At 49.3% G+C, this 141,620-nt stretch overlaps 2 protein-coding genes across 4 annotated transcripts in view; one reads left to right on the forward strand and one right to left on the reverse strand.

Moving 5' to 3' along the window:
• Positions 1 to 7,884: 7,884 nt before the first annotated feature.
• Positions 7,885 to 88,504, forward strand: ENTHD1 (ENTH domain containing 1). 3 transcript variants are annotated; one of them, XM_037515212.2, is made up of 7 exons: positions 7,885 to 7,944; positions 12,085 to 12,586; positions 24,136 to 24,378; positions 37,982 to 38,100; positions 48,134 to 48,257; positions 74,299 to 74,706; positions 87,462 to 88,504. In XM_037515212.2, exons 2-7 carry the CDS (start codon positions 12,238 to 12,240, stop codon positions 88,052 to 88,054), a joined length of 1,836 nt encoding a protein of 611 aa, XP_037371109.1. In that variant the 5' UTR covers positions 7,885 to 7,944; positions 12,085 to 12,237; the 3' UTR covers positions 88,055 to 88,504. The 3 variants fall into 3 exon arrangements, with proteins under 3 accessions (XP_037371109.1, XP_037371108.1, XP_054552000.1); XM_037515211.1 differs by lacking the exon at positions 7,885 to 7,944 and adding an exon at positions 7,951 to 8,105; XM_054696025.1 differs by lacking the exon at positions 7,885 to 7,944 and having other exon boundaries at positions 12,223 to 12,251; positions 12,392 to 12,586.
• Positions 88,505 to 117,856: 29,352 nt separating this feature from the next.
• The window catches only part of CACNA1I (calcium voltage-gated channel subunit alpha1 I), a 62,736-nt gene continuing 38,972 nt past the window's right edge, over positions 117,857 to 141,620 (reverse strand). The window contains exons 9-37 of the mRNA XM_054696837.1: positions 140,994 to 141,145; positions 140,199 to 140,384; positions 139,807 to 139,924; positions 139,059 to 139,214; positions 138,505 to 138,598; positions 137,751 to 137,953; positions 136,756 to 137,214; positions 136,395 to 136,495; positions 135,598 to 135,721; positions 135,246 to 135,314; positions 134,641 to 134,825; positions 134,142 to 134,268; positions 133,302 to 133,427; positions 132,484 to 132,573; positions 131,114 to 131,306; positions 130,445 to 130,596; positions 129,100 to 129,209; positions 128,398 to 128,531; positions 127,527 to 127,597; positions 124,366 to 124,444; positions 123,661 to 123,782; positions 122,959 to 123,297; positions 122,562 to 122,708; positions 122,069 to 122,191; positions 121,731 to 121,784; positions 120,505 to 120,670; positions 119,261 to 119,481; positions 118,059 to 118,489; positions 117,857 to 117,953 (exon numbers count right to left, since the gene is read on the reverse strand). Coding sequence (XP_054552812.1) covers positions 117,857 to 117,953; positions 118,059 to 118,489; positions 119,261 to 119,481; positions 120,505 to 120,670; positions 121,731 to 121,784; positions 122,069 to 122,191; positions 122,562 to 122,708; positions 122,959 to 123,297; positions 123,661 to 123,782; positions 124,366 to 124,444; positions 127,527 to 127,597; positions 128,398 to 128,531; positions 129,100 to 129,209; positions 130,445 to 130,596; positions 131,114 to 131,306; positions 132,484 to 132,573; positions 133,302 to 133,427; positions 134,142 to 134,268; positions 134,641 to 134,825; positions 135,246 to 135,314; positions 135,598 to 135,721; positions 136,395 to 136,495; positions 136,756 to 137,214; positions 137,751 to 137,953; positions 138,505 to 138,598; positions 139,059 to 139,214; positions 139,807 to 139,924; positions 140,199 to 140,384; positions 140,994 to 141,145 — 4,629 coding nt within the window. The remainder of the gene's footprint in view (positions 117,954 to 118,058; positions 118,490 to 119,260; positions 119,482 to 120,504; positions 120,671 to 121,730; positions 121,785 to 122,068; positions 122,192 to 122,561; positions 122,709 to 122,958; positions 123,298 to 123,660; positions 123,783 to 124,365; positions 124,445 to 127,526; positions 127,598 to 128,397; positions 128,532 to 129,099; positions 129,210 to 130,444; positions 130,597 to 131,113; positions 131,307 to 132,483; positions 132,574 to 133,301; positions 133,428 to 134,141; positions 134,269 to 134,640; positions 134,826 to 135,245; positions 135,315 to 135,597; positions 135,722 to 136,394; positions 136,496 to 136,755; positions 137,215 to 137,750; positions 137,954 to 138,504; positions 138,599 to 139,058; positions 139,215 to 139,806; positions 139,925 to 140,198; positions 140,385 to 140,993; positions 141,146 to 141,620) is intronic.

The following is a 141,620-nucleotide window of genomic DNA, read 5'->3' on the forward strand; positions in this document are numbered from 1 at the left end:
ATCCAAGGAAAGAGGTGAGGTCTGTTCCAGTTTGGTCATGAGCCCTACAGTTGCCAACCCAGCAGGTGTTGTTCTCTTGGGAGACAATAAATGCCTGGGAACTGGGGTTGTTATCAGCTCTGCCTTGCAATGCCTTGCAAAGAAAGGGCTTCAGGCAATAAGTAAATATATTTTGTATAAGAGGTGGGAAGAAAGATTCAAAGAGATAATTAATGATGAGATCACATAGTATCTTGTTCTTCAGGCACATCCTATCTGTGTTCACTCATTTATTCTTACAATATCCCTCTGAGCTAGATGGAGGACAATTGAAATAAAAAAGTAAAAGGAGTTTCATCAGGGCCTAAGATGTGGAAGGTATTCAAAAGGAAATTATATTAGCAATGGAGATACTTCTTCATCTGAACAAATCGATCACCTACTTCCCCCCAGCTTCAGTAAAATTATTTAAAAAAGATAAAATCGATTACAATTTAGAAGAATAAGATTACAGTTTACTACCTGGGAGGCACTCCAAGTCAATCTCAAAGTAGTTTTATTTAATGACATAGTAACGTCTCTACCAAAAAAAAAAAAAAGTCCTTGAAAAGGGTACAAATCAGAATATTAAAAACTTGAAATTGAAATGCATTTCGATGGTTCTCCAGTGACACAGTGTTTTCTATGTAATAACAGATCCTTCTGTAAGGAGGATCACTTTAAACTTATTTTGTAAATGCAAAGTTTTATAAACAGTACTGAGTTGTTAAAGCAGAGTATACTTATACTAAATGGTCTCTCTGAAACCAAAAATGAGAAGGAAAAAAAAGGAGGAGAACCCACTTAAGAATGAACTAGTCTAGGGTAATATAGTTGGATAGAACAAAAGATTCAACTTGAGGTTTCCCAACCTTGTATGATAAAATTTGAGCGCGAGCAACCTGTTCCACGAGACTGTGGGATCCTAAACATTTTCTCTCTTAGTTTGTGTGGCGATGTGTATTTTCAGGCATGTGCAAATTAAGTTACACATACTTTATTAACAAGGTCTAATAATAGGTATGTAAATATGATATTTTTACGTGAGTGAAATCTCTGGTGGGTGTATTCAAGCCTTATGTTCAGAACAGGTGGGACGAACAGCATAAAGATGTTGAAAGTTGTCTTTAGACCTGACGCCCGAGCTACAGACTGTCTGAGGCTTTAACTGTTAGCAGAGCCGACGAAAAACACTACCCTCTTACAACGCTATCCCCCACAAAATTTTCTTTTTGTAAAGGAACTCAAACTGATGTTTTCTGCAAAGGTAAGATAAATAATAACAGAAGCAGAAACGCAGGCCAAACAAGAGAAAGCCTGACCTCAGAGGACCAGTGTCCGTCCTTGCTGTCAGCCCTCACGCCTGGTGCCCCATTTGGATTAAATGCTGATAACGGTGAAGTGGAATTTGACCTCTGCGATCCTAGAGTCTCAAGTCTTTCCCTGAGATGACTTGGAGTCAGTTAGTGGAGTTTTTTTGGCGTGCGTAATGGCCTGGGAGAGGGACACGTCTTCTGGCTCATTTGCTAGAAGTCCAGTCCTATCACCATAAACAGATTTACAGACTACAGCTGATGGGCCGACATATTAAAAGTAATATTTAGAGAGCCCATGGGATTCATTTTAATTAGACTTGGCTCATAAAGAACGTTTAACAAATTACAAGGCAGTTCAAGATCTGTAGTGTGCGGATTGAAGTGTCTGACATACCTTTCAGAAGAGAAGAGTTGGTCTGATCTCCTGACTTGGATGTGGAGTTATTTGAATCCTCTCTTGCAAGAAGGAAGATGAATTCAAACATCAGAATTATTGCATTTCAGAGGACAGATCCGCCTTGTGCTGCCTTCCTAGTGCCACGCTAGGCACCAGCTCAAAGATTCATTAATAGTGCCTCCTCCTCGCTACCTTCTACTCCCTCCTCCAAGCCTCCCCCCCACATCAGTCCTGCCGTCTGTAAGCAAACCACACAGGAACTAGCAGACACAGGGTTTCAGTGAGTTGGGTGTGAGCCTCAGATTATGTGGTTTTGTTTTCTTGCTGCCAGAGTTGAACTAAAATGCAGGACGTTCACTGAAACACTTTTGCTTCTATCTTCTTGGTTTCAGTTTTAACAGTTTCCCCCTGAACAATTATGTTTCACATAAGAAAAATTCGAATCCTACAGATCCTACAGTCCATGGGCAGCTGCAGATGGTCTTAAAGGAAAAGTCTCGTGTTCCCTTCTGTGGTCTTGCGGCCACACGTACTGGAGTTTCTTAAGACACCCTGAGTCACTTGGCCATGTTGAAATCCCAGAGAAAATGCTTTCTTAGCACATTCAGTCCATCATCTAGTTGTTAGCCATAACATTACCCTTAGAAAAAAAACAAATTAAAAAAATAGAACTCTCGGCCAGGATGAATTCACCTCTGTTTTGCCAAGGGCAGGCATGAACTGGGGCCTGGTTACTTAGATTTTGGAGATTTCACTTTCTCTTCAATAGGTTGACCTAAAGGATTTCTGGGATTTTAAGATTTTTCACTGACCTACCATCTTTGTCACAGTTCTTATTTTCAAAGTTAGAGTTCCGCGTCTCTCTAAGTTTCTTCCTCCGGTAGCAAGCTCAACCTGTGAAGGCCTCTTCCTCTCTCATCACCCTTGCCAGAAAATGGATTGCCAACAAAGCACCTTTTGCACAAAATTCGAGATGCTGCTACTTGCTAAGTGGCACGACTCTCGGGCTGGGGACCAGACACAAGGTAAAAAAGGACCTTGTGGGGTCAACCTCTTAAAGGTTAAGGGGCTTCTAACATTTAAACTTCTACGTTATAAAGTGGTATCCTCTGTCTCTGCCTTTCTATATTCAAACCTTGCTCAAGATTTATTTTTAAAAATTGCCCCTGGCTGTAATTGCTCCAAATTTTTATTGAAATAGAAAAGTAGAATCTGGTGTGGCGTCCACCGAGCGCCTCGGTCACAGCAGGTGCTCAGGAAACAGTCGTTGAACGAGTCAAAAGAAATGATGTACTTCTTCCAAATTTCTCTAAAGAACTCTAAAAAATTAAAGCAAGTTTGTCTAACTTTCTTCAATCCAAATTGCATCTGAACAAGATACGCGTTATAAAGGTAAAATTTGCAAGAACAGGTTTCCAGTTGAAAACGAGTCCACGTAGGCTCGGCTCTCCTTTGTCCTCATAGCTTAAGGACTTTGCCATTCCCGTGTTACACCCAGCTCCACTGTCAAGTCTTCAAGCCCTGAAGTCCTCAGGCTAAGAGAATGATTTTGAATTGGCTGAACCTCAAGTCCCTAAACACACATGCTATGGAGTATAAGGATGGGGATAGGTGACCGAGCTGTGGGGAAGTCTTGGGAGCTTTCAGTTTGCCTCTAATGAGGACCCGCCCCGCACAGCACAAGGCATAGCCCGATCCCTTACCAGCCTGGGGCAGAGAATGGTGCAGGCAAGTCGCATGGAGAAGTTATTCTGGTAGAAGGTCATGATTGGCAGATGTGAACTAGAGCAGATGGGCAGCAAGCAAGGCTGCCTTAGTGGTTTGTTTCTTGGCAGCTCTGGAATTGAAGGCGCGCACAGGCAAAACCTAAGAATACAGACCAGAGCATGAAATGCCAGCATTTCAGGCCTCCTCATCTTGGAACTCTCAGAAAAATACCAGCCAAAATTGGAGGATTCAGGAATATGTGAAATCTTAGCTTATCCACAATGGACACATTGCTCTTAAAAACATCCATTACTTCTTTAAACATTTCCAGCAAGTTTTGAGAAATTATTGCTAATAGCAGACGTTTTAAACATAATTATACTTAAATTACTTTGTGTGTGCTTCTCATTCAATGATGTGGATTGAGACATTCTTTTTTCATTCATTTGATATGTAAGCTTACCCTGTTTAGGTCTGTTCTGGGTGCTGGGAATGTATCAGAGAACACAACCAATGTCAGTCATTGAGTGAGATGGAAAGGAGTGAGGATGGAGGTCGGAGAGGCCACAGGGACAGAGTTGGCAAGGCCTTGCCTGCTGAGGCCAGGTCTTTGGATTTAGTTCTGAGTTGGGAACCAATGCAAGGTTTTGAACCAAGAGGAGATGTGTCCCACTTGAGTTTCAAGTTTTAAAAAGATCACTCTGATTGTTGTGTTGAGATAGGTTCTTAGGGAGCAAGAGAAAAAGCAGCGAGACCAGTTAGCAGGCTATTGCAACAGTCCTAGCAAGAGATTATTGCAACTTAGCTCAGGTGGTGAGAAGTGGTTGAATTCTAAATACGCAGGATGACCTTACAGCTGGGAAACAGAGGTGTTATTTGATTGTGTTCCTCAATGTGGCAGTACCTAACCACTTACTGCCCACTGACCACCTATTCCCCAGACTTTGTAGCCACCCTGTGTTCAGGGTGATAAGCTGATGGCTGTGATATGTGGTGTAAGCGACACAGAAAACATCCATGGCAACTCCAGGGCTCACAACCTGAGATACCAGAAGCTGGGGTGTGCTGTTTACTGAGGTAGGGGAGACTGTGAGAGTGGGTTTGAAAGAGATGAGGAGTTTGGTTTTGGACAGATTACATTTGAGATGTCTGTGAGACACACCGGCGGGGACAGCAGGGCAGTTAGATAGATGCGTGTAGAAACCAGCAGCGGTTAGGGCTGAGGATTCTGTGAGAGCTGTTGAGAGAGAGAGAGAGAGAGAGAAGGGTATTTAAAGCTATCCAACTAGATAAAAACCACCTAGGGAATGGATAGAGAGAACAGACCCCTCCACAGTTGAGAGGTCAGATAAATGGAAGCAACCAGTTAGACAGACAGAAAAGAAGTGATGTCCTGAAACCAAGTGAAGAAAAATTTGTTTCCTTTTGTAAAACCGTGAGGTTCATGGGGGGAAAACAGCACGCCAAATTATTACTGTAGAAGAATGTCTATATTTGGTGACAGCGTTGTAACTAAATTATGGTGCCCCCAAATGGAGGAAAGCAGACAAGAAGGCCCTCTCACAGAACGTCACTTTACCAGTTCATTCCACTGGTTGTAGCCGAATGAGTGCACTCACTGCTGTTGCTTCCCCGTCCTTATTGGAGTTCCGTCTTTGAGCTTGTTCCATTCTCCCATTTCCATCAGTCTTTTCAATCACCTTCTATCTGCTGACTACTCTCAAGTCTAGAATCCCTTCCTTTGCTCTTGATCTTTCTACTCAACTGCCTTCCAGATATCTTCACCTTGTTGCCCCCAAGCTCTTCACATTCACAACATCCAAAACAGAACTCCTTGTCTTTCTTGTCCACCCTGCTCCTCGACCCTGCCCCTCATGCTGGTGGACTAGCAACCACCCTTTACATGGTCACCCAGAAAGAGACGCCACTGCCGACTCTTCTTCCTTCAGTCGCACAGACATCTGGACTCAAGGCCAGTAATCTTGATGCTTTAACATTTATGCAACAGTCCATATGTGATAAGGAGTGAGCAGAGGGGAGCACAGCAACATGCCTGTTCTTGGTGCCCTGACTGTGGCCTTCATCCCTTATTGCTGTCATAGTATTCTATTCTTCTTCCGGTTCCTCTGTTTTTCTTTCAATCTATTTTTCAAATGCACTCAGAGATTCATTTTAAAAAGAGAAAAAAGGAAAAGAAAAAATTGGGAGCTCTGATCTTCTCAAAATATAACAGGTGGACGTGTGTCTGAGAATGTCATTGGGGCTCAACATCAGGGACCACATACAGGTTCTTAGGGTAAGGGCAAGAGATAGATGTGCACACAGGAGACCAGGTCAAGTTCCAGCTCAATCATTTGCTATTTGAATATTTTTAGGCAATTCATGAACCCTATTTGTTTCTGCAAACTCAGCTCAAGATCACCGCCTCCAGGAAGCCTTTGCTGTTTACTCCCATAGCATTCTATAGTTGCTTTTATTGTGGTAATTATTATCTTTGCTGATTTGTTCCTGTCTCCTCTACTAGACTATAACTTCTTTGTATTCCCAAGCAGAGTCTGCAACATAGCAGGTGCTCAATAATGTATAATGAATGTATATTCTCCAAATTCAGCTTCCTCATTTGTAAAATGGGGAACTTTTCAGAGTTCCTTTGAAATTTAAATAAAATATGCATGTTAGAAATTTTCATAAGCTATAACTCAATATACGAAATTCTTATTGCTTACTCCTTACTACTTTATAAACTCCAAACACCTTACTCTGGCATCCAAGACCCTGAACAATCCATTTCCAGGCCAGTTTTCAATTTCCCTCTAGTTCTACCCTCCATACTCTATATTATATCCTGCTAAGTTGTTTATAACACACCAGTTTCTTTCACATCTCCCATCATTTTGCATTATACTTACCTATGTACATGTAGCATCAATAAAGTGGGCTGTTGTTAAAATAACTAGAATTGAAGTAGTAGGAACTAAAAACAAATGTTACTTTCATCTACTAAACCTAAGTCTTTCCTCCATTCTAGTCAATAATCCACTCAGCCACCAAATGTGTTTTAAAACATGGGTTTGATTATATTTTCAATGCCTGCTGGATAAAATCACCTAGTAATTCAGCCAAGGTTCTTCATGACTCAACTCTCCTCTGCCACTTCATCTTCTGTTGTTCCGCTAATAGCCTTTTCGACAGTGTAGTAACCACAGTTCTTGCAGTTTTACCAGGATAATAGGCTCTCTCAGCTTTCAAGCCTGTACACATGATGTGTCCTTTGCCTCTAATGGTCTCCTCTGCTTTATCTAGTGAACTCCTGGTCATCTTTTAAGACTCAATTCAGATGTAAACTCTTCTGTGAAACCTACCCTTAAGTATTCCTTGGCAGGACTAGATGCTCCCTCCTCCCTTATTACACTATCTCTTATCACAGTCTTCTGTGATGGGTGTCTGTCACCTCCATTAGTCTGTAAAATCACCCAGCACAGGACTCCGGTTTGTTCTCTGGATCCTTATTGCTTGGCTGGACACCTGGCACACAGTGGGCACTCAGTGGAAATCAGTTGGCTGTTCTGACTACCCTCTTAGGTACCTGAGGGCACCATTGGAGGTGCTCTGTCCCGCCCATACACACACTGCTCCTCCATCTCTAGACACTATTATAACATTCTTTCATTCTTTGTCCTTCCGAGGTAGAATTTAGTCAGGGATGGCATTTCTAGTCAGTTAAAATTACACTAGTAACACACATTGTAAAACTTATTCTTTTTTTTTTTTAAAGATTTATTTATTTATTCATAGGGGGTGAGAGGATTCACCAGAGACAGAGTGGGGAACAGTACAGGCGGAATGACTGAAATACACTGCTGAGGGGAGCAGCAGGCGGGTCAGGAGAGGTCTGCTGCGCCATGTGAGTTGCTCCCTGGCAGGGAATTGAAATCGTGCTTCAGTGGCTGTGGACAGCTTCATAGGTTGCAGCTTAACCCCTTGCACCACCAGGGAGGCCCTGTTTTTTTCTATTTTTCTTTTAAAGATTTATTTATTCATGCATACAAGAACCAGGATACAGGCCAGATACGCAGGAGGGTGAGAGATTCACCAGAGACAGAGTGAAATACACTGCTGAGGGGAGCAGCGGGCAAGCCTGGAGAGGTCTGCTGCGCCATGTGGGTATCTCCCTGGCCGGGGATCGAACTGACGCTGCAGTGTCTGTGGATTGCTTCATCAGTTGCGTCTTAACCGCTTGCGCCACCAAGGAGGCCCATAAAACGTAACTCTTTGGAAGGAGGGTTGGAGCAGCGCCACAGCCCAACAGACCGTGAAACGTAGATATTCCCCTTGATTCCACTTGACAACCCCCAACCCTCACAAGATGGCGGGAGCGCCCGAAGGCGGGCGCCGGAAGTGAGGCGGCGGAAGTGGGCCCGGGCGTGGCTCTCGGTCCTGGTCGACGGAGACGAGGACACTGGCATTTGAGCGGGAAGTGGCCCGACGCTCGGACCGTTCCCTCAGGTACTGCACTGTGGGGGACGCGGAAAGGCCTGTCCAGGCGCAGGCAGGAGGGTGACGACGCCCTCACAGCCCGTGTGCGAGAGGGACGGTCCCTGCTGTGTGAGGCCACCACGTCACCCCTACTTCTGTGGGCGTCTCCGTGGGCCCGCCTCCCTCTCTGAGTAAGTGTGGGTCTCTCAGGGCGGTCATTCTCTGGTTTGATTCATCCGAGCGAGCCGGTGCCCAGCCTCAGGCCCGCCTGGGCCGTGGAAGGCGTTCTCAAGGGATTGTTGAGGGAATGGGGAAATGGAGGCTGGCAAAGAGAGACCCGCCACAGAAGGTGATTACTCTCAGCCTCCGCCTTCATTTTCGGAGTTCTTGCCCAAGGAGTCTCATTTCTTCCTCTCAACATTCCTCCCTGTGTGGTGATTGTTATCCTGACATGAGGGAATCGAGGTTAAAGAAATTGTTCATTAGAAAATGACAGGGCAGGACCTTAAATGAGAGCCTTTGAAATCCTTAGTCACAAGGTGAGGTATGTGAGTGCCTGGTGTGGGCACATTGTGGGCATTGGGTAAAAAGTGACCATTTACCCCAGAGGGGAGGGTTGTGTCTCATGCCCCATCTTGCGCCATTTCCTGAGCCTGCTACATGGTAATCTCCAAAAACCTCAGTTGAATCAATTAATGAACACAAGGAGGAGACTCAAAAAGAAGTCCTCTGCCTCTTGCAGTGTTCTTACCATCAGAACAGTAACCCCTCCTGAGGCCATGGTCTTCTCTGTAATCATTCTCCCATAACAATCTTGTTTCCTCCTGAGTAGAACGCATGTCCAGGGGCAGACTGGACAAACTGTGCAAACAAACACGAGAGCTGCACCCTCCTCATGGCACTGCCCTTCATGCCTCTTTCCAGAGATGCCTCCCGGCACTCGAATCTCTTTAGATGCTGCTGTCGTTATTGTCCTAAGTCTTTGCATAAAGTCAGGTCAGCTCCTCAGTCCATTCATAATTTTGAAATTCAGGAAGTTTTGAAAATCAATTTTCTGCGCTGAACTCATTTGGTGGCAAGACCTCAACCATTTATCTTTATTCCAAATATTAACAATTTTTTTTTTAGTCATGTTAATGTGTCTGATGATTGTTTAGAGTGACCTCACGTCTTAGGGTACTGTGTAATATGTGGTGCAGGCACTGCATTACTCTTCCAAAGAAAAAAATTGAGTTTGAATTCCACAAATCATCTGGCCTCAGGAGATCCTGGAAGAGATTGTACATCAGTAGTTTAGTGTCATTTGGTAACATATATAACTTGGTAATGTTTTAGGTAAAGTTGGGGGAAGAAATAGCCTTAGCCAAAGCATTGTGGAAGTGGGTAAATTTGAAAAGAAAATTAAGAGACCTTTTCTACCTCATCATCTGTTTATTTTGGTATTATATAAAAGAGAAAGCTACTTAACTAACTTAACTAAGCAATATTGTTTGAATGTAGGGGTCATGTTTTATATTTCTTGTATCCTTCACAAACCTGTATAAACAGATTTGTTTATTGATTAGAAAATATTTGCACAAAACTCTAGGATTTGACTTGACAATTGCAAGAGCTAGATTATATACATACATACATACACACACATATATGTCATGTTTATAATCCAAAGCTATAAAATCAATGCAAGTTTCTCCCAAAACAGTCTCTCCACCACTTGGTCATTCACTCAACACCTGTTTCTTGAGTGCCCACTCTCTGCTAGTACCTTCTAGGCAATAAGTTTCCTCTGGTAAATAAGACAAAGTGCCTGCCCTCGGGGAGCTCCCAGCCTGGTGGTGGAGAAAGCCAGAGAGTGGGTGACTCATTCGTAAGCACAAGTCTTGATACGTGCCTTGAAGGAAATAGCCAGGTGCTGAAGGGGAATCATGGGAAGACCTAAGTAGTTGCTCAGGGAGGTGCGTCACCTCTCAGAGGACGTGACTCAGATTTGTGGATTGAAATATCTTACTTTTCTCCATTTCGTAGTATTATTAGGGACTTGGGTAGCCGACAACCAAGATTCAGGATGAACATTTATACTCGTGGGCACTAAATTTGGTCTCAGATGTCACATCCCTTTCATAACAATCTCAGGTTCTTGGTGGTATGAATAAAGTGAGCATTGCAAGTGTCTAAACACAACAGACCAACACGCGCTGACCTGAACTCCTTGATTCTTCAGCCCGGGAGGAATCAAAGTGGAGCGGTGTCTTATATATTCTGTGTTTTTGGCACGGAGTGACATATGTTTGTAAATGATAATTATTCACTTATCCAGATCTTTTCCTTTATGGTTTCTAATGGTTAGTAATATATTTAATTTAGGTATGGTGTCCAGCACATCCGTCCAAGGCTATTATTTAGGTACTTGTCTGGGGCAGAGAATTCATTTGAGAAATCATTTTTTAATTCTAAAAAGGCAGGTAGAGAATATAGGAAAATCTAAAAAATAGGATTTTATTCACACCCAAAATTAGATTGGAAGCTATCCAAAAAAAGAAAAAAAAGGTTTAATGACCATTGTTCAATTCCTGCAGGTTATGATTCTAACAGGGTTGGTTTTTTTTTTTTTTTAAATAGACTTGTGAGGAAACAGATCAATATTTGTTGCTCTAAGCCAGTGTCACAGAGCATCTCTGCATTCAGTGAGCTTGGTGGAGGGGAAAAAAGGACAATAGAAAAAGAAAACCCTCATGGTTGAAAATTTTAATAGCTTATTGAAACACATTATAAATCAGCTTTTCACTGTAGGAGTGAAGTCAGATAAAAATGCCTGTATTTGTAGTTCAAACCAGAGAGAAAAGCAGAAAAATGTAAAAACATGCCAGTTCTCTTTCTTCCTAGAGTTGTTGATAGTCTCTTTTTGAGAAATCTTAATTAAATGGGTCCATTTTCTATCTTGCTTATTTGAGGATGCATTGGACTTTTTTTGAGAGTTAATTATCCCCTCTTATTTTTTAAGAAGGAAGTGATAGTTCATTAGGATGCTTCTGAAAATTTATATCTCCCTTAAATGCACACAGAGAAATTAATCAAGCCTGAGCTAGGACTTGAGAAGGTCAAGGAAGAGAAACAAAACCAAAAATAACAAAACGCATTTGTTATGGATTTTAATGATTTTCTTTTGTTATGTGGGCAGTTTCTGTAGTAAAATCTGATTATAGATTGTTGAGGCTTCATTGGATCTGGATGCTCATCAGGCTTAAAATCAATTTAGGACGCTATGCTGTGGCCATCAGTGGTGAGTAGTTGCTAGGGCAACTGCCAACCGGCTGAGCTACCTTAAAGCAAAGTAATGGAAAAGAAGGAAGGGAATGATTTACTATGAACTACAAATTGATATTCACAAACATCATTTAAAAATTGGAGACTCAAGTTTTAATGTATTTCCCATCTTTGTCTGCCTTTGGTTTTGAAATCTGAGAGATAATTGCTGACCCTTTTAGGTTTTCAGGAAATCCTTACGCTATTTGAATCATACTGTTGACATTGTTTAATCCTAAACTCATACTTTTATTCTAAAATTCAGTAAAGAGAGTCATTTAGCCTTTTCCTCCAACTTACTAGTGTGACCAGGACTGAAATATTGGTCTAGCATGCTGTGAGTTAGATGTCCACTGAGGGGCAGCTACTTGTCTTAATAACCGTTCCTCCTTTTAATAAGGTCAGACATGTAGATCGGATTTTGAGGACTAGTAGTTCTAACAAGGATACAACCATACAGCCACTTGATGACTCTTACACTCCATTTTCAGCATCTTAATTACTTTCAGGACATAATTTTTTCATATATGATAACAAATCTTCAGAATGAGATGTCAGTGAAAGTTGTTTTCTTATGCTAACTTATCCACCTTCCAAGTCACGCTCATAATGACAATTGAACGATATTTTCTGTGGAGACATTGAAGATTAGAAAGACCACCTATGTTTCTTGAAATACTGTAGACCAACCCCTTATGAGAGATTTCCCATACTGTTCCTAGGAAGGTTTATATGATATGCCACCTTCAATTTTGACTGATGTAAGTCAGGGTTGATTTAGAAACAAAATCTCGATTTTTCAGATTGATTTGGTCTTTTATAGATGTTTTAAAAATCTTTAACCCTCTTTTGTGCTTTCCTTTGTAGGAAATTGATACATTATCCGATGGAGATGAATCATTTGATTTGGGAAGCAGCTGAACTGGGGACAGGTGACCTCGCCAGGATTTTATAAACCAAGCACATTAACTCCTCTTCCGTTACCCTTACCCGTATCTCATCTTCCAACTTGTCTGACTAATGGCATTCAGGAGGCAAGTGAAAAACTTCATGAAAAATTACACAGATGCTGAAGTAAAAGTCAGGGAAGCGACTTCTAATGACCCTTGGGGTCCTTCCAGTTCTCTGATGTTAGATATCAGTGACCTGACTTTCAACACAATTTCTCTCTCAGAGATTATGAATATGCTGTGGCAGAGACTCAGTGACCATGGGAAGAACTGGCGCCATGTGTATAAGTCCCTGACGCTGATGGATTATCTCATCAAGAATGGATCAAAGAAAGTTATCCAGCTTTGCAGAGAGGGGTTCTGTAACCTTCAAACACTAAAAGACTTTCAGCACGTAGATGAAGCTGGGAAAGACCAAGGTAACAGTTAAGGAAATTTATGCAGTGTGCCAGCAGCCATTTCGAGTTTGGGAGGGGGGGTCACTTTATTTTTATTTTTTTTTAAAGATTTATTTATGCCTACAAGAACTGGGATACAGGCCAGAGGTGTGGGGGGATTCACCAGAGACAGAGTGGGGAACAGAACAGGCAGATTGAGTGAAATACACTTCTGAGGGGAGCAGCGGGTGAGACAGGAGAGGTCTGCCGTGCCATGTGGGTCACCTCCCTCGCGGGTGATCGAACTCCAGCTGCAGTGACTGCTGATAGCTTCATAGTGCTGCGACTTAACCCCTTAAGCCACCAAGGAGGTCCCAGGAGGGGGTCATTTTAAACTGGGAGGTAGAGAAAGTTGTTCTTCTATGTATTACCTTTCCTCTGGGACAGTTTTGGCTTCCAGCTTGGTCCTTTGTGGTTATTCTTGAGTGCCTTAGAGAAAACTGACTCCCTTTTTTTCCAAAAGGATGTGTAAAGCTAACACATATAGGTTCCTCATAAAATGATACTTCATAGAAGATGAACAAAGTGAATAAAACAGGAGGCATGGCAGTTTGGTAGAATAATATCACTGTAATTCATAATTATAATTCGCCTGGAATTTAGTCATAAATGTAAGAAAGTGTTTTCAAAGACTATGGAATCTTCAAAGATTATCTCGATGGAGGTAGTTATATGAATACCAAAATTTAGGTCATAAGATAATTTTGTCGGGGGTGGAGGAGGAGGTGAAGTAGGGGAAGGGGGACAGAACACGGCACCGGGATGATTCAGTGCTGCTGAGATGCTGCGCCGGGACAGAATCAGCACTTCCTCCCCATCGAATGTAAAATTATAAGTTGTGTTTAAAGTGAATAGTCTTATGAATCATGAGGAGAGGATAAAATTCAGTGCCGTCTCTGTGTTAAGTGTACGTTTTTAAAATAGACTGTGTTTTAGAGCAGTTTTAGGTTTACAGAAAAATTATGCAGAGAGTTCCCACATGCCCTTCCCACCCACACGCAGGTTCTTCTATTAGCATCTTGCATTAGGAGGGTACATTTGTTGCAATTGACAAACCAATATCGACACGTTATTATTAGCTAAATTCCTTGATTTACAGGAGGCTGGTTCTTTGGGGCCTGCAGTCCTGTGGGTTTAAGAAAATGCATATGCCGTGCCAAGGATCTGCCATCCCAGGGTCTCACAGAACATGTGAAGACGATGAGGCCTGTGCCCCACCTACCCTCCTCCTCGCTCCCGAACCCCTGGCAGCCTCTCATCTTTTCATTGTCTCTCTAGTTTTGCCTTTTCCAGAGTGTCGTATAGTTGGATCATACAATATGCAGCTTTTCCAAACTGGGTTCTTTCCCTTAGCAATATGCATGGAAGGTTCTTCCATGTCTTTTTATAGCTTGAGAACTCATTTGTTTTTTTCCCCTCTTCACTTAAAAAAAAAAAAAAAAACTAACTTGATTGAGATATAATTACCATACAATTCCCCATTTGAGCATATATTCCTGTAGATTTTGGAGTGTGTGTGTGTGCCTGCGTGTGTATTTAATTGTGATAAATATATAATAAAATTTGCCATTTTAAGTATAAAATTCAGTGGCATTTACATTCACAATATTGTGCAATCATCACTACTATTTTTAAAACCTTTTCATTACCACAAACAGAAACTCTTATCCCTTAAGTACTAACTATCCTCTAATCTACTTTCTGTTCCTATAAAATTTCTATAAAATTCTGGGCAGTTCATATAAATGGAATCATAAAGTATTAGTCCTTTTCAGATTGGTTTCTTCCACTTACCAGTAAGCATTTAAGATTCTTCAGTGTCTGATTTATTTCACTTACGATAGTGACCTCCAGATTCATCCACATTATAGGGCTTGTCAGAACTTCCTTCCCTTTATAGCTGAGTAATACTCTGTTGCATGTATATGCTACATTTTATTTATTTATCTATTGATGAAGTCTTGGATTGATTCCACCTTTGGCTGTTGTGAGTAACACTGCAGTGAAATTAGTATACAAGTATCGGTTTAAGTGTATACTTAGAATGCAATGACTGGATCATATGAGTAATTCAATGTTTAGCTTTTTGAGGAATCACTAAACTTAGCAGCTGCACCATTTTACATTCCCACCGGTGAGGTGAGAAGTTTCTATTTCTCCTTGCCAACACTTGTTGTGGTTCGCCCTTTGGATTATAGTTATCGCACTGGGTGTGAAGGTATCTCATCATGGTTTTTATTTACACAGCCCCAAAACTAATGGTGTTGAGCATCTTTTCATGTCCTGTGGACCAGTTATCTTCTTTGGAGAAACATCTATTCAGATCATTTTTCCTTTCTTAACTGAGTTACTTGTTTTTTTTATTGTTGACTTCGAAGACTTCTTTATATATTCTGGATATTAACCTGTATGCTACTATTTTGCTGAACTTACTTGTTAGCTATAATAGTTTTTTCTCTTTTACATTCCTTAAGCTTTCTCCCATATGAGACCATGTCATCTGACATAGGGAATATTTGATTTTATTACTTACTTATTGTCTATTCTTATGAAAAATAAGTTTTATGAGGACCAGGAAATTTTATTTCTGCTTTGTCCATGCTCCATCTCCAGCATGACAGAAGTGCTCACTCATGAATTATAGTAATATTACAGGAGGGAAAAGTTGGGAAAAGACATAGCAAAACTCATTTTTAACATGTTAACATTTTCAAGTAATGTTCTCGATGTTTTTCTTCAATCACCAGACGCTCTTTCAGGTGAACTGTTTCTAAATTTAAAGCATTGAGTTTAATTGTTCCTCTGAAAAAATGTACAGTAAATAATTTTCTTTGTGTTTCTAGACTTTTGCGAGACACCGTTGCATTTTTTAGATTATTTGGATGCATTGCTTTACATTTAAAGGCACTTCACCTGAAAATATCTAGAATTTATAGAAAAATATGTTGAACACACTATTTTTAGGTGAACTAGCATCATTTAAAAATAAGTTTATTCTTTATTTCCCAACCTTTTGAGCCCTCTCTGTTTGCAAACAAAGTTTATGGAATTTAGTGATATGACAAGCACTGTTCTAAACACATTGAATTTGTTAACTCAGTCAATCTTTATAATAACCCTTCGAATTAGGTTGTGGTGTTGGCCCTGTTTTACTGAGGCAGCTAAGAATCAGAGCTAGTTAGTGACAAAGCCGAGATGGCTATTTAGATGTTTGGGCTCCAGAACCCATGTCTGTATTGCTGTATTGAACGATTGAGTGAATGGTGCTGGCCAATCCCAATCATGCTCTTCCTTCTCCTCCACCTTCTCAACCTGTGTCATGTCCGCAGTCTTGACCAAGTCCTGGACTAGTTATAAGTAGAAACACGAGGAAGGTAGAATAGGTTGAGAATGGAATTAAATCTGTTCACTAATCTGGGACAGGAACTAAAATTTTAGCCTTTTTTGCAAGTATTTCAGAGTTATTTAGGTTAAAAAAAAAGCTAGACACAGCTGGTCCATTGCTTTTATCATAGATTTAGGGCCCATTACATGTTAGGCCCAGCCTCACCAGCCAGGATGCCGTGTTCCCGCAGAGCGCGCAGGGGCTCCAGCCGGTAGTCCTGTGCCTCCGTGACGTTCTCAGGTAAAAACCTTTACGTCCACGCTCCTGTGTACTCTCTTGGGACACTTTTATATACATATCTATATCCCTTGCAAAACTGAATTTCTTTTTTATTTAAAGATTATTTATGCATACAAGAGCTGGGTACAGGCCAGAGGTGTGTGTGGGGGGTGGGGGCGGGTAGAGGAGTCACCAGAGACAGAGCGGGGAACAGAACAGGCAGACTGACTGAAACACACTGGTGAGGGGAGCAGTGGGCGAGTCAGGAGAGGTCTGCTGCGTCATGTGGGTTGCTCCCTGGCCGTCCGAGATCACGCTGCAGTGGCTGTGGATAGCTTCATAGGTTGCGTCCTACCCCTTGCGCCACCAGGGATGCCTGCAAAACTGAATTTCTTAAAGACATGAACAGTATCTCTAGCACTTAGTACATCACTCGGGAATAGGGTCTCTCAATATATCTTTGATAAATGGATGATTAATATCTTAGGATTTTTATTTTTATACTTTTAGCAATTGAATTTCTTTCAGGAACATAAAAATATGTTAGTGTTGACTCCTTTAATAACATAAAAACAAAAATAAACAAAAATAACAATAAAAATTTCCATTTCTTTGCTATAAATTACTTTTTAAAATAAATTTCTACTGCTAACATGCTTGATTGAGATGTAACTTATATAGCATAAAATGCACAGATCGTAATTGGACAGGTTGATGAGTTTTGATAAGTGTAACCATCGCCCATATTAAAATAAAGAGCATTTCTGTCATCCCAGAAAGTTCCTCATATTAATTAATCTTGTTGCTTCTCTGTGCTGTACTTTGGAGAATTCCTTAGTAGTATTCTTTTCTTACCAATTCTCTCTCCAACTGTTAGGTTCTGAAGTTTATCTTGGATTGTTGAGGGTTTTTCTTTGTAATCCCAATGACTGTTGTTTTCATTCCTAGGGATTTTTAATTGGCTCTTCTTGCCTGTTCATCTGTTCTTGTTTTATTTCTGCCTGGTTTTTTAATATATAATTTCATATTCCTTGCCATGGATATGATTCCAGTTAATCATATTTATTTAAACATCTTTGTTACAGGATTATGTAGCTATGAATGTAGAATTTTTATTTATGGAAAAACCTGTAGAACAGGGCTTTCATTTGGAGTGCGTTTACATTTCAGCTGCTTTATTCGCTACCTCTCTCAACACTAGATTTTTAAAAAATCAATGTTAGAATTTTAGTTTTCAGGCTTATTTTGAGAGAGAGGCTTTCGCCATCCACCCACGCTCACTTTCCCCTGCACGTTGGTTTTTTCAGTTCCCACGTCCCAGAGCCTGAGGCGCTCCCAGCACAGCCCTTGGGAAGAGGCTCAGGACTCAGGCCCTGAGAGCGCCAGGGTCTCACGCAAGTCCTGAGCCGGCAGGGGCCTTAGTTTAGTTCCAGTCCTCAGGGCTGCGCATCCTTCTGCTTCTAGACCGGCAGCTGCAAATAAGTTATAGCCCAGGAGGCAGTAAGCATCTGGGTTCTTTATTTCTTTTTCTTTTCTTCCCAGCCTTCTCTCACAAACACGGTGCCCCCGACATCAAAGAGGGACCGCGGCTCTGCCTGACACCCGAGGAGCCCAACGACTGCCGCAGGGGCAACAGCACAGCGGCCCCCTCGGCTTCGGCCCTGCTCACCGCTGGTGGCTTCTCTTGTATTTCTGAAGGTTTTTTTCTTGTTTCTGAGAGTGCTGATGTCCATTGTTGCTGTGTATTTGGAGCAGAGCAGAGGGGGACTTTGAAGCATGAACTCATTGTGCCAACTTGACGGAGGTTTTTCAGTGTGAAAATAGCTTGTTCAGATACACTGCTTGGGGCTCCTCTCCCCACCCCTGTGCCTGCCCCTGAAGGCACTGTGGAGAGTAGGCTGGAAGGGACATTAAGGGTAAGTGAATAATTTAGAACACCACAGGCAACAAATGATCAGGGCCTGGACTGAGGGAGAGGGAGGCCAGGAGCTCTTCCGCAGGCACACTCGCGGAGCTGGCTGGGGCTGAATTGGGGGAGGTCAGTGCTCATATTTGCAGCTTAGCATGGAGGTGAAATTCATTGAGCAAAGAATAAAGGAAAAGAGTATGTTGTGATAGGTTGGTAGGCCAAGAGGCGAGAGAGGGTTATCAAGATGCTTTCTAACTGCCATTTGAACCCCAGTTCTGCTTTTCTGCGAGTCTGGTGTGTCTTTCCTGCTGGCACAGTGCAGTCCCCGGGATCTTTGAATCTCTTCAGGAGGCTCAGGAAGATGCTCAGGACTCAGGCCCTGAGAGCGCCTTGGGAAGTTCTATAGACCCCCACCCCCACCACACCGCACCTGGGCTGTTTTCCTCAGCCTGTGTATTCATTTATTTAGCAAACAGTTCTTCCTGAGTGTCTCTTAAGCTTATAAGTAGTTCTGGCCCTCCAGGGTATCGCATTCTGAGGAAAAAGACATTTCCCAGATAAAAAGCCAATTAGGAACTGGAAGTACTGTCAAGACCAGTGTGGGTGCTCTCGGAGTGTGACATTGGGGCTGGGGTATGTGGAGGCCAGGAGAGGTGCTAGCCCTCCAGAGGCTTTCCTGTGGGCTGAACTCTGAGGGGCCTCCTCTGCCCAGCACTCTGCCGGGCTCCATGGGACTGGCCTTTTCTTGCTCTTCAAGACTCAGGTGATGTTTTACTTTGTCAGTAAGACTTTCTTTGCCTGCACCCAAGTTGATTAGCACATCCTCTTCAGTTCCTTGATGGTTTTTTTTTTTTTTTTTTTTTTTTTTTTACCAGGAGTCACCTGGTTTAGGGACCTCGATCTCACCTGTGCCTCTGCTGCTTAGAAATTTTCTTGAAACCTGAGTGTTCAAGAAATGAACTGGTGACGGCAGAAGTGTGTGTCTTCCTCTCCTGCTCTGTTGCACAGTTGCTTCAGGGAGTGTATGTCTTAGTCCTCCTCAGGTTGGCATTCTACTCACCCATGTCTCAGTCCTGTTACTCTTCCCTTCAGGCTGTGGTGTCCTCCTCCTGGGGGCCCACTGCAGCCACCTCCCTGTAGCCACAGTGACGGGCCTGTGACTCTCAAGCTGGGCCACTCAGAGACAGTCTCCTGGATTTTTCAGTGAAGGAAAAGAAAACTGCTTATGTGGCAGAGGTGTGGATCTGGAGCTGTCTGAGGCCCTCCTTATATCCAGATGGAAGAAAACAATTTGCAAGAGGAGAAAATAAAGGCAAGACACAGACAGGAGCAGCGGTGAGTGGAGAGGGAAGACGAGGTCTAGTAATTTCTGTGTCTGCTTCATTTGTACCAGAAGTCCAGTTTCCGCCCCTGATTTTCCCATGGCTTTTGTCCTAACCCGTCCAAATTGAGTTTCTGTCATTTATAACCCAGTGATCCTAATTTAGGACAGTACATAGCTTTATTTTCATTTTAACCTTCACTTCAAATAATGACCTTTTCATCTTCTTTTAATTTTAATTTTTTATCATTGAGATAACACACAACTCAATAAAAAACCAAAGACCCCAATCCAAAAGTGGGCAGAAGAGCTAAATAGACGCTTCTCCAAAGAAGACAACCGATAGGGACACGAAAAAGTCTCGTCATCCCTCACCATCAGGGAAGTGAGACTGGCCCATATTAAAAAGACCAGGAACAAGTGCTGGCGAAGAGGTGGAGAGCAGGAACCCTCGTCCATGGCGTGGGAGTGCCGACTGGCCCAGTGCCTGTGGGAGCAGTGTGGAGGGAGCAGCCCTGGTCCAGTGCCTGTGGGAGCAGCCCTAAGATAGGAGAAACCTTCTTATCTTGAGATGTTTTACATAATATCCTTGCATATTGGCCTTTACATAGTTTATTTTCTTGTTTCAGAGATGTCTCCTCTCCCCATCCCTGTGCCTTGACTACCTCACTTCCCCCCCTTGCACCCCCCAGCCCCTTCTATGCTTCCCCCTTTTTTCTTTCTTTCTCTCCCAGACACAAAGCAGTTGTTGCCTAAGTTTATTCTGTTTCCACTATGATTCTGTTTTAGTAGCATGTCCTCCTTCCTTTCTTTTTAGAAATACATTTGTTAGCATGAGTAACCATCCTGTTGTTTCTGTTGTCATAATTAACACATCTGGTTGGCCTGGGTTTGTCTTGGATTTTTTCACTTTCCATTTTGATGCTTTAGAACAGGCAGGTTGGGACCCCAGCATCTTGATGGTGGACAGGTCGCCAGGGCAGTGGGCACCCTTGATTGGGCCCTTCCCTTCTGGATGGTTTCTGCCCTATTTTTGGTGGATGCTGTGCCCAGACCTTCCCGGGGCTGCAGCCTGCTCCCAAGGCGGGCCCTGATGTTCAGGGAGAAGTCCTCCCTCGCCGCAGCCGCCTGTGTCCTTAGTGTACCTGCTTCTCCCTTGAACTCTCCCAGCTGCCCGCAAAGCCCACCAATCCACGCAGACTCCAAACAGCGGTCTCCACGTCTGTCCCGTAATTTCCATCTCTATTCTAATAAGAGGTGTTGCAAGAAATGATTTCATGCCAAGCAATTTTCCCAGGTAGCTAAGTTATAAACAGGCACTCACTATCTTTCATCCCTCTGATTCCCTTTGCATATATCAAGGGTAAATCTGGTCCTTTATCAGTTTATTCACTGGTAAATATGTATTAACTGCTATGTGCCAATCATTTTTATAGACAATGAAGATACTGGGTGAATGAGAGTCTCTGACAGTAACAAGAACACAAATACATGTATCATACACTATTAGGTGGTGATAAATGCTGAAGTGAAAAGGCAGAATAAAGGGATAGAATAATGGAGTGGGGCTTGGGGGGACTTATTCAAATTTTATTTTATTATTTTGGGAAGAAAATAAGATTCCCATTACCATCCCTTACCCCACCTGTACCGTTCCCCGCCTCCCAACCTTGTCCTTCTAGTAACCTCAGTTTTCCACTGTTCATTGGTTTATGTTTATTTTGCTTTATCAGTTCATCTGCTTTGAGTCCTTATATTCCCCACATACATGAAATCATCCAGTATTTTTCTGGTTAATTTTGCTTCACATTATCCTCTCAAGCTCCTTCCATTTTGCTGCAAATGGCAGAATTTCATCTTTCCTTACAGCTGAAGCGTGTCCTATTGCATGTACAGACCGCAGCATCTCACCCAATCATCTGTCAGTGGCACTTAGGTTGCTTCTGTGACTCAGTTACCATAAATAATGCTGCGGTAAATGTGGCGCATAAATTTTTTTAAATTCATGGCTTCGTGTTCTTCAGATAGGTGCCCAGCTGCTGGATCATGTGGAGCTTCTACTTAGAGTTTTCAAAATAGTTCACACCACTTTCCAAAATGGCTGCATCTGTTTTCATTCCTACTAACAGTGCCTAAGAGCTCCTCTTCCTCGCATCCTCTCCAGAACTTGTTGTTAGGAGTCTTTTGATGTGTGCTGTTCTTACAGATGTGAGGCGATCCCTGGAGGTGGTATTGATTTGCATTGCCCTTGCTAAAAGTGGTGATGACGTGTTTTCCTGTCTGTTGGCCATCTGTGTATCCTCTGTGGAAATATGTCTGTTAGGATTTTCTGCCCACGTTTTAATTTCGTTTTTTGTTAAGGTAAAGGATTTCTTTGTGTGCCTTGGATATTAATCCCTCTTGGTTGTGTGATATGTAAATATCTTCTCCTATTCAGTACATTGTCTTTTTAGTCTAATTTTTTTTTTTTGGCCGTGTAAACAATTTTTAATTTGATATAATCCCAATTGTTTATTTGGGCTTTCATTTCCTTTGCCACAGGGATTGCTCCCCGCCCCCCCCCCCATTATCATTAATGTCATGGGACATATTGCCTATGCTTTCTTCTATATTTATGGTTTCAGGTCTTATATCCAAGTCTTTAATCCAATTTTAATTGTGCGTGCCTGTGTATGTGTGTGTGTGTGTGTGTGTATGTATGGAGTTAGAGCGCCAACTTCATTCTTTTACATGTCACTGTCCAGTTTTCCCAACACCATTGGCTCTTTTTTCATAAATTTGGTGTGGATATGTGCCTGCATTTATTTCTGTGCTTTTGGTTCTGTTCCATAGATCAGTATGTCTGTTTACATTCCAAGTATCCTGTTTAAATTATTGTTGCTTTATAATATAGTTTAAAATCAGGTAACATGATTCCTCCATTTTTCCTTTCTTTCACGATTGCTTTAGCTGTTCAAGTTGGGGATGGGGCTATTTTAGAGAGGTGGGTAGAAGGAAGGCATCACTGAGGAGGGGACATTTGAGTGGAAACCTGAATGAATTAGGAATCTCGCCATACAAAAGTTCCTTTCAGAAGTAACAGCTAGCATGACATTCTAAGGTGATCAGGAGTGGGGTGGGATTGCAAAATAGGCAGCCAGAGTGACTAGAGGAGAGGGTGGACAAGGGAAAGTAGAAATATGAAGCAGTTACAACAGAATTTTGGTAATGATTAAGAAGTGAGATTAGATAAAATGATCTTGGAAAAGATGGCAACATGAGGAAAGGCTTCTGACTGTTGATACTAATCCTTGAGGAAGTGGCTGGCAGGTAGAGCACCTCATTGGCCCTATCATCTGAATATACCCTGAGTTTCACCACTTCTAATGACCTCTGTTACTAGTAAATTGTAATTAGAAACATTAACTTTTAATTCATCACACATGGAGCCAAAAGAAACATGGTACTGGATCTTTAGGGACTCTTCAGTTTGCTTCTAGAAGGTGACTTGAGAAGAAATGAGCTGGTCCCAAGATGTGGAGAGGTAAGTGATGTCCTTTATTATTTGTCATGGGAGAGGGTGAGGAGAATAATATCATATATTTGAGTGAATATACTTTCATATCTGTGAGTTAGACTGAACAAGTGCTTATACAACGTGCATACACCGGTGTCAGATAAGAAAGTCAGACCCAGCAGATCTCCTGGCCTGCTCAGAGCGGCACGGATGGTGAGGGGCAATGCTGTGCTTGGCACTCAGCTCTTGGCCATGCTCTGGCACTCTGCTGATGGCGTCTGGTAGGATGTTATACCAAAGAAAAGCCTATTGCCTCCCTTCTCATGTTCCACCCCAGTGGTACCTCTCCAAAGCAGCAGATACTAGGTGTTGTGGGTACACAGCAGTCTGCTCATGCAGCCATCCATCTATTCATCCATTCTTCCGTCTCTCTGTCCATCCATCCATCCATGTATTTCTTTATCTGCTTCTTTCTAATTGGTACTTACATAGTAGCTTATGTCACCTGTGCTTTACATATTTGATCATACTGTACATATAGTTTAAATCTTCAGCCATATGTCATGGACGTACACCTTGGTCAGCATGTTTAGGTCTAGTTGATTCCTCTTCTCTGAGGCCGATGTAGCTCATTTATTGCATAGTAGGTATTACTTTTAAAAGGAAAATTCAGTAGCATATTTAACGTGGAAAATGTATTATCAATGTATGATATGATTTCATATTTTTATTTGCTTCTTGAAGTATTAGAAAAGGAGTGTGTTGATCATTCAAATGAAATTTATTTTATTTTTTTAAAGATTTATTTATTTATGCGTACAAGAACTGGGATACAGGCCAGAGGTGTGGGGGGTGAGAGGAGTCACCAGAGACAGAGTGGGGAGCAGAACAGGCAGATCTACTGAAATACACTGCTGAAGGGAGCTGCGGGGAGACAGGAGAGGTCTGCTGCGCCATGTGGGTATCTCCCTGGCCGGGGATCGAACTTGTGCTACAGTGGCTGCAGACAGCTTCATAGGTTGTGTTTAACCCCTTGCGCCACCAGGGAGGCCCTCAAATGAAATTTGCATTTCCCTTCTTGTTTGCTCCAGGACTTTTAGTTTTCTCATCTTTCATTTTGTCCTAATTTTCCTTAGAATAAAAACTAAGTGTCGTCTTAACTAATACTTTCTTTTCTAAGCAAATTCACTGTATTTTTCAGGTTATTATATCCGGGAAAAATCTAAGCAAGTCATAACACTGCTGATGGATGAACAGTTGCTGTATAAAGAGAGGGAAGTGGCGAGTCGGACTCGACGCCGGACCTCCTATTCTATGACGTTTCCCAAAAGATCACCCAGTACAGGAAACTCACCCACAGCATGCGCTTCTGCCCCCACCCCAGAAATTCCTGCTTCTGAGAAGAAGTATAAGCTTCGTAAGGTTGCAAGGCTCCGCAGTAAAAGTACGTAGAAGGAACACTGGCCTAAAATGCAGTAGGTACTGAGCATAGGGTTTTAGTACTAACGTGCTCAAACTGCTGGTACTGCGCTTCCAGCAGACGTAGCACTGTAGAGAACAAAATGAAGACTTATTCAGTAGAAAATTTATGACTTTTCTGAATGTGATTACCTGGGATTCAGTTGAAATGTTTTGGAGTTTAAAAGGCATCAAACTAGTGAGTACTCTACTAGGCGTCGTGATTCAGTTTGGAGATTTTAATAGAGTTTAATACCTCGCGGCCTGGGTATGTGTGCCTTTAGACTAGATTCTGGCAAATGAGGAAATCGACGTTTTCTAAAATGTGCTTCTAAATTCTGACAGTGCTCTAAATCTCTTCCACAACAGTGCCTGTGTGACATGACCCATTCCTAAAGCTTTACATCTGAACAACTGAGCTTTTCAAAAGGGGGGGACTTATTTATAATAGAAATCAGTAGGAGAAAGGAAATATTTTTTCTGCCATATTTGTTAAAACATCGAGAAATGACACTTTGCCCTTACTTCTCCAGTACAAAGCTTGCTGAAAAGCTGTGCATCAACACTGCATTAATCTTAAATTGTGTGTTAATGAAATGTGACTTCTCTAAACTTTGTGCCATAAGTAGTGAAGGTCATCGGTGTAACACACTTGCAGGTGTTTTCAGAGGTTTGCCTCCTAGCTTTATCACAAACATCTATTAAGCAAGATTCTACAGTACCGTAATCTCCCCATTCAGTTTTGCTTTCTGTGGTTTTAGTTAACCTGCGGTCAACCAGAGTCCGAAAATATGTACAACAAGGTATTTTGAGAGCAAGAAAGACCACGTTTACATAACTTTTATTACAGCATGTTGTTATAGTTGTTCCATTTTATTAGCTGCTACTGTTAATCTCTTCGTGGGCATTTTTAAAAATGAAACTTTACGTTAGGTATGCATAGGAAACAAATACATGTCAGGGATGGTGCTCTCTGCAGTTCTGTAAGGGGTAACTGCTGTATACACTATGAATAGATCATCCAAACATTATTTAAAAAATGTTAATAGTCATACCAACACAGACTCCTCCTGCTGTTAAAGTACTTGCCTGACTCAGGCAACCTCATTTTCAGAGGTTACTCAGTTTACACTTCTAAGGACGTGGAAAGATGAGAAAGCCATTGTAATTCTAATAGTAAACGCCACTCAGTGCTTCTAGAGGGACTGGAACCCTTTTCTGGTAGCTTTCCATACCTGTTGAACTACATTTCCAAAAGAGAGACCCATTCTGAAATTTTCTCACAGAAGCCTTAAATTCAAACTGACATGATAAAGGAATAACAGGGTAAAATAACGAATTATGACTCATCCAGAGTTTCCTCACCCCTTTTACTACTTCTCTGCTGTATTTCTTACAGTTCCTTTCTCCATTTTTTCCCTCTTCATTATAAATGTATGGTTAACATATTTATTATTTGAAGTCTGGCTATCTAGCAGAATTTGGAGCTATACCAGTGAATAAATCAAAATCTCTTTCATCTTGGAGCAAATATTCTAGTGACAGAGACAAATATATGAATCACACATAAACAAAGCAGATATAAAACATTATGTCAAATAATGACAAGTCCTATAAAGAGAAGGGGAGCAGAGTCAGGGGACAGAGAGTGATAGGGAGACTTTATTTTAGGAGGGGTAGTGCTGGAGGGCTTTTTGGAGGAAGGTGAATATTTAAGTAGAGACCTGAATGAAGTGGGGGAGCAATGTGTGTTTATCTGGGGTATCCCAGGCAGAGGTATAGCAGGTGCAAACGTTCTGAAACTGGAGTGAACTTGTCATGCTTAGCTGAAAGCAAGGAAAATGAGTTCTTAAATTGCTACAAGAGTAGCTCAACTCTGAGCCATTTTTATGATTCATACAAGGAAATCTAGTTTATTGCTTTATAGGCACTGCTTTTTAAAACAATCCAAAATGATATTCTCTAGCTTTGTAACATATCTTACTAGACTGAGCTCTGAATTACTTCTGACTACTTAAAAAAGTCTACTTTCAAATGAAGATTTACTACAATTTTTTAATACTACCAACATGTATTGAGCACCAGCTGACGATTTGCCAAACACTGTTCTAAGAAATGGGGTGTGTTTCTGCTCCCGTGGAGGTTATATCTAGCAATGAGCTTGCAAATCTGTTTCAAGAAATGATGTTAAAAAGAGTTTTGGTCACTGATCTTATCACTGAAGTGAATCTATAGTAAGAGAACTATTTAAAGTGAATGTAAATTTGTTAAAAATCTGTTACATTATTTCAAAACCTAGTTTTTCCGTTACCATTTATGCACATACATACTAGATATATAAAGGTGTGTGTTTGTATTCAAAACAGAGTAATTGGATTAGGCAGGCTTACTAATACTAAGCCTTTCCACGTAGCATTTAAATCTAAAGCTGTATTTGAAAGGAAGAGAGAGGAAACTGACAATTTGTGTGTGTGTGTAATATAGGAAAAGAAATTGGGTCATTCTTAGTGAGACAGAATTAGTAAATGAGAACTCGGAGATTGGTGGATCAGTTAGAAATTGGCACACCCATAAGTGATAATATTAGAGGCCACAAAAATAGTCATGGCTTAAACATTATAGGACTTCTCTCTTTTGAAATAATCCAGAATTAGGCATTCTTAGACTGGCATCACTCTTTATGATGTTGAGGACCCATGGCTCTTTCTGCCTTGTTGTTCCACCAAACTCACCAGCAGCATGTGATTCCATTTCATGATCCAAGCTAGCTGCTTGCACTTCAGCCATCACATCTGCATTCTAATCTGTAGCAAAGATGTTGAAAATATGAATGCACCTTCTTTTTAAGGACACTTATTGAAATTGCTAATAACATTTTGACTTACATATTGCTTACACTTAGTCACATGGAGTCTTCTAGCTGCAAGGGAGGCTGATAAATGTAGGCTTTCTACTGGGCAGCCATGTACCCAGATGAAAGTTAGAGCATCTACTATTAAGACAGATGGGGAGAATAAATATGGAGAACAACAAATAGTCCCTACCATAGTAGGAAGAAATGAAAATAAAAAATGAATTAATCATGGTAACACATGGTTATCTACTAAATGGAATAGAGAATACAAGTTTGAATATGTAGAAAATGTGGGCAGATAGTTGAGAGTACTCAGCACAGTTTATACAGGACATAATAATCAGTATTTGGAAATTGCAGTTTGTTACGACTAGCAACTAAGAACCATTGTAGGCCTTAGAGAACAGAAGGGATGTTTCGCTTAGTCACAGAACTTAGCTTTCTTATTACTGAAAACAGCTGTTGGGAGAAGATAATTCTTATTGCTTTGTGTAGAAATGAAGAGGATACGAATGGGAGGGAAGATTTGTAAGAGACAGTTGTTTCAACCAGGCATCTAGGACCTGCCTCCAGGGTTATTGAAATGAGGGAAAGGTAATGTTTCAAGATAGAATGTAAAGAGGGAATGGGGTGATATATTAGAGAAGAAAGAGAGAAATTGAAAATGACTCTTAACATTTGAATCAGAGAAATGGAGGCAGGTGATGATGGTATCTTACAGGTAAATTTCCATTGGAAGGAATTTGGAGAAGCCTCTAAATTATTTAGTTATAATGAAATGTAAAATTGAGTGCAGTGCTAGAAATCTGATTCCTAGCTAGGCTTGAGGATCTAGAGCAGAAACAGCTGTGCCAAGCTTCTTTGTGGTAAATTAGCGAGGGGAAAGAGGTAGTTTAGAGAAGGTGTTATACACACTTCACTACTTCTCTGCTTTTTTCTATTCCTGGATGTTTTCCCCAAGCTTTAATTCTAATAGATAGCTTGGGTGGGTTTTGGTTAGGTGATTTTGATGTTTGAGGGAAAAGAGGCGCTCAAGTATAATTGCTGCTTGATGGCACCACAGCAAACTATAAAAAGCACAGTTATAACCCAGCTCTCCTGAGTTACAAGCATGTAGTTAGGTTCTTTCCTTAGAGGTAGTGATGATGAAAACTACCACTTGGGCCACCAAAGCACCCCCTCCCTTGGTCATGTGGTCTTCCCAAAGAACCCTTTAGTAGATTTCCTTGCAATGGAACTTTCCCGTAGAGCAGCGTTGTTGTGGTCTGTGGTAACATCCTCTTTCGTGGAAGAATTTCCCATGAATCATACATGATTATTGTTGGACCAAAAGTTAACATTGCAAAGTAGTTGTCATGATTTTATGATGTTACTTCCTGCAGTATACCGTTTGCTTAACAGAGTTGATGTGGAGTCATACTTGGTTGCCTTATTACACACAGATTAGACAGCAGTGCTAATGGAGCAAATGGTGGTTGCTGCTAAAACATTTTCACTGATGAATGCCAAGCAGTTGTTTTTTTTAAATTTAAAAATAATTACACACAAAAAACTTTAATGACAACATATCCCTATGACTCCATACCAACCACTGTTAACATCTTAGAATATTTACTTCCAGTCTTCTTATTTTTCCTCTTTTGTTATTGTTTCAGAAAAATCTTTTAATAAAAGTAATACAGGCTCACTATCAAGAGTCAATCACTTCCTATTCCATTACTCAGAAATAATCATAGCTTATTTTAGATGAACATATACTGTAGGCATCTTTCCATAAATACATATAAAAAGATGAATAACTGAAGATACATTATTTTTATAAAAATGAAATTATATTAGGTTTTTTTTTTTAAGTAAACATTTCAGGTCAACTTCTTGCAATAAGATGTAATTAGGAGTGCCAAAAATACATTTATTGCACAAAAACACAAAAATTGGCAATGACATTATTTGAGACCCTTCTGACTTAACAAAAGGTTCAGGAAGTCTCCAAGGATCTGTCCTTCCAAATATTTTATTTTATTTTATTTTATTTTATAGAAGCATGTTTTATTTATTTATTTGTTTGTTTGTTTGTTTGGTTTATACATGCACTGGGTACAGTCAGAAGTGCGGGAGGGTGAGAGAATTCACCAGAGCCAGAGCGGGGAGCAGAGCAGGCAGAAGGACCGAAGTACACTGCTGAGGGGAGCAGCGGGTGGCAGGAGAGGTCTGCGCGCCATGTGGGACCCACTTTTGATGGCCGGGTAGCAGCCGGGAATCAAACCAGCGCCGCAGAGGCCGCGGGCAGCTTCGCAACCCAGCGCTCAACCGCTGCGCCACCGGGGAGGCCCCCAAATATTTTAATAAATAAAATAAAATAAATAGAAAAGAGCATAACATATGACTGGCATCATCACACAGTGTGCCTGGTGATGCTGCCAGTGACTGTAGGGGTGGAATTGCTTAAGAAAGTTGTCAGTAGTTAAGAAAATGGGATTGGGGCCTGCCTTGAGCCTTAGGAAGGAAAGCCTGGGATTACTATGTTGATCCCAGATATTTAAGGGGCACTGAAGTGGTCCTAGGCAGCTCTCTGTGCAACAGAAAGCGTATTCAATTCATTATATAGGTCCATTGGATTCCTAACAATTAAAATTAAGAAATGAATTGGAAAGAATATATTCAGTTCCCCCAAAGATTGTAGATATTGGAAAGGTCAAATACATGATGTGAAGCAGCAATGAATTTAAATATTTAAATAATGCAATTACGGTGCTTAGGAGGAAATTTATAGCATATGAATGCATATATTAGAAAAGAAAAAGCTCTGAAATCAGTCAGCTAAGTTTCCACCTTAGGAAACTAGAAAAAGAAGACCAAATGAAATCCAAAGTAAGCAGAAGTGCAGAAATAGTAAGAATTAGAGGCCAAATCAAGGGAATTGAAAATAGGAAAACAAGAAAACCAAAAGCTGGTTCTTTGAAAAGATCAATAAAATTGATAGGGCTTTAACAACTAACTGTGAAAAAAATGGGAGAGGCTACAACTTACTAATATCAGAAATGAAAGTGGAGACATCACTACAGGTCCAATGGACATTAAAGTGATAAGCATCTTACTATGAAAAATTCTCTGTGCCCACAATTTCTATAACCTGGATGAATGGACCAATTCCTTGAAAGACACAGTTTGCCAAAACTCACAAAAGAAATAATCTAGATAGACCTCTATTAAAGAAATTGAATCAATAATAAAAAACCTTTGAAAACAGAAAGCACCAGGCCCAGATTGGTTCACTGATGAATTTTAGCAAACATTTAAGGAAGAAATGATACCTATTCTCACTGCTTTGGCAGCTCTGACTTGGCACTATTTTGAAGCAGTGGAGACTTGTTTGAGCATCCATCCTGCTTGATTTTTAATTCTGAGCCAATTGTGTGACCTTAGACACATTACTTGAAACACTGTGTTGTAATTTTTTCTTCTGTAAAATGGAGATGATACAATCCCTATTACAGAGCTCTTGTAAGAAGTAAATGGGTTAATATAGGTACTGTGCAATAAACATGACTCTTATTTGCTCAGATATACTTAGTGATTTCATGATGCACCAATCTCTGACACTCATTTGTTTTCTCCACAAAGTTGTACTTTGTGAGCTATTTCTTATTTTATCCACTTTTCTGCAGCAGTGAGGAATGGGAGACCTCGGATCAGGCTGTGTACAATCTCCTTTAGAATACTTGGAATCTGCTCATCTTCTAAGTTGTACAAAATCCTGCTCGTTCTATCTAGTTGGGAAATGGATCCAGTTCCCACTGGGTGGGAGATACCCTTGAGCTTCAGGTCACCCACCTAATTCAGTGTGAAACTGTAGCTTTCACTTCCATTGAGGTGTCAGCTTCTTTATTTACTCACTTTATAATACCCATTTTTTTCTTTAGCTATTTGCATTTGTTTCAGTCATAACAGTGGAAGAAAGCATTGTCCACAGTTCCCTTTTTATCCAGATGTGGATGAGAAACTCAGAATCTTATCAACTTCTCAGTATCCTATTGACAAATAGTTGTATCTATTTCCATGTTAGATTGCTGTTGTAAATTTTTGGTGCCAGCCCCTGAGTATTTAAACCTGCATTAGTAGTGAGTGTTTCTTTCTTATCTCTTTTTTATTTAACACAGTTTGTTGGTTTTACTGTTTACCATTATTCTTAAGTGAGAACTACTGGCAGTATCTCAAATTTTGCACGTTGAAATAAAATGGTCTTAACTCCCTTTTTAAAATATCCTGAAACAAAAGTTTGTCTTTTCTCACTATTTCAAATTTAATTTTTCTTTTTTTTTAAGATTTATTTATTTATTTATTTATTTATTTATTTATATAAGCACTAGGTACAGTCAGAAGCACGGGAGGGTGAGAGAATTCACCAGAGCCAGAGCAGGGAGCAGAACAGGCAGAATGACGAAATACACTGCTGAAGGGAGCAGCGGGCACGGCGGGAGAAGTCTGCGTGCCATGTGGGACCCTTGTCTGGCGGCCGGGGAAGGAACCGGCACTGTAGAGGCTGCGGGCAGCTTTGCAGCCTAGTGCTCAACTGCTGCGCCACCCGGGAGGCCCTCAAATTTAATTTTTCAAATCTGTTTTAAAATCTTTGCTTTCTTGTTCTTTATCCTCTTTATGTTTTCATTTTTTAAAAAAAGTCTTTCCTCAGCCTCTCAGTACACCTCTGGGACGTTGCTCAGAGTTCATGGCGTCTGGAGGTGTCTGGTGATGTGCCAGTGCTTCCCGGACCCATGGCTCAAAGATCATTCTCTTGGCTGCCAGGGTGGGTGGAGGGGGGTGGGTGACTTTGGGGCTTTTCTTTGTCCTTTTCTGGAATTCCCAACAGCTGAAGAGAGCCCATTAGCCCAAGGTGACATTCCCTGAGAGAACCTATATCCTGTCTTGTGGATGTGGGTCTCCAGCTTCCAGGCAGGACAACTCAGTCCTGGAGCTCCCAGAGGAGTCCTCTGATGCAGCCACATCCCTGTTCGGTTTCTCCCTTGGCCCAGTCCTGCCTCCCTCTCTCTTCACGCCTGTTTCTGAGAGCAGCCCTTAGTGAGCATACCACACACAGGCTAGAATCTGTTTTCTGGAGGACACAATCTATGATGGTGTCTTTTCTTCTATATTTAAAATACAGGGCAGTCGTGATATGTGTGTAAATAAAGAATTATAAAGCAAATAGGGCAAAATGTAACAGTTGGTGAATTTGGAAGAAGAGCTTATGGGAATTCTTTGTACTATTATTGCAAGTTTTCTGTAAGTTTGAAATTACTATAAAATGAAAGTTTAAAAAAATAGAGGACAAATTTTTGAACAAAAATTTTCAATAATTTGAACAATTATTTGAAGATGCTTAAATATAACTACGCTCCCAAACAACAAAATATTAACAATTTCCAAACTCATGATTCTTCAAAAAACGAGATACAAACTTAATCATGATGAGACTTTTTATATCGTATCACTTCATTAACCCACTGAATATTTTCTATGATGAATACATTTGTTTATCTTTAAAAATTAATTTTGTTAAGCAAATGACTTAATTTACTTAAACCACACCTTGAATGACACTGTCACTATATATAACAGCAATGCTCTTTAGATGCGTGATAATAAGTGGATCAGTTTGGGAAGTTGTTCAATTTAAGGAGCATTTTAATTCCAAAATGTGTTCTTGCATTTTTAATGTCTGATGGTTTGAATGTCAGTTTGATATCTCATCTAAAAACTATCACGGGGTTCACCGGTTCTGCTTTGTGGGATTATCTGAGGGGTACAGGCTCAACGAGATCCACAGCTTCTCTCTAGATAGTTTCTACAAAGTCCCTCAGCCTTGGTATCTAAGCATTTATCTTCGAATGACTCAGTCGCATCATTTCCTGTAGCTTCTTCATTTTTTCCTTTGAGGTTTTCATTCACATACTAGTCCTTCCTTGTGACTTCACAGCCTCAATTGATAAATAGCTAATGATAACCAGAGGGACTTCATTTCCACTAAGGTGCTAACCCCTTGCACTTGCTGGTAAAGACCCAGAAATAAACATTGTGTAACCACGTAATTTAATTAAGCACACCTCACTTCTGGTGCAGTGCTGATACTAAAAAGTGTCTAAATGAATTTCCAGAGACTCACTATATTCTAACTGCCTTCCCTCTTGACCTGATAAGATTATTCAATGTAGGTTTCTAACATTGTACTTCTTCTAGGCAAAAATGAATCTCTTGCTAGGGAAGATATTTTTTTCACAATTCTCATTATTCTTCAGCTTTTCAAATTCCTGAAATTTTTGTTTATCTGCTTGTGTGATGTTAAAAAACTAAGTCCCCATGATTTTGAGGATATTTATTGCTGAATGTTCAAAGACTGAGCAGATAGTCCCTGGTTAAATCACATGAAAGTATACAGATGATCTAATTCTCAAACCATTAGTGTTTATTGGCATTAATTATAAAATCTCCAAGTCCCAAGTAAGCTCATTTTAATTCTTCATTTTCATGTGAAATTACAAGAAATGAACATAAATGCAAAGTTCTTGTTCTTCAGTGTCTTTGGAAAATATCATACTTACTCCTTTTGGCCATGTAGTTCCTTCTGCTTGGAATAATTTCTCCCTCCAAATGTATAGGGATCCTTGCCATCCTTCAAAGCCCTGTTCAGATTTTAATTCCTATTTGAACTCTTCATGATTACTGTAATGCACCCTGATTTTTGTTTTTTGTTTTCCTTAGAGTTCTATTCCTAAAGTTAGTGATTTTTTTTTTTTTTTTTTTTTTTTTGCGTAGAAGAACTGGCATATAGGCCACAGGTATGGGGTTTGAGCGGATTCACCAGAGACAGAGTAGGGGGCAGAACAGGTGGATCTACTGAAATACACTGCTGAGGGGAGCAGCAGGCAAGACAGGAGAGGTCTGCTGTGCCATGTGGGTCAACTCCCTGGCTGGGGATGGAACTTAGGCCACGGTGGTGACAGCATGATAGTGCTGAGACTTAACCCCTAGGCCACCAATGAAGCCCTAAAGTTAGTGAATTTAAGGACGTTTGGCAAGTAATTATTCTCTGATTGTTTCCTTTAAGGCTGTCTGTTAGACTTATCTCCCTAGCTTAGCTGTAAATGTTTTGAACCCATTTTCTTGCATAAGTACAATGCAAGAAAATGATTTTGGAAAATCACATTCACTTTGTAAATTCACATTGTGAATCCTTAGACATAACTTTAAGTTGAGATGAAATTTGATCATGAATAGCTGCATAGGTGTCATTTAAAATATTGACGTTAAAGAAAACAAAACTGTTAGACAAGTCTTTTAATAAGTATATGTAGAAGAATAAAAAAAAATTTATGATTTATGCTTATATGATTCATTTGAAAAAAATGCATGGGTCTTCTTTAAATGTTGGAAATGTTATATCCTTCATTCTCCTTGAAGTCATATTTCTATTCCATATTGCTTCCAGAACTTTACCCTGAGTATTTTTTATGCTTGAAAGTCTTCTCTACATCAAATGCATATATAAATTGAAATTCTTTTTCTAATTTTTCTGTGACCAGAGGCTTTAAGTAGCAAAGTATTCCCTCTAGATTGACTTATTGTTGCAATTTCTTAGTACACAATTGATCAACACCATATAAATGTGTGATAAATGTTTACAAATGCATATGAAGCATAAGGAATACAGTTTTATTAGAAATACATGCTTTTTTTGTGATACATGGAACTGCTCATTTGCCCACATGTGAATATTACTTATCGCTAGAAATAATCAGCTTTTAGCATAAGTTCTGTTTCTGTTTTACATTTTCTAGATGTAAATGCTCAGAAGACTTGTTCACATAAAATTGTAGGTGGGAGTAGAAGGTGCTACTATTATAGCAATGTCAGTCAATTCTATGAATTCCTTCCAAGTAATATGCCAAAAATTATATAGTGATTTATTATAAAAATGGTTTTCATCTCCTGTCAACTGTTAACTTGATTAGGTCTTTCTTTAATGTTGTTGAAAGCAAAAGATTGGAAACACCCAACTTAGAAAAAGATTTGTTAAACAGTCATTAGTAGTAATTTGCTTTCTCAATTTCTGGGAATAATACCAAAAAACCTTTACTGAAATTTATCAGATTGCTTTTAAAAGTTATACCTGTTATACTCCAATTTAACCTAACATACTCAAAAAGTGTGGGAAAAATAAAAACATTAATTAAAGTACACTTGTCAAAACAATAATTTTTTGAGAAAATGATTTTATTGAATCCTATATTTTTAATTTATTTTCATCAACTCTTCAGAACTACACATTTGGTTCTTTCGACTTTTGGAAAATATTTACCACATATAACCTACTTGGCAAAACTGACCCTCATAGTCAAGAGAACCATCCAAATCAGATTCAAACTTGTGTGTGTGTAAAAGAACTGGGGTGTAGGCTAGAGGTACGCGGGGTGAGAGGGATTGTCAGAGACAGACTGGGGAGCAGAACAGGTGGATCTACTAAAATACACTGGTGAGGGGAGCAGCAGGAGAGGTCTGCTGCGCCATGTGAGTCAGCTGCCTGGCTGGGGATGGAACTCGGGCCATAGTGTTGACAGGGAAGGCTGAGACTTAACTCCTAGGCCACCAGAGAAGACTAGATTTAAACTTTCTTTAAAAAAAAAAAAAAGATGCTTTCCTTTATTCAAATAAACATGTAAACAGACATCACTCTGATTGTAGTCACAGTCCAGAATGCTTTGTCAAGCTAGAGAGCTGAGACAGAGTCTGGTCATGAGCTTGTTGCATTGATGAAATAAGATGCTCCTCAGTGCTTGCTTTGCTTCCTCACAGGGGACTCTTCCTCAGGAATTCTTTGACAAGTTAGGGGATCAAAAGCACATGACATTAGGGCCTCCCCGGTGGCACAGCGGTTGAGCGCTGGGTTGCGAAGCTGCCTGCAGCTTCTGCAGCACCGGTTCGATCCCCAGCTGCTCCCTGGCCACAGGAGGAGGGTCCCGCATGGTGCGCAGACCTTTCCTGCCACCCGCTGCTCTGCCTGCTCTGCTCCCTGCTCTGGCTCTGGTGAATTCTCTGACCCTCCCACTCTTCTGACTGTACCCAGTGCTTGTATAAATAAATGAATAAATAAATAAGATTTAAAAAAAAAAAAAAGCACATGACATTAAATGAAACTTGTCAATGGTCCTGCTCCTCCATGCTACATACTGCATGCCAAACATCCCTGTGTGAATGAAAATACCCCGTTCCTTCTGCCAGGCCTTTCCATGAGCAGAGATGGGGGTATGATAGGAGAAGTTTCAAAGCTGTACTTTGGGTTTTCCATGCCTTGATTAAAGGAGACTTCCCATTCCAATCTTCTGCTATGGTTTGCTTCCTTCGCTGTTCTTGTGTTTGCACCAGAAGGGATTCTTAAGCATGCATCCTATTAAGATGGGTAAAGAAATGTCTTTCTTCTTATAAAATAGGAGAAAATTATGAAAGGGAAGGGGCAAGAACTAGCCTGATGCTTCTACACAGTCACATTCTCCTGTGTGTAGCTAAGACATGGAACCTTGTCGTAAGCTTGTGCGATCAGCTTTTTGAAAGTAAATATGTAGAAGCTGTGGATCAAGACAATGATTCCTTAAAACTATCTAAACCCGACTAGCCCATGGAAAGTCTTTAAAATACCTGTCTTGTGTGCCTGTACCCATTTGAAAATGGTTTTCTTTATTCCTTATTACCCAATAATATACTAACATATAATTGGCACTAGTACTTCCTATTTCTAGTATTAATACAGGATGGAAAGTGCATTGAGACTATTAAAACACTAAATTCAGTACAATTATAAGCAGAAATAGCTTGTGTTTATGGATATATTTTTATGTTTAAATTTTTTAAATTTTATTTAAAGGTTTTTTTCTCTAACCAAATAATCTGCATTTCTGATTTTGCTTACAACTCATGAGATTCACACTGCACTAGTAAGATTATTTTAAATATAAATTAGAGTAACTATAACTGTAATTTTGCTTTGCTAAAATTTTAAGTTGCACATTTTCAATCTATTTTCTTTTTAAGTTGAGAAACCAGTTTTTTGTTTTTTGTTTTTAAGATTTATTTATTTATTTATTTATACAAGCACTGGGTACAGTCAGAAGCATGGGAGGGTGAGAGAATTCACCAGAGCCAGAGCGGAGAGCAGAGCAGGTAGAAGGACCGAAGCACACTGCTGAGGGGAGCAGCAGGCGGCAGGAGAGGTCTGCGCGCCATGTGGGACCCTCCTCCAGTGGCCCGGGAGCAGCTGTGGATCGAACCGGTGCTGCAGAGGCTGCGGGCAGCTTCGCAACCCAGCGCTCAACCGCTGCGCCACTGGAGAGGCCCTCAATCTATTTTCTATACTGTGTTTTACCTTATTTTTAAAAGATGTTTCAGTTATAAAGCTGTAAGATACAATGGTTCCTTTCATAATTTTCTCCCACTTTATAAGAAGAAAGACATTTCTTTACCCATCTTAATAGGATGCATGCTTAAGAATCCCTTCTGGTGAACTTGCCAATTAGTATAAGGGGATGTATTTAAATAATTAATATTCATAGGTAACTATTGGCACACAATGTGTATTCTGTAGAAAAAATGACTCTTCCAAAATGATTAACTTAAAAAAATGTGAACTAATGTAAAAACATCATTATTTTTTGCCAAAGTAAAAATCTTAATGTTATGTTGTTGACAGAAAATGCTTCCAAGGCAGGATTGAAACACGAGCAGTGCCAAGACACTCAGTTGCCTAGTGGAGCTGTGTTGTCCCAGGAAACACTACCGCTCAGGATTAATGCTTGGAAATCAACAGAGGTAAGTCCCTGGATAGTTTCCTGTTGCTCCCTAACAAATCACCACAAGCTCAGCCTTAAACTAGCACAGGTGTACTGCCTTACAGTTCTCAGGTTAAAGACCTCATGGAGCTAAAAAAAAAAACAAGGGGTCTCCACAGCTGGAGGCCCTCATGGGAGGTGGGAGGCACCTTCTTGCCTTTTCCAGCTTCTTGTGATTTAGGAGAAACTGTATGTATCTGCTCTTTTTTGGTATCTTTTGTCATACAAAGTTTTAAATAAGAATAAGGTTAAGCCATCAGTTTCCCTTATAGTTTGTGCCTTTAGAAAATCTTAAGAATCTTATCCTTGTATAATAAAGATCTGTGATGTTTTTATTTCAAATGTTCAACTCTGTCCTCCATGAAGCAGGTGGGGCAAGATGGTGGCAGAGTAAAGCAGGTGGGGCAAAGTGGCTGGACCCATCTCCTTCCTTACTCCCAGCTAGATTGCAGCCGCACAAAGCCAGAAGCACCTGAAAGAGAAGCAGACTATTGCAGCACATGTTAGTAGTAACATCTGGAGGAGGGGGACCCCAACAGGCAGCAGAAAGGCCCAACAAGTAGACAGGTGGGGTGAGCCCCGATGGCATAGCGAGCCGGTGAGCAGCAGAGCGTCACTGGCAAGGCCAAAACTCCGAGCCTCATGGTGGGGTCCCGAGGCAGACCTTGGCAGACACCAGTGCTTCCCATCTGTAATTTGTCTTTTCTCTGTTTTCTCACTGAGCAAAAGTTTTAAATTTTGCTAAAATGTGGTTTATCAGTTTTTGTAGTGGTGTCATATCTACCAACCCATTGGCTAACCCAAGTCATGTACGTTTTCCTCTAAAAGTTTTCATAGTTTTGTGTTTGACATTTAGGTCTAGAGTCTATTTTGAATTAATTTTTCTATTAAGGTGTGAAGTGTTACTCGGGGCTCTTTCAAAAATTTGTATTTCCTTTTTTTCCTTGCCTACAGTTTCCCAATAGCTTCACTAGCGTTTGTTGAAAAGACTGAACTTTGCTGCAATATGCTGCCCTGCGGCCCTTCCTCGTCCTCTTCTTTGTCCTCTTAGGAGTCTTTCAGTGGAAGCGATTCATCCCTAATTCTGAGGAAACATCTCTGGTTTTCTTCAAATTTTCCTTTTGTGTATTTTTATTTTTCGATTTCTTCAGTCTTTTTACCTGGATATTAGCAGTACCCTTTCTTTTTTTCCCTATAGTTTCTATTTCTTTGGGTTTTTTCCCTTCTAGATGTCCTCTGTCCGATGTTCCAATTTAATCATTTGTTCTCAGCTGTGCCCATTCCTCTAGCCCATCTGTTTTCTATATTTCAACTGTTCTGTTTTTGTATTTAATACTTCTTTTTATTCTTTTTATTGTGTTTGTTCTTGTTTGATATTGCTTATATGTTTCCTTATTTCTTTTATTATGTTTATTAAGCTTTGAAAATGTTTTGGTCCTTTTTTTTCTGTATCTGCACTTCTGATGAAATCTATAACCCAGTTTTTTATTTTTATTTTGAATGTTTCGTTCCTCAAATGATATCCCAGGAGTATGGCTACTGTGTCTGGGATTGCTGAAGCCAGAGGTTATTCTCAGTCAAGCCTTTCAACTTAAGTGTGGGAGAGAGGGAGAGCCCATCCCTCCTCCACCCTCCCCCCAAAATACCAGAGTTCATCATTGCTCACTCTAATGATCAACGCCCCAAGTTAGGTCTTACCCTTAGCACCCTTAGAAGAGGTAGATTTGGGGAGAGACACTCTTTAAATTGTAACACACTTGTCCTGGGGATTGGAAAAAGGGTGGAGAAGCTTCTTCCCAAGCCTCGTCTCCCCATGGATTGCTCTGGTCTCCTTCCCACTCAGGCCTTCTGCCCTGACCCAGCACTAGGTCCGGTGTGTGCTCTGGCAGGTTCCAGGCGACAGTCCCTTTATAGTATCTCCAGGGAGGGAGCCACCAGAACCTGAACCAGAACCAGAACTTGCTCTATCCTTCAGCGTCCCCTGACCTTCTCAGACATACACACACTGCTCATCCCAGGAGAACACAGAGCTTTAATTCTGGTATCTGTCGCTCTTCAAATAGTACTTACTCTCTACTCCCTTGAAAACTGTTTCTGCTTAATTTTTACTAGATCTATTAGGGGGTACTTAATCCCTCATTTTCTGTGTCTTTCAACTGCTTATAATATTTTTTGGCTCATTCTATTTTCATGCTGCATTTTAAGCAATCAATCAGAACCATCTTCCAGTTCATTTTTTCTCCTTTCATCTGTGCTCACTCTAAAATTTTTTCCTTTCCATTGAGTGTTTAATTTCAGGAGTTATAATTTTCATTTCCAGGACTCTCATTGCGTTGCTTATTTATGCCCATTTGTATTTATTTCATCTCTGCCTGTTTTTGTTTCTTGCTTTATTATTCCTTTAAATTAACGTTAAATTGATGTTATCATTTCCAATATCTTCTGGAGGCCTGTAAACATGCTCAGTTTTAAATATGTTTTAGATTTCTTAGTTTCACTCTGTCAGCAGTAAATTCAGTTTTCTTTCTGTTTTGGAATATTGGTTTATCAGCTCCTCTTGAGAGACCCACGGTTTTTGTTTTTGTTTTTAATCTTTCTCTCTCTCTGCTCCCTCATTCCTGCCAGATTTTCATGTGCCTCCTCCTGCCGCCCAGGACTACAAATCCACTTTTAGGGTTTCCTCTGGCAGCTGGGGGCGCCTTCCTTTTGCTTAGAGCAGAGATATTGGACCCCCGGGCCCTGCTTGCTGCTTAGGTTTTGGTTCATGTTCTCTCTCCTCCCTGGGCACAATGCTGTTAGGGGCATTAAGCCCGGGCTGTGATTGATGACAGGTTACTTTGGCTTCCTTCGTAAGGAGGACATCCCAGAGCCGGAGCCCCGCTTCAAGCAGGGAACCCTCACCAGCTCCTCCTCTGGGGTGGAGGTGGGGGTGACCTGCAGTCAGTACTTACCCGCCAGCGGTTGAGCTCCTGGTTTTCTCTGCCTTTTTGGGGCATCCAAACCCCAAATGTCTAGGCTTTAACCTCCTTACCCTATGTGCTTTCGTGCAGCCTCTCATCCAGGGAAGGGTTCTTGTTTTTGAACGTGACTGTGTCTTGTTCATTTTCACCTGTTTTCTCTCTCTCTGCTGTGTATTTAGAGGAAGGGAAATATTGCCAGTCTGACCTTATAGAACCACCTTCACTGGGAATCTGTGGCACTCCAGATGTGATCTTACCCAGTCATTTGTTTTTCGATTTGGTGCGTATTTCTCCTCCTAGAAGGAAATGCTCCTTGAGAGTAGAGACCTTTTGGGTCTTACCCGTTACCGACTCTTCAGTTGCCAATTTTTATCAATGAAGAAATGATGAGTAGCAGGCATTCACCATTAACTTCCTTCTCTTCATTTCCTGGTCAAGAAGCTTGTTTGGGTCCTGCTCATTGCTCTGTTGAGTGCCCTGCAGGGTTCCTAGGAAGGAGGTTGGAATTACCCCTTGACCTTCTGTTCCCAACCCCTTTTCCAACCCAAGTAGGTATTGGATTTACCTGATTTTCTAGCAGCTCAGAAAAGTACATAAAATTTCCCTGTTCCTTAATTACATAATAACTCACTGATTGAAAATATGTAGATCATTTTATAAGATATGACATTAAGTCAAAATGATTTTTAAATTTGAGATCAGTTTCTTCGCTGCTGGTGACTTGAAAGGGAAAAAAATAGACTTGAATAATCTTATATGACTTGGAGCCTGACAAAGACATAAAATGCCACCTAGGGTTTTTTTTGGTATCAGTCTTCAAATTCTCATTGCTATTTTTTTTTATTTTATACTTTAGAAGAACTGTGATTGATTTACATCAGTCCACATTTTATATCAGTGAGCCAAAAATGGTGCTCTTTTCTCAGAAGAAGTTTAGAGCTATATTTTTCTTTGTCAGAGCATTACTGTATCCCAACACTATTCCATCATGCCATTGACAAGCGTCTCCTCTTGTTACTGTCAGGAACATTTGATGCAATCCAAGGCAACTTCTTCAGCAATCTGCTTTTGTAGCAGAAGGCAAACCCCACAGAGTCGAAGAGTAAATCTAATTGTTGTTGCCAAATGTACCACATCTACATTAAAATTCTCATGTTCTTAACATGGAATGAGAAAGATGATATTGTGGCTTGCTTAGGCAGAATGAGGGGTGCTTTAAAATACCTTTTAAAATTTTTAAATAGAAACTTCTGTAATTGTTCTCTTTCTACAAATGAAAGAATTGTCTGAAAGCAGTAAATAAAATTCTTCATAGAATAGGGCTTTCAAAAGGAGAAGACTGCTCGCCTGTGATGAAAATTCAGAAAAGCCTTTAAATTTATGACACTTAGCAAGGATATGTTTTCTCTCTGCACCCTGTCCAGAATTTTTATTATTAAATTTGCTAATTAATAAGGCTATTTGTAGCTTTTTGTCACCTCAAAAGACCTCCTTCTTTTTCCTGTTTGAGGAGATTCAACAATGAAGTCATGATTTTTTTTCCATCACAGTTGTTGCCATAGCAACAGATAGGGGTGCTATGAATTGGCTCACACAAATTAAAGCTGACCAAAACCTTCAGTCTAGTTCAGAGTTGCTAAATTGCTAGTGATGGAAGATAAATGTTTATTTCCTACTGGCTCAGTTTGTCATTTTGCTAGATGAGAAGTAGATCATTTTTATCCTTGGGTTTATTATTGGCATATCATTTATTATATTTGCAAAAATTTGAGCTCATCAAAGTTGTTAGAGAAATGGAAATTATACTTACTCTAATTATGTTAATTCATCATCCCTCTTTTCGGCATCATTGCTTTATGCTTTAAAGTCCTTTTTTTATTTTCAAGATTGCACTTTCATCCTTTTTAAATTAGAAAATATTTATTGAAAAAGGTTTAACAATATGAAAGGGTAGAGAGGGAAAAGCAAAGCTTCCTTACTTCTCTATTGTCTTTCAGTTCCTTTTCTCAGAGGCAAAATTACTAACAGGTTTTTATGAGATTTTGGGGGGGAAATTTTCTGTGCCCATACATCTCTTTTCTCTAAATGTTTAATGTTTACTAGTCTACAACATGCTTTGAACAATGCATTACATCTTGGACATCTTTCTATTTAATTCTTGCAATCATTCAACATACCTTGTTCAAAAAGATACATATATATATTTTACTAAACTGCACATCTTGGACATATTTCTTTATCAGTACCTGCAGTGGTGCTGTGTTCTTGGCTTGCAGATGAATCTTAATTTATCTAATCGCTCCCTACTGGTAATCATTTAGGGATTTTTCGTGTTTTTGTCTATTAAAAGCAAGGTTGCAACAATGACCCTTGTACATGTATTTTTATGATGCTGGTCCCAGAAGTGGAATTGCTGAAAGGTTGTATTTATTTTTAGTTTTGAAAAGTACTGCCAAATTGTCCTCCCCAAAGCTGCTCCAGTTTAAATCCATCAAAAAAGCATGTCCCCGTCAGCCTCCAGTCCCCTCATCTTTGCAAACCTGAGCATTATCAGGTTTTTACATTGTTTTCAGTCCAGAGAGAGAATTTCAATTTTTTATTGTAAGTATATGTAAGATTATACCACTTTCCCTGTGTTTATTGGACATTTGTGTTTTTTAAACATTATTAATTCTTATTGTTTTGTTCATCTTTCTGTTTGGATTATCATCTTTTTCTTATTTTCCATGAGCTATTCAATAAATAATTAGCCATTTTACCTGGTTCTGTATTTACTCATGTTAGCTTTTCATTTGATTTTTCACTTTATGGGTTTGATTATTTTACTTTATATGTATTTTGCATTTGTAAAAGAGAAGCGAGCCACTCCTGTCTTTCTTCTTTACTCTCACACTGCAGCCACAGCCCAGTTCTGACCCCAGGGCGGTGGCACCTGTGTCTCTGACCACTGTAAATCAGGTTTCCCCTGAGTCCCTTATTGGGTTCCATCGTTTATTGGAACAGCTCAGAAAACTCAGGGAACCATTTGTATTTACTGGCTTATGACACTGTAAAAGGTATGACAGACAGATGAAGAATTACATAGGATAAGGTCCCAGAGTCCCCAGTGCTTTCCCCATGGAGCTGCGACTCCTGGCCCGCAGCTGTGCTCACCAACCCAGAAACTCTTTGAAGCCCCTGCTTTTGGGATTTCATGGAGACTGGCTTCCGTCAGTCTCCAGCCTTCTCCCCTGCCTGGAGGATGGGGTAGGGCTGCATGTTCTGAACATACACATTTTAAGTCTTCTTAGAAAGACCTTCCCTACTTGAAGACTTTATAAAATGTCAGTCTGGCTTTTGTTTCAACAGACTATGTTTTTTTTTTTTTTTTAAAGAAATATTGATTGATGCGTGTGTGTGTGTGTGTGTGTGTGTGCAGAAAAACGGGGGTATAGGCCAGAGGTGCTGGGGTGGGGGTGAGAGAATTCACCAGAGACAGAGTGGGGAGCAGAACAGGCAGACTGACTGAAATACACTGCTGAGGGGAGCAGCAGGGAGACAGGAGAGGTCTGCTGTGCCATATGTGGGTTTTAACTCCTGGCTGGGAATTGAACTCAGGCTGTAGTGGTGATAGCCACTAGGCCACCCCTAGGCCACCAGGGAGGCCCCAACAGACTATGTTTTAAATAAGTTTTAGGTTGACAGCAAAATTGACTGAAAGTTACAGAGATTTCCCCATACACCCACTGCATCACCCCCACCCCCATGACTGTCTTTACTGCAACATCCTACATCAGAGTGGTAATTTATTATAATGAATGAACCTACATTAACACTTTATTAACACCCAAAGACCATAGTTTGCATTAGGGTTCATTCTTCATGTTGTATATTCTATGGGTTTTGATAAATGTATAATGATATGTATCTGTCATTATAATATCATAGAGAAAAGCATCATCGTACTAAAAATTCTCTGTGCTTCATCTGTCATGACCCCTCCCCGACAACCCCTAGGAAGACCTGATCCTGCTGTTGTCTCCATAGTTTTTGCTTTTTCCAAAAGGTTACGTAGTTGGAATCATAGTACACAGGCTCTTTAGGCTGGCTTCTTACACTTAGTAACTTACACTTACGCTTCTTACACTTACACAACTCTTTTCATGACTTGACAGCTTGTTTCTTTTTACCACTGAATACCATGCCAGTGTCTGGATATACAACAGCCAACAGATTTACTAATCCATTCACCTACTGAAGGACATCTTGATTGCTTCCAGCACTTGGAAACTATAACTAAAGCTGCTATAAGCAACTGTGTGTAGGTGTTTATATGGACATACATTTCAACATCTTTCAGTGAATACCAAAGAGTGCAATTGCCATGTCTTGTGGTGAGAGGAGATTTAGTTTCATGAGAAACTATTTAGCTTTGTATGTTTTAATTTTTAAGTGTATATTTAAATTTTATCTCTCAAGAATTTGTTTTAATGTATGGAGAGTATTAGAGAGCCACCTTATAATTTTATTTTTACAAATGATAATTAGTTGTCTCCATCTCATTTGTTGATCTGAATTGTGGTTTCTGTCACATAATAAAGTCCCATTTATGTTTGAGTCCATTTTTGGATTTTTATTTATACTATGGGACATCTAAAGATAAACCAAACATTTCAAAAAGAAAGGTGTCCCATAGGGGACAGAGAGGAGAAATAGAAACTGGATTTCTTTGCTTAAACCACATATCCAGGATAAAGAACACTTAGAAGTCAACAGTTAAAAACTGATCAGGCCAATTAGAATATGGGCAAAGACAAGAAGTCACTTCAGGAAATTCAGATGGCAAATAAGCACATGAAATGATGTTCAGTATCACTAGGAATATATAAATTAAACAAAACAATGAACTGTCAAAGTGGTTAAAATAAAAAATAGCGGCAGCACCAAATGCTGATAAGCACATGGGGATACTGGCTCACATCCTTATCAGCCGGGAATGAAAAGTAGTACAGCTACTCTAGAACACTTGTGCAGTTTCTCATGAAGCTAAACATACAACTACCATATGATCCAGCAATTGCACTCGTTTATCCCAGGTTCCAGAAACTTATTTTCGTACAAATCTATGTTAACAGCAGTTTTATTTGCAATCGATAAAAACTAAAAACAACTCAGATGTTTTTTTGATGGGTTAAACACACTATGAGCATCTAGACCATGCATACTACTTGGCAATAAAAAGGAGCAAATTATTGACGCACAGAACAACTTGGATGAATCTCCAGGAATTATGCCAGTTGAAAAAAATCAGTCTCCAAAGGCTACATCCTGTATGATTCCACTTGTATAACATTCTTCAAATATCAAAATTACAGAAGTAGGGAACAGATGGGTAGTCACGGGGGGGGGGGTACTGGATGGCAGGAAACGACCACAGGAAGGATCCTTAATAGCGATAGACATGTTCTGTATCTTGACCATGTCAATGTCAATATTCCAGGTGTCACGTTGTACTCTAATTTCGTGAGATGTTTACCTTTAGGGGTGTATTGTAAACTCCCAGAGTTGATTTTTCTTTTTTGTAATTGAAGTACTTATTTGAAGTGTGGTGTCAAGGCTTCCACAACAAAGGCTTCATTTCAAAGAGAGCTAATTCAAACACAGGGCCAGTCACAGGACCAGCAAAGAGCCTCCCCAACTGAGGTCCCTTTTGTTTTACAGACCCTTGCTGATTTAGGTAACAGGTTAGTTGGGACTGACGGGTCTTGCCTTTTTCCTCCTGTTTTTTTTTCCTATGTTTTTTTTTTAAAAAAAAGATTTATTTATTGATTGATTGATTGATTGATACAAGCACTGGGTATAGTCAGAAGTGCGGGAGGGTGAGAGAATTCACCAGAGCGGGGAACAGAACAGGCAGACTTGACGAAATACACTGCTGAGGGGAGCAGCGGGCGTGGCAGGAGAGGTCTGTCCCACCATGTTGGACCCTCGCCGGGGGCCGGGGATCAAAACGGCACTGCAGTGGCTGCAGGCAGCTTCGCAGCCCAGCGTTCAACCGCTGCGCCACCAGGGGAGGCCCTCTTTTTCTGTGCTTTAAATCCCCACTCTTAGATTTTGACTGTGCCAGTAAAGAGGAAGTCCCAAACCCTAAAACCCCCATCCTCAGCCAATAAAAGCAGGACCCCAGGTCTCTCTCTCCCTTCCCCCACCTCATTTTGGCTCAGGTATGCTGTGCAATTTCCGGGTCCTGTAAGTAACAAACCTTTATTCTTTTCAATTTTTCCTGCTAGTTATTGCTGAAGGGCATCTTGTAGTCATAATTACCCGTAGGGTTGAACTAGAGGTATGTGAACAGGGGGAAAACTTAGGAGAAACTTAACTGGATCCAGGTGAGTGCCCCAAAGCATTATCTAGTCTTTAAAATCCCATCACCAAGCTAAGACTGACAGAGTCAGGGGAAACTGGGTTAAGGGAACACAGAACCTCTCTACACTATTTCTTACAACTGAATGCGAATCCACAATGATTTTGAAATAAAAGTTGAATTATAAATCACATGGGAAATGATTTGGCAGTTTCTAAGGAAGCCCTCGTGACGTTGAACCTATTCTGAGATCTAGTCTTTCTCTATCCAAGAGCGTTGGGCCATAAGAAGATTTAAACAAGAGTGTTCATATTAACCTCTACTCATCATAGCTGAAATTTGAAACAACTCAAATGTCTATATGCAGGAGGTGGATAAAGAAGGTGTGACCTGCCCATACAATGGGACACTTCCTACCAGGAAAGTAGAATAATCAGCCTCTGCGATAGGCTATAAGTTAATGCCCCAAGCAGAACCATTGCTTGTCTACACAGGGTATCTTCAGCAAGGAAGGGAACTCCCAAGGATAGAAAACCACCTCTTCTTGGTGAACACCCATGTGTACAATTGCGGTGCGAGTTCTTTCAGTCACAACGTGGGCTTGATGGTGTTGCATCACATCTCTATGAACTGTCCATCTGTTGTAGCAAAGTGAGGTAGTGGGATGAACTTTTTTTTTTTCCAACTTTCACTTCTCTTATTTTCTACAGGACCTGATACTATTTTATGAGGATGAGCCAAAGCCACTTCTGCCGACAGTTCCGCCTTCCACTGTCTCAACAGCTACACGGTTGTCAGAAGGTCAAGCCGACGTTTGTAACCTCTGGGATGCAGGTAAATTGGTTAAAAACTAGGAAATTTACTCAGAAGCATGGGTTAGAAAGACTGCACAGGAATTGTTTCTTGTTGGATTTTATTTTGTGAAATAACGCAGCAATGACTTTAACCTTGATCATGAGGAGCAGGACTAGCGTGGATAAATTCAACCCACATGACCCTATAATCTTATTTTATCATGTTTCATGTTTTTCTTTATCTTGCTTATCCGCCCCCCCCATTGTTCTGTTTCAACAGTTAACTGTAAATCTTAGATCTTTTACAAATTGTTGAAAAGAAGAAAAATCAATTTTAGTTCTTTTTCTGATTTTTATTAACTTTGTTGACATTTTCCAGAAGCAAGCATTAGATAAAAGATGCATGGTATTCCGCAGATTGGTAGTCACATCTTGAATAATTGGCATTAGAGAAAGGCACCATACAAAATGATCCAGAACTTACCTCCAGTAAATGACACTGTCAGGTTCCACCTGACTGGGCTGCCAGACCAAAGCTGATGGGTTTCTGTTGAGCCGCCCCTTCCTGCTCTGTTCTCTACGAACTTTCAGTTTTCAATACATTTTTCTCTTGATTTTCTCAGAAAATAGGATGAAATAGCTTTTGCCAAGATGAGATTGAAGCATTCTTTTTAGTATCTTTCATGCCCTTATAGACCCTTGCTTTTGTTTATCCAGAAAGCCTTTCCCTGGCCACAGAGGGGGCTCCTGGTGTGCTGAGCTTCATTTCTCCCCCACTTTGGCCTAGGCATGTCAATTTCCCTCTTATATAGAGCCCCAATATCCAAATTATAAAACTGTAGTTTACTAGTATAGATCTAGTTTACAAGTTCATGTTTACGTTGTTTTCCTATGAAGCCAGTCAAGAGAATGATGAGGATATTTTAATAGATGCAAAACCAAGAAGTTGTGGGTAATGGTGATATGAGTAGCACAGCGTGGCCTTATTCACATGGATAATGAGTTAGAAGTAGTTACGATTTTTTAGACAGCTTGCTTTGTATTCTTAGGATAAACTTCATGTCAACGGAACCCGCCCCCCAACCCCGGCCAACATTTTTTAAATAGACTTTATATTCTAGAGCAGTTTTAGGTTCACAGAAAAATTGAGTGGAAGGTACAGAGATATCCCCATGTGACCCCTGCCCCACAGGGGCTCAGCTTTTCCCACTGTCTACACCCCACCTCTGTTGCAATCCGCGACTCTACATGACACCTCCGTACAACTTAGACCATAAGGCTTTAAGGGTCACTCTGAATTTGTATATTCCTTGGATTTTGACAAATGTCTCATGACGTGTGTGCACCATGGATGTATTGTACTATATTTTATGTGCTCTGCTTGTTCATCCCTCCCTGCCCCCAGTCCCTGGCAGCCCCTGATATTTTAACTGTCTCCATAGTTTTGCCCTTTCCAGAAGGTTGTATGGTTGGAATCAGTCTGTGACCTTTTCAGATTGGCTTCTTTCACTTAGTCTTTTGCACCTAAGCTTTCTCATGTCTTCTCCTGGCCTGATTGCCCATTTCTTTAGTGCTGAATAAGATACAAGGGTTTCTGTCCACTCATTTAATGGACATCTCGGTTGTGTCCAAGCTCGGGCAATTATAATTAAAGCTGCTATAAATAAGAATTTATGGATATTTATAATCCTTGTGGAGGTTTTTGTGTGGACATGACCTCCCCCTGCCAGCATGTTGATACATGTGAGACTGAGCATAAATGAGCAGCAGATGCAGCGTCATAAGAGGGACAAAGGCACGACACATGTTACCTACCCATATCGCTGGGTGAGGATTCATCTTGACTGGAGAAACTTCCCTTACTCTTGAGTCTGTTTTCCCCAGTCTCTCCCTCACACCAATCACAGAGATATCTTGCTGAATTGTAGATCTTAGCACATTTCACTTCCCAGTTTTAAAACTTGCAACAGTTCTCTTCTGCCAGTAGGTTAAGTCTAATTTTTAAAACACTGTCATCTAAGATCTTTCATAGTCTGGTCCTACCAGCCTTCTTGGCCTTGTTGCCCAAGCCCGCCAGTACTCACAGCACTCTGTGACCTTCTGAGGCTGTGTAGTTTCTTCTCCTTAGAATGTCTTTGTTCTAGTTGCTTTGGCTGTGTACACATTTCTCTAAAACTGTGGCATAAAATAGCCATTTATTCTCCTCATGGAGTCTCTGGGTTGGAACTAGGACAGTGCACAGTGGGAATGGCTTGTCTCTGCCCCATGAGGTGTGTCTGGGCTTCTGCCCAAGAGCACAAAGGCTGAGGACCAGAGTCCTCTGAAGCCTCCTCACTCACACGTCTGCTGGTTGTTGCTGCTCTTGGCAGGAGCCTCTCTCCCTGGGGACGAGCTTGGGCTTTCTCACAACGTGAGCCTGGGTTCCACGCATAAGCACCCCATGAAAGAAAAAACCATATTTATATTTTTTTCTATAATGTACTGCAGACTTTTTTGAGTAGTAAATCATTTTTGTAGCATAAGCATTGATGACAAGTCCAGGATAAATCTCCATCGAATCAGTTGTGGCCCAGCTACGTGTATAGATGTGTTCACATTTGAGCAACTGTTGAGTTTCTAGAGGACCTTCCTGAGAAGATGTGGGTCAAGATAGGTTGGGAAGCGGACTCTGAGTAACAGGAGCAACATTGGCAACCCGTTGGGTCTCAGGCCCTGGTGTGCTCAGAGTGGCTCTGGTTGATGGAGAAAACACAGACGATAATTAGGTCTCTTTTTCGACCTTCAGGATTTACTTGAGCGATTAATCAGTTGGAACCATTAGCAAAGCAGAAGGGGGAGGAAGGATTATGAGGGTGAAGGGTAAATTATGATGGGTCTGTTCAGTCCTAGGGTGACAGCATTTGCATTAAGAGGAGTCTTTGGGCCATTTTCCAGATGTTGTTGACAAAGATTCAAAAGCTCTTTTATTTTCATTAGAGGCACTGGTCACGCATGGTGGTAGGACTGGTAAGGATGACGTGTACTCTCAGGGTAGACCCTCATAGACAGGTATCAGAGCAGCTTCTCTTTGGAACCCCCTGAAGCTCCTTTGTTCTTTGCCTGATGGATGTGTGCTCCCACGACAGAAATGCCCCGGTCTGCTGGGAGCAGATTCTTACATGTACTTTTCTGAATTTCTGTTGGTAACTTCTGTCCAGTTCACTCATTTATCCTGTTAACAGATGGTTCTAATGTCCATGTTATGATTTTGGCAACTTTTGCCCAAGCAAGAATAAAGTAGGCAAGTCACCTGTCACTGCATCCTCTGTTCACTGCCTCTTCCTTGCCTGACCCCGCCTTGGGCGCCCAGGTTGCTGCTGTGTTCGCTCGGCCTGCGGAGCATGGGGGTCCTCACCCACACCCTCCTGCCATTCGGTCTTTGCCTCACTTGGATCCCATTCCTTCCCTTCACTCTGCGTGACCACTCTGGAGTTTTATTCTCCTAACCCCTTGATTTCCATTGTAGTTTCATTAGATATGTTTATATTACTCTAAACAATATATTATTTTGTTTTACAGGCTTTAAAACTATCTAAGTGCATTCATTCTGCATTTATTTATTTATTTATTTTAAATATCTGTCTTTTTTTTTTTTTTTTTAAAGATTTCTTTGTTTATGCAAGCACTGGGTACAGTCAGACGCACAGGAGGGTGAGAGAATTCACCAGAGCCAGAGAGGGGAACAGAACAGGCAGAGTGATGAGATACACTGCTGAGGGGAGCAGTGGGCGGCAGGAGAGGTCTGCGTGCCATGTGGGACCCTCGCCAGCAGCCGGGGATCGAACTGGCGCTGCAGATGCTGCGGGCAGCTTCGCAGCCCAGCGCTCAACGGCTGCGCCACCAGGGGAGGCCCTCATTCTGCATTTATATTTCTGTGACTTTCATTTATTACTCAGTGATGTCCTTAAGACTCAGCTCTGTATGTTGAAGGTTGTCATTTATTTTCACAGCTGTATAGTATTTCATGTATGCATGTTGTGTAATGCATTTCCCTGTCCCTCTAGACTACCGCCATCAATAGTGTGTCAAGTTTTTGTATCACAGACAGGGCTGTTTATGAACATATTTGTTCAGGACTCTTGGTTCGCATGGACAGGACACATACCCAGAGGTGAAAATGGTGACTGTTCAATATGAGTATCTTCAAACTAGATAATGCCAGATTGTTTTCTAAAGCTCTAGTTGCTCCGTGTCCTCACTAACCCTTAAAATTGTCATTTTTAAAAAGGAAAACCAACCACACACTTTGTATTTTGTTGTCCTGCCTTGGCATACTGGGTAGAGTCTCGAGTCAGTGCTGAATGCAAGTATGATCAGGTGCTCCCTGCACTTGGTCTGTATCTCAAAGATAATGATTTCTCTTTATGACACAATTGCCATTTAACAGGTTTACTAGATGCATTGTCACAGCTCTCCACTCCTAATCTATTAACAGCTCATCCTGAATACACATTGAGTTTTCTCTATTTTTAGCCTCTATATTAATGGTTATAGGTTTTCTCCTTTGAGCTGTTAATTTTGTAAATTAATTGATTTCCAAATATTAAAACAACCTTAAGTTCCTGAAATAAACACTGTTAGACTGTTGCTGGGTTTGATTTGTTGATGTTTTCTTTAGGAGTTTTACATCTACAATCTATGAGTGAAATTAACAGAATTGCCTTTTCTCATATTCTCTGTCATGTTTTGAAACTGAGATTTTTGCTGGACTCATAAAAAGAGTTGGCAACTATTTGTATCTGGAATAGGTTGTGTGTGGTTGTCTGGGCGGTGATGTGAAAATTGATAGGGTAATGTGTAAATTCACTCATGGTGCTGGCAGAGGGCAGCAGTGAAGGGAGGCAGATTTGTGCCCAATATACTCTGTGCCTCCCTGTGAAAACAAAATAGTTCTCCCTTTATAATGAAGAAGCCTAAGAGAATCAATCACACGGGGGGTATACCCTAATGTGCTCCCAGCCAAAATTGCACAGACGAAACAGGCCTTCAACTTTCCCAGACCTCCTCTCCCCCCTTCTGCACACCCGTAGCACCAGGAGTACTTACTGCTTTTTTGCTTAGCAAGTCCAGTTCGTATTGCATCACTGGAATGGACCAGTATGATGATTTGTGGGATATCAAGAAAATCCAGGCCTCTCTGGTCTCCGTTCAAAGAGACACAGCAGAATGACATAGCCGCAAGGCAGACGGGAAAGGCATACTGTTGTCCTTGCTGTAGCAAGGCTGCTGCTAATAGTCTCTATTAATAGGGATTAAAAAAACTCACATGCAGGCTAGTGCCTGCGCACTGGCTGCCAGGGCCCATGCTGATTTGCTCTAGTAAAGATGCCACAGCTGGGCCTGCAGCTAAGACTGGCATCACCACCCGACTGCATGTGCAGACATCTGCCGTCGCTCTCCACCATCCACCTGACTTTTCAGAAAAACAGGCAAATTATATAGGAATGTGGGGAATCACCACTGCTACAGTTTTCAAGGTGGCCTAATCGTTGTAATCTCCCCAGCAAGAGTTGTTTTGGGTGAGGAGGTGTAAATCTAGAAGCTTTCTTACCTGGTCCTCTGACTGTAATTGCTTGACCTCCCCGGGCCATGCAGCCAAAGTGGGGATTCTGCCGGTTAATAAGCCTCTCTACTCCCATTACACATTCTCGAGACCGTGGAGTAACTCGAGGTAGGTCCGTGGTTTTACTGGACTGGTGATGAGATGGTGCCTCACCAGGACTCCATGTGTCACCTGACTTCCATAAGCCCCAGCCCAGTGGGCTGCAGTGGCAGTGCCGGGCCCTGGGGATCAGTGTGAGGTCAGAGCCAGCATCTCACAAGACCTGGGAATGCCGTCGTGTCGCCTTCCAAGTGCCGTGTTGCTGTCGTGACGTCCCGGGAAGGCCTGGGGTGAGATTACTGTGCACACTGTAGTGCCATAGCATCTTCTTTCCCTCATTCGGGACGTTCTGGCTCTGTAAGCTGGTTTAGGAATTGGGAAGAGGCCGTGAGCTCCCATCCTGGTTCGGTTTCCGCCGCTAGATGCCAGGCAGCGCCTCGCAGGCTGCCCATCTCTGTGCTGTAGGGACTGTGACTCGTCACTGTCATTGCCCCGATGGCCAGAAGCCCCCCAACCCCACATCACACCCCTGAGGCTTGTTCTGGTCCACGTGCCTAGCTCGTCCCCAACAGTTAAGCGCTACCTTCTGTCTCCCACCCCGCAGGGTGCCGTGGTTCCCATCAAGATCAGGGAACCGGGGCCTCCCGGTGGCGCAGCGGTTGAGCGCTGGGTTGCAAAGCTGCCCGCAACCTCTGCAGCGCCGGTTCGATCCCCGACTGCTCCCCGGCCACCAGAGGAGGGTCCCACCTGGCGCGCAGACCTTTCCTGCCGCCCGCTGCTCCCCTCAGCAGTGTACTTCGGTCCTTCTGCCTGCTCTGCTCCCCGCTCTGGCTCTGGTGAATTCTCTCACCCTCCCGTGCTTCTGACTGTGCCCAGTGCTTGTATAAATAAATAAAAATAAATAAATAAATAAATCTTAAAAAAAAAAAAAATCAGGGAACCCAATCGCATCGCTTCTTCCCTGCAGTCAGCCCCAGCCTGGGGCGCAGGCACCGCGAAGCTCTTCAGTGACGCCGATGCCCGGCGGTCTGCATGACGGGGTCTCTACCCGGGCTACTCGGCCGCGGCTGAGCACCATGGCCTGACAGATCCGCCCGCCCATCGCATCTCCTGGAGCCTCTGAGCCGCCTGTATGGGGTGAAGCCCGTCCATGTGGTGCCCTCGCTCACCCTCTCCCTCTTTTCAGGTCCTGCTGAATGTTACAGCCCAGGGAGAGTTTCCCGGACATGTGGAAACTGAAATCCCGCCGCCGCCACCCACACCCCCTGTTCCCCATCTCTGCGTTCTTTCTTCTGTGGCACCTGTCATTATCTGACACATATTTATTTGATTTCGTAGGAGAATAGTGGGATCCGGGGGTCCCCCGAGCACCCGCGCCTGTCTCACAGAATCTGCCGTTAGCACAGCGCCGGCCTCGGGCTCTGCTCGGCCACTGCTGGGCACACACCCGGCTTTCCGAGCAGCTGGGTAAAATTTTTGTCTGCAGGCTCGGAGCTGGGCACGTCTCCTGCGTGTCTTCCATCCTGAGGGCAGCTGCTGTGTGGTTTGCCATTTCTCCACAAGGACCTTCGTCTCAGCCGCCAGGGCGCGGCCGACTGTGGGAACGGCAGAGGCTGTGAACACAGTGACTGTGTGCTGGGGTGGGTACTAGGAAATCCCATGAAACCTTTTTTAAACTTAATCGTTCCTTCTTTTTTACTTCCCAAATACAAGAAAATATGATTCATGCATGAAAAACAGACGTAAGTGAAACCACTACAGACTTTCGCTGAAAGGATTCAGCAGAGCAGTGCCATGATCATTTGCAGTGGAAGCCCATGAGATAATGAATGACTAGAAGGCTGGTAACTTCACTTAAGCTGCCACCTTTTATTCGTCATGCAGTGGCCAACTTTTCATCCTTGTGATTACCAAAGAGGTATTAGGAGACCCTGACTTTTGCATTTTTTATGAATTTTAGGTCAAGAAGCCATTCATTCAACCTAAGTCCTTGCTGCGTCCCTAACGAGTGTGCGCATGACAAGTGTGTCGTATACTCTCGACGTTTCAAATTACAAGAATCAAGTGTAATCGAAACTAAAGTGGCAGGTTCTATATCAAAATGACTGTGACCTCTCAGGGGGCTAAGTCTCAAGCTGACTTCATCTGTGTGAAACCTGTTTCCAAGAGCAAGACCATTATTCATCCTAGAAATTATAACTTTACCAGACTCCGACACGTGCCAGGCGCTGTGTAAGTGCCAGCCAGCCGGCAATGAACACGGCCCCTGCCTCTATGTCTGGAGAGCTAAACAGCCCTGATCAGTCTAACCAGACAAATGCCTACTGTGCAGAGAGAGCCAGACCAAGTGAGGGGAAGAGGAGCATATTTTGCAGAGTGGACAGTGAGAGACCAGGAGGCAGGGTCCGAGGAAGCCTGGCTGGCCTGAGGAAGGGGGAGAAGTTGAGTGAGGCCTTAGGGTTGAGTGATGCTGGGAGAGGCGAGAAAGGTAAGCACTATCTGCCAGTAAAGGTGCTCATGTAACTTATTGTCCAAATGAGGACATTTTTGAGCTGAAAGGGGGCACGAAGAATATACCAGGTTAACAGATGTAAACCCAGGGCTTCGTGGGCAAAGTGGCTTTACCGTGGCCTGACTGTTGTTCCCCCACAGTCCCTGTGTTAAAAACCTAATTCCCAAGGTGTTAGGAGGTGAGGCCTGGGAGGTGATGAGGTCAGGAGGGTGGGACGCTCACGAATGAGATTAGGGACTCAAAAGAGACCCATCGTGCTCCCTGCCTCTTCCACCACAGGCGCGCACGGTGAGAAGTCAGGGGTGTCCATGGACGACGGTCTCAGAACCCAACTGTGCTGGCACCGGATCCCAGACTCAGCCCCCGGGACTGTAGGAAATAAATTTCTGCTGTTTGCTGTTCTTTCACTCCAGCAGCCTTAACAGACTAAGCCAGGCATGGGTTGCCGGCTCCTCCTAACGCCCTGAGGAGTTTCAATTGTGTCTGAATAATGCTGGGGCCTTTGACGTGTGGGGGGCAAGGACGTGACATGACGAGGTCTTTGCTTTAGGAGGTGGCCTGCGGACGCAGTGGGAAGACGAGGGAGAGTTGGAAGAGCAGTCAGGTCAAAGCAGAACTGGAGACGGAGGATGCTGAGAAGCTCTCCTCAGGATAAAGTGCCAGACCTGACGCGTTGAGCCCGCCTCTCCGGTCTGCCTGCCCCCACCCACCTCCTCTCACACCTGCCCAGGGCTCCTGCGGGCGCTCAACCGGTCATCAAAGCCATGTTTCCTCATGCTCTGCTTATGTCACTTCCTCAGCTGAGAGGCCCTTCCCTCGCTCCATCCTCCACGCTGATTCCCTTGTCTGGCTTCTGTGCGTCCTTCGCATCCAGCTAAGATGCTGCTTCTCCCAGGAAGCCTTTCCCCACACACCTAAGGCAGGGCTATTGCTCGCCCCAGGCCTTCAGGGCACTCTGCCTGCTCCAGATTGGCCTGATTCTGCTGTATTGTCGTCCCTCATTATCTCCCTGCCACCCGGCCTGCTGGGCTGTCACTCTGTGGGAGAAGGTCTCTGTCTGGCTCGTCATTGTGCTCTGCCTCTGATGGGGCTTGGCGCATAGTAAGTGCTCCTTTGAATATTCGACATGCCTTAGATTGAATAGAGTCATCCTCGCAGGCTCTTTCTGTGTTTTTCTGCATATACTTCAAGTGTCTCCAGAGGCGATTCATCAGGTTTTTAAAAGAACAGCATGAGCAGCGCTGCGGGGGTACGCCAGGTTCACCTATGAGGCTCACCGCCAGCGGAGTCTTCTTTTGAAATTTTGTAGAATTTTCCTCATCCCCAGTTGACACTTGATTGTTATACTAGTTAAAGAGTCTGTTAAAAAGGAGGAATTTCTTGAAATGCGTAGAATTTGCAGTAAAACGGCCAGCAGGCGGGGAGGGAGTGTGCGGCCTTGGTGTGGGCCCAGGCCTTGTTTACGTAGGGGCCCTGCCTGTCACTTCAAGACTGCCTGAAAGCAGGCGCCACAGGACAGGAGCCCAGAGACACAGCATGGACGACACCCCCAGTCTCTAGATGCTGTCACTCAATTTAGTGGCTTTGGGGGAGAAGAAAGTCTGGGGGCAGAGGAGGCTTGAGGGCCTCTCTTGGGGGTTAGAAGAGGCAGGTGAAGAAAGAGCTCTCAGAGGAAACCCCTTGGAGGCAAAGGGGGTGTCCTAAGCAGCCTTGAGTCACGGGTGTGTTGTTTTTAAGCCGGGACCTCACGTGTGTCCAGAGACGTGGCTGTTTTTCTATAATTCAAGATAATCTTAAATTTCCTAATGAGAGGAAAAAACAGCCTTCCTTACTCTGTTTCCTCAGTCCTTTCTGGCGTGAACTCTGTCAGTTCAGGATTTCCCTTCTGCCCTCCTCCTCCCGGGATGACGTCAGAGTTTCAGGGACCGGCTTGATGTCTCATTTTGGGGCCTGCGGGAACCCCTGCCCCCACCTTGCCAGGCATTTCGCCCCCTCACCTCTGCTGTCTGCTCTTTCGTGTCCACATCTCTTCCTGCCTGTGCCCACCGGCCCTGTTGTTAAATTATCGGGCCATCCCCTCCTCCCTGCCCTCATCGATGGTGGGACCCTTCCCTTCTGCCATTTTCCCACACCCTCCTCACACCTTGGGAGCCACGGCGGCTGGCTCACCTGCTCCCTGCCAGCTCCCGCTCTGTTCTGCTGCTCCATCCTTCCCTGCCCTGTGAGGTAGGCAGGCTCGGGGTCCTCATGTGTCGCTTGCCTTTCCAGCTGGGAAATGAGCAGACGCCCCCCTTCACCCTCAGAATGAAAGCTGCATGAGGGAAAGAACTGTCCTCTGTGTTCACTTCTCAAAGCTCACCGCCCAGAGGAGCGGCCGGCTGACCATGGGCGCTCAGAGCCCCTTGCTCGGTAGGTGGGTGACAAGCCCCTCCTGGTCTCCTGGCACCCACGGACGAGCCCTGCTCAGGCTCAGGGCATTGGCCTCCCTCATCAGAACCTAACTCTTGCTGCTTCTGTTGTCTCCCTCCCCAGAGGATTTCAAATTGGAGGTAGATGCATGACCAGTATGCTTCCCAAATCCCCTCTATCACAAGCTAATCTGCCCTTTGTCTGTTTGTTTTTAAGTCTATACTCTGGACCCCTCATGGAACTTCCTGGCACCAGGCTTCCTGTGGGGGGCTGTAGGAGGGCGACCTGCTCCTTCGTGTAGCAGCCTTTCACCCTCATGCACACAGCTTGTCTTACTGGATATTGGATGGATTAAAGGCTGTTAGGGTATCGGAGAGAGATGTGCAGAAGCCTGGGGTGTCCTCAGGGTAAAGGTGGCGTGAGAGAAAGAAGGCGTGCTCAGGATTGTTGGTTCTTAGTTGAAACAGAATTCTATTCCGTAAAGGCACACGATTCATTCATTTTGATACTAACAAGGAGTGTTGCTTTTTGTATTGATTGCACGTTGGAGGTGCTCTCTAGAGCCCAGCTTAGTAAAATAACTCTCGAGAGTCAAACGCAGAGCTGTTCATCTTTTTATAAACATAAAATATATATCAACTACTAGATATTTGCTGCTAAATAGAGTCAAGTTCTAGGAGGGCAGATGGAGGTGTTTCTATGATGGGTCAGGCCCTGGGGGCGGCATGGAGAGGCGGTGAGTGTGTCTGCCCTCGAGGAGCTTCTGTTCTGGTGCAGGCAGGCAGCCGGCAGTGAACAAATAAAATTACGATGGATTGGAACTTGTGCTATGAGGGAAACAACAGGGAGCATGAGTAAAACGGAGAGGGGAGTGTAGGCCTTAGTTGGGGTAGTCAGAGGAAGCCTCTGTACACACTGTTGTGAGACGAGAAGGCTGAAGAAGCCGGGGAAGGAACATTCCAGTGGAGGGAACAGCAAGTTCAAAGCCCAGGAGCTGGGAAAAGAGATTATTATGCTCCTGTTTCAAGGAGGCAAGAAAGACTGGGAATAGTGCAAAAGGGGAGAAAGAAGCAGGAGATCAGAACAGGTAGCAGGATTCAGGGCCTGCTGGACCCAGTCAGCCCCTGGGGAGGGCCACAGACTAGATTCCTGAGTGTGGTGGGGGCGTTTGGAGCAAAACAGAGATCTGATGCTGTTGGTAGTTACTTCAGTGTGAATGGAGAAGTGATTTGGAGGGATCTCGAAGCAGAAAGGTCCCTGAAGAAGCTGCATAGACTATCCAAGAATCATGACTGGGGTGGCGATGGCTGTGGGGAAGAAGGGGGGCGTGAGGTACATTGTGGAGTTCAGTCCTCAGGGTTTCCTGATGCTGGTTATCAGTGTGAGGAAGAGGGCGGACGCTGACAGCACCGTTTGGTTTCTGCCTGGGGAAGGGAGTGTGTGAGGTCTGTTTACTAAGAAGGCGAAGATGGGTGTAGAGCATAGGGTTGGGGGATACATTAAGAGCTTCGTTTTGGAAGCTATGTTTGAGGTGTCTGTGAAACATCGACTTGAAATTCTGTTTTCTGCAAATATTGAACATTATTGCACTGAGGCAACTGAGTTGGAACTTATTGCTTTTTCCTATTTCTTTAATCAGTCTCTTTCCTTGAGACACCAAATCTGAAAAAAAAATTCTGCCCGGGCTGGTTTCTGGATGATATGGTATGTCTGCTGTGCATTCCAGAGATCTGAGATTCCATTACCGTCGAAGCGCACAAGCCTTGAATGTAGGTCATCACCAATGTGCCCAGTCCCTAAAAAAATTCTGAGAGAAATCTGTGGTTCTTCTTTTGCCCTCATTGTTGATTATAGTCCAATATGTGCAAGCTACAGCTTCATTTTCCCTGAAGTTAGCAGTTTTAACAAACGGTGACTATGGTACTTGATTTTTCCCTCTTCATATTACTCCCTTCCGTACAACAGCATTGAGGCTGCACCAGCGGACTGGGCAAAGCAGACAATGCGTGACCTAGTTTCTGATAGCCTGATTAGGCTCCTGCAAATGTTCTTTTTCCTTTTACTTTTATAAAGATATTATGGCCTCGTCTCGTGTGTGTGTGTGTGTGTGTGTGTGTGTGCATGCGCGCTCATGTGCATGTAGGATGACAGCACCATTGGTGTGGAGCTTTGCAACAGATGTTCCTTCTGTGCCGTGGATTGGCTCGGTGTGGCCTCGGGTTAAGATGAACAAAGGGCCAGCACAGGGACACACTCAGTAGCTCATGCTAGCAAAGGTTTTGAATAAACATAGACTACAAATGTGTTCTACTTCCTTGGAGGTATTTGACTAATTTAACTTAGCAAAGAAAAACCTAGAAGAGTACTTACTACTTCAATAATAATGGTAATAATCACCCATTTTTTGCTACCTAGAAACTGGGGGGAAACTGTCATTTAGACATGTTCAGTTACTAAATTGTGACATTTCTATAATAATCACATCTTAACTGTCATCTCTGTCCCTACTTTGTGGGCCCTGTCAACTGTTGCCCGCGCTGTTAGGAAGCATCGTCAGTGCCCAAGTCTCACTCCTCTCCATCTGCCTCGTCATCTCCTCGGTGATCTGTGTAACACACACATCTTCAAAACAACCTTTAATGGCTTTTCATTATCTGCGGGATAAAAACTATACTCTGACTTCTTACGTTTTTGGCAGTGTGCTGGACTAGATATTCTGAAGGTCCCGCTGCTATTAAAAAAAAAAAACAAAACACCACTAGATTCTGGATAAAAGATACCTTTTAATACATTGTTGGGTTCATGGAGCTACAGGAAATCTCTAAGGGCAAAACAGAACAAAAACAGTTCAAACCAAATAAATCCAAGAGCTGAAGCCTGATTAGAGCAGGGAGCTGTGAGTGTAAAGGAATCAAAAGGCAGGTTTCCTTGAAGTGAAGGCCAAAATCAGCGTCACTATCAGAAGACTAAGCCTTGAGCCTGCAGCAAGGGAGGCCCTGGGGTGGAACCTCAGACTGTGCACGCAGTTGGAGCAGTCGAGGAGCCCATACTGGCTCTCGGTCTGCAGTCCTGGCTCCTGTCAAAGCCACAGATCCTTCCTGGAGGGAAGCAAGCCTGGCTTAGACCCCCAAGATTCTTACAGATTAGCCTCAGCCAAACATGATGTCACGATCAGTGACTGCCAAAATCACTGGGGAATCAGCCTGTGTGACTGAGGCTGTCTACAGAGGCAAACAACAGAGTCAGCCTCCTAGGGTCTGTTTGGTACAGAATACCAAAGTGATGATGGACTCAATAAGGGGCAGATGACAGATTGGAAAAATAACTAAATAAAACTTTCAGAAATGAAAAATAAAATTATTTGAAAGTGAATGTGGGTGGATTTAATAATAGATTAGATAAAATGAAGTGAGAATTAGTGGATTGGAGTGTGCAACAGAAGAAATGCCTGAGAATATGGCAGAGGCCAAGAAGTTGGAAAACATTAAAGAAAAGCTAAGAGACAGAAATGATAAATAACATTTAGTACAGGCAGTAGGATTCCCTGAGTAAGAGAATGCCCATGTAGATGGTGTTTGATGAGATGATGGATAGAATTTTTCAGAATCAATCAAAGACATGAATCCAGAGATACAGGGGCATACTGTATGCCAAGGGGGATACACAACTAAGAAAATGTGCAGGCTCACATCATAGTGAACCTGGAAAAAAAAAACACAACAGTTTATCTATGACAGAGTAACAGAGCAGGCTTCTCCACAGCAGCATTAGAAGCCAGAAGCTAGGAAGATTTTCTGTTTTCAGAGAAAGTGTGTCAACTAAAGTATATAAACATTTAAGAAAAAGAGTGGAGTGGATGGACGCTTTTTTAAAAAGACACTTCAAATAACCAAAAAAATGAATAAAGGAACTTTACTGAGGAAGAAGGACGAGGTTCTACAAGGAAGATCTGAGGTGCAAGAGGGAATGGTGAGCGACGAAACTGGTGGACACGCAGGGCCACGAAAATAGATGTAGTTTTAAATAAGTAAGAACACAGGACTTGTGGTTTTAGAGAAAGAACTAAAATGCTAGGTAATGACTATATATAACTGAGGAGGAATAAATTAAATCATGGGCTTCTAAAGTATCTGCGTAGTTCAGGAGGTTGGTTAATATGTGTTAACTTTCACTCTACCAGGCAACACTTGTTTATTGGGAGGTTAAAATAGGAATCTTGCTGAATCTCTTTAGCTTTCGGTGTTGATATCAAGGTATCAGTTGTCAAGTCCACATGTGAGATTTTTAAAGGAAATGGATGAAAACCTGCTCTGAGGCTCTTGAGCCCACCCTTACCACATGGGGCTGGGGGAGCGGGGCATCTCACAAGGGGGCACAGTGTGGTGGAAGAGCGAGGGAGCTATTCCCTGCTGTGAGAGTCTCCCCCCTACGCCTTTGTTGGTACAGGAGGAAGACTGCTCCTCGCTAGCCCCCACCCCAGTGAGAGAGACTTTGCACTATGTTCCCTGCCTTGGAGAACTTGTGCCTGGCTCAAGCCTGGAGTGTGTCTTGGCCTGGAAACTGGAGAAGCTGACCAGGAGCTTTGTGCTGAGGTCTCCGAGGCCTGGTGCAGGGTCTGGCTTGCGCCCCGCCGTTGATCAGAGCAGGGCCTGTAAGGGAGACCTGGTGGTCATCTTAGGCCTTGTCCGAAGGGGCTACCTGGGGGCAGGAGAGGCTGGCAGCCTCTGAGGACAGTGCTACCACCTGCTAGCTGGAGAAGCAGCCAGCCCAGAGCCTAGAGTTGCTCCTGGCTTATCTATGTCTCTTATACCAGCTGTCTTCAGCATAGACTCCCATCACCTCCACCTGGTCCCGCTCTTGTCTGCCCTTGTCGCTTACGTGGGTTATTGAGGTCGCCTCCTAATGTGACCCTGCTCTCCCCTTGGCCTCTCTTCACATGCAAACCAAATTATTTGATTAAAAACAAACCAACCACATATCCTTCCTTTGCTCAGAGGAGACGCTTCCCAGGGCTGTGACTCCCAGCCTCCTCTGACTTCTCTCCCGCCCCCTCCTCCCTCGCCTGTTCTGCCCTGGACCTGCTGATGTCCCCAGGCAGGCCCAGCACCCTTCCGCCTCTGGGCCTCCACACTCCGCCCTGCCCCATCACAGGCTTTTCTGTCTCACCTCTTTCCGTTTCCAGCTCACAGGTCACCTTGACAGGAAGGCCTGTCAGCCCTCGCTGGCACCAGCGGCTCGGCTCACTCCTCCGGGCGCTCCTCGACCCCTTAACGCCTCGGCGTCCCCCAGAGAACGTATCCTCATCTGACTTGCTACATGTAATTACGTCTTTAATTGTTGGTTTCGTCTTTCCTTAACCATACTGTGAGCTCCAAGAGGGCAAAAGCTTTGTTTCTGTCCCATGTTGTATTTTTAGCACCTCGTGTGTGACACGCAACCTAATAAATATCGCCCGAATGAATGAGAATAGGGAGGGAAGGGCACTGACGGGAGACTAATCACTCCTCTTGCCACCAAGATGCCCTGTGGCGTAGGAGCTGAAAAATTTCCACTGGGCAGAGCAGTTGAGAGGACTGGGGGACAGGACAGCTTCGGTGAAGAGGTAGGAAGGGAGGCAGGTGAGAGTGTTCTGAGGAGTTGAACGGGAAGGAGGAAGTGAATTCAGGGCCTCCTCTCTCCCCCTGCCCCACGGCCCCTCCCCAGCCCCTGTCTTCTTTCTCTTTGCTCCCTGGGCTGTATTTTAAAGTAATCTCTCTGTCCCTAACCCCCACTTCCCCACTTTCTCTTCACCTGGGGTTCATCTGCTGTTTAAATCCACCATTTTTAGAATTTCCACTTATTTTTCATTTTTAGAAATTCTCCTTGGATCTTTGTCAAATCTACTTGGCTTTGTTTTTATAATCGCAGGCCTCCTATTTTCAAGTTCTTATTTCTGGAGACATGAAATGTATCTATGGTGATCGTGTCTTCTGTCCCGTAGTCCCATAAATTACCCCGTCTAAAGGCCTTTTGGGCCCTGCTCTTCTGGCTTCCCTATTTTCAGGCCCAGCCCATAGCATGTGATCCAGCCTCAGTGTATTGGCTGCATAGATGAGTGAATGGAAGTATGTGGAGGGTGCTGGAATGGGAAAAAAGCAAGCAAAACATTATGGATAAATTATAATACAGTGCTATAAACCACACGATAAAAATATAAGCCAAGAGCAATAAGCCAGTCCCTCAGCGCTGCTGGGGGAAGAGAAATGGGTGTGGCATTGCACGAACTCACTACTGTATTGTCCAGAGGGGCACACTCACACATGGAGGTGAGTTGGTGCATGTGAATCAGTGCATTCCTGCTTCCTGAGAAATAGCCCTTGGTCTAAATTCACAATTTAAATGATGTTTAAAGGTTTGTTGCAGTGTTGTAGACTTAAGCATGTTGTAGACTTAAGCATGTAGACTTAAAATATTTTACTCCATATTGAAGTAAAACAGTTATTTGTGATCTGTCCATGTAGTGGGGAATGTTCGAGAATGGTGACTGTGTCATCGTCTTTCCTCAGTGCACTGCTTCTCTTCTCAGTCACCACATCTAAGAACTGGTGCCACAGAGGCAGGCTCCACACTTGGGGTCTGCAGATACAGGAACGGGGGGAGGGCGGGGCAGGGAACATACCTGCTGCGTTCAGGTTCCCATCTGCCTTGGTCAGGGCCACCACAGCGCCCTTGGTCACGACACCAGTGACTACGCAGCACTCGCTGTGCAGTCGCTCCATTTCAGCATTTCCTATATTCACGTCAGAATGAAACCCAGATCCAGGTTAGCTTCTGTGTTTACTCTCTTGGAAGCTTTTATTGTCTTAACAAGGATTGGCCTAATGGTCACAAACTCAGGCACCTCAGTTGTTCAGCTGGAGCCCACGCTGTGGACAGAGACCAGCTTCCGTTTAACCCCAGCCCAGGAGGCAGGATGCACTGGCAGAGGAAACCATCACCGCCTTTCAAAGACATTTTCACCTTCAATTTTCACCAAGATCCTCTATTGAGGGAAATTGTAGATTTTTATTATTGGTGGAGGCATAATTATGATATAAAATTTAATAATGAGTGTCCTGTACATATTTTACAACCCACTTATTATGTTCCATTCCCATGGCTTGTCCCACTTAGAGAGATTTCTAAAGAACGGCACCTTCAAATGTGTCCATATGCTAATTTCCTATGAGAAGTGAAGCCATTATCTCAGATTTATATTGAAAGAATTAGGAAGCATCCTTGCCATATTTCAAAGCCATGTTTTCAAAATCTATTTTCTTGTTTTAATGCTTAGATATAATATACAGCACAGTAGTTATTAGATATAATATGCAGTCCAGTAGCTATTAGATGTATAGCACAGTAAAGTATGATATATGGCAAAGTGAAACTCCCAGAGCCTATCATTGTATACACACGGGTAACCCAGGCCATGGGGAGATTATCCCTCTTCTAATTTACAATGATAATTTGGGGTTTCGTGTATATTCCATAAGAAAACCGTATTGAGATTTTTATGTCAAACATGTTATTTAAGTTTCCCATTCAATATCCATTTTCAATTAGTGGCTTGTCTACTTTAAACCAACATATTAATGAGCAATTCAAATCACCCCTCTGTACTAATAATTTATAACTGTGGCCTGTTAACAAAATGGCCTCATTATCTTCGGATCCTATTTCCTTTGATTAACGTAATTACTAAAGTGGAAGCTCCTTCCGTTAAACTCCAGAAAGATGCGTTTTGGCAGCCATCTTTTGTCGCGCTTGCCAGCCTCAGCTCTGTCGCTGTAATTGGATACGATGTGTGACACCAACAGGAGCATTTCTCACAGCAATAGCTCTGCTGGAGTAGAGCGCCCATTATTAGATTCACCATGGAACGGAATATAAAATAACATGCGATGCTTTTAGTACCTGAAACAAAGCAGTGGAATTAATGAAAAATGAAAGAGTTGCCAGAATAGAATGTTGCTCTCTGTAGGCAAAGGCGCTTAACTCAGAATTCGATCAGAAGTTCTCTTTCAAAAGTGATTTCATCACCTTCTCCAGATTAGCAAAAACCTTCGCCCTGCCTTCACGAGCACAGCGGTTCTCTTTTGTCCTCAGGCACAAAGCATCGAGGGTGTTGATTTTTCTCCCTTTCCCAAGCAGCTAGTGATAGCCCGTATTGAAATGTGTAGCCTGATGTCTTACACAGGGAACCCGCTTCTTCCTAAAGATAACTATCAGGAATAATCAAGCCAGCTTAATATGAGCGACGTTTCTAGGTCCCGCTTGGCATCGCCGCGTGCCTTAGCAAGTGGGCAGCACTATCTGGTCAGCACGGCTGGCTGCAGTCGCTTCATTTACCGCTGGGCTTCCTGTCCCGGACTCTGCTGGATGGATACTTGAGAACAAAGCTCTCTGACATTCAGGTTTAAATTGAAAGAAAATGAGAAACCAGATAAAGCAAGCCAAGGAAATTAATTTGCTCTGTACTCCTCTGCTTTTTCAGTGGGATTCAGAGAAATCCTCTCCCAGAGAAAGTAGCGACGCCTTCATGGAACAACTGATTTAGTGTTTACAAAGGGTACATTTGTGTGCTTCCTGTGCAGACAGAGAAAGACAATGTCCGCTGCTGTTCTCCATCAGATCCCCACAAGTTCTCATGTACCTCAGAAAATTTTCCACAAATGCTGTTCATTCTTTACATGAATCCAAGAAAAGATCTACCTCAGAGCCCCCCCGAGAGAAGATCAACAGGCACAGACACCCAAGCAGTGCGTCCTTGCTCTTCCCTCCTTGTGGCCCTGCCTCTCTAAGGCACGTGGCACAAGCATGCCTTCGAGGGCACATGTGGCAGCCCCGAGGTGCAGCTCGGGCACCGCTCGCCAGAGAGCCATTGCAGCTGCTGGCGACGAAGGGCTTGGTAGAGCCGGTTCTACCAAACCTTTCATTCCCCTCGTGAAAAGCATGCAGGAGTAGAGTCCAGGCCTGGCTTCTGGTCCTCCTCCTGCCTCTGGTCGTTGTGCAGTCTCGTGGCAAGCCAAGTCACGTGAGCCCTGGGAGGTTCGCGTTCTCGTGTGTGTCACGAAGGGTCTGATCAGAACACCCTCTCCGGCTTCTCTTTTCCCGCAGCTGGGATTACTTTAATGAGTGATCACCCAGATCGTGATTCCTTGAACATTTGTGAAATGACTATCGGGGGCTCTTCTGGCCGCCGTCGGTTGACAGGTTGAACAGGAGGTGTGCCCTGCAGCCGTGAGGACCCTGGAGGTGACAGAGCTGCCAACCAGAGCTGATGACAAAGCAGAAGCAAGTTTGGCTGTTGCTGTCACAGAGCTCAGAGAGTGCCCTGCACATTGTGTTCTTAGTAAAGATGTTTGTCAAATGAATAAATAAATTTGGAATAATGAAATAAGTGAAAAATATGAATATTCGCAAAAGCAAAGAGGGGTTCATTTCAATGTGGAGGATAAAGATTTCACAAAGGAGGTAGTATTTGAATTGAGTTCAGAAGGATGAATCCATGTTTATAAAGAAGAAGCATAGTTTCAGCTGAAGAACTCACACGAGTGAAAACACAGACACCGAAATGCATGTCCGCCTAACAGACGTCGCCCTGGAGGGTGGAAGTCACTTAGCTACAGAGAGGAGCAAGAGCATTTTGGGCCAGAGGACCAGTCCGGGTGAGGCGTGCGGCCCGGAGGGAGCCTGGTAAACTTGAAGGACAGAAAGAAGCTAGAGCGGGCCGTTCCGCTTCCAGAGAAGCAGCAGTGCCGTCAGACCGCAGACGTAAATGCGGACTGACGAATGCAGAGCCTTGTAAACCGTGTTAAGTGGCTTGAGGTTTTGGAGAGAAGTACATGACCTGGTTTTCATTTCAGAAGGTCGCTCTGGCTGTGCAGTACACAGTGAGCCGTGAGGGCGGGACAGGTAGGCCGCTTAGCTGTGGCAGCTGCCACAGCTCCCGAACAACCTGAGTGAGTCACTGGGAAGTCGATGGTCATGTTAATAGAGGTAAAACTCCCACCCAAGGATGAGAAGACAGGACAGTTAGACTTCCCTGTGCAAAGACAGAGGCATATATTTGGGGCTAGAATTGAGCAGAAGTCGGGGCTGAGGGTGAAACCATGTGAGTCACGTGCATTCGGGTGAGAGAGCTAATCCTAGCGTGAGGGTGGCAATAGGTGACGCCGGCCCAGAGTTGGGAGAGCAGCAGAGAAAGGGCTCGAGGGCAGACTGCTCACTTCCCAGGAAGCAGAGCCCCCTCCTTGGAGGGGTCAGAGGAGAGCCAGCAAAGCTCAGGGCAGCGGCCACCAAGGAAATGCATTTGAGGAATGTCAAGATTTCCATTTCCTTCTTCCTCATGAGTCTTGTAGTTAGGGTTCTGCTTCCTCTCTCCGTTTTCCTTTTCTAACAACTTACTGACTTCGCTCATCTTCTGTTGTCTTCTTCCGCTTTCCCCCTCGGGCTATACTTTCCTATTCCCCTGTCATTTCAGTGGGCTTGAGGCAAAGGCTGTGACCGCTCCGTATTCTCCTGCCCGCCTCTCTGCTGCTCTGCCCGCCTCCGTTGGGCCCTTGTTCAGGCTGAGTACATGGCAGCCCCAGATGTGCCAAAGATTCGGCCCTCCTAGGACTGAGAGTCGTTGAATAAATAGTCCACATTCCTGGTCCTCGCCGTCAGCGCTGACCCGCACTTGTCTCGTGGGTGACCTGGCCACCAGCTCACGCCCCTGGCTTTTGCGCCGTTTAGTTTGCGCCCCTCTCCCTCACTGGTGCTCCTGGGATCGCTGCCAAATCAACTACGTGCATCTGGGTCTTTCTGCTTTGGGAGAACCCAAACTAAAACGTGTTCTGTTTACCCTGTTGTGCAAATAAATTCTTTTTTGCCCCGGAAGAGGTCTATTTGCTCCACTCTTTTCTTTATGTTCGCTCATCTTTTGAGAAGCTTCAATCGTGTAGATGTTGTGAAATCGAGCTGGTCACTGTATTATTAGTGTTGTTAAGTGTTTGTCATGTACTCTCTGTGTGTACACATGTGTATGCAGGGGTGTGTGTGTGTGTGTGTGCATTCCTTCTTTCTACCCACCGATCCACCGGTCTGTACAGAAGCCACCGTTGATCTTACGTCGGTGGACAGTAGGACCTGTGACTTCCTCTTCTGTATGTGGCCAGAGTCTGCCACAGTGCAGTGTAAACAGTTGGTGCTCAACAAGTACTTCTTGATCATCTTTTAGGCATCACACACAGCATGCATCATTATGCACAAAATCAGCATATAAAATTGATGTTAGATAATTTATCAATTAAGGAATGAATACATTGAACAAATATTTGTATACCTCCTACATGCAAAAAAGCACGGTGGATTATAGGAATTAATATGATATGTCACCACATATAATTAGGTGAAAAAGACAAGTTTAGGGCCTCCCTGGTGGCGCAGGCGGTTGAGTGCAGTGCTGTGAGGCTGTCCGCAGCCTCCGCAGTGCCAGTTCGATCCCCGCTGGCCTCAGAGCAACCCACATGGCGCGCAGACCTCTCCTGTCTTGCCCGCTGCTCCCCTCAGCAGTGGATTTCGTCAGTCTGCCTGTTCTGTTCCCCGCTCTCTCTCTGTCTCTCACCCTCCCGCGCATCTGGCCTGTACCCCAGTTCTTGTATAAATAAAATAAATCTTTAAAAAAGAAAAAGGACGAGTTTACCAAAATAAGTTTTATTTTGGAAAAGGGAAAGATTAAGATGGAATGAAAGACATGATTGAAAATCGTTTCCAGAAGTAGTAATTATTTAAGATGGGTCTTGAGAAATTGGTGGGATTTAAGTAGATAGAGCAGGGGGAGGGTGTTGTGGTGTTGGATGCAGGGTGAGAAATCAATAGTAATAAAGATACAGAAACAAGAACCAATGTGAAGAGTGAAGATAAAGGTCCCTGAATGAACGTGGCCTGTGTGAGTGAGGAAGAGAATGGCCTGACGAGGGCGAGTCTCCTGTCGAGTAGCTGTAGAAAATGAGCAGCGGAAGGGCTTTACAACTCATGGAATTTAGACTTAGTCTCCAAAACAAGAGGAGGTTTTTGAAGAATTTTTGAATACGACTATAAATAACTACAGTCGTGATTGAATTAAAGAAGATTTATGTGGGACATTGATCAGAAAGAGCAGGGTGGGGCAAGGCTGATGGCAGGAAACCAGGACGAGCTCCCTTCTAGAACCTTCAGGTCTCTTAAGCATTCTGTTCAGGTAAACATTTTCCTGTTTTCAATCATTCACTATATCTAGGATCATTGTGATTTATTTAGGATCATTATTTATGATTTGTCATCTTTTCTTTTGAAAAATGAAAGTGCATTTTATTCATCAAAATGTTTACCAGTTTACCAACAATGACATAATTCAATGAAAAATAAAATAAAATAAAAGTCGAAGCAGTTAGAAGACCACACGGGCCCTGCTCGGCCTGGACAGTCAGGGTGAGCGCTGGGCCAGAGAGCCTGCCATCTACTCTGTTTTGTTGATTTTTTAGGTCTTTTTTGATTGTTCTTTCATAATTTTAAAATTTTATACTAAACATTAAAGTGATGACTCTACAATTGACTTTATACATTCCTATTTTGAGATTTGGATTGTTGTTATGAATATTTTCATCAGAAAGTCATTGTTATTCTAGATTACCTTAGTTTACATCTGACTAAGTTTTAGGGAGATTTTACCATAGAAAACCACTTTTTATTTTTTTTCTTTTTTCTTTTTTTTAAAGATTTATTTATTTATACAAGAGCTGGGGTACAGGCCAGAGATGCAGGGAGTGAGAGGATTCACCAGAGACAGAGTGGGGAACAGAACAGGCAGACTGACTGAAACATACCGCTGAGGGGAGCAGCGGGCGAGACAGGAGAGGTCTGCTGCACCATGTGGGTAGCTCCCTGGCTGCCCGGGGATCGAACTCGTGCTGCAGAGGCTGCAGATTGCTTCATAGTGCGGTGCTTAACCCCTTGCGCCACCAGGGAGGCCCCGCTTTTTCTTTTAAAAACAGTTGACTGTAGGGCCTCCCCGGTGGCGCAGCGGTTGAGTGCTGGGTTGAGAAGCTGCCCGCGGCCTCTGTGGCGCCGGTTCGATCCCCGGCTGCTCCCCGGCCACCGGAGGAGGGTCCCACATGGCGTGCAGACCTCTCCTGCCGCCCGCTGCTCCCCTCAGCAGTGTACTTTGGTCCTTCTGCCTGCTCTGCTCCCCGCTCTGGCTCTGGTGAATTCTCTCACCCTCCCGTGCTTCTGACTGTGCCCAGTGCTTGTATAAACAAAACAAACAAACAAACCAGCAAACAAATAAATAAAGCATGCCTCTATTAAAAAAAAAAAAAAAAAAACAGTTGACTGTAGAACTGAAGTATCCAGAGGGTGGGGGGTGAGAACAAAGGGAAAGGACGACCGTGGTGTACTCTGGGTGACTTGGTGGTGGGTGCGCTGTGGTGACGATAACAAAATACCAGCAGTGATGGACGCCAATGGAAAAAAGTAGTAACAAAAGTTTCAACCCTCTAGATAAATAAATAAATAAAATGAAAGTCAACGGAAAAATATTTTATTAAAATTCTCTTTTAATAAATGCTCTTATGTAAATCCGGCCACCTACACACATGCTGTGGGATACTGTGCCTCTGGTGTTCATTAGGAATATATTTCTTTTTTTTTTAAAAAAGATATATTTAATTTATTTATTTATGCAAGCACTGGGTACAGTCAGAAGCGCGGGAGGGTGAGAGAATTTACCAGAGCCAGAGCGGGGAGCAGAGCAGGCAGAAGGATCGAGGTACACTGCTGAGGGGAGCAGCGGGCGGCAGGAGAGGTCTGAGCGCCATGTGGGACACTCACCCGGTGGTCGGAGAGCAGCTGGGGATTGAACCGGCGTTGCAGAGGCTGCGGGCAGCTTCGCAACCTAGTGCTCAACCGCTGCGCCACTGGGGAGGCCCCCATTAGGAATATATTTCTAACAGAACCGAACTTTTTGCCAACTAGACGTTACTTGATCATACACAAATTAGGAATATTTTAGAAGTTATTTTCACCTACCAATTTTGTTTCACTATGAAGTATTAAACTGTATTAAATTTAAGAAAGCAAAAGCATTAATTTTTCTTTATTCTTGCACTTCGGTTTGTCCTTTCACTCAATCACTCAACAAGCACCGTGCAGTGAGGTGGGGAGGGTCACTCACTGGGCTCCAGGCAGCATGGGCACCACAGATAGTGGCTGCATGGCGGGGAGTGTGGTAGGAGAAAGTGGTCCTTGACTTGAATTTTACAAGATTTTTCTTTGGGGATGAATGGGTTGGACAAATGGAATTCCTGGTAGAGTTAGCGATAGAAGTTTCTTGAATTGTCTGCAGCACACTGCTACTGGCAGGTCTTCAGTCCAGGCTAACCTCCAACTGGCAATGAAAATGGAAAGGAGGCTTTTAGAGTCCAAGAAAATTTGGTTTTCTTTAATAACAGAGCCTGAACGTGATGCCGTGGCCTGTCCACGTATGTCATGAGTTTTGTCACGACGTGCCCTGTGATAACCACCCCACGGCGGAGCTCCCAATTCCTGTAGCAACTTCTCTTTGGGGAGTTTCAAAATTATGTGGTCTGCCTTGTGCCCTGGCTCACCTGCTTATGCTGCTAATGTCACTCTCTCTTTGTCTCGAGAATAATTGCCAGTCCTTCTGCCTCCAACTTCCAATGAGACTCTTGAGAGCAAGAGCTCGCTCTAGGCGCCGGGCATGAGTTGCATCTAGAAATCTGAGCAGGTCTGTCTCCCATAGGTTTACTAGATTCCTGTGCCAGGCCCACCTCAGCTCTCGATGCCTTGCGTTTCCTCTTATTTGTAATAAATAAACTCTGGCCGTTACATTTCAGGTACTTTGGTGATGTCTAAGAATAAAATGGATAAAGATGCCCAAGCTGATGAAGCTTACATTTCAGTAATTGCCATAGTGGCTCTGAAAGATTCTTTTCTTCCATGTAGACAAAAGTTTTCTTAAGATTAGGCTGCTACCTTAAAGTTGTGATTTTCTTTTATGGGCTTTTTAGAGACTTTGAGGCAAGAAGATGTTGTTTGTTTCAGGGAAAGGACTGCAGTGTAATTGGGGGGTTCTGTCAGGGTAGACCAGCATGATGTGGTACATTTTCCCTAGTATATCTCATAAAACGATGGAAGTTTGAAGGTTCCAAAAATATAGTGGTTTCAGAGACAGATTAGTGGGTGAAGGGAGAAATATTTAAAGACAAGTTATTTGCAGCATTCCTTGCCTTGTGCTTCAGTGAGGAGAGAGAGAAAAGGCAGTCACCAAATGACTAATGCGTCAATTATAGCTGGGTCTACTTTAAATAGGCAGAATAGAAGCATAGTAAGAAAGTAGAAACAACTAAATAGGAGAGTTCTGTTATGGCATTAAAAAGAATCTGATTTATTAAAATTGCAACAGATCTGAAATAGAGTATTTTTTTTTTATTACAGTGCTTATTTGTTATTTTACAGATCCTGTGCCTACGCCCTCAGAAAAAAGCCTATCTCTGCAGACAAAAGTGAGTTTGGACAAATCAGACAGTCCTATTGCAAATACTATGACAGAAAATAATTTGCAAACACCTCTAGAAAGGCAGTCAGCTGCAAAGTGTTTTGAAACCTTGCCAACTTTGCCAACCTTGCCAACCTTGCCAACCTTGTGGTCATCAAGTAAAGAACATGTCAGTCCTGATTTAAGGACATCAAGGTCAGATTCCTCTTTCTATAACCAGAGCTCTGTAGAGACGCTCTATGTCTCGCCCTCATTCAAAGTAGTTGACCCGGTGAAGGAGACTGTAATCAGTAAGGATGATCAGAAGCCAGCAGAGCCCAGCATCATGCAGATGGATGATGGAAACACCAAAGCCATAACCACGCGGGGTAAGTCTGCAAAACATGCTCACACACCATCTCTTTGGACACTATCTTCCCTTCCTTCTATCTGCTTTTTGTCTTCTTTTTTTGCTCCCTCCTTTCCCTCCCCATCAGGTGGTATGGAAATGTACCTGCCTTAGCGGGACGTGGCTGTTGGAAAGGGCTCCTTTTATTAAAGGATAATAATCAGCTCATCGTGGCAGGTTATAAGTGCTTGATTGAAACCCAGGTTCTGAGCAATTTTGGTGCAGAACGAATTGGAAAGAACTAGTATTAAATTAGAGCTTTCCACTATACATTTGGGCTACTGACTGGTAGGCTCCATGAAAAAGAATCAGTGTTTATGAATATTGGTGTATGCACATGGGTGTGTGTGTGTGTGTGTGTGTGTGTGTGTGTGTACGTATGTACTTGTGCCCATTTAAAAAAAAAATGTACTGATTGCAAAAAAGAGGTAGGGGTTCTCCTCCCTTCTCTATCCTAATAAAATATTAGCTGCATTATTATTTATACTGGATGATAAAGGATAAGGCCAGTTGAGATTCCAGATTGTTGGCTGCCTGTTATTAAAGCCTTCTTAAATCGTGCTCTCTTCTCTAAAGTTAATTAGAAAAAGAATGATTTATTCATTCGTTTTTCAAGGCTAGCTTGTTTGATAGGCTCTTATGTATAATAATGCTTTTTAACTCATATAGAAAGCATTTAATATAAATCTTTGAAACTTCCCCAAACTCAGATCAAAAGTACCGGCAGAACCATCTAAATACAAACAATGGAAGCCAACAGGTGAGATTAAAGAAGTTTACCTCAGTGCTAGTAAAGTCCACAGATAATGAAAGCCTCCTTACAACCCTTTCCAGAATTTTTTGGTGTTGAATAGCCTAAAAGTAAAACCGATTCTTGGTTTTGTCACCAAATTAACTTTTTTGCTGAGACTGCTGATGTGGAAACCAATTAGTGCTGGTTACGATGTCCAGAGTGGCCTCTGTCCATGGCTCTCCCCTGGGGAATTGTGGTCTTTTCACAAATACCACAAAGTGGTCATTGAAAATAGATTTTAACCTCTGCCTGCTAAGGATGCTTACTTGTGAAAATTAGCAAGTTCCTCTAAAACCAGTTAACAAGAAGGACTTTGCTTCTAATTATAATGAAGTAGATCATATTGGTCTAACACTCCCACCAAAAATAACTGTTAGAGTTAGAGAAGTATTAGAAGCTCATTTGAAGCCATTGTAAAACAATTAGGGTAGAAATCACATATTAGGTCAAGATCCTAGGGAAAAGAACTGTGGTGTTGTGATATAATAAGAAATACGTATTTGGTCTTCTCCCTGGTTCCCAACACAGATTTCCTAAAACCCTCCGAATTAGCTGAGAGATCCGAGTGGGAAGAGTGCTTTTTTTATTCATAATAAACCCCTTTCAGCCACACCTTAGTTTATGCTAATGAATGACTCCTGGAGGTGGGAGATCTGGTTGCCAAAGTAACCGATCCTGTGAGTGGAGGGTTGGAACTTGCAGTCTCACCCGCAGCGCTCAGGGCAGGGAGGAGGACTGGAGGTCCAGAGGATCACCAGTGGCTAAGGAGTTGAGTAATCTTGCCTATGGAATCTTCCATAAAAAAATCCTAAACAGCATGGTTCAGAGAGCTTCCGGGTTGATGAACATGTGGTGATTCTGGGAAGATGGCGCACCTGGAGAAAGCATGGAAGCTCTGTGCCCCTTCCCCGTGCAGTGCCCTGTGCCTCCCTCCCATTGGCTGCTCTGAGTTGTAGCCTTTCTAACAAACCAGTAATAGTAAGTAAGGGAATTTTCTGAGCCTACGCACCATTCTAGGAAATGCTCCAACCCAAAGAAAGGACTATGAGAAATGTGGGAGGTCTAGACTAGCAGTTGGCATCTGAAATGAGGGCAGTCTTGTGGCGTTGAGCCCTTAATCTCTGTGGTCTACACTAACTCTGGGCTGTTAGTGTCAGAATCAAATTAAACTGTAGGATATCCGGTTGGTATCCACAGAAAACTGGAGAAGCCCTTGGTATGAAGAACCTGCACATTCAGTGCCAAAAGTGGTGTGAGCAGAAACTAGTTCACTTTCGGTAGCTTGTGGCTTCCAAAGTGACAGGAACTCAAGGAGCCACTATTTGAGAAGGAGTGGATCACAGAGAAGAAAGGTCATTAAGCCTTTGTGTATGTTCTTGCTGCACAAGCTCTGGATGAGGTGCCAAAAAAGTAAACAGTCACAACTTCTAAGAAGCCAGTGAGTGGAGTTGAGATGTTGATAATCGTGTGATGCTGGGAGACAGAACTTGGAGTTCAGCACTTGCCCTGTGGGGCAGGCTCTGGTAAATACTCCAGGCTTTCTGCTGGGACCTCTGACTGGATGTTCCCTGAAGCATCCGCGCTGTACTCAAGGAGCCAAGAACCAACCAGAAATATGAAAGTCCTCGAGGTACAGATGCCCAGCTTGAGCTAGAGCAGAGCAGTTCCTTCATCATTCCACCTGTCTTCTAAGGAACAATGAAATCCTTTCTTGAAAGCCACTAGAATTTTCATGCACAATTTATGGCATTCAACAAAACGTGGCCAGGCATACCAGAAAGTAAACAAATGGCCAAAAATGCAAGAGAAAAACAAACAGCAGAAGTAGACTCGCAGAATCTAGATACCCAAGTTATAAGATAGGCTCTTCAAAATAATTGTAATTAATGTGACCCAGAAAACAACAAAGATACAGAAATTCATCAGAATACTAGTGTGTGTGAAAAAAATAATCAAATGAAAATTCTAGAGCGGAAAAATACAGTAGCTGAAATTAAGACCTTGCAGGTACTGTGCAATCTACAGACGCTGTGGTGTCCAAAGAGAGAATTCGGTGCTGCCAGGCCAGAAAACCTGTGGAATATTATGAGGGGAATCTGAGAAGGACTGAGCAGGGGGAGTGAACCTTAAATTCTCTTTATAAACTCTGTCCAAACCCTTGTCTGAGCACTGAATACACACATAGGGGAGGACCCCAGTGAGTGTGGTGCCAAAAAAAAGTGGGTAAATATAAATTACTATATATTTTATTTATTACTCTGATTTTAAAAATATATGACTGTAAAACAAAATTTTAATGCTGTTTTGGGTTTTAAAACATGTTGATGTATATTATGACGTAGCACAAAGAATGACTGAATTGCACAGTCGTTGGTGCCTCAGGGTCTGGGGCGGGATGCCTAGGTTCATAGTCTCAGCTCAGCCACTGACTGTGTGACCTTAGGCAAGATCCGACCACTCTGCGTGTCAGTGTCGCCTCTCGCCTGGAGGTGATGAGGGTGCTGCTGGGGAAGGGATGAGTTACCAAGCATAAAATGCTTCACTGGGGTCTGGTACTCTTTTTAAGTGCCATAAAAAGTTTGCTATTATTACTCCAAAGTCTATATTTTTAACTCCACTTTTACAACCCAGCCCCTTCCTAACCCTCAAAATCCCCATCAGGATATTTCCAAAAGTACCCAGGAGTTTCTCATTTATTCTCAGGAAGAAGTAAACTCCTATCCTTCCAGAAAGGACATGCCAGGCTGAAATATTAATACAGATTTGTGACTGAGCAAAGAGATGCTGGGGAGCCCCAGTTCATGCTCCATAGAGCAGCCAGAGTGACCTCATGACTCATTTCAACTGTGGACTGAGCACCATGTTCCTAAAGATCAGATAGCCTTCCAGGCCCTGCAGCGTAGCTCTGCCTCTCTCAGCAGACTGGTGCACTTTTCATTGGTCAAATAAACCATGTTGCTTCATCAGCTTTGTACTCTTGTTTCCTCTGACCAGAACATTTTTGATCTTCCCCTTTCCTGGTTCACTCCTGTTCGTTCTACAGAGATCAGCTCAATACTTCAAGATTTCCTGACTCCCTGGATTATTTCAACCCCCACAACTGTATGCTGTCTCCATGCTCTATAATTATCCCTCCTACTGCTTATTGTCATCCTAATGAAATATGATTGCATATGGATTGAATGTATATGTCTCTCCCACCCCCAAGTAGATTGTCAAATTCTTGAGGGAGGGGATCAGGAATCCCTGTTCATTATTATATCTCCAGCACCAACCCTGGTGCCCACTTGGACATAGTGGATGCTCAGTATTTAGTAAGTGGACTCAAGGTAGTTTGGTAAAGCAGAAATGGAAAATGTGTAGCAAAAAGTACTAGGAGAAAACAGTGGCACATTAAGTCAGCACAGATGGGGGGAGCTTTGTATGCTGGGTGAAGAAGTTAGTGCTTTATTTTGAAGACAGTTGAAGTCACTAGCGGTATTAAGTTAGGCCAGTAGATTTAGAAATGTGTATTAGAAAAATCATGATGGAGAATGTGGAGGACTTATTTGGGGCAGGGAGCATTTTAGAGGCCATTGGAGGGATGCAAGCAAGGCGAGAGACAGGAGACCAAAAGGCAAGACAGGGGACAGCCCAAGACAGAGTGAGCATGGTTGGGGGGGTGGGCTCGGCTCCAGAACAGAGAGGCAGCCTCATTCTGAGGGCCTGTGGAGGAGAAAGAGAAAGGCTGTATCAAACGTGAGGGAAGGGTTTTGTTGCTTTTAATAATTTAGATGTGTTGAACCTCTGTGTGCTACACACTGTATGTCATGGCCTCGATTTTATGAAGTTAGGTGTAGCAGAGGCCTGGTAAAGATCTAGAATAGCCATCTAGAGAATAGCTGTCTAGGAGCTGATAAGGCCCAGGTCATGTGAAACAGCAGAAATTTGTCGGGGATCCTAATTTGCAGAGTCCTGTGCTTTTTTCCAGTGGTGCCGAGCAGCATAAGAATAGACATGAAAACTGTAGCGTTTTAAATTGAACTAGGATTGGTAGACTGCAGCCTCTGCGCCAAATCTGGCCCTCTGCCCATTTTGTAAATAAAGTTTTACTAGAGGAGTATTGGAGCGGCCGCACCAGTTTGCTTACATATTATCTTTGGTTGCTTTGCTGCTACTACGAGGTCGATTACCTGCCAACAGGGACCCACAAAGCCTAAAATATTTACTCTCTGATCCTTTACAGAAAAGGTTTGCGGACTCCTGACTTGGGAATCAGCAGCAGGTAAGGAGAGAACAGGGCAGTGAAGGGGTAGAAAGAAAATGATGGAGAAAGGGCTTCTAGTCTGGATCAGAAAGAACCAGAGCCAGGAGAGCTCCAATAGAAAAGCAAAAAGGCCATTGAGGCCAAAGTGTAGATGTGTCCCAAGGAATGGGAGGGCTGGAAGTCATTTGGAAAGCAAGATTTCCAAATCAGACAGTTTTGAATGATGGCAGCTTCCAGGGAGTACCCAGACAAACGATGAAAGTCATCATGGGGTCCTCTCTGGTGGCACAAGGGGTTAAGCATCGCACTATGAAGCTGTCTGCAGCCTCTGCAGCACGAGTTTGATCCCCAGGCAGCCAGGGGGCAACCCACATGGCGCAGCAGACCTCTCCTGTCTCGCCCACTGCTCCCCTCAGCAGTGTATTTCAGCCAGTCTGCCTATTCTGCTCCCCACTCTGTCTCTGGTGAATCCTCTCACCTCCCTCCCCACCGCCCCGCATCTCTGGCCTGTACCTCAGTTCTTGTATGTATAAATAAATCTTTAAAAAAAAAAAAATGTCATCATAGCTGAGGAATCCAAGAAATGATGGAGCTGGGGTGGATGGGCAGGCTCCAAGAGCACTGGCGCCTCTGGGGATGGTGGAGGATAGAGAAGAGAGTATCCACTTTCCAGTTTTGCTTTAAGAGGTATTTGTTTATATGAAGAGTGCGGGACTGATATTATATACTCTTTGGAGATAATGTACTGGCAAGTTAAAAAATACTTGCACGCTCATTTGTTAGTGGATCTCAAATACCAGGAGGCTGTCTGAGGCAGCCACCTAGTTCTCCCCAGTCTTTCTACTGAACGAGGTGGACATTTGCTGCAGCAACCTCATGTGACCTTTGGGCACTAAATAACTCTGGAGAGAGGCCCATTCTCTCTCCTCCTTTAAATCGCAAGTCATTTATCAGTAGCTCAGACTATTCCCTTAGGTCATCGGGTGTTTCATCATGCACACTACAAGAGAAGAAAGCTGCCGGTGGGTGTTCAGAAGCCAGACCTGGAGGCAGCAGCCTTCATAAGCCACAGTTAGCATGAGTGCGGGCACCCAACTCGACTTTCTCATTTTTTTTTTAAGAAAAAAATCTCTTCTGTGCTTGGCCATGTTGGGGTAGCAGAGAGCGCGTTTCCTGGCTTCTTCCTATCTCTGTCCCGTTTTGTTGCTCTGGACTTCAGCATAGCTGTTGTGGAGACCAGAGAGCCTTTTTCTGTGGAGCTCTTTGCTAGGAAAGAACACACACACACTCCTTGGCCTTTCTTTTTGTCTCTAAGAGGTTTTATTTTTTTATTTTTTTTTTTTAATCTTTTTATTTTTTTTTATAGAGGCATGTTTTATTTATTTATTTTGTTTGTTTGTTTTGTTTATACATGCACTGGGTACAGTCAGAAGCGCGGGAGGGTGAGAGAATTCACCAGAGCCAGAGCGGGGAGCAGAGCAGGCAGAGGGACCGAAGTACACTGCTGAGGGGAGCAGCGGGCGGCAGGAGAGGTCTGCGCGCCATGTGGGATCCTCCGCCGGTGGCCGGGGAGCAGCCGGGGATCGAACCGGCGCCGCAGAGGCCGCGGGCAGCTTCGCAACCCAGCGCTCAACCGCTGCGCCACCGGGGAGGCCCCTCTAAGAGGTTTTAGAGCCAGAACAATTAGCAGTCTCCCTAGAAGAAATGGGAGAAAGGATAGAAAACATCCTGCAGACTGTCTCTGCTACCCCTTTTGACCAGGCTGGTTGGGGGGACAAGGTGCAGAGAGCAGCTGTAGGGTAAGGAAAAAATGTCAGGCTTTTCTGCCCTCCCGCCATCAGGCTGGATGATGGATCCTCGTGGTCCTGAATGCACGCCTGATGGCGGCACCTGGAGTAGGGTGTGGGCCTAGGTAGATGGGATTCACCTGGGCTGAGACTGGGCTTTTAAGGGCGGCGTCATGGGGACGCCAGTAGAAGCCGAAAGAGAAGCTGAGACAGAAGCAGCAGAAGCTGAGAGAAGCAAAGAAGGCCAGAGAGCCCAGAGAGAGTGAAGGCTTGCTGGGGCTGGGAGGCCTGCCAGCCTCCCGGCCCCCCAGCACCCCTGCCTGCCGTGTACTGGGTAAATCCCAATAAAAAACCTGCAAAAACCACTGAGGACTCTGACTCCTCCTTTACCCGGTCTGCTGGATCCTAGAAAACCCGCTCCATGTCATTCCTGCCCCTACAGCAGCTTTGAAGGAGCCTGATCACACTGAGGGTGGGGAGGAAGCAGGGCAGCACCCACTCTGCACCCCAGCCTTGGTCCCAGCAGCTCCTCCAGCTACACTGCTCTGCCTGCTCTTTTGCAGACACTGATTGGATTTTTTAATTTAGTGAACCAGGTTTCTATTTCATTGGTAAGTGAAAAAACTCATCTTTAATAACCCAGTTTTCCCAGTAAAATTTAGAGGCAGACTTAGCATTTCTCTCTAACTCTGTTATTCCTAGGTCTGTTTCTTTTATTTAGCATATTTGTAATAATGACACTAAAAATAAAAACTCAAATGTTACATTAAAAAAAATTGAGATCTGGGCCCCCCCATGGCGCAGCGGTTGAGCGCTGGGTTGCGAAGCTGCCCACAACCTCTGCAGCACCGGTTCGATCCCCGGCCACCGGGCGAGGGTCCCACATGGCGCGCAGACCTCTCCTGCCACCCGCTGCTCCCCTCAGCAGTGTACCTTGTCAGTCTGCCTGCTCTGCTCTCTGCTCTGGCTCTGGTGAATTCTCTCACCCTCCCGTGCTTCTAACTGTACCCAGTGCTTGTATAAATAAATAGATAAATATTTTAAAAAAAATTGAGATCTAATTCATATACCATATAATGCTCCTTTTAAAAGCTTAGTATTTAGGGTTTTTTTTTTTACTATATTTTCAGAACTCTGCAACCATCACCACTAATTCTAGAACATTTTTAATTGCCCCCAAAAGTCCTGTGCCCTTTAATAGTTACTTTCCCCAGCTCCAGACAACCACCAATATACTGTCGTCTGAATTTGCCTATTCTGGACATTTCATATGACGGAATCCTGAAAACAGTGCTCATTTGTGTCTGCCTTCTTTCACTTAGCATAATGCTCTCAAGGTTCATCCATGTAACAGGTGTCAGTAGTTCACTCCTTTTCAAGACTGAATAGTATTCCCTTGGTGGGCATTTGAGTTCTTTCTACTTCTAGCTATGGTGACTAATTCTGCTGTGAACATTTATAAATACTACATTTCTAACCACAGAACCAAATCAGAATATTTTAATTCATGTGCATAGTTAGCAGCCATTTTGTAGCAGTAGGAAGATTGAAAGAGATGAATCAGAGAATGAGAAACAAATCCCTGCTTTACAATAATCCCTGCTTAAAGTGTTTAGATGACCAGGGACCCACTCTTTACAGAAAAATTTACATTTACAGCTAAGGAGACTTTTAAAATAGTTTCAGAGCTGTATTTGTCATTTTATTTTTGCAGCACAGTTCATCTAAATCTTTTCTAAATTTAAAGTTGTAATATAATAATTAACCAATCCAAAGTTATTCATGAATATGAAAAGCTAAAGATAACACGTCAGCATTTGGAATAATTTTATCTCTGCTAATCTTCAGGCAATTGCCACATTAATTGGCGTGCATGTATCACAGAATGAGATGTTAAAATACAGCTACTTATTGCAGCTTATTTGCAGTATTTGCTGCCTTGCAGCTCTGTATGAAGAGGATGAATGTTGATGTGATACTCGAATAACTTCTGTCATGAGCCAGGGTGACTGTACGGGGCCGGGAGGTGGCCTTGAAGTGCGTCTGGTACAGCTGTGGAGTGTTTGAAAACAAAAGTAAATTGGTGCGCAGCAATTAGCGATGAAGTGGCTTTTTATGAGTAAAAGCATCATGTCGCCTGTGAACCAAAGCTGAGAAAACTATCAACAGTGATAAGCTGTTAGTCAGCAGTGGGGTTGCATAGCCTGAGGACGGGGCATAAACAGCAGTTTGCAATCTTCAGCATGCATCAGAAACACCTGGAGGTTTTTTAAAACTCTGTTTCTGAGTCCAGCCCCCAGTTTCTGAATCTCCTGTTCTGGAGAGCAGGGTGGTGTGGGCCCAAGAAGTTGATTTCTAGCAAATTCTCAGGTGGTGCTGCTGGTGGTGGTGCAGGGACCACACTTTGAGAACCACTGGCATAAAGTTTAAACGCCAAGTATTTTAATTACCTTTAGATGGGACTGACCTACCTCTGTTATCTTTAAAGATTTAAGATAACACTCCATGGTTAGCTGATTCACATAGTATTTTCCTTCTGGCCTACTGAAATGTTTATTAAATCATTCTTTCTGACCAACTATTTCTAGAATTGTCTCCTAGTACGCTAACAGGTATGTCTTGGGTCCTGGAATCTTTGAGTCTCATCAGGGACATGCAGTCAGGTCAGCTGTGGCGTGGAGCCTGAACGTGGCTGTGCAACAGTCACTCAGGGCATGCAGGAGCTCCATAAACAGCCAGAAACTCACCGCTTCCCAAAGCAGTTTTCTGAAATGCTTGAATCAATTTCATGGGTGGAGAAGCATGACTATTAGAAAGTTTTCTTTCTTTAATTGAGCTAAATGCTGTTTTCCTGTAATTTTCACCTGTTAACTCCACTTCTAACTGATGCACATTGTGAGGAAAGGAAGATAAAGATCACTGTTTTGTGACTATTCACTAATTATAAAGAGCCTCTCACCCTTTTGCCCACTAGCCCTTTCTGGGTAGAGATGTGCATATTCAACAGCCAGTCCTTAGAGAGAAAGTGTCAAATACCCACACCACCCTGTGTGCCTGCCTTTTCAACTCACTTAGTTCTGTAATAGACTAAAAACAATGTTCATGTAGCAGAATGAGTGGACATAGCACATGGTGGTTTAGATTCTGTGTTTGGCATAAGAGTCTTGAATTTGTCTCATTTCTGTGCCTTTTTAGCCTTGTGATGTTGGGAAAGGTTTTTAGGTGCATTGAGATTCCCTTGCCGCATATTTAAAGTGGGGTTAGAAAACCTACTGTGTGTGTTATTATTGGGGTGGGGGGGGAGCTGCGTAAAGAGAAGCAGAAAAGAACCAGAGAGTAGTTATTGGAAAAGCAGATAAATCCTTAGACGTCTCCTTGTTGCCAAACATTTGAACAATGCCCTGAATACCCACCAGCTCTCACAACCTCTGCAGACGCCCTGAGAGTTGTTTTTCTGGAGACAGTACATGGATCTCTGAAAGGAGATGTTAGGGAGAACCGAGTGTGAGGATGCAATAACAACCACTAAAGGGTTAAGTGACTAACACCAAATTTTAATGCTGAGGACCCCAACTCCTTTCCCTACAGACTCCCAGCACACTGGGAGGTAGATCTTTACCCTCTAGGCAAGAGATAGGAAAACTAGTCTCACAAGACTCTAGCCCCCTTAGAGGGAAAATCTTAAGATACTAACCTGACTGGTTCCCCAACAAATGACCCACACAAATGACTGTACACCGAGGCCCAAAGCTGACAAGTCCAACACTCTCTCCATTCTTTGCTGTCATAGGCAGACAGCAAAGAGTATACTACACAGCTGGGAAAAAACACTTCTAACGTGGAATGCTGAAATGAAAGATAATATGCTGTACCCATGAAACAAGAACAGGGTACTAAAAAAGAATACTGAGAACAAAAAAAAAAAAAAAAAGACTCTTGAGCATGAAAAACATACTAGCAAAAGTTAACAACTCAATGGTAATATTGGAAGCTAAAGTTGACAAAAATCTCCAAGGGAGAAAAGCAGAAGGGGGAGAGAGAAAGAGGAAGGTCAGAGCGCTGGTCCAGAGACTGCTCAGAAAGACAACAGAGAAAACACAGAGAGGATGTCATTCAAGTAAACTTCCTGAAGTTGCAGGTGTTCTAAATGAATTGCCTAATTAAAACTCAGTTGATCTCCATGAATGAAAATAGTCCCACTCAGGACATAAGGAAACATCTCAGAACCTGGGGATAAAGGTGAAATTCTATAATACTTCAAAGACAGTCAGGTTCTATACAGGTTCTATGCAACGAATAAGAATTAGAGTGGTTCTCACTCCTGAGCAGCAATACTGGAATCAAGACTTTAACCTTCAAAATTCTGAAGGAAAAGTATTTCCAACCTAGAATTCTTTTTCTAACCAATCTATCACTAAACATAAAGTAGAATACAGACATTTCTAGACCTTCCAGCTCTCAAAACATATCGCATGCATCCTTCTTCAAGAAACTGCTGGATATTGTGCTAGTCCAAAATGGGGGTAAGCCAAGAAAGAACGAGACGTGGGGTACAGGAAACAGGAGAGCCACCAACACAGGTGATCGTGCAGGAACAGCTTTCACACTGTTGCCTTGGCATGGGTCTGGATCAGCCAGGCCTGGACCTTGGGGTACAGTCTTGTCCTGACCATGCGCTGATGGACCTCCCATTCTCCTTTTCGTGTCCTGCTACTGCATGAGCTGAGAGTATTCATTTCACCCCCAAAAAGTTCTGTGATTGGAATTTCTCCTGAGGACTGGAGGTAGACCTTCAGCGCTTTGAAGCAGAAAATAGAAGCCACCTGCCCGGCTGCCCTTTTTACAGGAAGTCCAATGTAGTTTGGAAGGAATGTGTAAAACAAAACAAAATAGGAAGCTAAGTCATGGGTGCAAAAGTGGAAACATTAATTTCCCTGTTCTGTGATTTATGGTGATTATGTTTCAGTTTTTGTTTTTATTGTAAGTAGCAAGTCCAGAATAGTTGCAGAGACTTTAGAACTGGATTTCACCAGTTTGTGCTGCCTAATACATAAATGAATAGAAATAGACATTCAAGGAGAGAACAAAGGTTCTGTGTGCAAGGAAGTGTGGGAAACACTTGAATAAATTACCATGGGTTTCTCAGAACTCTCGAGGTGCTGGTGGACATTGTTCATCTCTTCTGGGCACTGTGCACACCCGCCTGACCTTATTTGACTTGCCAGCCCTGTGGTTACAGAACATCTCTTTTCACATCTTAACCCCAGTGTTCCCCAGAACACACTTTGGGACATTTAATATGACTTTACCTAAAAGGAAGCAAAATGTTATCAAATATTTTTTTATGGAAAATAAAGTTTCTTGGTGAAAAAAGGAATTTTTTTACGTATACTAGAGTGTTCCGGATCTAGGGTGGGTTGGATTTCAATCTTGACTGTATTTCACCATTGAGAGAATAAGCTTGGTCTCACAAGTTTGGGGTATTTGTAGTTGCTTGTTCGTTGTGCCATAATAGTCTCTGTGGGAAAATAAAAATGAAGGAATCCAAGTTACAGGTTCCTCTGAATTTTCTACTTTAAATGTCAAGTGAAAGTGCTGGCAGTCAGTGAATAGGATGTGATACTTCACTTTTGTGCTCGCGCTGAGTAAAAATATGTTGGGGGAGGCTGGAGAGTGAAGATGAATATTGATCATTCTATTTTAGTTTGATTTCCACGGTATTATTGATATATACTATCAATATATAACATCTTTAGGTTTCTCTGTTTCCTGCTTTGGGTTTACTGTGAACATTTAACATATAAAATTCTAATTATTTATGTTGTTAGCAATTTACATTGTAAGATGTGTTTAGCTGTTACTCTCATTCCTATGTTGCCTGATCTCTCACTTGTGTGTTTTCCTTCCAGCTGCCCCTGAGGGCACACCCTCCTTTTCTACTATACCTGTGTCATCTCCTGATTCAGCCTCTTCCGACAAGTCTGCTCGTCTCTTACCCCCCATTTTGGCCAGACCTTCCTTCTGGACTCTGTCCCACGCGCAGACTTCTTCGGCCTCCTTTAAAGAGAGCGAAAAGGCAGCCGGGGCCCATCCCCCCTGTATTCCTGGGGCCCCCGAGTTGTCTGATGAAGATAATGACGGCCTCAGCCTACTGGATATTCTTCCGGATAACTCCGATTCTACTAAACAGCCCAGTGGTGTGTCCAGCAGTGATTGGGTAGAGTTTCCCACCAAAAACATAGATCACTTTACTTCTATGTCCTGTTCCAGTTTTCAGACCACCAGAGGCCTACCTCGAGTGTCTGAAGCAAACTATTCCACTAACATTCTCCTAGGGGAGGTAAAAAATGCCGTAGTCAAGTTACACGAAGATCTGAGCACGGTGATCCGAGAACTTAACGTCATAAGTAGCCACCTGGTAAGCATGAGGGGGCACAGTCCACAGAGAAGCCAAGCTCTACCATTTTCCCGGCCGGCTGAGGGGAACTCAGATGAAACCTAACCATCTCCACAGCCATTTTTTGACCAAACTCACGTGGTTCCACTTCCCAAAGACAAAGCAGTTCACTAGTCATAGTTTCCCATTACTATGCCAAAAGTAGGATGATGGTTGCATTTTTTCCCTTGTCAGGGTTAGTAATATTTTTCAAACCACTGCATTCATTTGCGTGGTTTATTTTTTTAATGAGAAAAGGTATCACCTTTGACCATATTAGATATTGGGTCATTAGAAACTCAAGAGAATTTCATTCTTCCATGCTCAGTACTTTACGTCAAATACATTAAGCATTAATGAGCATTATGATAAGACCTCAGACAGCAAATGATTATTCTAGAACTTTTAGATAAGTATATGGCAGTAAGAAGTCATGTGTTTTTCGGCCTTCTGGGGCTCCATTGTTAGCAGCCTTTGTCTGGCTTAGGAGGATTGAGGGTACTGGTTTCACGTGTGTTCAGATCAAGTCTCAGGTTCTGCAAATCTTGTGGTTGCCGCAGTTGGCTGGAGTTGCGACGAGTGGACATGGAACAGGTGTTTTTATTGTTAATGTATATAGCCAAATATACTTAAATGCATACTCTTTTTTCTATTTTAGAATACAAATTAAAAAAAAAAAGAATACAAATTTGATGTTGTTCATCATATGTGTAGCTTCTTAATTCACTAAGACAGCCTTCACCTGTGTCTAATCTGTTGTTAAATCTCCCCATTGGGTTTTTAATTCTCTGTGTTTAAAGATAGTTAATGTATTTTGCATTTCTGTAATTATACTTGGTTCTTTTAAAATCTTCAGTAGTTTCATTGATTAGTATTTCTTGCAAATATTTTCAAGCATACTTTTTCTAGAAATACCAAGCAAGCTAGTATAGAATTCCTAATAAGAATAATAAGTAAACCAGAGCATATTCTTCCTAACCAGCTATTAAGAATGGTTTAATATATGCATTTAAGCTTGTAAATTTTCTTTTATGTAGCTGCAACCCACAAATTTTTAAAAATTGAGATATCATTCACATACAATAAATTTATCCCTATAAAGTATACAGTTCAGTGGTTTTATTATATTCACAGGGTTGTACAGTAATTACAACTACCTAATTCTAGAACATTTTCACCATCACAAAAAGAAACTCCATACCAGTGAGCAGCCACCCCACCCTGCTTTCCTCCAAGCCCCCACCACGCCTCCCTACTTTCTGTCTCCCCAACTTTGCCCATTCTGTATATTTCGTATAACTGGACTGTGTATCATGTGGCTCTCATGTGTAGCTTCTCTTACGTAGCATGTTTCTGAGGCTCATCTGTGTTGGAGCACATACGTGCTTTAGTCCTGTTTACGCCTGAGTAATGCTGCATTTTTGGCCACACCACATTCTGTTTAGCCAGGCATCAGTTGCTGGACAGTTGGGTTTTCATTTTGTGACTGTGTTGCTGTGAGTATTTGTGTGAGCATATGTTCTCTGTTCTCTTGGGTATACACCTTGGAGGAGAATTTCTGAATTATATGGGAACGCTTATATTTAACTTTTGGAGGAATCACCAAGGTGTTTTCTGAAGTGGCAGTAACATTTTACCACAAGTTTTGCTATGTAATATTGTCATTATACTTGGGCTCAAAATATGTTGTCATTCCTACCATGATGAAGTCTAGATCTCTATCTCCAAGCATATTGTCCTCCTCGTCTGGTAATTCTAGCGTCTTAACGTTTTTGCAGGTCTGTTTTTGTTACACGTTGCAGCCTGCTCATGATGTTGTGTCTCATGTACTTGAATGCCTCTGTGTGCTGGTCATGATGCTTGCAAAGTTATTTGCACGAGTAATGCAAAAATTTGTAGTTTCCATATGTCGGGTGCCTGATGCTGGGGCATCGTTGTACTGGCTAGGGGGTTCAAGGTATGGCTTGATGTTTTCTAGAAGACTCAGGTTAATTCTGAACCTAAACTCTTAAGGGATGTTTCATTCCAGCCACTCTCGCTGTGTGGATTTGGGTTCCACCTTGTAGGCACATCTCTTGTTTAGGTCCCCACCCGGGAGGGGCTTCTGTTCCTACCACCTTCCAAGGCCATCAGAATGAAAGTTGGCATCTTTTTAAGTCAACAAATGCCCTTTGGGGAAAGTGGTTTATGTGATCATTTACCTATCAGGTCTCTGTCTTTTTTGAGTACCTATTACTCATGAGACTCTGCCAGATCCTGGGGAAGGTAGTAGTGGTTAAAAGCAGGTGTAGTTCACATCCTAACAGAGCTTGAACTCTAGCGTGCTGGAAAAATTTGGTAGATTAATCACGTTGTTAAAAATGTAAAAGCCAAATAGTTCTGGGAAAGAACCATAGAATTGACTGGAGTAAGGGAAGTTTTACCTAATTAGGGAACTAACTTTGAGTTGAAATATTAATTGTAGGATTATTGAAATAAATGCCACTTAATGACCTGTTGGGCAAATAGCCTTCTTTATGAAATGAAATAAAACATAAAATATGGATGAAATCTTAACATCTCTTCAGTTGGCCTTCATCATACATCTGGGAGCTCCACCAGGGAGTTCTTAGGGCCCAGGAGGAGGCAGTAGCTCCTTTTTGTACTGGTTAAAATCTATTTTAATTGCACGTAGCTAACAGTTGAGATAGAAAATTCTGGAGTTGAGATAGAAAACTCTGGCGAGGCAGCACTCCGCCCTCCCGATCCCTGTCCTCAAAAGCGCTGCCTCAGGTATCCTGGCATGGACTCCAAGAAACCCACAAATGACTGAAGCAACAAAAACTACCCCTTGAGTAACTTACCTTCCATGCACGTGGTAACTTCAGATTTTAACGAGGTTTTACATAGCTCATATATTTTAATTCAACCATTTGTTAATTAGTATAATTAGCAAGCACTTATTTGAGTTTCTATTTAGCCAACTCCATTAAATGAATAGAATAAACTTGGCTTAAATTAAGAGTGGGTATATTCTGATTGACTTTGTAATTATCTCAGATTAAAAATACTTCATTAGATGTTATTCTCTTAAGTATTTTATTTGGAACTGAGAGATCTTATTATAAGGCTATTATAAAAATATTTTACCGTTTACTTACTTGTCAAACTGTTCATGTGTTCATTCTTTAAATATTTATTGAGCCCCCACTGGGAGCAGGCACTTGGCTAGACCTGGGCCCGCGGCCGTGTGCAGGGGGACCTGCTTCTGTCATCGGTTGCAGTTAGTGGAGCTGCAGATCGAAAAGAGGGTAATGGAGAGGGTAATGGGTGAGCCCTAGGACTTGGGGGAGCACAGTGTGCCTTCAGAGGGACTGGCCACGAGAGAAGCCAGCCCTGGTTGGGGTCTGGATGGCTTCCTGGAGGGCGTGAAGCCCAAACCAACAGCAGTCCGCCGAGCAAAGGGAGTAAGGGCAGGAGGGAATTTTCTAGACAGAAAACAGCACTTAGGAAAGCTGGGGTGAGTCTGAGACAGGCTGGGCAAGACCCACGGGTCAGGAATGTGAGCACTTTCTGCAGAGACACAGCCCGCCACGGCGAGTGGCATTTACAGACTCGTGACAGAAAGACTGAGTGACGAGTAGACAGAGTCTGGTGAAAAGGAACGTGGGGGCGGAAGGGCTTCCAAAATCCATGCATGAACTGGTATAAATAGGCTTTCCGAAGGGGCTGGGGCGACCGTGGTGACGCACCACCCCCCTCCCGTGAGTTCGTGGTGACAGTGGCTGTCTCCCAGGTGCTGTTGGGCTAGGAAGGGGCGGCGGGGGGCAGGCGGGGCGTCAGCGTGAGCACCCCACGACTGCCTGTCCACGTTCCACTTTATTTTTCATAGAGTGGATTCCGAGATGTGATAAAAGGTTTAGCTTTGTGGAATTGAGAGGTTTTTACTTCTTGTGGAATGCCAAGTGATTTGAGGCGGCCGGGCGTATTCCTGCTAAGCCAGCGTATATGTGCCACCTTCTACCGGCGGGCAGGCTCAGGGCAGAGTCAGTTGGCTCCGGAGAAACTAGGTGATTTTGTTTGGTCATTTTGAATGCTGTTTTCCCACCGACAGTGCAGAAACTTCTCAGAGATATGGTAATTATTGCAGAATGATGGCTTCAGGCATCCGTAGCTGCTCAAACAGTAAAATTCCATTATAAAATATCACGATCTGTGAGCTCAGTTGTGCTGCAACTGAGAGCGCGTCCCCGAGAGTGAGGACGCGACCTTCTTGTCCTAACAGAGCAGAAGTGAAGTTCTAGGTGATTCAGGACAAACGGGGACAGGGCAGGAGACAGGAAGGGACCCGGGTCGCCCAAGAATTGCAGTTGGTGGTGGTTCTTTATGGCTGACATTTATTTGGGCGCTAATAAAGTTCTCACCTCTCATTCTCTCGAGAACCCCGCCAGGGTGGCGCTAGCTTGCCACGGTGCGCATGCGAAACAAGCTAAGAAAAGCTAAGGAACTTGGCCAGGGCCACACAGGGTCTTGTGCCCGCGTGGCCACCCAGCCTCGCAACTGGGGGGCGGGGTGGGGCGGGCAGGTACCAGCAGGCACGCTTCACCTGGGGTGGTGAAAGAGGGTGCGACCCCCACCCCCACCCCCAGGAGCCCTTTGCGCTCCACTCCTTGGGGTTGGGGGCGGCAGGAGGGAACAAGCGCTGCATGAGGCTTTGCCTGTGGCCAGACACGGCCTCTGCGCTCTCACTCGCTGGCAGCCCCCAAGGGCGGGCGGCACTACCCCCTTAGATGCAGGGGGGCTGTGTCTGCAGCAAGGAGCGAAAGGCCCCTCCGCACCTTCGCCTGCGGCCGGGAGGCCAGGTTGGTGGTGCTTCCTGCTCATTCACCCCTAAAGGCTTCCCGGCTCCGTCTGGTGCGATGCCCTCCCTCCCGGGTGCGTCCTGAGGCACTGGAGCAAGTGGCACTTGGCAAACACGGACTGTCCCTGTCAGCCTCTGTCAGCCTCGTGGCTCGCGGGAGTTAGGCGGCTGGGGCCGGGCCTCAGAGAGGCTGGGTGCCTGGCGCAGGGTCCCTCAGCTCTGAGCCAGGCTGGGAGCACCCCCCAACCCCCATCTGAAGCAGGAGGCGTCCTCTCCCGTGGGGTGGGGGTGGGGACTTCTAACGCCGGGGAGGGGTCGGGACTCTAACCAGCTGTCAAAACGCAGTATGGAGCCTCTGCCCTTGGAATTGCCTTTACAGTCTTCATCTTCTAGATCAGCTTTGTTAAGCCATTAACATATTTCATCATCTCTAATCTATGGAAATGAGTGTTTTCCTGTGGCTCATTACTCCCCGCTTCTCCCCTTAAAATGCCAAAGTTATTGGAAACAATATTCTCCAAAGACCAGAGCACCCGCGTTCCCGAGCTGAGCCCCGGGGGGCGGCGCTGCTCACTCCAGCTTGTCTAGACACCCTAAATGACGGCTGGGAGCGGGTGGATTTCGATGACTGACCCGCGGAGGCTGGTGGCCGAGCCAGGCCTGTCCCGGGCCGCCCTCCGCAGCGTTTGCCGCAGTCGTAGCGCATGCGAAGGCCGCGGCGCGGCGTGGGTGCTACCAAGTGAGGGATTAGTTTTCAAAATTCCAAACTTTAAGAAATTTTAAAATAGTGCTGGAGGGGGGTGCTGGGAGTGCGCCCGTGGTCTTGAGCTGGCGGGGCCCCGGGCCACAGCAGGGCCCAGGAGAGATGAGCTGAGACCCGCATCTTTCCCGCAGCTCCGGGGGGCAGGGGGCGGTGGGGGTGCCCAGCGGGGTCACGGTGTCGCCCGGACGAGGCCGGAGCCCTCCGACGGAGGCCAGGCGGTGCCAGCAGGGCCGCGGCGTGGCTGAGGGAACGGCCTGTTCCCGCGGAGGCCCAGAGCTGAGTGCTCACCAGAGAGGGGGCGCTGGACAAGGCGCCCCGAGCTCGAGCTCAGGGCCTGAAGGAACAGACGTTTACCTCTCACTTCCCGGAGGCCTGGCGGGAAGGTCTGTGGCAGGAGGTGCTGCTCCCACCTTCCCGCAGGCGCAGGGGCGTCACGGCCTCCCTCCCTCCTCCCCCTTCACGTCCTCCCTCTGCGGGTGTCTGTATCCGGCTCCCGTTGTTACAAGGGTGCCCAGCCCAGCGGAGGAGAGCCCGCCCCGCCTGCTGACCTCCTTCTAACTCAGCGAGCTCTGGAAAGACCCCGCTTCCAAGCAAGGTCACGTTGTGGGGTACGGGTGGACACGGGCAGCAGCCATGCCAACATGCAATTTTTAAGGGACACAATTCGACCCTTAACGGTCCCTGTTTTCCACTCACTTGTGAACAAACGTTTCAATAAAAGCAGGTCCTTTCCCGACACCCCCCACCCTGCCGGGCCCGGCCCTGAGTCCAGGAGGAGGCAGCGCCCCCAAGGCCAGCGCCCCAGACCGCCCTTGAGCCCTTCAGAGCCGGCGCAGCGAGGTGGACGTGAGGCTCGCCTCTGCCCAGCCTTTCCACCCCTGTCCTCTTCCCTTGTCCCGGGTCCCGGCGCCCCTTGGCCCGCAAGATCCTGCCCTCAGGAGCTGCGCGCTGTCTCCCGGCTCCCCGCTTTCTCCCGTCTCCCGGGGCCCGGGCTCTTCGGGTGATCTGACATCGTTGTTCGGGCGCTCCTGCCACAGGCAGGTGCTCCGTGGGCTGAGGTCGTGGCTCATCTCCTCGACAGGGGAAGCGCTGTCGGAGCAGGGGCTTTCAGAAGCCGCCCAGGCACCGGCCGGCTGGCGTCAGCCTTTGGAAAGGACGCGGGCCCGCACCGCCCTGGCGAGGGATGGCTGTCGCGGCCGCTCCCGGCCAGGCTGTGTGGGCCTCCGTGTCTGCAGCACAGAAATGGGCCCCCTGCACGCGTCCCGAGGGCAGCGCTGAGGGGAGACACCCCAGAGCCGGCGTCTGTGCTGGACGCTGCCGGGGCGCCTCCTCCACCCCCTGGCCTGGCCTGAGGCTGCAGCCTGATGGAGATGATGCTCTCGGGAGGGCTGCCCCTTGCCAGGGTCACCTCGGTCCCCTCATCCCAATTTTGTAGGTTCAGCAGCGCTTTTATTGGCTTTGCCAGAAGTGCTGAAGCCCAAGCAGAGAGTAGTGAGAACCCGAACCCAAACCAGCGTCCCGTGAGCCAGATCCTTCTCTGGCACCTGGCTGTCAAGCGCTTATTTATTTGTTTGCATAGCATTCCCTCATTGGGGCACATCCACGGAGGGCTGGGCGCCCCAGCTCGCTCGTTAGCGCGTCATCCTGAGCGGGCTCTTATCCACCGCTTGCAGATGGGGAAACAGGTTTGGAAACTAGAAATGATTTTCCCAGATGCCTGCTTTTGTGGGGGGGCACAGCACGGGGAAGGAAAGAGCAGGGAGATAGGGCCCGGCCTGGCTGTGCCCTAGGGCGTGTCCTTTCAGGGAAAAAATACACCAGCCTTTTGGGGATTCTGTTACCAGCCGTGGGGCTGTTCCCCCATGTGCAGAGGCCACTTTCTATGACACCAGGTTTGAGGAAAGAAAGCAGCTCTATTGCAAAGCCATTGGCATGGAAGCAGGAGGTAAATTCAAATCTGCCTGTCCACCCAGGAAAGGGAAGGGGCTTATATTGATTTGGGGGTGCAAAGTTGAGAACAAAGGAGTTACATTGTACTGGCTGAAAAGCAGGTGAAGGGTAAAGAAGTGTGGACTTGGCTGAAGTTCACTAGGCTAATTACAGGGCAGTTTGTACATGAAGAAGTGGGATGAGGCATGTTTCCCCTGCAGAAACTGGAGTTTTGCATTTCTGCTGGTGGCCCCTCCACCCCTGGGCGGCCCCTCCTCTGCCTGTGCAGTCTCTTGGCTCCAGCTGACCTTGTAGCTCAACTCAAGGTCAGTCGCCTTTGCTTGCTCAGACTTGTGTTAGATAAACTGCATCTATTGAAAACAAACCTCAAAGAGCAAGGTATTTTTTTTCTTTTGTGTTCTAGAATCTGAGAGCAATTTAACCTTTTTTTTCACTTGTAAACTGAGAAAGGGGAAGTTGTGCATGGCCAGAACGCTTGCAGGAGTAAACGCGTGTGCCCGGCATCCTCCTGTCTCTTCTGTGGGGTATCTCTAGCTAACCAGGGATGAGCTCCCCACAAAAAGTGTCTCTTCTTGAAATCTACAGCCTTTGCATCAACCAGCGCTCACAGGGTGATGCTGTGGTGATAAGTAGTCCCATTCTTGGGCGCTGACGCCAACGATGGTTTAGCTCTTTCTCAGGTTAAACATCAGCTTGACCCTGCTTCAGACGCACGTTGTCTTCTTCTGGGATCTGGGCTCAAGGGCAGCCCCTCTCTGGATATTCTGGCAGAGGGGACCAGCAATGGTGCAAACACAGGATGACTATGAAACGTCTGGGTTGCCTCCCTCGTGGCCAAGCTTGCTGCCCCCGGGACTCCAGGTCCTCCTGTCACTAGGAGCTCTTCCAAGTCAGGCAGCCAATAGTGGCAATAATAGGGCTTCCCTGGTGGCGCAAGGGGTTAAGACGCAAACTAGGAAGTTATCCGCAGCCTCTGCAGCAAGAGTTTGATCCCCAGCCTGCCAGGGAGCTACCCACATGGCCCAGCAGACGTCTCCTGTCTCCCCGCTGCTCCCCTCAGCAATGTGTTTCAGTAGATCTGCCTGTTCTGTTTCCCACTCTGTCTCTGGTGAATCCTCTCACCCCTCACACCTCTGGCCTGTACCCCAGTTCTTGTATACATAAATAAATAAATCTTTTTAAAAAATAGTGGCAATAGTAACTTTACCAACGGTAACAGGCTATCTGTGTTTATGGCTTCCCCTTTCTAGTTTACAACATGAAAATAAAGCCGCTCCCCCTTTCCGAGGCACAGATAAAAACTAAATGAAATGCAGTGTATGTGGCAGCCTGGGAAGTTGTCAATTTACTTATAGTATTATCGTGCCTAGCACGGTGCTGGGCATAGAGCAGATGCTCAGCATACGTTTGTGGGACTTTATTCATCGATGCGTATTTACCGAGCATTTACTGAGTGCCAGGCACCACCCTGGGACAGGTTCAGGAAAGGACAAAACAAGCAAGATCGCTGTCCTCGTGGACCTTACATTCCGGGTGGTGAGACGCAGACAATAAGCAACTATGTAAGAATTCCAGACAGTATAAGAACTGTCCAGAAAATAAAACAGTAAAAATAGGACACAGAGGAGGTGAGACTCATCAAGAAAGACTCCTCTTCGGAGGTCACTTTGCGCTGACATCTGCATGATGAGAAGGAACCAGTCCCAGGGGAGGAAGGCCCAGCTCCCTGGAGGGGGCACAGGCAAAGGCCCTGGGCAGGGGTGAGCCTGGCAGCGGAAGGGACAGCAAGGCAATCAGCCTGGAGCCCTGAGCGCAGGGTGCACCCACACAGAGGAAGCTGGAGAAGCAGGACCCCACCCCCTTTCCAGGTTCTTGCTTTTGGGGTTGCCGGAAAGCAGGAGTCCAGGAAACAGCCGCTCAAAAAAGCAACGCCAGCCACAGAGCCCCCACCCCTACCCCGCCCTCGACCCCCAGCCCCTGGAGGCGGCGGCAGACACCCCGCCTGGGCTTCCCATTCTCCTTGATTCCTCGTTGGCCTCTAGAAACTTCTCAGGGCAGCATCGCTCCATGACATGTTACAATTTCTAAAATTACAGCTGATTTTATATTACATTTCATGGTGGCTGCCTTCTGACGACCTAGAGAAGTGCTTCATTCTTGGAAATAAGCTCTCCCCCAATTACGGCGTGGGATGGGCTCAAACTAATCCCATCCATTGTGCCGGCGTCCAGCAGCTCTGCCTCCGAACCGTGGCAGAGCTGACCTTGGCCTGAGTCTCGGGGTGACCCTCACTTGGGGGCCTGGATCTCCCCACCCACCTCTGCCACATGCCGGCTTTGAGCACACCTGCTCGCAGAAGCAGGGCGAACATAACCCGGGTGACCCCATCAACTCCAGCCTCAGAATGAGTGGAGACGACGCAGCCGGGCCCTCAGCGCCAGGGTCCCAGCCCCTGTCCTCCTGGCCCCGAGGCCCTAGTATTTAAAGCTCTGGGAGGTCTGAGGCTGCCTGGCTCCTGCAGAGAGGGCCAGCGTGGAGGACGCGGGCCTGGGCTGGCCTGCCGAAGCCAGGGAGTCGGTCTCCATGGGCAGCCGGGGCCAGCAGCAGGGTGGGGGGCCGCCAAGGGCGATGCCACCCTTTGGACAACCTGTGGTTCAAGCAAACCCTGAGCTGCTGGCGCTGGAGGAGGCCTGTGTCTGGACCGGGCCTGGTCCCCACTGAGCTGCGTGACCGGGGCGGGGGGCTCAGTTCTCTGACTGTGAAACAAGGGGCTGGGCAGGGCTTTACTGGTCCCCCCCGATCTGGCATGTCCGAGTTTCGGCAGGGAGCCCCTGTGGTGGGAGCAGAACTCGCCAGTCCTTCCGGGGACAGGGGAGCAGGCAGAAGAGCCCTCCGGGTGAAGGATCGTGGCGAGGAAGGATGTCCACAGAGTGCTCCTGGGCCAGCCTGGGAGGAGCAGGCCGGGCATGCCCAGGCGGCCCACAAGGAATGGGCCTTTCGGGAACCTCAGCTTCCTGCCCGGAGGCCATGGCCTCCCAGCTCCAGCTCATTCCTCTTCCTCCCTTCTGGGGCAGGATTGACGGGAGCTGCCTGATTCCCTGAGCTGTGGGGGCCTCGGGCAGTGAGACCCTCCTAGGGGGGCTGAAGCCAAGACCCCCATGTCGGGCATGTTAGGTAGAGAACACCCTGGGGTGGGGGCGTGGGAGGGCAGAGGTGGGTGGCACCAGGTACCAGGAGGAAAGGGAAAGGGAGGCAGAAATGTGGGGGAGAATCGTGGTCCCACACCAGGTTCTGAGAGGTCGGTGCTGCCGTCCCCAGCGGCGGCTCCGAGGGGTTCAGGGATTGCCCCCGAGCACACAGCCAGCCAGGGTCAGGAGCTGAACGCGGGTCGGCCTGAGGGCACAGGCGTGTGTGCGTAAGTGTGAGCGTGTGCGTGTGTGCCTGTGCGGGGGCCCATGCACTTTTGTGCGTGGAGGGGCACCTGGGAGGAAGCAGTGAGGAAACAGAGAGCATGGCGCAGGAGGAAGGGCGGCTGAGGGAAGGGGACTGGGCCGAGGACACAAGCAAGCAATAGACACACGACCCCGAGCATGAACCTCAAGGACAGACGCTTGGAAACTTCCGGAGGTCGTCAGAATCTTCCTGGGTGAGTTTTATTTTCAGCCCTGATGGTCCATGTAGGGCAAAGCTTTGGGACAGGGCCAGGGACAAGATGACAGAGTCGATTAAATGGGCTCCCCACCACCCGAAGTCTCCCCAGAAACCTCATGCTCTCCCCGCAGGCCCGGCGCGGCAATCATGTCACGACGCAGAGACCCAGCACTTCCCGTCTGGAGCTGTGCATCATAATGTTTTGCTCTCAGGCTCTGGGGCCCAAGTCTATTAAAATTCTGATGCTTCTGTGGCTTTGGGATGGGATAATGATAGAGATTTCAGCAGAGGGAGACAAAAAAATCTAATGACAGGGAGCGCACAGACGCCCAGCCCAGCGAGCCTGGTCGCAGCCGGGGCTGCCCCCATCTCTGCCCCGCGGGGAGAGGAGGCCCCCCAGGCCCCGAGGTCAACAGTCGGGGCTACATGTGCAAGGCAGGGAGGGTGATTAGTATCAGCAACAACTACTCTTTCACATTTGTGATCTGCTTTTTGTTTTACACGTGTGGTTTACATCTGTGGAGGTCAGATGCAAGCACCTTTGCAAGCACCTCCTATTCCGGTCCCGCTCTCCATCCTGACAAACTGGCGAGGCAGGTGGGAGAATATCCCGCTCCTTCCGTCTTCCACCCTGGTGTGGCCTGGTCACTCAAAACATGGCTGGAGCCCTCTGATGACAAGTCACACGTTCCTACCCGGGAACGGCCTGGGCCCGGGGGGAGGAGGCATGTTGCAGGGCCCTCGGCAGCCCGGCCTCCTTTGGGACCAAAAGAGAAACCACCCCCTTTGCAAAAGGAGCAAACCAAAACCCTCAGTGTGCGCCTCCCTGGTGGCACAGCAGTTGAGCGCTGGGCTGCAAAGCTGCCCGCAGCCTCTGCAGCGCCGGTTCGATCCCCGGCCACCAGCGAGGGTCCCACATGGCGCGCAGACCTCTCCTGCCGCCCGCTGCTCCCCTCAGCAGTGTGTTTCGTCAGTCTGCCTGTTCTGTTCCCTGCTCTGGCTCTGGTGAATCCTCTCACCCTCCCGCGCTTCTGACTGTACCCAGTGCTTGTATAAATAAATCAATCAATCTTTAAAAAAAAAAAAATGACAAAACCCTCAGTGCCTGCGAGTCTTTTCGATAGAAACTTGGAAAGCCAAGGTCAAGGTCGCCTGTTCCTGCTGGGCCTCCTGTCCCTCCAGGACCCCGGGCAGCTGCTCCAGCCCGTGGGTGTCGTGGCTGATCTGGAAAAAGAGTGACCTGGGAGAACCCAGGTCAGGGGGCCTGTGGAAAGCCCTGGGCTACAAAGGCGCCTCTGCGGTCCCCAGGCCCAGCTGCCCCTCCCCTCCCTCACCTGCCGCAGGAAGGCTGGGGACGCAAGGTTCCCCAGACGCCTTCCCTGAGCTGCTCATCCTTCTGCCCTCGGCTAAGTGGAGTTTTTATTCCCTTCTGGGCTCGGAATCAGGAAGGTGTCTCCTTGGTGTCCAATTAGAACGTTTTTCCTTTCAAAGTGTATTGTTGTCCAGGGACAATGAAGCAGAGCGCGGCTCCCGAGAACGAGGCGACGGCCCGGCTCCCTCGGCCCCGCTCGCTCTGCGCCCGCCGCCCGCCGCCCGCCACGGCCCCAGGTGTCAGCGGGCCAGACCCTGTAATTAATTTTTAAATTTGCTATTATCATGCATTAAGGCAGCCACTGACGTGCTGCTTGGTTTTGACCTTTAAAAATGTTACAGACGCGATATCTGCCCTGCTCGGAGGTGAGGCAGGACACCCGTCCAGAGACCACAGAAGCCGCGGCCTGGGGGGCTGGCAGCCTCCCGGCCTCCTCGCAGCCCCTGTTGTCATCGCCAGACAGCACAGGGGTGCACTCACCCCTTCATGCTTCCAGCCCCCCTCCTCCCTTCCCAAGGTGAGAGTCACGCTCTTATTTTGCTAAAATACATAAAATTTTTTACCCTTTTCGCCTTTTTTACATGTACGCCTCGGTGGCCTAAGTACCCGCGCGTGGGCGGCTGTCACCCGTGGCACCTCTTCACCTTCCCAAACTGACACCCGTGCTGTCACCCCCCAGCCTCGGCCCCTCCCCCCGCCCACCTCCGGCCCCCCAGTCCCCGACCCTGGTCCCCAGCAGCCCTGCCCCTGCCGCCAGCTCTGTGCTGCGACCTTGGCTCCTCCCGTGACCGTGACCGGCCCACCTCCCCGAGCCCCGTCCGCCCACCCGCCCGCTGCGGGGGGGCTTCAGACGCCCCTTCTCCTGGGGCGAGCCCCGGTGCTGTCTGGGCGCCTGGCACATCCCGATGGTGACAGAGTCCCGGGTTAGTGGTCAGACCGCGCTTCTCAGTGTGGAAAGTGTTTTCTCCACACACCATTTCATTCGCTGGAGAGGAAAAGGCTGGAGAGGAAAACGATGGCCCTGTCATGCTGGAAGCCGCCAGCAGCCCAGGTTGCCCTCCCGAGGGGCTGGGGGCCCGGGACCCAGAGCCCGGCCTCCTGCGGCCTGCACCCCGAGACATGGGACTCCAGCCTTGAGGGGGGTCTTTCTCCCCTGGGCTGATGTTCGTGTTTCCATTGATTTCACTCCCGACCTTTGTCCTCTGTCAGAAGTTTCCAGCAGGGGCACAGACAACGAATAGAGTCTCATGTCACATTAAATAAAAAACAAAACACCCCAAGCCCAGCCCCCCACCCCGTGTTAGCCACCAGATCCTTTTAGGAAAACCTAACGGGAGCTCTCTCAAGTTTGCCTTGGGACCGCTCGGGAGACTGTCAAGGCTGGAGCAGGGCCACGCCTGACCCGGCGCGGGACAGGAATGAGGGGACAAGGCAGCACCCTACTGTGCAGCCCTCCCCGCAGAGTTCCCCCAGAGGGATATTTGCCCCCCTCTTAAAGAGTGACAGCGTCAGGCAGCCTCACGGACTGGGACTGGCAGAGCTTCCTTTCCTGAGATACGGGACTTCGCGGACAGAGGAATCCACCAGCAGTGGGTGACTTCGTGTGGAGAGAGGGTCAGGTCTGCAACTCCAGGAGGGCTTCCTGGACACATGTGATTAAACTAGTAGATGTTCTCCAGCAAAGGCCAGAGCGTTGGGGAGGGGAAGGTGTTCAGGCCCAGGGACTGGAACAAGCAAAGCGGGGAGGGGGATCTGCTCTGAGCTCTGGGCTGTTTCTCACTCGTCTGTCACCAAGTCTCCCAAGTAAATAACAAGCCCAGGGATGAATAGCTCGGGCTCTAAAGGCTCTGCCAGGCAGAAGTGGAAAGACAATAGCATTGTCCTGCAGTGGGGGGAGGGGCAGCTCGCACCACCCTGGGGTGTGGTGGGGGTGGGGTCAGGTTCCCCAGGCCGCCTGCTGGGTGGGGCCTGGAGGTGGGCAGGCTTCCTCGGCCAAGTTCAGGAGGCCAGACCAGGCTCTTCAAGGGGACAGAGATCAAGGCTGTGCCAGGCCTGGGCCCCGAGGACCAGAGGGCCTGTTCGCAAGAGGAAGACATCTTGTTTTACCGCCTTGTAGGACCCAGGAAAATGGCTGCTCACGTGTGCTTCTGCCTTCTGGGACCAGCCATTTTCCTGGACCTCACGGCGTCAGGTGCTGCCTTTTCTTGGGAGAGGCTGGGAGCAGTGACGCTGTGGTCAGTGTCTCATAACTGAGGGCAGGGCGTGACCTCGGACCACGCAGAAATCGGCCCCAACGGCCGTCGCTCTGTGTCTTCTCATTGCAAAGTAAGGAGCCATCTCCTGCCCCCACCCTGGACTGCGGGGGACACACAGAAGCAGTGGCCACCCGGAGGCTCTCAGGACCCCACCCTCCTGAGACCCCCCGCAGCCTGGCCTGCGCCACGGCCCTGCGGAGTCACAGCCTGAACCGAGACGCATCCTCCACGGGAGCAGCTGGCTCTTCCTGCAGGACGCTGCGCCGCAGGCCCGGCGTGGGTTAGGGAAGCTCGCACTGCCCACTCGGGGCAGCTGCGCATTCCCCACGCCAGGACACGACTCTGAGCCATCTGGAAACGCTCTCCAGAACAAGCTTGGCCTCCCGCCTGCCCGTCGCCCATGGCCATTTGCTCAGGGACTCTGAACAGAAGCCTGGGCGCTGCCAGTCACCAGCCCGACCGTGCACCTGCTGTGTGAACCCCCCACACACACACAGTGGGTGCCGGTGCGTGCTGGGCCCCCACGGCTGAGGACACCCGTCCTCCAGGACAACGGAAGGGCCAGGTCAGCTGCTGCTCCACCCGGCACACCGCCACCCTCCTGCTCCCGTGGCCCAGGCACCCACCCCGCTGGAGCTTCACACCCCACCCCCACCCCGGCTCAGCGGGCACCCAGGGCCCGGCTGACCACCTTGGGATGAAGAGGCCCAGAGAGGAGAGTCCGTGGTGGCTGCCAAGAGGGTCTCAGCCGATGGCGGCTGGCGCAGCCCTCCCCACGGGAGCCCCCACGCGGGGCTCAGGTTCCGGGGTCAAGCGCGCAGGCCTCTTCCCACAGAACCAGCCCCCGCCGCCACGGCTCTCCAGTCGCGCAATCTTGCCTGATATCCGGCTCGGTCTCGGCCCGTTACTCCCAGGCCTCCCAGGCCTGCTCTTCACGGAGGCCCTGCCCCTCCCCCGCCTGCCCGCAGAGGTTTGCAGCGGGGCTCCTCGCTGGGCGAAGGGACAGGTCACCCGTCCTCTTACCCTGGCCTCCTCAGCCAGCCACCGGGGCCCCCCAGCGCCCCCTGCCCTCTGCACACCCTCTGGCACATCTGGGCAGCACTGGGACCCCCTGTCCCCGCCAGCAGAGGGACGCCTGCTTCCCCAACGTGCCCAGCACGGTCCCCCCTTCCCTGGCGGGGGCCGGGAGGGTTCGCAGCTGCTCTGAGGAGTCCCTGCCAGCACAGCTGCCTCTCCTGTCAGCGGGGCCTTCTCCTGGAACGGCACGTCTTAAGCTTGTCGGCATCGGTTGCCCGAGGCGTTCCATTTAAGCTTCCCCGCCAGGTGAATGACAGCTCTCGTGGGGAGGAGGGAGGAGGAGCCGGGAGGACGTGCGTGCCTGCGAGGACCCTGGACTAATCCCCAGGGGCCGCGGTCTTCTGTGTGGGGAGGCTGCAGGGGCCTTGGGTTTGGAGGAGGCTGGGGGAGCTGGGAGAAGCATCCCAGGACCAACCACCCGGCTTTAGAAAAAGGCCCCCGGGAGTCCTGCTGTTCAGGCAAAGTTCAGTAGGACCAGCCCGCGTCCCGCAGCAGCCTGGACACGGTGGGAGCTCCCGAAAGCCTGCCAAGAGGTGGAGCGGAACGTGGTGACTCTGGAGAAGGGAAAGGGGGGTGTGTGTGTGTGCGTGGGTGCATGTGGGGGTGTGCATTGGTGATTTCTTGATAGGCAAAGGGCCCGGAGGTATCTTTGATGTTCACCCCTCAACCCAAAGACCCCGGGTCAGAATGGACCCTTTACAGTCATTCAACTAAAAGTGATTCAGCACCTGCTCTCTTCCAAGAGGTAATGATGAAAAACGTGGTCTCTGAGGAGAGGTGCATGCTGGAAGGCTTCCTGGAGGAGGGGTGTTAGCCCTGCAACAGAGGAGAGACACTTGGGGATCATGAGGCTAGAGCAGCGGTGCCCAAACTGTGGGCTGGAGGCAGCAGGACCTCAGGCCCTATCAGCATTCTGCTGGCAGGATGGGGGAGCATAACCAGCCCCCCAGGAGATTCAGGAGAGAACCACTGGATTGGGGTCCTGGAAGACCAGCAGGTTCCCCCCACCTTTGGCCGGGAGTCTGGTGCCTGAAGGTATTTTCCGAGCTCCAGTGCAGGCCCACAACCATTGGCAGATGGAGACCGTGGGGCATAGGCAGACCAGAAAATATTTCGGCGAGAATTTCATGTTCGCTCTTCCTCCTGAAAGCTTGGAGATAATCCTCAGGGGACCTGCCAGAGTGTTGTGAGATATTTACCTGTTTCACCCCCAGATGAGGCCCGGTGGCTCACTGAGTGGGGTCTGCGCTGTCATTGCTGGTGTGACGCCTGTGCCCACCCCCTCCCTTTCCTGCCAGAAGCCCTTCCCTTCAGAAGGGGCTCTCGAGGCCGAGGGCCGCGTTCCCCCAGCTTCCTCTGAAGATGGCGTCATCTGTTCCTGAGAGGCATCTTCACTCTGTACAGATTCGAGGTGGACGACTGTTCTATTCGTCTGCGTGTGGGATGCCGGAGCTCCAGCCCGCATTGCTGTCGAGGAGTTGGCCGAGCTGCTGCTCGCGGGCGGTTTGTCTTCCCCCGGCTCCTCGGGGAACCTCTCTTTGCTGTTCCCCCTGCGAGGGGCCACGTGTGGGTTTGTTTTTTTTTTATTCTGTTACTGGGATTTATTGTGCTCTTGGAACCGAAATCCATGTCTTTCATCAATCCTGGAGAATCCTCAGCCATTGTCACGTCTGAATTACGACTCTTGCTCCTTCTCTCTGCTCTTCCGCAGCTCCTAGCAGGCCGGCTTGGTGTCTCCGGTGTCTACCCTCTTGCCTCCGCCTCGTCCTCCCCGCAGCGGCCCCTCAGCGCGCCTGTGTGTTGGGGGGGTGGGGCGCCAGCTCCCTCTCCCTGCTCCCCAGCCGCGCCTGAACCTCTGTTTGCCGTGAGACCCACCATGGAGTGTCTGGCTCAGTTAATACATGTCTTCGCTTCTAGAAGTTCTGCTTGGCTCTTTTTCACGCCTCTCTGATTAATTTGTAGTCTTTTTGTTCCCTGGAACATGTTCTCAATTCTTCTTTCTTTAAACATTTTGAACACTTACTTTTACTCTAGTTCTGATCATTCCGACATCGAAGCTTTTGATGTAGTTCGCATGCGTGGCTGGGCTGACTCTGACTCAGCGTGATTGTTTTCTGTGTTTTTGCAGTTGAGACGGTGGAGTTGACTTATTCTGGGGGACCCCGAAGGGCCCACTCTTCAGTTCCCTGCATCGCGTTGAGCCCAAGTTCCTAGGCTCCTTGTCAGGCAAGTGTCCCCAGGGCATCCAGAGGTCAGCACCTGCTCCCCTTGCTGGCATCAGCCCCCTGATCATTTCTGGCTCCTGGGAACTTCCCACCTTCCTTGCAAACCCAGTTCTGCATGACTAAGAAAGCCGGGGTAACTCATCCTGCATTTTTAGGTGTTTTATAGCAGGAGACTGTTACCTTCCCTCCCCCCCGAGATCCGACTACAGCAGAGCAGACCTCACCAAGCCATTTCTTCTTCCTTCGGGGCACCGGCTGGCTCCATACCCAACCCCTTTGCAGCGAGGGGCAGCCACGTGGCCGTCCCCAAGCCGGGTGTGAAAACCTCTCACAGGACCCAGCTGGATGCGCCTCTGTCCCCAGTCACTGCTGGGAGGAGAACAGTGCACCGTTTCTGAAGTTACATGAACGGGAAAAAGCTGTCAGGACCTCAGGCTTTATCTGCTGCAGCAGCTAATGTTTCTCAAATACCTGCCCGCGGTTACCAGATTAGTCTCAATTCCACGCGTGTCTCTGCGGGGCTTGGGGACTTCAAGGGTTTTATCTGGTCTCAGGAGGCAGGACCAAGGGTCCTGGAGCCCAAGGGAGGGGTGCGTGGCACAGCAGGTACGTCAAGGCTGCTCGCTGCCTCACCAATGCCCTGGGCAGGTCCAGCATTGGCCGCCAAGCCCGGGCCACTCAGACATGGCCTGCTCTCGAGCAGGTCCTGGGTGTCGCAGACACAGGAGACCCCAGGACAAGACAATGGCCGCAGTGGGGTCAGGGATGGGGTCAGGGACAGTGCCCATTCAGGCTGGGGTTCTAGGGCTGGACCCCACCGTCCATCGTGCTGGAGACAGAGAACCAGGCTGACCTCTCCCAGGGCCGAGCAGGCAGGACACCCACGGGCAGCCCAGGCCCCCGGGCAGGGCAGGGCCTAAGTGTGCAGAGCGGACCTGCATGGGGAGCCCTGAACAGCACCTTTCTTGGCTGATGTCCTCAGGCTGTCCTGGGACAGGTGCACCCTCAAGCTGCCGCAGGCCTGTGATCAGGACAGAGGACCTTCTTCTGGGATGAGGCCTGCTGTGGGCAGCTGGGGCAGGGTCTGCAGCGATAAGGGCCAGAGGACAGGTTCTGGGCCCGCCCTAACGGGGTCACAGCCTGCAGGGGCAGGAAGGGCCGCAGCTGGACGCCAGCACGCATGTCCTCTTCTGCTGCCCCAGAGGAGTGCCCGTGGCTTGCAGGCCGACACAGCAAGGGTGGGAGTGGGTGTGACGTCGATTTTATGCACTGCCCAGGCTGGGGTGGATGCCCAGTGCTTGGTCAAACACCACTGGGACGTTGCGCCGACACCTGGGTGGCTGTGGCTAACGTTTCCAGTCAGTTGACTTTGAACAGGGAGATCACCCCGGCCATGTGTGTGGGTCCCAACCCATCAGCTGAAGGTCCTAAGAGCAAAAGTAGAGGCTTCTAGACAATAAGGAGTTTGCCTCCCGCCTGGGCACCGAGGGGCACCTCCACAGCCCACAGCTGACTCCCCGAATAAGTCTCTCTCTCTCTCCTTTCCCTCTCTCTCTCTCTCTGTCTCTCTCTGTCTCTGTCTTTCTGTGTGTGTCTCTGTCTCGCTCTGTCTCCCTCTCTGTGTCTCTCACCAGCCGCCTGGCCCCCTCGGCACCCACAGCCCTCACCCGGGTTGCCACACACCGACGCCCGGCGTCCAGTTCCCTGAGTCTTGGGGGATTCTCTCCACACCTGACACCACGACGCATGGCTGCGAAGGGGTCAGAGGACGTGAGGGATGCAGGCCTGGCGCCCCCGCAGTCAGGAAAGCTGTCTGGTTCAGGGAATGCCCGGAACAGGCCCTTCTGCTTGTGCCCCTCCCCATCCTGGGCCCTTCCTCCAATCCCCCAAAATTCCAAGCAGCCCCCACACCATGGGAGCTGCAGGAACAGGCAGGGGCAGGCGGAGATCAGGGAAGGGGGCGCTGCCTGCTGACCTCTGCCCGGGAAGAGCTCCTGAGTCAGGTGCCCAGGGCGGGCACCCCACCTGCCTGTGAACCCCCCGGGAAATGGAGAGTTACGGGCTCGCGCCTGCTCAGCATCACTCCACGCTGCCCAGAGGCCCGGCTCCTGGGAAACGAAGGGCCGCTTCAGAGGCCATCATCTGCTCTGCCCTCCCAGCCCACACGCCGCGGGACGCGAATCTCGGGACGAGGAGGCCTGCACAGGGGCTGGGATCCTGCCCGTCTCCATCCATCGCTGCAGAGGGACCCCCCACCCTCCAATGGGGCGCAGGCGTCACGCCAGCCCACAGCAGCCTCATCAAACTCCTGAATTTCCTGCGGTGTGATCCAGCCCTCTGAGCTCGGTGGGGGCCTATTGTGGGCACCGACAGGGAAAAGATCTTTCTCCTCCGGTCACCCCATTTTAGAGTAGAGTCTCGGCCTTCTTGGGATTAAGAGCCGTGGACACACTCAGCCCATCCTCAGCTGTTGAGTGTGCGCAGAGCCCATGGGGTCCAGGAGCCAGCAGGAGGGGCTGGTAGGTCGGGGCTGGAGTCCTGGGGGCGCTGCAGGCAGGGCCTTGGCAGGTCCCACGCAGCCTCCTGGTCCTGATCCCCAGAAGTGGGGATAATAGCATCGCTGAAGGGCGGGGAGCCCCAGGGCAGGGAAGTGCTCCCCAGCATCAGACCCTTTGTGCCCAGGCCCCCCAAGTTCCGCCTCTTGTCCCATCCCCTGGGCCTGCGGGCTGGGAAAGCTTGTGGGAGGTGACGGACTCTACCCCCAGGGAGGCGGGGAGCGGGGCAGGGAGGCACTGGGGAACAGAGCTGGGGTGCACGCTCATGGGCTACCCTCCATCCCTGGCGGAAGTGGCCAAACAGACACTGGGCAGGTGCTCTCGGGGCAGCGGGTCCTGTGTCACTCCTTGCCGGAGGAGGAGCTTGGAGGCTCCTGCCAGGTCCTGAGCGGCACCTCCCTCTGGAAGGGAAGGGCCAGGGCCAGGCCTCGGGGAGCCCAGAGCACTGAGGCTTCGTCCCCCCGTCCCAGGTGACTCCCAGGGTGGGACCCACTGTGTGGGCACAGAGCCCCGAAACCCAGCCAGGCGTCCCAGCCGCAGCAGCCAGCCTCTAAGGGAGGACGCCCTGAGGGAGCTGCTCCTCCGCCCCAGGCCCCGGCCTGCTGTGCGCGGGCTCTGGTGGGTCAAGTGGGCTCCTGGGGCATCACGGCGCACCCCACCAGCCTCATGCATCTGCAACACGGGGCCAGCGCAGACAGACCGCCTAGAAATGTAGCCCCAGTTCCCTGATTTCACCTCCTCTTCTGAGACGGGGAAACCGAGGCCCAGAGGCTGACACAGCTCCACCCTCTGAGCCCTTAAACCCGCAGAAGCCCCGGCTCTCTGCTTCCTTATCCACACGGCTTGATCCAGGGAGCCCCTTGGGGCCTCCGTTTCCCCATCTGTAAGCTGAGAACGGCCCTGCTTCCCCGGGGGCTGGCCACGAGGAGGCGATGAGATAACACAGGGGAGGAGCCGCGCCGGAGGCCCAGCCCATAATAAGCCTGATCAGAATCACTACCCAGAACACGGTGCTATTATTCCAATTTCCCCCCATTGAGCCCTCCCTGAGTATTTGCTAAATAAGTGATTTTTTCTAAGATGTTATTATGAAAATTCCATGTACAGAAAAGGTGAAAGAATTTTTAGTGAACACCCGTCCACAATCACGGTGGAATCTAACACTTTCACTCCATAGTCCTTGCTTATCACTTTCCCAACCATCCACCTCGGCTCTTCACGCATTCCAGAGTGAATTGATCACATCAGTACCTGCCCCTACGTGCTTCAGGGTTCACCATTTGGGATGTGAAATCACCCGCGATGAAATGCACAAACCTTGAAAGTCATTTGCTGGGTTTTGACGAGAGCACATACCCGTGTCATGCAAACTCCCAGCTGAATGAAGGGGGCTGGGGTCACCCCAGAACCACCCCCCCACCCCCGCATCGGCCTGCCCCTCCACGAGGCAGCCTCTTCTGATGTTTCCTTTCGACCGTAGATTCACTTTGCTGGGCGCAGGATTTCACAGGACACGACTCCACAGCGCAGGACAGCGTGTGCTCTGCAGTGTCTGTGACGACTTAACAAATTTCTCCAAAATGCAGCAACTTCAAACAGCATCTCTTAGAGGGAAAAAAGGTAAAGAAAAAGAAAACAGCGCTTCCGAGCCCACTGTCTCGTGGCCTGCGAGGTCCCCTGGCTGGTATCTTCTTGAGGCTGGGCCGCAGTGGCAGTGGTGAGCTCCTCTGGGGGTGTCAGCGGGGGCACCCCTGGGGAGCCCCACACCAGAAGGGAGGTGGCTTTCCAGGCCTGGTTACGGGCCCTCACAGCGCGGCTCAGACACAGATACCAGCCTCCACTGGAGGCTGCAAGCAAGGGAGGGGCTAAGGCGAGGCCTGAAAGAGGAGACTGTAAGGCCCCCCCCGCCCCAACCCACTCCCCCCGCTCCCGCCGTGGCCTGGGGTTAAGGCTCAGCACTATCACCACTAAGACCTGAGTTCGATCCCTGGCCAGGTTGCTGACCCAAGCAGCACAGCAGACCTCTCCTGTCTCCCCGCTGCTCCCCTCAGCAGTGGATTTCCGTCAGTCTGCCTGTTCTGTTCCCCACTCTGTCTCTGGTGAATCCTCTCACCTGCTGCACCTACACCCCAGTTCTTGTATGCATAAATACATAATGTTTTTTAAAAGATGAAACTGTAAGGGAGGCTAAAGCCACACTGTTACAGGTGGCGGCCCCTGGAGGGGGTGCTGGTGAGGATGAGCAGCTCCAGGCGGACCGCCAACAAAGTGTGGGCGGGGGTGGAAACATATAACGAAATACAAGGAACTGCAGGAGCAGCCCTGGGATTTAGCATTCAGGGGTTCAGCGTTTTTGCATCTTCAGCAATTCTGGGGTCAGCAATGTCTGCCCCCACCACACCGAGCTTCCAGAAGGCTGATGCGGGCACTGAAGGGCCTGGAGAAGCCTCCACAGCCAGCCTCACAGAGGAAAAGTTCGGGGCCAAGCGACTATAACGGTTCCCAGCTTTGCTGCTGTCACAGCCTGGAGGGGAAGGTGAAGACCCAGGGGGCCTCCCTGAGCCGCGTGAGTGGCGCCTGTTGTGGGGGGTCGTGCGGCCACTGCAGCTGCTGCTTTGAGCGTCGCTGGTCTGGTGCTGTGCGGGGGCATCTTGGCCCCGGGAGCACCTCCTGTCGCGTCCTCTGTGAGTCGGCTCCCGGCCTGGAGTCTGGCTGCCACAAGCCCCGAGTCCGCAGTGGCGGGAAGACTTCTTTTTGGGATCTGTTGCTTATAGGACTTTAAACACCAGACATGGCTTCGGTGAGGGAAACAGCCATTGATGGCCTCGGGAATTCTTCCTTTTATCTGGTTTGTTAAATAAATCCCCTTGTTGTTGTTCTCTGAGCCTGAGGAGGCTTGTGATTGCGAGCGTGGGTGAAGAACTCAGAACTGTCTCAGAAGAACTCAGAACCGGCAAACTGTGCGGCAGTGTCCTTGGCCAGTTCAGTGCCCCTTTGCTGCCCTGCATCAAAACCAGAGCTTCGCCCTGATCTCCTCAGAAACGCAGCATCCCCTTTGCCATATCCTGCTCGTGGGAAGGAGTCACGGGACCGCGGCGCCAGGAGGCAGGACCAGCCGCCTTCACAGCGCTGGGGCGCGCGCCAGGGCCTGGCCCCTCGAACACAAATGCACGTGGAAGCAGAAAAGCGCAGAATCCAGGCCAGGCCCTGCCTGGGTCTCTCCGCGGCCCACCTGGGGACCCACCCACGGGGGCCGCAGAGCTCGGAGAGCATCTGGGGACCCCGTCTGGGTTGTGCTCTGTCCTCGGGAACGCGAGCAGGAAATCAGCGGGGCACCGTAGATGGAGGAGATGGGCCAGCCGGGGACAGACAGATGGAGGACAGGAGTCAGGAGGCGAGGGACAGACAAAGAGTCAGCCAGAGAGGGACAGACTGACAGTGGTGGAGAGGCCGAGGGGGACGAAGCAGAGGCAGCAGCGAGGACAGAGGGCCCAGGCTCGGAGGCAGCCAGGCCACCCCTCGCGGCAGAAGGGGCAAACGCGGCCCGGTCGTTGGCTCCTCTCCCCGGGCTCCTGGAGCCCAGCGACAGGTACACACGGAATGTTCCCGGCCAGGCAGGGAGCCACGTGCTGCGGCGCGCATGGACCGGCACGGGAGCTCGGGGGAAGAAGCCAGACGCCAGGATGAGCCCCTCGCGATCCGTCTCGCGGGAGCCTCCGGAGCTTTCAAGGGCCCGGGGCCCGGGGCTCGGGGCGGGAGCAGGGTTTAGGGGACAGAGGAAAGCTCTGGGGACGGTGGCGCAGACGAGGGACCGCCCGGCGCCCAGAGCGCGCACGCGGAAGTGGCCAGAGCGGCCAGGCGCGGGTCCTGCACATCTTACCTTAGTGACACAGATGTGGCTGTTCAGAATAAGCCGGCAGGGGATGGGGGCCGCCTGGAGCCGCAGGAAGGCTTCTTCAGACAGTGACGCCAGCACTGGGGGGTCAGGCTGAGGAACAGGAGCCCAGGAGGAAGGGGCGGAGGGGAGGGGTCGCGCAGGGCAGGGCTGGGGGCCTGAGCACCAGGCCTCGGGCTCCTGCCTGTCCTGGGGTCCGGCAGAGGCGGGGTCCGTGTTTCCCCAGACGCCCTCCTGCCCCAGCTCAGAGTGGGCCGGGCTGCAGGGTGGGCAGTGGGCCCCCACGTCTGCTCCCAGAGGCTCGCCGGACGCTGCCCAGAAGAACTCGACTTTCAGGTAACGACAGATCAGGGTTCCGTGTCCGCTTCTCCCCGGTGCTGGGGGGACAGACTGACACTGAAAGCTCACTCAAGGCCCTGCAGCTGAAGCGGAAGTGGGCGCCGTGTTTCTCTGACAACTCTTCTCTAAGGGACGATGTCTTTCCCCTCGTCCCCCCTCCTCCGTTGTTCTCCAGGCAACCCTGGGCCCCAGGGTTGCCCCCAGGGGCCTTCCCTGACCTCCCCGGTGGGGGACTTTCCTGCCCCCAGCCTCTCCCATGGCCCGGCCTGGCGTGGCCTGGTCTGTCTGCTCCGGCGCCTCCAGGCCACTCGCAGGCTCTGAACCCACCAGCTCTCGTGCCTGCCCCGGGACCTGCCGCCGCTGCGTCTTGGGCACAGGCCTTGCGCCTAGTAGGTGCGCGATTGACCACCGTTTACTCACATGGAAAGAACGACCCCCCCCCTTCCCCCAGCCCAGGGTTGTCAAGGAAAGTGAGAGGGTGTGGCTGACCTGGGGGTGCTGAGTGCCGCTGGTCGGCCCCCGGCCCCCCCACACTGGTGATTTGTCCTCCCTTCTCAGACACTGGGCGGTGCCCAGGGGACAGGTCTGCCCCTCCCCACAGGCCCAGCCTCCTGTCCACAGATTCCCACGGCGGCCCTGTTCCCCTGTTCCCATGGCAACGGCAATCCGAGGTCACCGCGCTGAAAACGGGAGGATGCCTCCCTCCTGGAAAGCCACCCCCAAGTCAGCAGCTCATTTTCATTACAGCCATAATAGTGGTTTGCATAATCGCACATATATTAATACCTAACATGCCAGTGTTTATTTGGTTAAAATTCATGAATTCAGGTCTAAATAAAAAGTGCTGATGGCTGAAGTTTTTCATTCTCTTAAAATGTTCCTGGGTTGGGTTTTTCCTTTTAAGTCAGCCTCTCTCCTTGGCAGCAACTTACTTTTAATCCCATTATTAACGGGTAAGGGAGAGAAAAACAAAGCCGACCTCTGCCCCAGGCCACGCCAAGGAGGGAGCCGGGTGCGCACAGTGACCGGCATCCCCGCGTCTCCTCCCTGCACAATCCCGAGTCCATCAGGCAGCCTCTCTGGACCGCCCTTTCCTTGGGCAGCCCTGGCTGGGGGCTATTCCAGAGCCTGGAGCAGACCCAGCACGCAGGCCTGGCCTCTAGAGCAGGCATCTCCAAGGTAGGTACCCAAGCCAACACGTGAGGGTCCATGAACTTGGCCAGAATGTAGGCAGAGAAGCACTCATTGATCTAGGGAGGGGTGGACAGGCCAGAAGGCTGGGCTGCTGATGGTCACAAGGTGAGGAAGGAAGCAAAGGCAAAAAGAAGTAGAGCCAAGAGGTGGAAAGAACTAGGAGCACTAGGTTTATTCTAGTGCCATCTATATGGCGCCTTGATCCAGCTATGCCTGAAGTCAACCCACCCCTGAACTTCACACTACTTCCTCCCGTTCCCTCCTTCCCTCCTCTTCCTCCCTCCACTCTTTTCTCTCTCCTCTTTTCTACTCTCTCTTTTCTCTGGCTTTCTTTTATTTTTAGTTAGGTTTTTGTCATTTGCAGCCAAAACACTCCTGATAATATCCATCATCAGTCTCCAGGAAACAGTGCCAAGTGGGGAGAATTTTATTCCTGTGTGACCCTCTCACGCAGATCATGAGAGCCAGGCCCTGCCTCCCCCGCCACCCGCCTTAGCCCTGCAGCCTCCCACCTGGACCCCTTCCCTGGGGCATTTCTCTAGGCCCAGACCCCAGACCCACAGCCTGAGCACGAGAGAAATCACACACCCACCCAGCCCCGGAAGATCCCGCACCTCAACCCCACCAGGGAAAGAACTCCACAGACACACAGGGAAATTCTGAAATAGGCTTCTGGGTTTTTATTCAAAACAACAGGGTGGCCATGGCCACTTGGTTTCTCTACACCCGGGCCATCTGGGCCAGCAGGTACCAGCGCATCAGCAACTAGGGGGGGAAGTTCATTCACACCATAGAAACTGTACAGCGACTGGGAGTGCGAGTCACAGCAGCAGGGCCAGGCCGAGGGCTTCCTGGAGGCAACAGCCCCAGCTCGGCCCCGGCTCTGCCAGGAACACGGATTATTGCACAAAGACAAAGAGTATGTGTATCTGGGCTAAACGTGGGCTTCGAAGACCCCAAGCCCGGACACGGCGCAGCAAAAGGGGGCTGGAGGTGGCCCTGGAAACAGAAGGCTGGGGCAGGGGTGCTGGGGGGTCGACAGGCAGACAGGCTGATACTGTGCAGGCTTCCTCCTCCGTTAGGGGGCGGCCTGGTGTGGGCAAAGCCCAGGCAGAGAAGAGGAAGAGGGTTAACAGGGTACCCTGCCCGGCCTTGGGTCCCTCAGTGCAGACTGAGGTGCCCGCCAGCGTCTCCTCTGCAGGACATACATCTCGGGGCCCGGTGGCACACTCCCCGGCCCCGCGGTTAGGGTGAGATTGTGCTTTAGTGACAGACAGGCCGCAGGAAGGGGAGGCGCAGGGCCCAGGGCCCAGTGCTTACCCAGCTTGGCTCTTTCTGGCCAGTCAGAGCCTGAGTCCTCCCCTGGGGCGCCTGGGAGGGGCATCTGGGGGCCTCAGGAACCAGGCCCTCTCCCCACCTGCAGACGCCCCTCCACACCTGAGCTCGGCCGCCCCTTGCCGCCGTGGCCCGTCTGCTCATTCTGGGGTCACACGCTTCAGGGCAAAGGGGCGGGTTCCTGTCCCACAAGCCCGGGTCTGACCCTGCCCCGTGACACCAGAACCACCTCCCGGGTCTGCGGGTGGAGCGGGCGCACACTCCTTGGGGCTCCGCAAGGCTCTGACCGGTGCTGGCCCCCGCACCCCCCCCCCCACCTCCACGCAGCCCTCCAGGTCCACGGCCCTCGCCCAGGCCCCACACCCCCTCCCGGGGAACACGCTGACGCGATACCACGAGTGCTGCCGGCCTCCGCCGCAGGAGGGTGAGGCAGACACGCTGTGTGGGCCGAGCGGCGGGGCGGAGGGGAACCCTAGGTCCACCTGCTCCCCAGCTGACCCTTCGCCCCGGTGGCCGCTGCCCGGAGGAGGGCACACCGACAGCGGCCCTCAAGGACCCCACCCTCTGCTCTTCTGAGTGAGGACAGGGCTGCCCGGCAGTCAGGGGCAGAATCTGATGTGCCCCCCATGCTGGCCCAGCTCCACGGTGCCAGCGGGGCCTCGGCCAGGCTGACACCCTGAACCCACTGCCTTTGCATCCAGGTGGCGTTTTTACGTCCCAGGCCCTCAGGTGCCCACACCGCCAGGACCCCAGGGATCCGGCGGGCGGCCTCACCTCTCAGGGCCTCACTTCCCTCCCTGCCCTTCTCCCCCTGGCAGCAAGGAGGGGGAGGGTCTGCGGGCTGAGCAGCTCATCTAAGGCTTCCTCCTCCCTCGTGGCAGAGCCCGGGCCTGGGGTCCCTTCGGAGGCCGAGGCAGGAAGACATGCAGGGCCCACCCGAGCAGCCGCCCCCCGCCCACCTGAAGTCTAGTTCTTTAAGGTCAGGGCTTGGGAACCAGGGCAAGGCCCCCCTAGTGGGGCCAAAGCCATCTGAGGAGACCCCCAAGGCCAAGGCCATGAGGCTGAGCACAGTCCCACCCTCTCCCTCCGCGTCTGCACAACGCCCGTCCCCTCTGCCTCTTCCGCTGACTCGCGTCCACTCTCTTGAAAACGCAGCCCGGACCCAAGCAACACGTCTGTGAAATCACAGGTCAACATGCTGGGGTTTTCCCCAGTAAATACTGAAATAAACGCTTAACTATTCCAATAAAAAATACCCGTCTGCGGTGCTGTTTGGGAAGCACTGCCGTAAGGACACCTGATCTGCCGCTTTGGAGAAGGGGGGGCGGGGGGAGTGAGGGGCCCAGAGCAAGCAGCTGGGGGTGGGTGTGGGGAGCTGGTCCCAGCCCCAGGCAGGGCCCCCATGCGTCAGAATCCTGTCAGATCCACTTGACCCTGAGCCCCACGGGAGGGGGTAGAGCTGCTGGAGGGAGGGCCGGGCGTACAACCTTCTAGAATGGTCCGAGCTCCGGGCTGATGAAAGTGCCCAGCTGTGCCCACAGGGCAGCCAGGCCAGCCGAGGCCAGGCCCCCACCCCGCGAGCGTCTCCCGGCAGCTCCGCCCCTCCCCCTTTCCTCTCTTCTGCTGTCTTGGTCCCTGCCCTCAGCCTTCTGGGGGCAAAGCTGCAGACACCCCCCCCAAAAGTGCCTGCTGGGCAGGGACTCCCATGGGGCTCCCCTGCCCAGCCTTGGGCACCCCCCACCCTCCCTAGGAAAATACGACTACTCACCCCTGATTTTTCTAAAGAAAGACACCTAACCGGGGGACTAAGAGTGTGGGTGCTCTGGGGCAGCTACAAAGACTGTTTACAACAACTAGACGGCAGGAACTAGACAGACACCCCGACACGCGGAGGGGCGGGCAGGACCTCAGCAGCGCTTCTTTCAAGGGGGAAGAAACACGCCCTGAATTTCACCTTCCTCCCAGGCCTGTCTCCCGGCCGGCTGCGGGGCCTCCGGGGAGTCCCCAAGACACTCCCGACCGACCGACCGACCGCGGGCGACACCCGAAGCAGGACGGCCGACACCCCAGCAGCACCGGCCGCCCCAGCTGGGTCTGGCCCGGGACCGAAACATCAGCCCAAGCCCCGCTGGGCCCCGGCCCACACGCCCCAACGTTAGCACTTTCTGGAAGTCATAGGCTCTCGGTAAAAAAAATAAATATCTCTATATGTCTGTCTCTCTCGACACGCGTATGTATATGTGTGCGCGGGAGGGCCCGGGACGGCCGCGTGCGCCCCCGCCGGCCCAGACCCCTCTGCAGCCTGGCGCTGGCCGGCCGCGCTGCCCGGGTGTGGGCCAAGTATTGCTGTCTGCCCCTGGCTCCTGAGGTAAAGAAGGTGAGACGGGGCGGGTGGGCGTCGGCTGGGCCCGGGGCCCTCATCTCTTCCTCTTGCTGGCCGGGTCTCCGGGCTGCAGCTTCCCGGGCGACGGGCCCAGGCCAGCGGCCGACTCTGCCCGGCCCGGCGGGTCCTTGCTGCGGCCGGCGGCCCAGGAGGGGCTCCGGGCCAGGCCACAGGGCCGGGCGGCGGGGGCGCGGGGGCGGCCGGGGCCGGCGGCCAAGCTGCTGGTGCTGCTGAACCTGCGGGGCGGCGTGAGCCCGGGCGGCGGGGGCGGCGGGCCGAAGAGGGAGGTGAGCGAGAGGCTGCTGAGGGTCTCCGAGTGCTCGCTGCCCGCGCCCCCGCCGCCCGCGCCGCCCCGGCCGCCCGCGCCCTCCTCATCCGAGGGGTCCATGGAGTTGTGGTGGGTGCAGCCCGGGCTGGTGGAGCCCCCGCTGCTGTGGCTGCGCTGGTGCGCGCGCCGCCCGCGCCGGCTGAACAGGCCCCGGCCCCGCAGGCTAAGGCTGCGGCAGGCAGTGGGCGAAGGGCCGGCCAGGGGGCCCAGGACAGGCGCGGGCGGCCCCAGGGCGCGCCGGGGGCTGTCGCTCAGGGTCAGGCTGTCCTCCAGCGTGGTCTGCAGGCTGCCGGCTGAGCTGCTGGGGCTGGCCTCCAGCGAGGAGTCGCTGCGCGCGTCCTGTGGGGCAGCGTGAGGGGACCGGGGTCGCCGGTGTGCCCAGCCCTGCCCATCCCGGGACCCGCCGGCGCACGGCTGCCCGGTCCTCGGGATGCCCAGCTCCCGCCCTGTGCCGGGCGCCCCCACACCCATCCAGGCCACCCCACCACCACCCGTCCCGGCTTCTGAGGGCCTCTCAGGGTGGCCCCTGCAGCAGCCTCTGACGGGGCTCCTGTCCCGGCCACACCCTGGTCCCGGGGGAGCCAGCATGGTCCCCCTCAAGCCCAAGTCAGATCCTGCCCCCCCACCCCGCACAAAGACTCCAGGGCTCACTGGGAATAAAGTCCACCCCACCCCCGAGAGCCCACTTCCCGGCCCCGCCCTCCCCGCACCCCCACTCCTAGGTACACATGTGCTTCACCCATCACTGCCTTCCCGGCCCTCCTGACCTGAACTCTCGGCACCTCTGCTCCCCGTCTGTGGGGTGTTCTGGGTGCCCAAGGGTGACCCTGGCCCACTCCATAGAGGTGGCTCTGCAGGCTGAGAGTTCCCACCTGCCCCTCCACTCCCATTCCTAATCATGCCCCTACTCACACCCACCCAGAGCACCCAAGGCGCCTTCCTCAGCCCCCTCATCACCCCAGAGTCGTCGAGTACCCCGTCTGCATCCCCTCAAGCTACAGCCCACTGGCCCTCCTCAGGGCCCTGGCTAGGCCACCCCCATACTCTGCTGTCCCCAGATGCTCCACCTTGGACCTCAAGGCCCCACTCAGACGTCCCCTGCGGGCAGACCTTGAGAGCGAGGGGCCGTACCTGCCGGAGGAGGGTGCAGTTGACGCTCGGCGACCGCAGCGACGCCCAGGAGCCCTGCAGGGCGATCTTGGGGAGGGTCCCAGTGCTGGCACCCTTCTCCTGCCCCTTCTGGCTGGCAGACACGGCGGGGTGAAAGAACTCCGCAGGCACAGGCAGGAGTGGGCTGGAGGCGTCCGGGGAGAAGGGGCTCTGGGGTGCAGCTGGGAGGGAGGAGAGGGCGCTGGGGAGTGGCCCCCGGTGGGCCGCAGGGAGGGGCCGACGGACAGACTGACATCGCTCCAAGGCCGGCCTCCTCTCTGAGCCGTGGAGTCCCCGTTAGGAGCAAGAGCGTGCTAGTGCGAGCTGCACTGGGTGGGCAGCTCGAGAGTCCAGGGGGGTGGGGGTGGGGGGTCCTACCCTACACCATCTTGATTTTTAAGGAAAATGCAACTAAATGGCTGCCTGAAGGGGGTGGAGTTTCAGTCAGTCAGATGGGCTTTTGGGCCCTGTGCCTTTTTGATTCAGGAAGTCTGGGGTCTTAGGACCTCAGCCATCATGTCCAGTCAAGGGGCGGTCAGCTTTGGGGAGGGTTCTCCCTAAAGAAAAAGTCACCCCACCCCCAGCACCAACGCAAGGCCTCCCAGAGTAATATCTGAGGTGGGTTCAGGGTCTCAGGGGCTCTCTCTTCTGCTGAGCTCAGCTTTCTGCCAGTGATGCGTAACCACATTCCCACCACACTCACTCACCAAGAGGACTGGGGGGGAAGGCGAGCAGGAGTGGACAGGCCTCTGCCCTCATGCCCACACACAAGCAAACCCAAAGTGCTTAGGACGCTAAGGGCAGGGCCGAAGGATAAGCATCAGGGCACTTTACACAAGGGATATTGAAGACGCCAGGCTTTCTGTTGTGCATCCTCACCTTTGGTGAAGATCTTTGCAGTAGACACCTCAAAAATCATCTGACAGCTTTCCTTTTACTTGATAACAAGAGGTGTGTATGTGCCAGCCTGTTTCCCTTTTCACCAAAGCTCCTAGGAAGCTCAGCATGAAGCCTCCCTCGGCCCAGGTTCTAGTATAATTGTCATCTCATCCCCATCTCTTATTGTCAGCTTTACCCATCTGGTTCTTTCTGGACTCAATAGAGTAGGATGGGCCAAAATACTAAGGAAAGAAACTTCAGGCAGCTCTCTCCGAGCTGACACCCAGGACAGTGCTGCGGGAGCTGCTGGGGCTCCCGCCCCTCACCTGGGTTGCTCTCGTGTTTCAGCCAGGACCGGACAGGGTTGAAGGCCATCGTCTCCATCTCACACAGCAAGTTCTCCGGCCCCGAGGAGGCAGCCACGCTGGGCAAGGGGAAGAGGCATTCGTCCACATCCCCCACATGCACGGGTTCCGGAGGGTCTGGCTCCCCCTGCGTGAGAAGAGAGGTGAGAGGAGCAGGCCAGTGGAGGGGGGACAGAGGTCCAGTCTGCCACAGCTGCCGTCATGCCAGGCTCCACGGCCCTTTTCCCGGGCCACCCTCACTCCCTAGAATGGCTTTCTCGCCTCTGCTACCTGGCCAACAATCACCGTCTTCCAGCACCCAGGTGAAAGGGTCCCACCTCCGGGAAGCCCTCTCTGATGTCCCAGGCAATTTCCCACTCACTCCCCACGTGGCTCTGACACCCCTGAGGGCAATGCAGGGTTTTCCGCATTCTGCAGCCCATGCGCACCATGTCCGGGCTGTGAGGGCATCGGAGGACAGCTGAGCTGTGCAGGGCCTCCTGGAGCATGACTTTGGGCGGGTCCCCTCCCTTTGCTGACCCTCGGTTTTCACCTCCATGAAGAAGGAAAGGAACCCCTTCTTCCTAGGCCTGGCACCCAGAATCCGTTGGCATCCCCAGGCAGAGGGGCCTCTTTGACTTGAATAAAACCAGAATGTGCCCACCCAAACCCACACACCCCGACATCCTGTCTGGGAGAACAGCACAGGGTGCAGGGAGCTGCGGAAAGGGGCTGAGTAAGGGGGTGGTGGAAGCCGGGAGCTGTCAGCTGTCAGAGAGAGAACAGGGTAGACAGGGAGGGATGGGGAGACCCACCCCTGCAGTGGGAGTCGGGGGCAGTGGTGCCCAACCCCTGCACCCCAGGGACCTCGAGAACAGAGGCTCTCCAAGAGCAGGGCCACTGTGTCCCTACCTGGGGCCAGGCTCCCCTCACATCCCAGTGGGGGCAAACGCAGCCTGAGTGGTGCTCGCAGGCCTGGAGGCGGGGCTCCCACTTGAGTCTGCAGGCCTCACGGCACCCTGGGCCCCGTGCTCCTCACCACCTCGGGACGCAGGCTGGGGACTGAGTCCCCTGCTCTGCCGTTCCTGCTGTGCGGCGTGGGCGAGCCCCCAGCCCCCGAATGTGAAATGGGCCCACATCATCCCCACGGCCGGGAGCAGGGGCACATGAGTGTATACAAATGCCCGGCATACAGTAGGCGCTCGCACCTGATGGGACGCCTCCCCGCTCTCGTCAGCCTCCTGGTCCCCTGCGAGGTTCGCCTGCCAGGGACAAACCCCATTTAAATAGCTTTTTAAAAAAAGACCCAAAGCAACAAGGTACAGCCCAGATGGCAGGAGCTTTGCCTGGAGCCCTGGCAGGGCACGAAGCCGTGTGATTCCAGGTAGTCACTCCCCCTCTCTGAGCCCCACTGTCCTTATCTGACTAACAGGAGGTGAGGGCCGGGCACACAGCAGGTGCCACTCAAGTGGCACAAGGCAAGAAGCAGTGTTCCGGCTGGGCAGCCGGAGGCCGGGCTTGCCCGGAGCCCTCCAGGGCTACTCACCTTGCTGTCTCTGGGGCCTAGCGGGCCGGCAGGGGGGTCCTCGAGACTCAGGTCGTCACCCAGCAGGATGGAGGAGGACCTGTCCGAGTTCAGGGAGAAGGCCTCCGTCTCGGCCAGCTGTACCTGCAGGGACGGGCCGTGGCCTCATTACTGGGGCAGGAGCGGCACAGGCCTGGGCCCTGGGCTCCTAGGTTCAGGGCCTAGTTGTCCAGAAAGATGCTGGGGTCGGAGCAGTCCAGAGAGGTGCTGAGCATGGACGCGAGCCCGGCCCTGGGCAGGGGGAGATGGCCCCGCGCGGTGGGCAGAGGCGTGCCAGGCTGGGCCGGGCTGGAGGCAGGCGGTCTGTGTGGGCTGTGAACACGGAAGCCTGTCCACGCATCCCCCGATGGGTGCCCCCGGGCGCCGCCCCAGCAGGTCTCTGGGTCTCTGCCTGGAGCCGGCTCGCGCCTCGGCTGGCCCCCTCCCTGGCGCGGCCTCCGCCCACTGTCCTTACCTCTTGCTTGTCGTGTTGACACTTGTCGCAGCCGGCCGGCGAGGAGTAGTGGTGGAAGATGGAGCCGGACAGGTTGTCGATGATGGTCAGCTCCCCCTCCAAGGAGTCCTTGATGATTAAAGAGACGCTGTCCAGCCACAGGTTCTCCTAGGCGGACGGGGACGGGGTGGGGACAGGCGGGATTATCGGCTGGGTCCCGGGAGTGGGGGTGGGGGCGGGCGGGGCTCAGCTGCCCTCCGGGGTCTCTGTGCCCGCGGCCTGGGACGATGCCCTGCCCAGGGTCACCCCTTCCAGGCAGCTGAGCAGGGAGGGGTCCGAAAGCACGGGGGTCTCTGCCCGAGGCCTCCGGCCTGGCGCCCACCCTTGGGACCCTGGTGCCCTGTGGGCCCTCACCCACCTGGGCTGGAGAGTAGCAGCGCCGGCACAGGCGGCCCTCGGCGTCACCCCCGCCGCCCGCCCCCCCGGGCCCTAGGCCGGGCGCCCCCGGGGAGCCAGCGGGCGGCCGAGGGCCGGGGCCCAGGCCGTGGGCCATCTCCAGCTCGAGCTCGGCGTCCATCTCGGCGTCCTCCTGGGCCTCCTTGTTGCTGTCGTCCAGGTGCTTCATGAGCACGGCCACCACCACGTTGATGAGCACGAACTGGGCGGTGAGCACGAAGCTGACGAAGTACAGCGGCGACACGAACTGCAGGCTGCTCAGGCAGCTGCGCTCGTCGTGGGTGCAGTCCCGCAGCGTGTCCTGTGCGGGGCAGCAGAGCGCCCGGGGGTCTCGAGGGGCAGGCCCTAGCCCTGCGCTGCCCCCAGCCCAGCTGGCCCTCGCTGGACCCCAGGCAGCGCAGCCAACGCAGGGGCAGCCCCTCAGGCCATGGGCAGTCTGTGCCCCGGGATCCGGGCCCGGCCCCAGCACAGCATGCCGGGGCCATAGAGAATCTGCTCTGACCCGGTCTCCACCTCCCTGTGCTGTGGGGCCTGGGACGGTCCCTTTGCATCTCCGCACCCTGCCTCCCCCTCCGCGTGCAACAAGGGCCCTGGGACCCCACAGTCAGCACCGGCACCACTCTGGGAACCGGCTTGATCTCTGGCACCCGGCCGCCACCAGTACCTTCATGATCCCGTTCCAGTTGTCGCCGGTCGAGACCTGGAAGAGCGTGAGGAAGGCCATGCCGAAGTTCTCAAAGGTGGCGTGCCGACTCATGCCCTCACACGGGTTCTCATCATTGCAGACTGCAGGGGAGAGGAGGCTGGCTGCAGGGCCCCTGCAGCTCCAGGGGCCCAGCCTCACCTCAGGATCCTCACTGCAACCCCAGCGGGGCGGGTGGCCGGTGCCCAGTACACAGATGGAGGCACTGAGGCTCAGGGAGGTGGCATTCAAGCTGGGCTCAGACAGGTAAGCTTGCCCCCTCCACCCCCAAGGGAAGATGGGGTGAGGCGAGGCTGGCTTGGTGTGGGCGGTACGGCCCTCGGCCTCATTTCTTTTGGCTAGGGCGGTGCTGGTTCAGCTCAGGAGCGAGCAGTTGGGGCTAAAGGGAGTGACTCCAGGAGGTCAGGCAGCTGGGGGGGCTGCAAGCTAGGAGTCTACCGCACAGTCCTGAGGAGCCAAGTTAGCATCTCCCAAAAGCTCCTACTCACCCCACGAGGAGGGTGTGGCCAGCCAGGGATCTCCCATCTACCTCCCCTTGGGCCGTGGGCTGGGGAGCAGCTCCCAACAGGCTCCAATGTAACTGGGTGTGTATTGGGGGAGGGGGTGTCCTCTAGATCTGTTCCCCTCACCCACCCGCAGCTCCAGGCTGTGTGGGGAGTCACTTACCCAGCTTTCCAAAGAGCTCCACGCCCAGGGCCGCGTAGATGAAGAATAGCAACATGAAGAGGAGGCCCAGGTTGCCCACCTGTGGGGAGAGCAGTGGGGCTGGGCCAGGGCTGGGGGGCAGGGCTGAGGCCTGGGGAGGGTGAGGGTGGGGGCCAGCAGGCTCCAGGACAAGGGCAGCCTGAGGGTCAGGGCAGCGGGCTCTGTGCCCCATCTGCCAGGCCCCAATGGCCACAGCCCGCACAGGACACAAGGTAGTAATAACAGGTGTGCGGAGTCTTTTCTATGAGCCATGAGGCTTCAAACACTTTAGGTTCTTTAGCTCACTTACTCCACACAAAGCTCTGTGGACTTTTACTCCATCCTTCATACAGACAGAGACAGACAGAATGTAGTAACTTGCTCAGGGCCACATAGCTAACAAGGGGTGGGACTGGGACTCAAACCAAGCTAGCTGGTCCCAGGACCCACGTACTCAATCCCTATTCCATACACCTCTTTGTACTTAGCAAGGTCCCACGGAAGAATGGAGACGGACAGAAGCAAAAATGCCACCTCCTCCATGAAGCCTGTCTGGATTCCTCCAGTCAGCTGGGGATGCAGCTTAACAGTAAGTGTATCACACTGTCCCTGTCCCTGTCACTTGCTGGTCTGGGGGGGATCCATGAGAATAGGGACGTGGCAGGATAAAGTAAAATCTGCCCTGTCAGGCCAGCATGGGGCCTGGCGCGTGAGGAGTGAGTGCAGGGATTATGTAGGCCTGCAGGCCCCAAGCCTCCTGCAAGCTCAGCCACCCCCATCCCATAGCTCCTGTGGGAGGAAAGCGTCCCAGATTCCAAACCCATCTCAAGCACACCCATGCACTGGAGGCTGCCTCTGCGCTGTGGGCAAGACGCAAGCACCTCGTGCCCGGAAACGCAGTCCCTCCCGGAGGCCTCATGAACGGCAGGGAAGACGTCCCCGTTAACTGCTGGAAAATAAGCCACCTTCATGACAGGCTCCTCGTGCTTCTCGGCTCCAGAGGCGGGGTTCCCTTCTGAGCCGTGCTACGGTCACATCACTAGAGTCTGACTAAACGATGCTCCGCTCACTGATGAAACAAGCGTTTGCCCAGCACTGCCCGAGCAAGGGGTGAGGGCCAAACAGCCCGCAAGGACAGGGGCCTCGGCCCCAGCACAGCCTCCCCACTGCGGTCCAGCTGGCGGCCTCTCTTCACCAGTGTGGACTTTACCTTCTCTGTCAGTCCCCTCCCTACACCTCGGCATCCTCCAGGGTCGGCCCTCACAGCAATGCCTCCCTGGCCCCTGCCTCCAGCCTCTCCCTCCAATCCATTCCCCTCCCAGTCACCAGGGCAGCCTTCTGAAAGGTAGCCCTGCTTGCAATCTCCATTGTCCAGAAGTTCCCATGTGTCCACTGCCACTGAGCCAAGCCCCGGGCACTGCCAGCTGGAACCTGGGGACCCCTCCCGCTGATCTTACAACCCAACTCCCACCACATGGAAAGCAGACTCCAGTTTGCATATTCTGTTCCCTCTGCAGACAAGACCCTCTGTTTTCACCTCCTCCCGCCTCTTCAGAGTCCATTTCACCTCCTCTGAGACGCCTTCCCTGAAGCTTCCTCCCTCTGTATGGGGAGTGTCTGGAGGGAGGAGGCTGAAATTTCATTTCCTAACACTTCATACACTCCTGAGGAAATGGCCAATATCCACGCAACAGAATGGGCACAAGCTAACAGATTTTCAGGGTAACCCTCCCATGCCACATGGTATTTGGCATGAGATGCCCTTAAGCATTGACGTCACTGTAATTACTATCAGGTATTTCCTGTTTGAGGGCCCTGGGCATCTCCATGTACCCTGTGCCATCTCAAATACCCCAAGGATGCCCAGGGGTCAGACTGTGGGGAACACACCCCATCCCACCCTAGCAGACTCTTATACAGGCACTTCCTGAGACCCAGATCCCATTCAGTGCTTTGCAAGCTTGAACTATTTAAAACTATTTTAAACCTCACAAGTACTATTTTCACCCCCCATTTCACAGGCAAGGAAGCTGAGGCATGAGCAGTTGAATCACAAGTCCAAGGTCTCACAGACAACCAGGCCATGCCCTCTGGCAGGGTGGCTTGAGCCTGGGCTCCAACCCACTTTCTGTCTGCACACCCCACCAGCCCAGCCCAGAGGGCACCCCGTTTTCACGTGACAAATGCCTCTGAGGGGATATAATGGCAGGAAGAATCACATCTCTTTGAATGGACACTCTGCTTTGCTCCAGTCCTGATGGGAGCCATATCGATTTCCCTTTGCAACTAGGCTGCTGGGAAGCTCACACCAACTAACATCCTTAGCCCAGGTCCCTGAGAGCATTAGCTTTTCTCACCTTCCCCAGGCTGATGATCTTTTATCCTCGTTTGTGGCATGTAGTATCTGCGTCTTTTAAGATTGATTACATTTCCTTAGGACTAGAGTCACAACGAATAAATAAATGTGCAAGAGGCTCACCTCAGAGCAGAGGTCTCCCTGAAGGAAGGGAAGAGGGAGCCTTAAGTCGTCAGGACAGCAGGGAGGGAAGGATGTGGACTACAGAATTCCCAGGAGGATAAAATGATCCTGGTCCTACCTCCCCTCCTACTGACCATGGGGACAGACGGGATGGAGCAGGGCCTTCCTAACACCCCAGGGGTTCCCACCAGGTCAGGGTCCCACACTGCCCCACCCAGAATGTCACATCTGAACCTCTCCACCCACATCACCACCTTGTGCCAAGCCATACTTCAAGGTGAAGCTCAAAGCCCCCTTTCCGTAAAACCCTTCCTGGTTTTCCCAGGACCCTTCTCTCCCCAGCACCTGTGGGCACCCCCAACCATGTTTTCCTGAGGCATCCATGTCCCCCCCTGCCCCAGGCTGGGGACTCCAGTGGGCAGAATGCAGGCTCTCAGTGCCTGCCAGGGCTGGAAACAGAGTAGGTGTGGCATCCACTTGTCCAAGTCAGAAAAGAAGGGGCAGAGAGGCCCCTCTCCCTCTTTCTACTCTGGATCAAACTTCACATCTGCACAGGACTCTGCCCCAGTTCTGGGCCGGCTTGGGAGGAGGTAAAGGAGGTTGGGTCTGTGTCACCAGGGCCCAGCATGACCCCCACAACAGCGAGGCTCCATCCAGCTCTCACCTGGGGCAGCGCTTGTACCACGGTGTCCAGCAGGGCACGCATGCCTGTGGCCATCTTCAACAGCTTCAGCACTGTGGGCGAGACCCAGGCCACCGCTCAGCCCCTGCCGGCGGGCACGTGTGTGTGCCTGTGTGTGCACGTGTGAATGCGAAGGAGAACATGCAAGCAATGGGACAGCTCTGTGAGTGGGGGTGAGCACAAAAACACGTGAACAAGGTGTGGCTGTCAGTGCAAGAGTCCAAGAGGTGGGCACGCTCCACGGGAAGGGAGGAAGACAGTATGTGCGTGAACGTGATTCACCACCAGGAGACAAAAATGACCCCTAAGTGAACGCCGTCCCCTCCAGCTAAAGCAGCCTCCGGTGCTAGCACTACACTTCCCCACACGCATGCCCAGCTGGGAGTCTGGAGGCAATGGGAAGGCCAGAGTAGGAGGCTGATGGACAAACACAGAGGTGTTTGAAAGTGAAGGGACAGACTTGGGGCGAGAGAGAGGCTTCTAGAAGGACAAAGGGTATTTCAAGGGGTAAGGATGGTGTGTCCCAGCCAGAACTAGAGTAATACCCTTGAGGAAGCAGGGTTCCTTTCGGTGTCTCCCTGGCTGCACTGGACCACATGGGTCACAGAGTTATAAGGAGGTGGACTACAGCCTGCTGGGGCGCTGCCTGCAGATGAGGGACAAATGTGTGTTTATTTTGGGGGTGTGCTCCTCCTGGCTCCTATTGTCCCTATTCATCAGGAAGCCATGGCGCTCACATACTCTGCCTCTCCCACATGTATCCCTTCCTCCCACACCCCCGAATGCACTCCCCTGGCGATTGTCCAGATTCCCATCCTGCCCCTGTGGGTCCCCGTGCATCCCCGCCCCTCACCCCGGGCGATGCGCAGAACCCGCATGATACGGATGATGGTGGGGTTGATAGGCAGTGCTGCGTTGATCTCGATCTCCTCCAGTGTGATGCCCATGACCGACAGCAGCACAATGGCCAGGTCCAGCTGATTCCACCTGCTCGGCAAGCAGAGGAGGGAAAAAGTGAAAAGTGCAGGCGGCATGCTAGTTTAGAAGCTTCGCTGCTCTCTACTCTCCTGTGTAGCCTGGGGATGTGACCATTCTCCCTACTAGTCCCTCCTAACTCCATTGGGTCTGGCTCCCTCTGCCCCCACAGCCTCCCAATTCGCAAGCAAGAGGCTAACCAGATTAAATCATCTCTGCTCTCCTGCAGGAGAGGAGGAATGGGCTCTGACTTCTACTCTGAAGTTTGAGCCAGCTGCTCCCTCTGTGTGACCCTGGGCCAGGTCATCAAACTCTCTAAGCTTTATTTGTTAAGGACTGGCATTGAGTGCACCCTGCTCTGACTGTGGGGTTTGGAGGACCCATGGGAAATAAGTTGAGGATATCTGATAGAATGCCTGGCACCCAGCAGGTGGGACCACAACCACTTCCTGTTCAGGATTATAGGCAGCACCCAGGGGGCACTGAGCCATCAATCCCCAGACACTTACTGGTTCCCCTCCTCCTACTGCCCCATCCTAAAGCCCGCCCTGTGCTAATCTGACCTAGCCCAGCTACTCACCGGTCCTTGAAGAAGCGCCTCAGACCAAATGCAACCAATTTCAGTACAGCTTCCAGCACAAAGACAGTGGTGAACATGTAGTTGCAGTATTTGAGGGCTGTCTCCAGGGACTGGGTGGGGGGTGGGGGGACAAAGAGAATCACAGCCCCATGAGCCGCTCTCCTCTGCCTTCCTCCAGTCAGAAAGTCTCTGCCTTTTAAGGGCAGAATTTTGTCCATTCACATTTAGTGCAAAGACTTATGTAACTGCTTTTTATTCCTTCTATCTTACATAATATATACTATCTATTTTACATTTTCACATTGCTGTTCCCCCTTCTTTATTTCTGATTTGTTACAGGTGTTCCTCTCTGAAGGCAATGTGGAGTAATGGTTAAGAGTAAGAATTATAAGCCAGACTACTAAATTTGCATCCTGGCTTGGCACTTACATCTTACTGTGTGATCTAGGGCAAGTCATTTGACCTCTCTGGGACTTATTTCCCAATCTTTAAAATTGGGGATGAGAATAGTACTCACCTCAGAAAGTTGCTGTGAGAATTAAATGAACTGATAGTCCAACACCAGGCACAGAATAAATACTTGGTAAATACGAGCTATTACAATATTATTCCATTTCTTCACATTAATTAGGAAGTTCTACAATTACTACTTCATTCTGCCAATGCTTGTTTCCTTTATCCTGCATTCATAATATTCCTCTCCTAGTACTGAAAAGAAGATGCCAGTGCTTTACCGAGAGGCTCTGCTCCCTTCTTTTTCATGTATTCCAATAGTTTTTTAGAACATACTTGGCTCTATACACCCCTCATACACACCTGCAACTAGCTGTGAACTGGTTACCTTCTCCACCCCAGTGTTTGTCCCCAATGGTCCTGCCACCTGAAATGCCCCTCCTTATACCCAGGTGGTAGCAGAGGCCACGTGAACAGCCTTGAATGCCAATCATATTTCTATGCCAATCCTAGTTCTGGCTCCACTGTGTCCTGGTTGAGGAATTTGGGGGCATACTTCACCTCACCAAGCCTCAGCTTCTTCATCTATAAAGCCCTCACCGCATCTTAGGCCCACTGTGAGGATTAGAGAATTAACATCTGCAGGCTGCCTTGTAAAGAGTCACACTGACACACCACAGCCACATTACCCTGTGCCAAATGTCATCTCCCTGCTTACCAGCAATACATGACCTTTCCCTTTGACTCATCCATCCCACCAGGCTGTGAGCTCCTGGTATAGGATCCCATGTGGGGGGCTGCTCAGATCCCACCCCACACTGTCCCTGGGCTGGGGACTTGCTGGGACCCCGCTGGGACCCTGCTCCCTGTGTGACCCTGGGCCAGGGCTCACCGTGGGCTGATTGTAGTGCTCCAGGGACATGGTGACCACATTGAGGCAGATGATGAAGGTGATGAAGATGTCCAGGTAGTGGCTGGTGCACATGGAGTGGATAAGCAGCCGGGTGGGACAGTAGGTGGCATAGTAGGGTAGCCGCTGGGCCTCTGCAGGGAGGGGGACAGGCACAGAAGGTTGGGGGTGGGGGCAGCCAGACAGAGCACATCAGAGAGATTGCCAGAGGGAAGGGGGAGAGATGTCAGTCCACCCCAGGCCCCGGGGGTCAGTTAGGTCTCCTCTGCCCAGCCAGGGCTCCAGAGGGACAGGAAGTCATGAGGAGGGTGGCAGTGACGCCAGGACACCGATTCCCCCATCTACCCCACATGTGCCCATGCCAGGGGCTCCAGGAGTGCTGAGGCAGGAGAGGGGTCTGCCTGTGCCCTCTGCCTGTGCTGGGCTCCCCGGCCCCTTTCAGGTTGTTGGTAGTGTCACCACGCAATGCTGAGCGGACCCCCAAGGGACTGGGGCCACCTGCAGAGATGCCAGGGGCAGGGAAGGGCACAGGGTTTGTCTCCTACATTCCCCTCAGCTCCGAAATCCCAGAGGCCCAGACCCTGGCCCCAGCCCCAGTGCCAAGAGCCCCTGGCCACAGGCAGAAGAGGCCTGGCCAGGCACAGCACTCACTCCGGCGCTTCTTCTCCAGGCGCCGCAGCCGCTTCTCCTCACGCCGCCGCGCCTCCTCAGCCTCCTGGTGCTGCCGGCACTTGTGGAAGTTCTCCACCACCACGCCCACGAACATGTTGAGCACGAAGAAGCTGACGATGAGCAGGAACGAGATGAAGTACAGCAGCATCCAGGGGTTGTGGTTGGGCACTGGCTGCAGGGAGCCAGATGCAGCTGAGGCAGGCTGAGCAGGTACCCAGGGCACCCCAACTCGCTGAACCCCAGTGCAAGGGGCTTCTGACAGAGCCTGCCTCCTCGGCGGATGCAAGATTTGAAAGAGGCAGCACCCGCCCTGCCCGGGCACAGGAAGGCGCTCAGTGGAGCTCATCCCCTTCCCTGCTCCAGCTGTTGCCTCCCGGACACACGTCTACCTGCCTCTTCCTCTCCCCTCCCGCCCACCCATCCACCCACCTGTGTACTCATTCATGCATCCACCCCTCCGGCCATCCGCCCCTTCATCCAGTCAGAAAACAGGGAAGCCAGCAGAGCACACAGCCCTGGTGGAATCCGTGTGTTTTGAGTTTTAGGGAGGCGAAAAAGAGGGGTACATAGACAAGGAAAATGCCTCCAAGGTTCTCATTACTCCAAATCCCGCTTTTCCCACCTACGGCTCCAGAGTCTTACAGGGGGAGGCCTGTGAGGCCAAGAGCCAAGGTCACTTACAAGCCTGGGCGTGACCCACAGTCCTGACTCTTTCACTGAGTGGGTGCTGCCCTGACGCAGGCCATCTCCCTGCTCCCTCTTCCAGTGACCCCTTAGACTGGACTCAGCCTACCCTGGGCAGTCACGTGTCTTGCCTAAAGTCTCTGCCTAGCCCCAGCGGGGACCCCTGGTCTCAGGAGATCTTGGGAGCGAGGGCTCAGGTCCCCTGCCTGACCCCTTCTCTACCCACCCCGCCCCAAATCCACCCCCAGCCTGCAGCCCCCAGGATGCTCCCGCAAGCAAGCCTGCTGGCTCACTACCTTGCTAGCACACCTTCTCTGGCTCCCGCTGCTGCAGATAAAGTCCAGCCCTTCCCCAAGGCACACGGGGTCTCCAGCTGTGCGGCCTGCTTGCTGCCCCGGCCCTCCTGCTCTCTGCACTGCCAGTCCCCACCTCCCCGCCCACCTGCCTCTCCCCCGCAACCCCAGTCCCACTGCAGCTGGCCCAGTCGCCTCTCCTATGCCTGGTGCTCCACCCACAAGGCTCTGCCCACCCAGGCGGAGTTAGCGCGGGTTGCTCCCCATGGAGCACAGGGACCCGCCGAAGCAGGATGATTCCGGCCAGGATGGCGAGGGGTGGGCTGTGGCTGACAGGTGGGCCACGGGCCCAGAGACACCAGCCACGCCCACCTGCTGGTCCACGGCAACAGCGTCCAGCCCGTTGTACATGATGTTGACCCAGCCGTCCTTGGAGGCCAGGACGAAGAGGGACATCAGCGCCTGGAAGACACAGGGAGGGGAGGATCCAGGGGTGAGTGTGCAGGGCGTTCAGGCTGCACCAGCCCCCTTCTCGGCTCTCTATCTGTCTCTGCAATGTATGAGAGGGTGGATGGATGTGAGGATGGAGATGGACGGATGTGTAGGTAAATGAGTGGATGGAGCAGTGGATTTTGGGAGACTAAGAGGCCTCCCCCTAGCAGAGCTGTGGCCTCAACCTACAATTTTTCTGCCCTATATCCTGCAGGCCCTGCTGCGGGAAAAGGAGCTCTGCCACTCTGGCTGTGTGACTCAGGGCAAGTTCTCAAAGTCCCTGGGCCCCAGCTTCCTTGTCTATGAAGGAGTGATGACACTCACTAGTTGGCGAGGTTTTGAAAAGGGGTTATCCCCAGGAGACGGCCAGGCAAGGTGCTCACAGACGCCCTTCAGTGGGGCCGGGGGCTAGCCCTGCCCACAGCGGAACCTGTGCCGTGCTGGGTGCTCGCGCTGGTGGGTAGTGGGCTCACCCGTGAGGTCACGCCCTCCTCCTCCTCACTGTTCAAGAGGGGCAGCCAGGACCCTGGGCCCAGAGGTGGGGCTCTGGGTGGCTATCCTGCCCTACACCAGCCTTTCCCCTCCCATTCAGGACACAGAACCCCCTCTTCCCTTCCAGGTGGGGCACAGGCCCAGAAGCAGGGCTGGGGTGGGGCGAGGGGTGTGAGTCAGGTCAGGGGGAGGCGTGCAGCACTCACCTGGCCCAGGTTGTCAAAGTTGTACTTGTGATGGACCCAGCGGTAGTTGGCAGCCACGCAGTCGGACCGGTTGGTGATGTTGCGGGTGTCCACGCCCAAGCAGTGGTAGAACTTGCCCTTAAAGAGCTGGGGGAAGGGGGCGGCATGAGCGACCATCCTGCCATGCTCAGGCACAGATCAGAGGGGGCACCTGCCCCTCGGGGACACTATCCCTGTGCACACCCGGACCAAGCTCTGGACCACACCAGCTCAAGTCCCCACAACCTAAGGGGGGCTACTCTCAGCCCATCTCACGGACAAGCAAACTGAGGCCCTGAGGCGTCAAGGGATGTGCCCCAGGCCTGCTGAGGTTTAGGAAATGGCAGGGCCCCAGTGCACACCCCGGTCCGAGTCCACAGATCCCAGAGAGCGGATGCCAGTATCCCTCCTGGGGATTTGGGCAGAGACCCCACCCACGGGAGAGCTGCCTGCATACCCCCATGGGGGAGAGAGAGAGACCCGAGCCCTCTCCGTGTCAATTGCCTGGAAGGGGCAGAACCACTGTCCACTCAGGGTCCACATGAAGCCCCCACCAGTCAGGCGGCTCCACCTCAGCTCTCTCTGCCGTGCCCAGCCTGTCACTTGAGCTCAGTCACTTGGACCCGTCCGTCTCCCTTCCTGGACTGGGCGCTCGACACTGGCAGCGACCATGGCTGCTCCCCAGGGCCGCCTGAGCCCAGTTCAGGGGCACAAGTCAGGAGAGTCGGCAGGAAAGTGGAGCCTTTCCCTAGGCTGTGTCGGGCATGGTCTGCCCCAACCACGGAGCCCATCCCAGTGCCCGCCTGGCCTGGCACCCCTCACCTGCACTCCCAGAATGCCAAAGATGATGAAGAAGGCACAGCAGATGAGAACAATGTTGCCGATGGGCTTGAGGGAGGAAATGAGCGTCTCCACCACCAGCTTCAGCCCAGGAGCCCGGCTGATGACACTGTGGGCAGGGAGTACAGGGCCATGGTGAGCCACAGCCAGGCCGGGGACAGCCCCCGCTCGGCCCAGACGCCGCAGGGCACAGGCCCCCCAAGCAGGGAATGCAGAGACACTGCCAGACGCCCATACTTCAGCACAACAGGCTGTGAACTCCACCCAGGCCTGAAATCTCGGTGCCTCACCCTACCCCTTCAGGGCCCACCCACCTCAAGCGCGAGCCTCCCAGGGATACACTGTGGCGGGCAGTCCTGGGGCCACCTGCTGCCCTGCCCTTCCAGCACCTCCTCTCCCCAGCGCCTCCAGGACCCCTCCCAGGAGTGGCACGACAGTTAGGCCCACTCGGGATTCCCATCCTTGCAGGAGAGGTCTTCACCGCAAGGGTCGCAAGGTGCGCAGGAGCCGCAGGACCCGGAGGACCCCCAGGATCTTGGCACCCCCTGCCGAGGCCACGGACACCACAATGTCGATGATGGACACGAAGACGAGGAAGCCGTCCAGCACGTTCCAGCTGCTGCGCAGGTACGCCTGCTCCCCGAAATACAGACCCAGCGAGACCACCTGGAGGCGGGGCAGTGGGCGGGGTCAAGCGGACTCCGAGGGGGCGGGGCCGAGTGGGGAGAGGGGGCAGAGGTATGCTGGTGAGCCGTGGCCCGCAGGGGCCGGTGCCCAACCCGCCTGCGGACTTCTGGAGAACTCAGTTCAAAGTTCTGGCTCTGGGACGTCCCAGACAGAACCCTTCCCCTCCAGCAAGGGCCGCCATTACGCTGTAAAGGTTGCCCTGCATTCACCTTTCTAGCCAAGAGCCAGGACACTGCTGGCCCCTTTGGGTCCCTAGAACCCATCCCAGTGGACATCAAGCAGGGAGTGGACCTGGAAGGTCCGCTAATGGGCAGGTGAATGATAAGCTGAGATGGGGCAGGGGCAGGGCAAGGGTTCCCTGAGCTGGGGGCAGAGGCCCCAGGTGACGCCTGCAGCTACCTTCAATGTCATCTCGCCCACGAAGATGGCTGTGAAGATGTAGTTGGACACAGTGAGGAAGATGCGTTCCTGAAAGAGCCGGGAGATACCATGGGCCCAGGTGCTGCCAGAACTGCCCAGCCACCTGGGCAGCCTCCGCCTTCAGCCAAGGGGCATCCAGGAGAGGCTGCCATCTCACAGAACAAGGAGGCACCCTCTGCCCCCAGGCAAGCTCCTGCCTCACCTCCCTCCATGGTGCTTGAGACATGACCCTGCTGAGTCCTCCACGGTCCTGAACACTGTCTCATAGCAGGCCCTGGTGCCCTGCCCGTTGTCCCCGCCCCTTGTCCCCTCAGTGGACACAGTCACTCACAGTGCTGCCAGCCTCGATCTGGGGCCGCTCCAGGGCGATGGTGATGCAATTGAGGAAGATGAAGGCCAGGACGACATAGTCGAAGAGCTTGTGGGCAATGATGGTCTGACATAGAACGCGGAACCTGGGGAGCAGATGGGGTGAAAAGAGGGCCATGTGACTGTGGGTGAGCCATTCACCTTGACCGGGGGGAGGCAGAGGGCTCAGGCACTCCAGGGGACCAGGATCGTCTACAGGAAGCTGACACGTCTCCTGTCATATGGCACACGCAGATGAAAACTGTACACCTGTTCAAGGTACCCACCTGGAGCCATCTTCCCTGACCACACACCCACGGCAGCTCCTGGTACCACAGCATGAAGGGCACCCACCATGCCTTGGCAATCCAGGCAACCCAAACGCTGGCTAAATCCCCAAGCTCAGGCTCCCAGTCTGGGGATACAACTGCTTGATACCCCAACTTCTGCCTCTGGACCTTCTCTCTGCCTGACCAGTCTCCTCCTCCCACAGCCTGCTTCAGCTACTGAAATGCTGATTCCAAAATCTAGGACAAAGGCCTTCTCCTCCAGCAAGGCCTCTGACAGCCCCTCCAGATGACAGCACCCCCGTGACAGGATTTATCCCTGCCCAGCACAGGGATGACCTAGACCAGAAAAAGTGCCCAGAGAGGCCCCACAACACACACACACACCTCCCCCTCACACACCTCCCTATGGCCTTGCCTGGCTCAGCACAAAGCTCTAGCTCCCAGATAGGTCGGCCCCTGCTCGGACCCCACCCCGAACATGGCTGCCCACCTGTTCTCCGGGGAGAAGAGGTAGACAGCCCAGTCCTCGCGGACCTCACACCAGTCGGGTTTGTAGACGTCAATCATCTTGCGCACGCGGAAGCACAGCGTCTGGCAAAAAGGCGCGTGGGTTGCGGGTAGGTCAGCGCTGCCCCGAGCTGCCCATCTCCATCCATCGGGCACACTGGGGACACTGGATGGCCTCGGGCTGTCCCAGCGAGACCAAACCCCTGCCCCGCCGCGGGGAGATTCCCCCCCAGGGGCGGGCACAGGTCAGTGTGGGCAGCTCCGACCCGCTCAGCTACCTGAGGCCTCCGCCCCGCCCGCCAGGTGCTGCTAGGCCCGCCCCGGAGCTTCGAGACCCCACTCACGTAGTCGATGTCCTCCTCGTCCTCCCCGCGCCCGCGCCGGTCGTCCATCTTGGTGAACACGTCCTTGGCGATGCTGGGCATGCGGCCGTTGCAGTCCTCGTGCCCGGGGCCCGAGCCCGCCGCCCTCCAGGCCGCCCGGGCGTGGCCGCCCGCCGCGGGCCCCGGCTCGGCCAGGTCCGCCGCGTCTCTGGTGTCCAGCGACAGCGTGCGGCGGTGGCGGTGCCGGCGCGCCGGGTGGGGCGCGCGGTGCGCGTGCGGGGCGTGCGGGGGTGCGGCCCGCGGCAGCCCCTCGTCCCGGGCGCCCTCGCCCGCCCGGGCCGCGCCGCGCTCGGCGGAGAGCAGGGACTCGTGCTCGGCGGACGGCGGCTTGTGCTTGAGGCTGCTCCAGCTGGAGCGGCGGCTGGCCCAGGCCCCGCTGCTGCGGCCCCAAGGCCCGTAGTAGGAGCTCCGGGAGCTGGACTGGGAGGAAGCCCGGCCGTCAGCGCGCCACACCCCCAAGGCCGGGCGGAGGGCGGCGGGCGGCCTGCGGGCTGCGGTCCTGGGGGCACCGCCGACGGGTGACCGGACGGGCCAGGCCCCGGGGTCGCTCCGAGGGCATGTCCACAGTGTGGCTACATGCCCTCCTGCCACCGCACTGCCCTCCAGGAAGGTGCAGCCCTTCGGGTTTCTTCAAATCGTGCAGGTGACGAAACCGCCTCAGAGAGGGCTGTTCCACAGACTCAAACTTGGTTCTGCCAGAACCCGAAGCTCAGCCCTTTACTCTGCACGTTGCTGCTAAGACCAAACCCAGCTCCACACCAGACCCAGGCACTAGTCAGTCACTCACTCCTTGCCAGGTGCCCCTCTGGCACTGGGCACCCAGGGACATGCAGACATGGCCCCCGGCTGGCTCTGGCGTTCAGCCTGAGCACCTCTCTGAGGGTGGACACTCCTCCCCAGGGTCCCTCTGCACACCCCAGCAGGGAGCACCCATCCAGAGCACCCCACAGACTCACCAGTGAGCGCTGGTCGTAGCTCACCCTCCCCAGGGACATGACGCTGCTCTTGCGGGAGCCCAGGGCCACCAACACAGGGTCTGGCTGCAGTGAAAGGCGGGGAGCAGGTGCCGCAGCCCCAGCGGGGCCCAGATGTCCACCAAGTGGGAGACTGGGATCCAGGTGCCCATTGGGGGTCATGGGCATTAGGCAGAGCTTGGGATCTGCAGGGGTGAGGTAGAGACAGGCGGGGACAGGCAGGCAGACAGAACAAGAGCAAAGGGAGTCGTGAGAAAAAAACACACACAGAGTCTTCTGGGGAGGCCTTTGCTAGAGGTCTTCCAGGTAGGACCTGTGCCCCCTGCACCTCACCTGCAGGCTCTCAGCTTTAGTTCTGGACAGTGGAGCCCTTGCTTCACCCTGCAGGGGACCCTCTCTTCATGTCCAGCCCAGCTACCAAGACACACATGACACATGCCGGCTTGGGAGGCTTGTTCTGAGCTGCCCAGTGGGGCCAACGGGGGGCCAGAACTCAGATGTCCTGAAGCCCAAGGCTCTTCCTGACAGACCTCGCAATGTGGAGGGATGAGGGTGGGTGCAGCTACCCTGAGGCAAGAATCTAGGACCATGTCACTGACTTCCTGGGGTTTAGGGATGATGAATGTAAGCTACAAACCAGAGCCTGAGCTTGAGGGAAGCCAGAGGCCATGCCCTTCACCTATATGATCTCTGGGCAGGCCCAGTGCCCTGAGGGGACATGTGGAGGCCCGTTTACCTCCGCCGCCGTCCAGGCCCTCCTGGAGCTTGTCAAACTCTTCCATGTTGGATGAGCTCTGGTCCTCGTCCGAGTAGGAGCGATTGGCGTCGCCCTGGGAGACCATCCCTCATGTTGGAACGAAGGTCAGCTCAGTCTTTCCCTCCCTCCTGATATTTTCAATGGATGTTTTCACCCCCATTTTACGGATGGGGAAACTGAGTCTCAGTAAAGGGAAGTAAGAAGCCAACGAGGCCCAAAGCCACAAACCACATCGGCCTGCCTGCAAGCACCCCCGAGTCTCAGAGAACAGGGAGGCAGGGCCCAGATTCCAGATGTTGGGGCCCTAGAATCTGAGCTGGAGAGGTCTTGTCCTACACCTGTGGGAGACAGGCGGGGTCCCAGGTGCAGCCTCCGTCTGCTGACCACTTCTCCTTTGGGACCTGCTGACCACTTCACCCCGCCTTGGGGACCTGCTGCCTACTAGACGTCTGAACTGCAGCCCTCCCCCATCCAGGCCCCAGTCCATCGCGTGTCGTCCCCAAGGGGTGTTCCTCTGCCGGGGCTTCAGTCACCTCCGCCTGGAAGCCCTCCACCAGGATGGCCACCAGCAGGTTGAAGAGCACATAGTTGCCAAAGGTCATGAGGGCAACAAAGTAGAGGGAGGCCCACGGGGAGGTGGAGGCCATGCCGTTGTAGAGGACGACGTTCCAGTCCTCCTGGGTGAGGATCTGTGAGGGCAGGGGAGGGGCACACTCAGTCCCGGGGCCCCTGCAAATCCCAGCCCCGGTGGCCTAGCTGTAGACCCGCTGCAGGCGTCCCCGCCTGCAGCCCCTCTCGCTGCTCCGGCAGACCAGGAAGCCCTGAACATTGGGGTTTGGGCTGGAGGCTCACAAGCACTGCCCCAGCTTGCCCAACCCCCTCCCGAGGCAGTACCACACTCCAGCCCTGACACCCTCCCCACTGGCCGGCTGCTCCATCCTGGCTGCCCCCAGCACCCCAACCTCAGCGCAGAGCCTGTTCCAGCCCCCCACCCTGGACTTAGCCCACCCCTCCTTCTACCCCACCCCCCACAATGTGCAACAACCCCCCACATGTACCCATTCAGCCACGCCCAGGTGACATGTGACAAGCAGTCCCGGAGAAGAATGCTAAGTGCCAGAGTCTGCGTGCAGGAGTGGAGGGCAGGGGTGGGTGCCTGCTTGCAAGCACCAGAGGCCGGGGCTCTGGGGCTTCCCAGACAGGCACCCTGAAAAGTGATGCTGGGTGGTAGGCCTGGAAGAATCCCCCCTCCCCCCACACATGGGTGCACCTGCGGCTCACCTGGAAGACGGTGACGATGGCCCACAGCAGGGAGTCAAAGTTCTTCCTGTCGGGGACCGTGTCTCCCGTGTCTGTGCGGAGGCTAAATTTGCAGCCGAAGATGTGCATCCCGAGGATGCTGGGGGAGGATCGGCAGGCTCAAGGCACCCACTCAGGCCCCGCGCTCTCACCACCCACCTCATGTCATTCTCAGAACAATCCAGTAAGACATGGGGGAGGGTGTGAGCCACACTGGTTCCATGGTTCCATTTTACAGGAGTGACCACTGAGGTTCAGCACCACAGGGTACGTGGCGATGGCGCTGGGATTCACACCCCAGTCCAGGGTGTTCCCTGAGCTCCACATGCCCCCAGCTCCTGCCCCCAGCATGGCCCAGGGCCGGCAGGGCTCACCTGAAGATGAAGATGAAGAGCATGAGCAGCATGCAGAAGGTGGCCACGTTGTCCATGGTCTTCATGAGCACCACCAGCTGGCGCCGCAGCGCGGGCATGAAGCGCACCAGTTTCAGCACCCGCAGTAGCCGGAAGGTCCGCAGCACCGACAAGCCACCGTCCGCCTGCCCCACGATCTCCCAGATGCTGCGCAGAGCGGGCAGGCGGGTGGGAGGGGAGAGGCAGGAGGGGCCGGCGGGAGGCCGGGAGGAGAGGAGGGCAGAGGAAATGGGAGAGGTGGGGGAGCAGAGAGACGGGAAGCATCCATCCATCCATCCATCCATCCTCAGACCACTGCTGCCCCGTGGCCTTACTCGGGGGTTCTTGCCCTGGAGTCCCCGCTGAAGTCTATGGCTAGAACTCAGGAGACCTATAAATATCACTGGCCTTTGAGATTTACCATGCTCTGGCTTATGAGTGTAAATAAAGCCCAGAGAACGAGCAGTTCCTGTGACCCTGTGCCCAGTCGACATCACTGATGTTGTCCTGCCACGTGAGGGCTGAGGCAGACACGGGAGTGTTACTTCTGCTCCACTTCTTCGGTGGAAGCCACGGGCCCGCCGCCAGACCTTGCTATTTCATGCACTGATCCAGAAGCACGTATGTTGCGAAGCCACAAAGTTTAAAGGCTCTGACAACTGCGCTTCAGTGAGGCCAGTTTTCTTTGCCTCTGCGCTTTATCTACTGGCGGGATTCGGTACGTGGATGCCCCTCCCCCCTTCTGGGCCCCGGGCGGGCTGCAGGCTGGGGCGGCACCTGATGATGACGATGATGCTGTCGAAGATGTTGTAGGGGTTGCGCAGGTAGTCGACGAGCCCAAAGGCCGCCAGCTTCAGGAGCATCTCCAGTGCGAACATGCTGGTGAAGACCACGTTGCAGATCTCCAGGATATTGGTCAGCTCCTCGGGCTGTGGGATGGGGACAAAGGGGGCGCCGGTCAGACCAGAGGGTAACTTGGGTCCCTTCTGGACACCCACTGACTCTACGATCCCCCGGGAGGGCAGTGTCCTCGCTGGAACGCCACGTGCACCCACCCAGATATGATAACCATTGAGGACCTTGCAACTCTGCTGCCCCAGGGGCCTGAGAGGCCATGTGGCTCACCTTCCTTTATAAATGGGTGGGTGATACCCACTTTACAGACGAGGAGACTGAAGCTCAGAGGCCAGCCTGACGTCACATGGAAGGCAGGTGGCGGCTGCGGGCAACTCCTTCCTTGTTTGCCCGCGACCCTGACCCAGCTAGTGAGCACGCACCCTGTGCCGCACCCTGACCCACGTGCTCTGCCAGCACCAGGTCACTCAGCCCCTCACAAGAGCTAGTCTGCAGATGAGGAGGCAGGTTGGAGCTGCAGGGCTGGTAAGGGGCAGAGCCAGGAATCGA

This window comes from Talpa occidentalis, unplaced genomic scaffold, assembly GCF_014898055.3.
Source record: "Talpa occidentalis isolate TD23 unplaced genomic scaffold, MPIMG_talOcc4v2.1 talOcc4.16, whole genome shotgun sequence".
Lineage (NCBI taxonomy): Eukaryota > Metazoa > Chordata > Mammalia > Eulipotyphla > Talpidae > Talpa > Talpa occidentalis.

What these genes read in the sequence shown, in the direction of transcription:
- ENTHD1 (XM_037515212.2), top strand. Translation starts at nt 12,238, where the DNA reads ATGGCATTCAGGAGGCAAGTGAAAAACTTCATGAAAAATTACACAGAT. An exon ending in TGAAGCTGGGAAAGACCAAG is followed by an intron (nt 12,587 to 24,135) that starts GTAACAGTTAAG and finishes TGTATTTTTCAG; the next exon opens with GTTATTATATCCGGGAAAAA. An exon ending in CAAAGCCATAACCACGCGGG is followed by an intron (nt 74,707 to 87,461) that starts GTAAGTCTGCAA and finishes TTTTCCTTCCAG; the next exon opens with CTGCCCCTGAGGGCACACCC.